Source organism: Balaenoptera acutorostrata, chromosome 13 (genome assembly GCF_949987535.1).
Source record: "Balaenoptera acutorostrata chromosome 13, mBalAcu1.1, whole genome shotgun sequence".
Lineage (NCBI taxonomy): Eukaryota > Metazoa > Chordata > Mammalia > Artiodactyla > Balaenopteridae > Balaenoptera > Balaenoptera acutorostrata.
Genome location: NC_080076.1, coordinates 46186960 through 46331138, shown reverse-complemented (window position 1 = coordinate 46331138; position 144179 = coordinate 46186960). Strand labels below are relative to the sequence as shown.

The 144179-nt window shown below is 37.0% G+C and overlaps 2 protein-coding genes across 2 annotated transcripts; both read left to right on the top strand.

The window, feature by feature from the left end:
• Window positions 1–41093: 41093 nt before the first annotated feature.
• Window positions 41094–71917, top strand: DSG1 (desmoglein 1; the record flags this gene model as incomplete). Its single annotated transcript, XM_057526691.1, has 15 exons — window positions 41094–41102; window positions 44344–44379; window positions 44644–44775; window positions 45977–46132; window positions 47741–47885; window positions 53110–53276; window positions 58247–58381; window positions 58686–58871; window positions 61032–61291; window positions 62722–62861; window positions 64930–65205; window positions 66420–66553; window positions 66789–66861; window positions 68582–68790; window positions 70877–71917. Coding segments are annotated over 15 exons (3099 nt in total), but the record flags the coding sequence as incomplete, so codon positions are not given.
• Window positions 71918–95233: 23316 nt separating this feature from the next.
• On the top strand, window positions 95234–125433 carry DSG4 (desmoglein 4; the record flags this gene model as incomplete). Its single annotated transcript, XM_057526198.1, is given in 14 exon segments — window positions 95234–95269; window positions 99497–99532; window positions 101042–101167; window positions 102717–102872; window positions 103213–103357; window positions 105633–105799; window positions 106061–106195; window positions 107044–107229; window positions 112247–112512; window positions 113835–113999; window positions 114551–114563; window positions 116660–116864; window positions 118436–118736; window positions 125331–125433. Coding segments are annotated over 14 exon segments (2040 nt in total), but the record flags the coding sequence as incomplete, so codon positions are not given.
• Between the last annotated feature and the right edge of the window lie 18746 nt (window positions 125434–144179).

Genomic DNA, 144179 nt, shown 5'->3' with positions numbered 1-144179 from the left:
AGACATATCCAAAATGTCAACGGAAGGAGGCAGCCTCTGTGTCTAGAGGTGGAAGCCGGATGGTGACGTGATGGGCAGAGAATGAAGCGGAGGAATTCTCTGCTGAGGCAGCAGCGTAGGGAGAAGGATGACGTGAGCCCTGCGCGGGGAAGCTGAGCTTCCTCTGTGGGTAATTTAGTGCATTCTCATTTGCCTTTGTCTGTAGGGAACTATAGGTCTCCAAGGGATGACTTTGATGATCACACATCATGTCAAGTTAATCCACGTTCACATTAGTCCTGAACGCGTTGGATTTCATCTCTATCAGAAAGTAGCCTCTCATTCAAGCACTGTTTTCTTTTGTAGTTGGAATTTTCCATTTAGTTTAGACCTTGGGAAGATAATGTTTTGGACTGGGTTTGAGCCTTTAATTTTATGTGCTTTGAAATCTTCATTTTTTTAAAAAAGGAAACTGAAAAGCTAACAATATCCAACAATGAATCTAGAAAACTTAAAGTGATTTCCCAAGATTACTTTTCTCAGGGAGACCTGAAGGAGACTTCCTTGAACCTCTTTGTGGATTCTCAATATCACTTTCTCCACATCATTCTCCTTACTCTCTGATCACTTTTTTCTTAAACAATTAAAAATTGTTATTTTACTGATTTACTCGCTTACTCAGCTTGTATGATTATATAGTATTTCAAGTACCGTGGGAGAACTTGAGGAATTTAAGGGATTTTTTGTTGTTATTGGTTTTGTCTTGTTTTGTTTTTCAGGGGAAAACTAAAAACTAAATAAAGATGGATAAATGCTGTGTCAGGGAAGTCCAGAGCACTCTGGGCCTTGTTGTTGGAAGAGTTTTTACTGCCTGTCTAGAGAGTGAGGAAAGATTCCACAGCTCAGCCTAAGCTGACTCTGAAGATAATAAGTAATCATGCAGAGGGAGCAGAAAAAACAAGCACATAAAGGTGAGAGAGAACGTTAAAAAGTGAGAGAATCTGAGGCTGTAACCAAAGGACTGAGCAAAAAATGAAGTTGGAGTGGCTGGTGATGCCATGGAAATAAGGGCAGGATGACCAGTTTAGAGTTAAACGTGTTGAGTTCATGGTGCCTGGGGCCATCCCCATCTACCTTTCTTTTCCTCCCTGGAGTAACCCCCCTCTTAGAACTCTGTAATAGCACCCTGTATACAGGGCCAAGTCCAAACTCTGTAGAAGACATTCAAGGTCCTGCAGCTGTGTCTCCAGTGTTAACTTTCCACCCTAATCTTACAACACCCCTGATCTCTCTATTCTCAAATACATCAGGAACTCTCAAATTCTGAGTCTTTGCTTCACAAGTCTGTATTTAGCTTTACTCTACCTGGTAAAGTCTGATTCATTCTGCAAGGTCCATTTAAATGTGCCTTGTAGCTAAAGCATTCTGGGACCCTTCCTGACCTCTAAGTCAAAATGAACATCTGTCTCTTCTATGCCACAATGATACTCTAATCTTACCTCCATTAAATGAGCCCATATAACATTTGACTAATAATAGCTAATTTGACTAATAAATAGCTATACACACCACTTGCTATGTTTAAGGCATTTCTTTAACTATATTTAATTCTCATAACTGACATATAAGGTACATACTATTGTTACTCCATTTTACAAATGTGCAAACTTAAGCAAAGAGAGTTTAAGTGACCCGTCCAAGTCCACACAGCTAATAAGTGGTAGAGCCAGGATTCAACCCAACCAGCTCCAGGGTCCATACTCTTAGCCACTGTCCTATAATAAATTCCTGAAAACTAAAGACAGGGGTTTACTCATCCTGTCTCCCCAGGATCTCTAGTGCTGGGAATACTTCATGACCATCTATTACATTATTATTTATGTTAATATTTTTAAATGTAAGAGGATAAATTTTAAAAACTTCCTGTGATACTATGTTCTGATCATGAAGTTCTTCCTAATATTCACCTTAAATCTCCTTTAATATAGTGAAATGCATGCCCTTTGGTTCAGTTCTCAATGGATACAAAAAAGCCCTCTGGCCTTTCATTTTTCTTTTCTACCAGATCATTCCAATCACCATACAAATGTATCTCCACTTCTCCCATCAAAAAAAATTTTTAAACAAACATACAAAAACAATCTTGATCCCACTTCTCCTTGAGCTACCTCATTTCCCTTTTCATCCTTTATAGCACAACTCTTGGCAAGAGGTCCGTACTCAATTTTGCCATTTCATCTTCTCCTATTCTCTCTTAAACCCATTGTAATCAGGCTTCCATTCCCATTATTTCTCAGAAATTGGATCCAACTGATGGTCAGTTTCTCATCGTTCATATGCTGTGACCTATCAGCCTCATTCAATACAGTTGATCATCTTCTCTTTGGTACACCTTCCTCACTTGAGTTCCAGGATACCACACTCTCTTTTCTTCTCCTCTTACTATTCACCACTTCACAGATTTCTTTTATTGGCTCTGCTTCTTCTCCTTCAGCTCTCATTGTTGGAATTCCACAAGACTCAGTCCTTGGTTCTTTTCTCCTTTCTTGCTACACTCCATTGATTACATCGTCTTGTCTCATGGCCTTAAAAACCATGCAGATGCCAATGACTACCAAATTTATATCTACAGCCCAAACCTCTTTCCCGAACTCCAAATGTATTTCTCCAAATGCTTATTCAACAGCTCTTCTTAATATCCAGCAGACATCTCAAACTTAACATCTTCAAACTGCTTCCCTCTTTGGCCCCTTCACTCTGCCCCAAACCTACTATAGCCATAGTTTTTCCCCATCACAGTAAATTGCAACTCCACACTTCAAGTCATTTGGACCCCAAATTTTGATATCTTTTACTCCTCTCTTTCTTTCATACCCCATATCCAACCTGTGTACAAATCCCTACTCTACTTTCAAAATTTATCCAGGACAACTTCCTTCCACCTTCACTGCTACAATACTAATACTGGCAACCAAGATCTTTTACCTGGGTCACTGTAAAAGAGATAACTGACTATGGGGCAAAAGAAGTTGGGCTCTTCTAGCTGGTATGACTGTTGCTAGCCTTCTAGCTGGTATGACTTCTAGCTGGTATGACTGTTGCCTTCTAGCTGGTATGACTGTTGCTCTTCTAGCTGGTATGACTGTTGCTCTTCTCCCTCTCTAAAGTCTATTTTCCACATTACAATGAGAGGAGTCCTTTGAAAATGGAAGTCAGATCATATCAATGCTCTCTTTAAAACCCTGCAGTATACAGTATTATTAACTACAGTCACCAAGCTGTACATTACGTCCCCGGGACTTTTATAACTGGAAGTTTGTACTTTTTGACCCCCTTCACTCATTTCGGAGCTACTATTTTTTACTTTGTATACGTTTTATTGTTTGGATTTTTGTAATAAAAGCTCAAAAAGATATTTACAAAAAAACCCTGCAGTATTTTTTCATATAACAGAGTAAAAGTTAAATTCCTTATGATGCCTTTAAGATGGCCCTACATTATCTGTCCCACTCATTATCTCCTCCCCTTCAACTCTATGTAAGGTATTTCTGCTTTAAGATATTTGCCTTGCATATTTCCTCCACCTGAGATGCTCATCCTCCAGAAATCTGCATGGATAACTCCCTTTCCACCTTGAATGATGTGTTCAAAAATCATGTGCTCAGTAGGCTTATCCTGATCACCTGTGTAACAGTGGCAAATCCCCACTCTTAAATTTCTCTTCCCCTGGTCTAATTTTTCCACGGCACTTAACACTTTCTTATGTGCCACATAATTTACTTAGTATTTTGTTATATTTATTTTCTCCACCCACAAGACTGGAGGCTCCAATAACTCAGGGATTTTTTGGGACTATTTATTTATTTACTCCTGTATCCCAAATGCCTAAAATCGTGCCTAGCAGATGGTAGGAAATGACAACTGTTTGCTGAATGAATAGACATGAAAATAACTACCCTTCCTCAAGCTCTAGCTTTCTAGACTGAATAAATACAGTTCATTACATTAAGCCTACTTTCCAACATGAATAATTTTTTATGATTCTCCTCCAGATTTTCTCCATATTCCTAGAAGCTTACATGTTATGTATCCAAATGAAACTCAGCACTTCAATAAAGTCTGTACAGTCTGAGAGTAGAAGAATAATCACAATGAAATTCTCCAAGTACTCTTCCATATTTATCATGGAATTGCTACTTGATTTCTGATATTATTCCAAGAACTAGAAACAAATATTTCCTAGAAGAAGAAACAATAAACTTGAGCTCTTTATTCAATGACAAATATACCTGGCCTCTGATAACCATATAATTTTAATGGTAGATTATTTGTTCACTAGTATAATCTCTCCCTGACCTCCTTATCGATTATTTCTACTGTACTATGAAACCCTATGGTTCTATATACAATAAAACCTAGAGTAGTTATCTACCAGCTTCATATACCATTCCATAGTAGTGCCATTTGTGCTTCAAAAGGACATGTGACCCTTTCCTGTGGCCTTTTCTTGTCGCCAAAAAGAAACAGCTAGATTATTCTGGAAGATATACAAGGATCTTATTTGCTACTTGAGTGTAACTATGATCCAGTTGTGTCAAAGAACTGAATATGTCCAAATTTCAGAGCTAATAAGAACTAAGAAAATGCAACCTTGAATCTAGCATGATTTTTACCTTGATGCCACATTAATATCATTATCTATCAAAGTGGCAGGGTGGTAGAGTTTTGATATTTTTGGTCTATTCATGTATTGTAGAGTATGATGCCTTGGCAGCAGGATTTGATGATAAATTTCTGTTTACTTGACTAAAGGTACATACTAGTTTTCCCTGTTACGATTTTACAAGAGATCTTCTCAGAAACAGCAGCTGGAGCCCAACTTCTTTTGCCCCATAGTCAGTTATCTCTCTTCACGCTAGAGCCTGAGAGTCAATAGGGCATCCTGGAATCAACAAGGGCTTTATAGCCGCTTGGAATTTGGCTTGAATACCAGCTGCGTCACTTCAGCAAACATGTATTGAGTATCCATTTTATGCCAATTCTGGTTTGGATGCCGCGTATAAAATAGTTCAAAAAGAACACAAGTTTCCTGTTCTCATGGAGCTTAAATCCTGCAATTTAAATCTCTTTGGTTAAACCTAGTGGTGTTACTCAGAGTTCAACTGAGATAACTTACCAAAATAACTTATGTCAAGTGCTTGCATGATATATGTCACATTCTCGGGAGAATGGTATCCTCATACCTTACATAGTGATGTCTAATGACTGTTCAAAACATTGCCAGTCTAGTGTTCACTCTTTGGGAATGTTATGAAAGGCCATGTTGATAGAATAAAGTATTGATCTTTATGACATCAGCTTCAAAGCTTAGGGGCTTACAGACAGAGGTGGTTTGCCTGAAAAACAAAAAAACCTCATTATTAAATTGTTATTAATGAATTTGTTTAAGCATTTTTTTAACAAGTTAAGTGTCTAGCCACACGTCATCTCCTGGGGGTAACTTTCTTCTGAATCGTTCTTTTGTATAATGTATAGAGCACTTGAAAGAGAGGAAGCCTGGTATTCTCTCAAATTTTAGGGAGAAAATGAGTCAGTTATTTCACTTCTCTGGGTCTGCTTCTTCTAGAAGATGAGAGAGTAGGACTTGATCTAGTGACATCAAAGGTCCTTACAGTTGCAAGATTTCCTGGCTCTACTTTAATTGTCCAAAATTTATGCTTTTTATTTTATTTTTTTAACATCTTTATTGGAGTATATTGCTTTACAGTGTTGTGTTAGTTGCTGCTGTATAACAAAGTGAATCAGCTATACATATACATATATCCCCATATCCCCTCCCTCTTGTGTCTCCCTCCCACCCTCCCTATCCCACCCCTCTAGGTGGTCACAAAGCACTAAGCTGATCTCCCTGTGCTTTGCAGCTGCTTCCCACTAGCTATCTATTTTATATTTGGTAGTGTATATATGTCCATGCCACTCTCTCACTTTGTCCCAGCTTACCCTTCCGCCTCCCCGTGTCCTCAAGTCCATTCTCTATGTCTGCATCTTTATTCCTGTCCTGCCCCTAGGTTCTTCAGAACCTTTTTTTTTTTTAATAGATTCCATATATATGTGTTAGCATACGGTATTTGTTTTTCTCTTTCTGACTTACTTCACTCTGTATGACAGACTCGAGGTCCATCCTAGGTGACCTATTTCTTTAAAGTAAACATGGCATTTTGGATATTATATTACTTTCCTCCAACTTAGTCAACCCCTTCTCTTCAGACCCTGCTCTTATGAGTTAACAGTCTAGTATGGAAGCAGACAGATTAACAGGAAATTACATAGCAGAATGTGATAGGTACAGGCGTGCCTCATTTTATTGCACTTCACTATTATACTTCGCAGATACTGCATTTTCTACACAGTTGCAGTTTTTGGCAACCCCGAGTCAAACAAGCATATGGGCGCCATTTTTCCAACAGCATTTTCTCACCATGTCTCTGTGTCACATTTGGTAATTTTCACAATATTTCAAACTTTTTCATTACTATTATGATATTTGTTACAGTGATCTGTGTTGAGTGATCTTTGATGTTACTATTGTAATTGTTTTGGGGCACCATGAACCACGCCCATATAAGATGACGAACTTAATTGATAAAAGTTGTGTGTGGTTTGACTGCTCCACCAACTGCCGTTTTCTGTTTCTGTCCCTCTCCTTAGGCCTCCCTATTCCCTGAGACACAACAATATTGAAATTAGACGAATTAATAACCGTACAATGGCCCCTAACTCTTCAAGTTAAAGGAAGAGTCTCATGTCTCTCACTTTAAATCAAAAGCTAGAAATAAGCTTGGTGAGGAAGGCATGTCAAATCAAAAGCTGAGACAGGCCAAAAGCTAAGGCTTCTTGCACCAAACAGTTAGGCAAGCTGTGAATGCAAAGGAAAAGTTCTTGAAGGAAATTAAAAGTGCCAGTCCAGTGAACACACAAGTGATAAGAAAGTGAAACAGCCTTGTCGCTAATATGAAGAAAATTTAAGTGGTCTGGCTAGAAGATCGAACCAGTCATAACATTCCCTTAAGTCAAAGCCTGATCCAGGGCAAGGCCCTAACTCTCCTCAGTTCTATGAAGGCTGAGAAAGGTGAGGAAGCTGCAGGAGAAGAATATGAAGCTAACAGAAGTTGGTTCTTGAAGTTTAAGGAAAGAAACCTTCTCCATAACATCAAAGTACAAGGTAAAGAAGCAAGTGCTAATGTAGAACCTGCAGCAAGTTATCCAGAAGATCTAGCTGAGATAATGAATGAAGGTGGCTACACTAAACAACAGATTTTTAATGTAGATGAAACAGCCTTCTATTGGAAGAAGATGCCATTTAGGACTTTCAAAGCTAGAGAGGAGATGTCAATGCCTGGCTTCCAAGCTTCAAAGGACAGGATGACTGTCTTGCTAGGAGCTAAAACAGTTGGTGACTTGAAGATGAAGCCAATGCTCATTTACCATTCTGAAAATCTTAGGGCCTTTAAAAATTATGCTAAATTCTCTCTGCCTGTGCTGTGTAATGCAACAACAAAGCCTGAATGACAGCACATCTGTTTACAACACTTTACTGAATATGATAAGCCCACTGTTGAGACCTATTGCTCAGAAAAAAGGATTCCTTTCAACATATTACTGCTCATTGACGATGCACCTGATCACTTAAGAGCTCAGACGGAGATGTGACATGAGATTAATGTTGTTCTCATGCCTACTAAAACAACATTCATTCTACAGCCCAAGGATAAAAGAGTAATTTCAACTTTCAAGTCTTATTATTGAAGAAATACATTTCATAAGGCTGCCATAGATAGTGGTTCCTCTAATGGATCTGGACAAAGTCAATGGAAAACATTCTGAAAAGGATTCATTATTCTAGATGTCATTAAGAACATTCATGATTCATGGGAAGAGGTCAAAATATCAGCATTAACAGGAGATTGGAAGAAGTTGATTCCAACTCTCATGAATGGCTTTGAGAGGTTCAAGACTTCACTGCAGGAAGTAACTGCAGATGTGGTGAGAATTAGAAGTGGAGCCTGAAGGTGTGGCTGAATTGCTGTAATCTCATGCCAAAACTTTAATGGATGAAAAGTTGCTTTTTATGGATGAGCAAAGAAATTGGTACCCTGAAATGGAATCTACTCCTTGTGAAGATGCTGGGAAGATTGCTGAAATGCCAACAAAGGATTTAGAATATTCCATAAACTTAGTTGTTAAAGCAGTGTCAGGGTTTGAGAAGATTGACTGCAATTTTGAAAGAAGTTCTACTGTAGGCAAAATGACTTCAAATAGCATTGCATGCTACAGAGAAATCGTTCATGAAAGGAAGAGTCAGTAGATGAGGCAAACTTCATTTGTTCTCTTATTTTAAGAAATTGCCACGGCCACCCCAACCTTCAGCAACTACCACCCTGAGCAATCACCCTGAGCATCAATACTGAGGCAAGACCCTCCACCAGAAAAAAGATTCTGACTCAATGAAGCCTCAGATGACAGTTAGTAAATTTTAGTATTTTTTCATTAAAGTAGGTGCATTGCTTTTTCAGACATAATGCTATTGCACACTTAATAGACTACAGTATCTCTATAGTGATAATTCTTTTATGCACCACGCAACCAAAAAATTCCTTGAATTGCTTTATTGTATTTGCTTTATTGCAGTAGTCTGTAACCGAACCCCGAGATACACCTGTGTTATACTAGAAATGATATTAGAACACACTAGTTCTTCCTAGGGAGTCAAGGAAGGTTGCAAAGACGAGAAGCCATTTGAGATGCATTTTAAAAACTAAGAAATAATTTGTCAGACTGAGAAATGAGGCGAGGGCTGGGGGAAAGATCCCAACAGGATGAAACTACATGAGCACTGTCATAGAGGAATGAAAGGGTTTAGCATTTGGAGAAAGGGTATGTAGTTCAGTGGAGAACATGCTGGAAGCTGGAAGTGATGAGGGAAGAGAGGAAGATTTGGGTCAGATATGAAGACTTGAGATACCATGTAAAGAATAATACTCTTCTAGCCAGTGACCTGCCCTGCTCACTGGTTTATAGAAATGCAACCTCGTGGAAGCACACTTACAGGGGCTGTCTAGGCAGCTCATTGGGTATTATACTAATGGTTAAGATCCCCAGTTGTCACTCTCAACTCATTTTCCTCAAGATGGGACTGCGGACAACCCAGAAGAATTTTGGTGCAGTTTCCAGCACTAGCTCTGTTACATCGGGACCCTATGACGGTTTGCATAAAGAGCTGTCTTTCTCAGACAACGTATGTATTCTTCCTTATAGGAGATGTATGTGTTGGTATTTATTGACCTACAGAAGCTATTTGAACCCCATTCAACTAATTTACCCCTTTAAATGACTGATCTAACAGGCTAAAGGACCTGAATACCCGTACAGAATGTACCTTTGCTCCACCTGTTTTGTTGGTTCTTGTTTCCAGCTGTTATGAGAGGACCTCCTTTCCCTACAAAATCTATCCTGCGCCCGAGCTATGTCTAGAACACCCAGAATTCCCAAGATGTCTCATGCATGTTCATGAACGTGTCCACCCGAACATTCCATGACATCTACCATTTTCTTCCTCTCCTCGCTGGCCCCTTCCAGTGACATTTGCTCCAGGGGGCTACAGCACTCAGAGATAAGCCACTTTTACATTATTATCATCACCTTCTGTGATACATCATAGTCTCTTCCTGGAATCCTCAAAATGTAGAAGCTACAATGGGTTATGCAAAGAAGAGTTATTAGACTTTTCTTTCCTATTGGGAGCCATGTTTTTTGTTTTTTGTTTTTTTAATTTTTATTTATTTATTTATTTATTTATGGCTGCATTGGGTCTTCGTTTCTGTGCGAGGGCTTTCTCTTGTTGCGGCAAGTGGGGGCCACTCTTCATCGCGGTGCGCGGGCCTCTCACTATCGCGGCCTCTCTTGTTGTGGAGCACCGGCTCCAAACGCGCAGGCTCAGTAGTTGGGGCTCACGGGCCTAGTTGCTCCGCGGCATGTGGGATCTTCCCAGACCAGGGCTCGAACCCGTGTCCCCTGCATTGGCAGGCAGATTCTCAACCACTGCGCCACCAGGGAAGCCCCGGGAGCCATGTTTTAGTGTTGCCAGTAATTAGTGTTTATAGGTTTTACTGAAGATATCATTTCAGTTTTACATTCAAACCCTCCTTTTCCAATGGAATCAGGTACGCACTGAGGTCAAGAGACAGATTGATACATGAACAACATAGTGTATTCATGATTGTTTCTACTTCTCAGACAACCGATGATTTGTTTCCTAGACCAAACTTGTCTTCCTGTCTCTCTTCACAGGTGAGAGTCTCTCCCAGGTAGCTCATCAGTCCCTCATGCATGCCTAAATTTCTGATGAGCCCATCCACACATAATGAACCCAGAGGCACACAACTGGGTGGCAGGAAGGGAGCTTTCCTTGTACTTCAGTTCATGTCTCCCACATGTCAGCAGCCCTTGCCTTTGAGGAAGGGTCACAGAAGGGGAGAACACATTTAATGTAGTTATATATTTATTCATTGAAATTACCAAATTCTAAAGGAGCTTTCTATGAAAAAATGCTTTAAAAGCTCTAAAATGAAAAAAACATATCATTTTATTTATCTCCCTTTAGCATCCTTTGAAACGTTTAAAAAATAATCAAGTGGAATCATTTACAAAAGATACAGTGATAATCAACATGAGGTCAGGAGGAGAGACAGAGACTTCATGTACTGGAAGCAGACAAGCATAGTGTGGCCCAGGAGCAAAGCCTTGTCCTGGGAGAGTGAAGCACACTTGAGAACAGGACAGTATGTGTCACTCAGAGTTCTTCCTGCCCTGCCCATGCCTGAGATTTAGGGATACAGCGGTACAGAAACTTTCACCTTTGAAAGATGCTACAACGCATTATTAATTTGATGTCCTTCCATAATAAAAGAGGGCGACATTCTCTTTTCCTCTCCCCAGACCATTGCATCATGGCATCCAATTCTTTTCAGTGGGAGAGGAGGCACTGTCTGGGCAAGGGCAGTGGTGCACTTGGCATCACCAGATCTGCTCATGAACACTTTGATGAAATCCTCCAAGAAATCTTGGAAATGCTTGGGGGTTCGGAGGGTGGTCTATTTGCGATCGAAGGGCATGTATTAGCAGATAGGGGCCCTGTCTGACAAAAGATCAATTACAATGAAAAGAACCAGAACTACTTATCCACCCCTTTTCCCCACAGTCTGTTCTTTATTGCCTCTCTACCATTCGTTTATCAGTTTTAGTATAACTATAACCTTTGGCATGTTTCTTGGGTGGTTCACTATCTCCTCAGAAAAGTCCCTGAACAGATTGTACTGTAAAGCACATCATTGCCATTTGTGCTTCTTCAATTCACTACGAACGTTACAACTGGACAAAGTTCCTCATCAGCTACAGAAACCCAATTTTGGACTTTATGAATGCAGCAACAGCTTTTTGTTCTTATATACTGCCTCTGGTCCAAGTTCGTTCAATTAGCTCTTAATTGGCTTACAAGCAGTGCCTAAAACACACCATCTTGAGTCATAAGGATTCTAGCGTGTCAGGATTGTTAACTCGACTGACTCCAACCTTTCTGTAACTTTTCCCTCAACTCCTTTCACCACTTCACCCCTCCCACATCTATCCCTCTGTCATTTCCCAGAAAGTGTGCAAGAGTGCTAGCCCCCTCAGAACCACATCTCACGCCATGCAAGCGTTAGCTTACATAAACGTTTTTTTCTCCCTTCTCTCAACCTGCCTCCTTTCAAGAACCGAACATGTTTAATCTCAGCAGAGCCTCTCCACCCCTCCTACAGCCCAACCCAGAGTCTGAGCACAGGTTTTTGCATGCTCTGGGCTTCTCCTCCTCCACCCAGCTATACCTCTCCACCCACCGCCTCTGTCCCCCGCCCAGTCTACGCCTGGATGCGATCCCTGCTCTCCCAAGCTACTTACACCAGTATCTTCACCACTCCCCATCCCAAGAGCCAATTTTACTGCTCATTTGTTCACTAGATGGGGAAAAAAAACTTAGCACCCAAGTAAATTTCAGCAGTTGAGGAGGAATTCAGATGCTCTAGACAGCCACTTTCAATCCTTCAAGCATACCCCATCACAAAAAATATTTTATATACTGATCCAGTACATACACATATATACTGAAGAATATATAAATTAATACAATACACCAGAGGAAATAACAGGGTATACCAAGCCTATCATCATGCACAGAATTAACTTACATCAATTCAATCACACATTTTTTAAAAACTGGAAACTTACATGGCGGGTGTGTACTCTTTATTATATTCTGTACATATCTGTGTTATAATGATGATAACTGACACTTATTCAGTACTTACTCTGTGCTTGGCATGTATATTAAATCATGAAATTCTTCTAACACTATGAGGTAGACACTGGTGTTAGCCCTACTTTACCAATAAGGAAACTGAGACACAGGGAAGTGAACTAACTTTCCCAGGGTCACAGGGATTGGAAATGATCAGACTAAGATTTGAAACCAGGATGCCATACCCTGGGACAAGTGCCCTGCCCTCCTACATTAGACATGTGTAACTTTAAGTCACTACGTAGGGTTATGTTCACAAAACAAAGTGTATTGTTGTTGATGGATAATTTAAAGGTTTTTATAGGTTAACATCAATGTGATTCTGGTTCCATCCACTTACTTTACAATAATCTTACTCCCTGCAGGGTGAAGTTCATAATGCAATAAATTGATGTTAATAAATAATATGATGTTTCTAGTTAAATATAAAGCACTTTTAATAAATTCCATTTCTAGATCTCGGGACTGATTGATATTATGAATAGAATGCAAAAGACTTTAAACAGTAATTTACTAGTGCATCTTTCTATTATTCTTTTAAACAAAAAGGGAAAAACATTTACGTTAATGCCATCATTCTCAATTGAAAAACAAATTTAAAAACCCACCTTTACAAAACCATAACTATGTGCTAGTGTCCAGGCAATCTTAAAATTATAAGCCTTGGAAAACTTAACAAAGACCAACTTCTTTCACTTAACAGAAAAAAACCAATAACAAAGTTTTATTGTTATTTTATCAATAACAATTTTTATCAATTATTAGCTAAAATTTTCATTCTTTTTATAATTGTGAAGATAATATAACTCTTTTGGTTCCTTTAATTCTAGGAATGCCTGAGTAGTATCTTTATCCATCATCCTGATTGTCATGATAGGTTGTAATAATTTCAATCTTATATCTCAGTGGCATTTTTTTCTGTCTTAATAAAAATGGCTAAATTTATGAAAACTTACATTGAGAGTCTACGCCAGTGCAGAAAGAAAAGCGCTAAAGGCGTCAAAGACATGAGCTGACCTTGGACAAGTCTGTTTTGCCATCTCAGGCCCTCACGTGTCTTTTGTGAACTGAAGGGGTAGACCAGGCAATAATCATGGTTGTTTGCAAAAATTTGATTATTCCAAAAATATATTGAGTTCATATTGTATGCTAAGCACTCGGGTATAGAAAAGTAATAATTTATAATCACATAAGATAGAAAAGTTTACCACACAAAAAATCATCAGAGAATTATGCATTATGATGAGAATTAACCTTGCAGCCTCACCTAATGCAATTCCAAAGTTCCCTTTCTCTTAAATTTACAACAAAATGTAATTATAAAAATATTTATTTCCTAGAATCACAAACTGTTAGAACTAGAAGGAGCCTCATTTCGTTTAATGTAACGTAACATTTCCACTTCGTGGAAAAGAACTCTGCCACCCAGAAATATGTCAACCTTGCTCAAGGTATGACTTACTTAAAAATGAGCGGTAGAGAGCTTCCCTGGTGGCGCAGTGGTTGAGAATCTTCCTGCCAATGCAGGGGACACGGGTTCGAGCCCTGGTCTGGGAAGATCCCACATGCCGCGGAGCAACTAGGCCCGTGAGCCACAATTACTGAGCCTGCGCGTCTGGAGCCTGTGCTCCGCAACAAGAGAGGCCGCGATAGTGAGAGGCCCGCGCACCGCGATGAAGAGTGGCCCCCGCTCGCCGCAACTGGAGAAAGCCCTCGCACAGAAACGAAGACCCAACACAGCCAAAAATAAATAATAAATAAATTAAAAAAAAAAAAAGTTGTGCTCTAAGATTAAAAAAAAAAAAAATGAGTGGTAGGAGGGCTTAAAAAATAACCACAATTTTCCTCGAATATTGCCAAGGAAAACTCATGTTTAATATCATAAAATTTTAAATAGGACTTTTAAAATTCGGTTTGTCTTCTGTATGTTTCCATGCCTTTGAAGTATTTGAAATACTTTGTCTTCAAAACTAAGTTCTATGTGAGTAATTTAAGTTGGTACCGAGAATAACGAGTATGTCTGTGAAGTGATACTAATTGGTCACACCCACCAGAAAAAAAAGTTTAACAGGTTCTTGCTGAGAACATAAATTTATTAGACTTATTAATTTAGCAAAATAATATTAATACAAAGCACCTGTGGCAGGTGGTAAGCTAAAAGACAGCAGTGGACATGGGATAATGGTCAAATCCACAAGTGTGATTCCAGTTCAACATGTGCATCTACACGGGCTGAGTGTGAGATCACATTTACGGTTATGGTCAGAGCTGGGAGATATCTCTGAAGGGACAAATATGGAGTTAGGCAGTAAAAGAAAGTCCATTCAGGTTCTAGTAGTGTCTCTAATTTCAAAATTATTTTGAAATCAAAGTACTATTTAAATCAAATATTCACCCCAACTTAGAGAATTCGATGACCATACATCACCACTTTGTCCCGATACTACTTTCAGGTGGGGGTCTGGGAAACTCTAGTGTGTATCAACCTCACAATTTATCAACTGTCAAAGTTCAGGAAGGTCATTACCTGGCTAGATTCTGCAAATACCATCTTGATGTATTAATAGCCCCTAGTAAGCAACAGCCTCTTAATTCAGTATCTACGCAGTTCAGTTGAAAAGATGGGTAAACTGTCACAATCTACTCATTTGTTCATTGCTATCAAGTATTGGCTGGTTCTAGACATAACCCAGACTACTGAAGCATCCACTTATCTTTCAGCAAGTTTTGATAATCTTTAATTTTAAGTGCCACAACATCCTGAAATTCAAAGACAATTAAATAAACTAAAACAAAAAACAAAAAAAAACTTGTATACAGCTATTCATAGAAGCATTATTCATAATAGTCAAAAAAGTTGAAGCAACCCACTGTTCATCAACTGATGAATAGATAAACACAATGCAGTATACCATATAATGGAATATTATTCAGCAATAAAAAGGAATGATGGATGTTAATTAAACTTATTGTGGTGATCACTTCTTGATATATACAAATATTGAATCATGTTGTACACCTGAAACCAACATAGTATTATATGTCAATTATACCTCAATAAAAAATAGATAAATAAAGGAATGAAGTATAAATAAATAAAATAAAATAAAACACAAAGACAGTTAAATAAACTATATATAAGATCCCTAAAAAGAAAGATGTCTTAAAAGATGGTGAACGATTCATTTTATAATGCGTGCAAAAGTAGTGAATGTTTCATTTAAAATACACTTTAAATTTAGGAGTTAAGGAGGTTTTCAAGTACTTTCATTAACTTTGAAAGTCTTTTGGTCTGCTACCTCTATTGCAGTAAAATGCATATGGCAGATAATCACACTACCAGAATTTATTTTATATTCAGTTTTTATTTTCAGTGCTTATATTCTATTACTAATTGCAAATATAAAACAATATATATTTTTTCTCTTGGCTGCATTGGGTCCTCGTTGCTGCGCACGGGCTTTCTCTGGTTGTGGTGAGCGGGGCTACTCTTCCTTGCAGTGCACGGCCTTCTCATTGCTGTGGCTTCTCTTGTTGCGGAGCACGGGCTCTAGGCACACGGGCTCAGTAGTTGTGGCGCGTGGGCTTAGTTGCTCCTTGGCATGTGGGATCTTCCTGGACCAGGGCTTGAACCCATGTCCCCTGCATTGGCAGGAGGATTCTTAACCACTGCACCACCAGGGAAGTCCTAAAACAATATTACTAGTGATTATTTCAATAAATTTATTAATGTTTGAACATTGGAAAGTTTAAAACTATTTAACATTTTTGCATCAAACATGTGGTTTAAGAGGGTAATTCAAGTATCAGGTCAAAGAGCAACTTTGAGGAAACCTAAGCATCTTTCCAGTTTTACAATAAAGAAAAAATTTTTGCTGCATCCATTTTTTCCTGCATTCATACTTGAAGACCATATTATTTATCAGGGTCAATAACATTTTATTTGAAACATTAACAACTTTATGTAAATTAATGAGAAAAATAAATTCATTGCAAAAAAGTAATTTATCAGTATAGCTTCCTAAATGGTTAATCTCCCCAATATTTGTCAGGGTTTTATGCAATATTCTGTGCTAGATACAATATTGAGTACCGGATTGTAGGCACTCAATAAATACTAGTGGAATAAATGAAAGAATAATATTAAATTCTCAAAGACTCTTGGAAAATTCCTTGCAGGTGAAAAGAAGAATATTAAGGAATTACTCATTATTTGTTTTAAAGTAAACATGGCTTAGGCTCATTCATGTTAACAGTTTAGGGGTCAGTAGTTCTTAGCGATTTCTGTTTTTAAGGTATACAGCTCTCCTTTTAAATATTTATATAGTTTGCATTTATATAAAAGCTTTTTACTGGATAGTAATACCATTAATTAATATCTGTCAAGAAAATACTCAATTACTATAGTTACAGTTAATTAATTTTATTTGTATTTTATTAATTTTACAAATAGGATAATTTTCATAAATATGTGAACTATTTGATAAATATTTGAAAATTCAAACTAATTTTTGGAATTATCACTGTTTAAATAATAAATGGATAATATATAAATTTGGGTCTATCTATTTAGTCTACAGACGGTGATGGGAAACTGTAAGATATCAGAGGATCCTGGCAATAATTTCAGCCTGCCAAGTTCCTGGCTTACAGATTAGGCTACACTGACCTAAGGAAAATAGATAATATAAATAAATTAATAAAACAATGCTGTCATTTTCTCCACAAGGGCATCATGCTCTTTGAACTGTGACCTTCTTATGGATATGCTGGATCTCCAACACCTAGCATAGCATCTGATACATAATCAAAACACAATCCCAGATTACTGCATGAATAAATAAATTATTGAATTTCATTAATTGGTAAGTGAATATAAATTCATTATCCATCACTTTCCTAAAATAGTCCACTGACAGAAATTTTTTTTGTTTTAATAATTGATGGGTGTTCTTATACCAAGTATTTTAAAATTATTTTTTAATTATTTATTTATTTTTTAAAATAAATTTATTTATTTATTTATTTTTGGCTGTGTTGGGTCTTCGTTTCTGTGCAAGGGCTTTCTCTAGTTGCGGCAAGTGGGGGGTCACTCTTCATCGCAGTGCACGGGCCTCTCACTATCGCGGCATCTCTTGTTGGGAGCACAGGCTCCAGACGCACAGGCTCAGTAGTTGTGGCTCACAGGCCTAGTTGCTCCGCGGCATGTGGGATCTTCCCGGACCAGGGCTCGAACCCGTGTTCCCTGCATTGGCAGGCAGATTCTCAACCACTGCACCACCAGGGAAGCCCTATACCAAGTATTAGTTAGGACCTGAGCATAGGTGGAAAAGGGGCATTGTGAGGAGGAGGTGGAATGCCTGCTGGCTCATGGACCACACCATGCTGGGGGTGTGGTCCTATTTGTACCCCCTGCCTCACAAAAAAGAAGGCCTCTGAGAAATGGTCTCTTTAAAGAAGAACTAACTGCTGAAGTCAAACTGCTTTTTCTGAAACATCCTGTCATGGAGGAACCCCGGCCCTAGCAGGCTTTATAAGTAAGGTCATATTCAGTGCCCAAAAGCCCCTGTTTCTAGAATTAGGAAGAAAAGCCTGTGGAGATTTCACAGTGGAATATCTAGCCCCATGAGACTTTTTCTAAGTCTAAAAGTCTTGACAATAAACAAAAGACAATGAGAGAAGGAGAATCTTTAGTACAGTGTGAGGAGTTTACAGCAAAGACAAACACACCAACACACACATACACATACACACAGAGGCTGAGATCATCCATCCTCCAGAAGGAAGATGCAAAACAGATAAACAACAGTAATAAATTGTTAAACAAATATTTGGAGAGGAATATCCAGCATTTAAGAGAGTTGTTTTGGATTCTGGTTGTATAAATAAAATGGGCATGAAACTTTCCCATCCAGAGTCTCATCCTCAACTTGTGTTGAGGAGAAGCAACTTATCACAGGGCATCTTAAGATGCTTCACAGATTAGTAACTTAAACCAACTGTTGAACAAACACCAGGAAAGTAGTGCTTGGTCTTCAGAAAAATAATTCTGATGTGGGCTGATGTGAACAAGTGAGTGATGGTTGCAAAGACACCTGCCACAGTGTGTCCCAATGAGGCAATGGTTGAGGGAAGGCCATGCCTGTGGGGACCTTTGCAACCCACTCTATAGCAGAAAAAGGAAGTTCACCCTTGTCTCCTCTTGGAGTAAAACAAAGCACAGACAGTTACAGTAGAGCTAACCCAAAGACCAATTACTTGCCAAATTCTGTCTCTTTCGACTCTCCAAGCTTTGGCTCATTGTGACTTTGGCATAATCTGTTCCCTCTAGGATGCTGCACTTCCCCCAACCCCACATCCCTCTCCAGCTACAGACATCCTCCACATCCCATCAGGATTCATCTCAAATGCTGACTCCTTTATTAAGACCCCTCTCACTCTTTAAAGCAGATTAGTGTTTTCTCTTTACTCTTCTCCTAGAGAATTTTGTACAAACCTCTATTATAGAAGTTGTCATGTGACACTGTAATTCATTATTACCTGCGTATATTCTCCCAATAGACTGTGTTAGTTAACAGCACACGGACCTCTCTTATCTTCGTATCCTCAGATCCTTGCCCAATGTGTGCTCAGTGAATACTGGCTGATGATTCGGTGCCAGTGATTATAACTCTCCCTGATGCCTGGCAGCCTCCACTGAGACTGCTCAGGTTATCACCAGCAACCCCTCCTGCTGGCGGCAAGGTTAGCACTACCTCTTTTCCCTCCTGTGTTCTCAAGGATTCTTGAAGCCGTGTCCTTATCACCTTCTTCAGAATTTTTAGATAGTGAGGCTTGGGTTAAATGGGGCCGAGATTATTCAAGGAGAGGGAAGAACTACCTGGGTATCATTAACAAAATAAAGACCAGGAAGCAACGTGCTGGAATTTGGAAAACTATCCATCGTCAGGCTCAAATGACTTCTTACAAGACCATTCATCCCCTGGCTCCTGCTTATATTTCTGGTTTTATCCCTCACCAAGTCCCTTCACAGGCTTTTTTTCACCTCTGTGGAACTGCCTAATTCACCATGATTTCTCATGCCCTCATTTAATTCCCATAAACTCTTGCCTATTATACAGACATCATTATCTCCATTTTTCAAATGAGAAAACTGAGACTCTTGGAAAGTGATTGATTTGGCCAAAGTCACGCAGTGGAAGATCCAGGATTTGATCTCAATTTGTCTGACTCCAAAGTTTGTCTTCTTTGCCTCGATGTCAAGCAATTTCTCCTTATTAACAGAAACACTCAGATTGTTCTCCATTGCTGAAAATGTCAGAAACTGGCAATAACAACTTAAATCATAGAATACCCCCAGGATCACTGTGTCTGTACTCATTTGTGTAACAGTTGTGATATATGCACCAAGACAGTTTAGGAATAAAATCTTGTTAGCTAAACTTCTATGTCAGAGGTTCTTGAACTTTAAGGTACATCCAATCCACTTTGGACACTAACTAAAAATATAATTGTCTGGCTCCCACTCTCTAGAAATATGGATTTAGTAAATATAAGGACTGAGAATCAACATTTTAAGAACATTTTGAGACACAGTTTTCCTTTTTTAAAAAAATTTTTTATTTATTTATTTATTTATTTTTGGCTGTGTTGGGTCTTTGTTTCTGTGCGAGGGCTTTCTCTAGTTGTGGCAAGTGGGGGCCACTCTTCATCGCGGTGCGCGGGCCTCTCACTATCGTGGCCTCTCTTGTTGTGGAGCACAGGCTCCAGACACGCAGGCTCAGTAGTTGTGGCTCACGGGCCCAGTTGCTCCGCGGCATGTGGGATCTTCCCAGACCAGGGCTCGAACCCGCGTCCCCTGCATTAGCAGGCAGATTCTCAACCACTGCGCCACCAGGGAAGCCCCCAAGGCACAGTTTTCTATATACTCTTTATTTAATTTTCAACGAATCAAACTTAACACCTCTGAATGGAAGTAAATATGTTTGATGGTAAAAACTTTCATAAGATCTTGTAGTTACTCCTTGATGTGATTAGTCCAAGATAAGAGTTGGTGCTATAATGTTGACACATGATTTCTTATAGAACTGGGCATTTCTCTTATTCTTAGCTCACAATCAATGCAGATTTTCCTGGGTGTTCTTCTCACGGACTCTAAGTCCACAGTTCTGTGACTCATACTAGTTTGGCTGCTTGGATGTGCAGTTCCAGGCGTTAGTCATCAGCATTTCATAGTGACTAGTTGATTATATCATGGAATTTTGATGATTGCAGTTGCTTGAGTTGAAAATCCCTCCCAAGAACCAGACACATGTTTTAAAAACCTGTTCCCAGGTTTCTTGTTGTTAATTTTGTCATAATTGCCAAAAAATATGCACTGCTCACTGATTGCAACAGCAAATTTATTCTGGAACTCCCCAATGGCATGAAAATGAAAAAAAAAAAATCACTGCTTGAGATCAAGTGATGAGAAAATGGATACAACAGATACTAATTTCTTTTCAAGATGTTGTGATGGAAGTAACTATGGGATGAGTTTAGAAAAATGCTGTAAGAACTAGGGTGGCAGAATTTCTTTAAAATAGGGCTTTAATTCAATTTAACTTAAGATGTTTATTGGGTATTTATGGGACCCCAGGCAACGCTAGGGAAGCAGAGGGAAGAAGATATGCTCCCCAACTTTAAGGAGATTTTCATTTCTTAAGAAGCATGTACATAGTATCTAGAGTACAATTCATATCATCATAAACACCAGTTCTTATGCATGCCACACCCTAAGCCTTGTGAAATTGTTCCACTTCTAACATTTAAATTCTAGGAAAGTTTTAGGACCACAACTTATTCTTCTTCCATAAATCTCATTCATTTGCTCCCAATACATATGTCTTTGATCTCATGAGACCTCCATACCCTTATACCCTGCATTTCTCCAAAATTAATCACTCATGTGATCTGTTCCTCATTCCCTTCTTCCCTTTCCAGAACATACTCCATAGTCTTTTTGGATTCTCTTGTCAATACCTACCTTCACCTCTGGAATTCACCAATAATCATCTATTTTCAAATTTGCTGGCTGCTTCTTAGAATTTACCATTATCCTCGTAGATCTTTCAGCAAAATGTGAAACACACATTCTTTCTTCTTGAAAGTACCTTTTGCTTTCATTCATGTATTTATTAATTCAAAAATATTTATTGAGTACTTTTATGTGCTAGGTTCCAAGAATACAATTTTGACCAAAAAAAAAAAAGGTTCCTATTCTCATGGATATAACAGTCTAGTGGTGAGCACAGAGAGTAACAATCACACAAATACATGTAAACTTGCACCTATGAGACCTGTAAGGGAGAAGATGTATAAGAGCCCTGCAAACTCCTTAAGAATAGAATGTGGTAAAAGGTGAAACTGAAAAGTGGACAAGTGTCAGATAATCCAGGACCTTCTAGCCTAAATTAAAAATGTGTGTTCCCTTTTATGCTAAAAGGCATTGAATGGCTTAAAAATATATTTATAGGCTTGGGTTTTTGCTCTTGAAAATGCCTTTTCCAGCACTCATGTATCAGTAGTAAACAGATTGGAGGCTGGCCGGAATGGATGCAGATCTGTTAGGAAGTAACAACAATGATAATCCAGGTGAGGGACCATAATAACTTGCCTGAGAAAGACAGTGATGGTCAAGATGGAGAGAAGGGAATGAATTTGAGAGATGTTTTAGATGTAAAATCAGAAGAATTTGGTGACAGACTGGAAATGGAAGGTTAAAAAGAAAAAGGTGTCAATAACATCTCTTGGGCTTCAGTCTTGAACAACTAGATAGAGATAGATGGTTGTCTTATTGCCAGGGAAGTGGGCACTGGTCAATGTGAGAAAGAGAACATGAGTTTTCAACACGATGAGCTTCAGCTGCATTTGAAATTTCCAAGAGGAGACGTCAAGTAGGCTTTTGGATGTATAGGTCTGGAGTTCAGAGTAAAACAGGCCTGGACTTTGTAGATCTATCTGTAGGTTTTTATTGCATGAGACCAATCTAGAGACTCTGGATAGGGAAAGGGAACGTAGGACCAAGCCTCACAAAATAATGCATCGAATGGGCTGAATTCAGAGAATAGAAATTGTTGCATCAAAGTGCATGTATATTTAAATTTTTGTTAGCTATGGTCAAATCACCTTCCCAAAACGTTTTACCAACTGGAACTTCCACTTTCAGTCAAGGAGATGATTTCCCATTTTCCTACTTCCTCCCCAGCAACGGGTATTATCTAATGTTTTTGTTATCAAATGTTTAATCTGATTGGTGACATATTTTTACTTGTTTTTTTTTGTTGTTGCTGTTGTTGCTATTATTTATATATCTAATAATGACTAAGATTGAGCAACTTCTGCCTATGAATCATTTTATGTCCTTTTAAGTGAAAGATCTACTTATGTCCTTTGCTGGTTTTTCTTTTGGGTTGTCAACTTTTTCTTACAGATTTGCAAGAGCTCACTACTTATTATGGGAACTGAACTTTGTTACACATGTAAACAAATTTTTTCTAGCTTATCTGTCTTTTTTCTTTGCTTATGCTTATTTGCTATATTCATGTTTTAATTTTTATGTTGCTAAAATTCATCAATCCTTAACTCTATGGGATTTAGATCAATATCCCCTACTTCAAGGTATTTAAATTTTTACTCAGTTCTTTTCTTCTATGACTGGCTTCCTTTACATTTAAATCTTTTCTCCACCTGGAATTTCTTCTGGTATAAGGAGTAGGTTAATTTTGTTCTAAGTGGCTGGCCACCTGCCTCAATACCATCTTTTGAATTATGTACATTTTCTTAGTGGTCTGAGACGCCATCTGTATTTCAGACCAGAGATCTTTCTTTAATTATACATTAAATCTATACCTGAAATTCTTAATCTATTTCATTGATCTTTTTCTTCGTTTTCCAGTTCCAAAATGTGTTAATTACTGTAGTGTCATATTTAATATCTTGTAAGGCTTGACTTCTCTCATTACTATACTTTTCATATACTAGAATTTAAATTTCTATTCTTAATTATTTGTTACTTGATATGAATATGAAATCATTTTGTCAAATTCCACAAAAAAGAATTTTGGGGGATCTTTTTGTCATATTGCTTTTCTGCACAGAAACAAGTACGTCTTTCTATTGGTTCATGTCTTCTCTATGTCCCTCAGGAAAACTTTAACGTTTTCATCATGCAGATTCTACACATTTCTTCTCTGCTTCATTATGAGGTAGTGCATTTATAGTTGCTACTATAAACTAGTATATTTCTAAATAATTGTCTAGATTATTGAATTTTGTTATTAATTAGGGACTCAGCCACCTTAATAAATTTTCATATTGTTTGCATTAATTTTTAATTGATTCTCTTGGAATTCCCATGTAGAAAAATGTATGTTTTATGAATAATCATAATTTTAACGCCCTTTCAATATTTGTATTTGGCTATTACTTCCAGAAAATATTCTATAATAGTGGGATCATTTTCCTGATTTAAAAATATGTGTTTACCATTTAACATTAAGCATAATGGCAGATTTTTGTATGATACATCATTTTTATAAAGTTAAAGATCATTCCATTTCTTTATATTTCATTCTTTCATTTTAAAACAGCTGATGAATTACATCAAGCTTTTTTAAGCACCTATGGAAGTTATTTTTTTGAGTTGTTACAATGGTTAAATATTGTAATAGATGCTTCTAACTTTGAACCACCTTACTGTACTAGGTAAAATTTCAATTGGTTGTGACTTATTCTTTTAATGTGCTCCCCAAATTCATATGTCAATATATTATTTCAAACTTCAGCAACTTTATCAGTGAATAATATTGTTCCATTTGGATTTGTTGTTGGGTTGCTTTTTGTTTTTGCTGTCTTTGTCTAACTTATTTTCAGAATCATATTTTTATAATCTGTCAATGGCTAAAGATATAAATTAAAATCTCTTAGTTCTATCTCTTTCCTTTGCATTTTTTCCTTTGAGCATGTTATGCTATTTTACTTGATGCAAAAATATTCATGATAATGACATCTTCACCATACTTAATTATTGTCTCCTTTAAAAATGTCTTTATTTAAATTTTATCAATAATATATAATGCTACTCCTGCTTTCTGCCTTGTGTATATTGGTGCTAAAAATATTTAGAAAACTGGATATAAAAACATGATATTTTCTAGAGTTTAAAATGTCACAACTCAAATTTTTTTCATTGGTCTCATAAATGCCCTTTATTGCTATTCTTCATTGTCATTGGATGTTCTATGATCCAATTAAGAATCGAATACTGTGTGGAGTTTTTTTTTTTTTTTAAGTATTTTTTTTTTTAATTTTATTTATTTATTTTTGGCTGTGTTGGGTTTTTTCGTTTCTGTGCGAGGGCTTTCTCCAGTTGCGGCAAGCGGGGGCCACTCTTCATCGCGGTGCGCCGGCCTCTCACCATCGCGGCCTCTCCCGTTGCGGAGCACAGGCTCCAGACGCACAGGTTCAGCTGGTGTGGCTCACGGGCTCAGCTGCTCTGCGGCATGTGGGATCCTCCCGGTCCAGGGCTCGAATCCGTGTCCCCTGCATTGGCAGGCAGACTCTCAACCACTGCGCCACCAGGGAAGCCCCTGTGTGGAGTTTTGATGTCCCTTTAGTCTCCTTTAATCTAGCACAATCCCCCACTATATTTTGTATATCATAACATTGACATTTTTGAAAAATTCAGGTCATTTTATTGTAGAACATTCCAAAATTGAGATTTTTTTCTGATTGTTTTCTCATTTGAAGATTCAGGTTAAACACTTTGGGCAAGAATATTACATGGGTGACATTATATAATTTTGATTGCATCATGCAAGGAGGTGCATGTTTTCAGCTTGTCCCATTTTGGGCAATGCTTAGTTTTACCCATTGGTGAGATGATGTGATATATGGAGACCATGTAAATACCTGGTTTCCCAACAAAGCTTCACTCAATAATATTAACACCCATTGATGATCTTTACCTGAATCACTTATTACATTGCTGGGTGCAACATTAAAATTTTCTAATCTACGATTTTTTCTATATTTATTAGCTGACAGCCTTCTCTAAAGAAGAGCTTACTTTTCATCACCACCATTCCTTCTGAGGAACACTGTGAACTCATGTATTCTTTTTTATTCAATGTGTCATAGCTCATTAACATCATTATTCTTTTTGATGCTTTTTGCATCATTATTCTTTTTGATACTTTTTGCATCAAGGACACTGAAACTGATTATACAGCAGAAGTCTTTGTTATTAGGAGTTATATACTGTAGAAATGAAGTGTCATGATATATGCAACTTTAAAAATATTGAAAATATTCAAATACACAAATTATACAAAATATACCAAAAAAGTGTATTTATACATAAAGAGAGAGTTAATGTGGCAAAATATTAACAAATTTTAAGTCTGGATAAAGGTTTGAATCTTTTTAAGCAGAAAAGGAAAAAAAACAGAAAACAAACAAAATGTTAAAAACTGATCAGTTCTTACACTAAACCTCAGGTAGATTCCTTTTTCTTCCATTGCACCCAATTTGAAAAGGAGGGAAGTGTTCCCCTCCAGTGCCCAAACCTTATTCGTCCACCTCCATTAAGTCTATCATTCGGTACTGTCCATTTTACCTCCATCATACATCTATCTCTTTTTCCCTTCCCACTGAAACCACACTATTTCAGGTTCATTACCTAAACCATTATGGTGGCCTCCAAGTTTATCGTTCTGTCTCTAGTGTCTCTTCTCTATCCATTAACCACAAAGTTTCCAAGACAAATTCCTTAAGCACAGCTTTGACTAAGTAAATACCTGTTCAAAAGCCCACAGTGGTTCTTTGTCTGCCATATAATACCACGCAGATTCCTCAGCAGGGCATTCAAAGTCCTCCGCATTCTGTCAACTCATCAGCCCTGCTACCTTCAACAACATAAATAATATACTTAGGTCCAACTGACTCCTTTTTGGCCTGAAAAATACATATCCCTTTCTGCCTTCTTTCCCATCTACATGTCCATTTGTTGAGAATGTAGTCATCCTAAAAATTTCAAAATCTACCTCTTCCATGAAGTGTTTTCCAATTCCCTTAATGCGGAAATTATTTCCCTTTTGCAGGACTCAGAACACTCACTATATGCATTTCCTATTGCACATACATCAATGTGCCTTGTAATAGAGACAAAACTCATCACCCCTTTGAGAGCCAGTCAAGATTATAGCCTTCTTAAAGACAGGAACCTCTTTTTTTTCTTTTTCAGTATTTCAGCTTTGCTTTATTTATTTTTTTAAATTGGGGTATAGTTGTTTTACAATGTTGTGTTAGTTTCTACTGTATAGCGAAGTGGAGTTCCCTGTGCTATACAGCAGGTTCTCATTAGTTATCTATTTTATACGTATTAGTGTATATATGTCAATCCCAATCTCCCAATGTATCCCACTCCCCTTCCCCTGCTCGGTGTCCATACGTTTGTTCTCTATGTCTGTGTCTCTATTTCTGCCTTGCAAACCAGTTCATCAGGACAGAAACTTCTATTACCCATTTTTACCTCTCCTAAAAACTAGTACAGTCCCTAGTAGGGCTCAAGAATGTTGGTGGAACTGAATTTTTTAAACTGCAGTCAAATAACAGTTTCTGAAAATGATGAAGTAAACTTTTTACCATCTCATAGGCTATATGGTCACCCCTAAATGGCAAATATTCTAGACAGCCATCAATGAATTTATTACCCTGAAACATATCAGTATCATCATCATCATCATCAAAAGCAGAGTCTTCAAAAATGAAAGGCAATGGTGGAAAATCTTGAAACGGTAGAGGGTGATTGCATTTTGTTTGCACCAGATACAGTAAATAAGTTGGAGACATAAATTTGCCTCTGAGAGGTTGCAATATTAAGATGTTTTGATTTGGGAGGAAATATGATTACTGTAGTTACCCAAGAAGAGACATGACGTAAGGAAAGCAATGTTTCAGAAACAATATTCTGGAAGAGGAATACAAAACTAAAGGGAAGAACGCAGCGGCGCAGTTAGAGGTGTGGCCTGGCAATGTCAGGTGAAGAGAGCCAGGAGGGGATCTATGACAGCAAAAATGAAGACAGAAAGGCACAGATACAAATTTAAAGTATATCAAGAGTTGATTTAGGTAAGCTACAAAGAAAAGAAGAAATCAAGCATTTTAGGGATCAATTCTATTGTATCATAAATGTGTAGGATTCCCAAAGCACCTTGTGCATGTTTCTATTTAGCAAGTTGGGGAAAAGTGTGTTTTCTTTCTCATCCCAGCTAGCTTGGAGCCACTTAAGGGCAAGGACCATGTTGCGTCCATCTTTGTAACTCCCGTGCCTAGTCTAGGCACAGAGAAGGCCACTGAAAAAAATATTGTAGAACTGAATTGATGACAATTTATTATAGGTAAAAGGGAGGACTGAACTTGCACATGAAATTCAAAGAGTACCCTGGGGTGGTAGCTGATACACATATGTGTGTGAGTCGGACAGTCTTCCAGAAAGGAGTAGTAATACTTTTGTTTCAGGATGTTTGCAACTATGGTGTAACCTTTTTAAGAACAGGGTTCAAAATTATTTTGAACATTACATAGCAGCAAGCACAGTACTGAGCATGCAGTGGATGTTCAATTAGAAATATTTTAAAATATTGTTTTAAAAACTGGCAATAAAAACAAATCTCTTTCACCATCTTCATTTTACCATAAAATATTTAAGTAAAGTCCAGTGTTCTCAAAATCACATGAGATTTTCCCCTGCTAATGAATATTCTTTCTATATAGAGAAAAATACATAAAGATGTGATGATGTTGGACTCTCATTCTAGAGCTGACTAGAGAAAAATGAAAAAGTTTTCCTTATATCCGATTTAAAGAAAAGGAAGAAGAGTTAGACTATAGATTATTCTAGTCAATTAAATAAAGTCGTTCTGAAAATATAAAACTAAAAATATAATTTGATTATCAAGATGTATCTTTTCTTCAATAATTAACTGCTTCCTGATTTCTGTGTACACTCTCTAGATCAATCTTCTGAATTCTCCTAAAATCAACTAATGTACTAATGAATCATATTTTGTATTACAAACTATTCATCTGATGCAGGAGTTAGCAAACTTTTTCTGTAAAGGGCAAGATAAGTAATTATTTTAGGCTTGGCAGGCTACTTGGTCTCTGTCATAACTACTCAGCTCTGCTGTTGTAAAGGGAAAGTAGCCATAGACAATGCATAAGCCAATGAGTATGGTTGTGTTCCAATAAAATAACAAAGAAGGTAGTGAGCCAGATTTGGCCCATGGCTATAATTTGCCAACACCTACTTTAGTCCACTATTTTTAATTTTATTATGAAAATTCTCAAATATACAGAAAACAAAGAGAAAACCATATGCTATCATTTAGCTTTAACAGTTAACGTTTTGCCATATTTACTTCAGCTATTTTATTGCTGAATTACCATTACAAAAATTTCTGTCATCATGAGATTTTGTTCCTACATAATTTAGCATGTATCTTTAAAAATAAAGACATATCAATAAATATATTAATAAATAGAATTATAATTAGCCAATCATAATCAATTGTATAATTTTATATAATTATAATAAATAAATATCATAAATATAAATTAATTGATACAATAAATGATATTAATAAATTATTAATAAATAAATAGGACATAGTACTAATAAAATTTATAATAATTCCCCAACAGTCTATATTTAAATGTTCCCAAATACCCCCAAAGTTATTTCTATAGGTGTTTTGTTCAAGTCAGATTAGTACTAATAAAAGTTATAATAATTCCCCAACAGTCTATATTTAAATTTTCCCAAATATCCCCAAAGTTATTTCTTTCTCTTTTTTTTAACATCTTTATTGGAGTATAATTGCTTTACAATGGTGTGTTAGTTTCTGCTTTATAACAAAGTGAATCAGCTATACATATGCATATACATATATCCCCATATCTCCTCCCTCTTGTGTCTCCCTCCCTCCCACCCTCCCTATCCCACCCCTCTAGGTGGCCACAAAGCACTGAGCTGATCTCCCTGTGCTATGCGGCTGCTTCCCACTAGCTATCTATCTTACATTTGGTAGTGTATATATGTACATGCCACTCTCTCACTTCACTCCAGCTTACCCTTGCCCCTCCCCATGTCCTCAAGTCCATTCTCTACATTTGCGTCTTTATTCCTATCCTGCCCCTCAGTTCTTCAGAACCTTTTTTTTTTTTAGATTCTATATATGTGTGTTAGCATACAGTATTTGTTTTTCTCTTTCTGACTTACTTCACTCTGTGTGACAGACTCTAGGTCCATCCACCTCGCTACAAATAATTCAATTTCGTTTCTTTTTATGGCTGAGTAATACTCCATTGTATATATGTGCCACATCTTCTTTAGCCATTCATCTGTCAGTGGACACTTAGGTTGCTTCCCTGTCCTGGCGATTGTAAATAGTGCTGCAATGAACATTGTGGTACATGTCTCTTTTTGAGTTATGGTTTTCTCAGGGTATATGCCCAGTAGTGGGATTGCTGGGTCATATGGTAGCTCTATGTTTAGTTCCCAAAGTTATTTCTGTAGCGGTTTTGTTCAAATCAGGAATCCCATTAAGTATCAGACATTGCATTTGATTGTTATACACGAAGTCTCATTTAATCTAAAGCAGCCTCCATCCCCCAGACTTTTTTATGTGACTCATTGAGGAATAGTCTGACTTTAAACAATGTGAGCAAGACCTAGAATCAAGGGACTTCCCTGGTGGCACAGTGGTTAAGAATCCACCTGCCAATGCAGGGAACACGGGTTCGAGCCCTGGTCCAGGAAGATCCCACATGCTGTGGAGCAACTAAGCCCATGCGCCACAACTACTGATCCTGTGCTCTAGAGCCACAACTACTGAGCCCGCATGCCACAACTACTGAAGCCCGCACGCCTACAGCCCACGCTCAGCAAGAAGAGAAACCACCGCAATGAAGAGTAGACCCTGCTCGCCGCAACTAGAGAAAGCCCGCGTGCAGCAACAAAGACCCAACACAGCCAAAAATAAAAATAAACAAAATAAATAAATTTATAAAAAAAAAAGACCTGGAATCAATACATCTCATAGGAACATTAATATAGAGGGAAATACAAAAGTTTCTGTTCCTATTATCCTTAACATTTATCTCAATTCTCCACTTTTAAGATTTTTAAAAAATCTTTCACCTATTTTTTAAACAATTTCTAGAGCTGATTAAGGTAGTTTAGATACATATACGACACCAGAGGCTCACATATAACATAAAAACATATTCCAAAGTTTTTCTCTGGAATATATGAGTCCATGCTATGGGTGCTGTGTAAATGAAGGGAGATAGAATAGTCACTTTAATAAGGCTTAAGAAATTCTAGATCAGTAGAATCCATCACCTCTTGTGAAAGATGCTGATTATTTTGTGTTTCAAGAGGGTATTACAGTATCCCAAGCTGTGAAAAAATATAGAAATGTAGACACTTGGGATGACATTCTAGGGTGTGCAGTGCCTTATGAGAGAGCAAAATTATTTCCCAGGAGAATTTTGATCCTTGTGAGAAAATCTGTCAGCTTACCAGAAAACACCAGAAAAAAAAAAACAACAACAACAGAAAAATCACCCCAAATTTCATAAAATTCCCATGAAGTGAGAACTGTTGGTATGTAAGTGGAGGTGCACATGATGAACATTGTTCATAGTAGAAATAGGGTACAGTGAGACCAGAGAGAAGGAGCAACCTTATACAGCACTTATGCCACAGTGGGGTGTGAGGTTACAGATAAAGGGCCTGGAAGAAATACCTGAGAAAACATGACCATAGAAATGAGAGAGGTGTGTGCTGTTGCCTACCTATGTTTTAAAGTTTCTCAATTCATTGGCATTAAGAAATAGGCTCAGCAAGTAGTCAAAAATAAGGGACTTGGCAACTGAGATGATAGAAATGCATAAAGGAAAAGGAATCAAATGTGCTGACTGGAAAAGCAGAAAGCTAGAGATCCCTCAACTGAGAAAAAGAATAGGGTAGATTTAATTAGAAGGAGCTGAATTTATAAAGAACAGGAATTAAAGCTTAGAATAAAATAGAAGATAATAAAAGCAATGATGTTCTAACCTCTCTGCACTGGGCAATATGGTAACCACTGGTCACATGTGGCTATTTAAATTTAACTTAAAGTTAAAAATTCAGTTCCTTAGTCCTATTAGTTACATTTCAAATGCTCAATAGCCACATATGGTTAGTGGCTACCATACTGGATGCACAGATAGAGAACATTTCCACATTTCAGGAAGTTGTCTATTGGACGATACTGTTCTAAGGACATTAAGATGAGTAGGAACGAAAAACGCAGAGAAAGAGATGAAGGAGGAGGGATGGTGATTCATAAACTCCCTTCCCCACTTCTTGCTTAATGTCACTAGTTCTCATGTGACAATTAACATAGCCACTGTTCTGCAGCATCGGAGTTCTGCCACACCTCCTCCCCAGAAAGCTGCTGGAGACTTTGCTGCCTTAGGATGCTCTAGTTGGTTGGTACTGTGGAACAAGGCCTTGAGTTAGGGGTGGAGTCAGAACTGGGTGTGGGGAAGAGTCATTCCATGCATGAAGAGGCCCTGTGTACATCTTAGCAACATGCCCAGAATTCAGGGTGGATAAAACATTCACTGGCCCCTGGAAAGCTTGCAGGAGCAAGTCCTCTCACCTCCAGCGCCAAGTGAGTCTTTAGTCATTCATGGTCAGACAGGCCTACTACTAATACATTGCTCAGACTAAGTCATAGGTCGATACTTACGTTCTATCTTACTTGATGAATAAGAAATTTGGCCTGATCATCTCCTTTTAGTTTATTTATTCACATCAACCAATTCCTATCATAAGCATTCTTATGCACAGCAAGTAAATACAGGAAGCCTATCTCCTTCCCTCTAAACTCCATGATGAATAGCATGACATTTCAAGTCAGTGTGGAGTAACCTTCTTTGCCACATACCTGCAGTGAAACGACAGCATTCTAGAGAACCTCTGACCCTCAGAGATATCCTTCCTTTCTGGGACAATTTTTAACACCTTTTGACCATAATCAACATCTTATCAGATAGAGCTCTTTTTCCAGACTGCCATTTCGATCTCCATAGACTTCCTGCCACTCACAATATTTATACGAGACATTGCCAGGTGAAGAGGAGGTTACCCCCGAACACTTCCAAAGGCTTCCCTGTGAGAGTCATTATTTATTTTCACAGACTTCAGGGCTGCATTCAGTTTCCCGTTTGCATGTGTGGGCAACCTTTTCTCCAGTGTATTCCCTGTGCTCTAATTGGCTAACTATATAGATTCTTGGCTCTGGGCTCGGGAATCCTCATTGACTTTTAACCCACTTCACCTGAAGAACAGATTTCTGTGTTTCCATTAGTATTTCAGGCTCTGATCCTCATTTTTAAAATTATCAACGGGACTTTTTATTTTTTTAAATTAATTAATTTATTTATTTATTTTTGGCTATGTTGGGTCTTCGTTTCTGTGCGAGGGCTTTCTCTAGTTGCGGCAAGCAGGGGCCACTCTTCATCGCAGTGCGCAGGCCTCTCACTATCGTGGCCTCTCTTGTTGCGGAGCACAGGCTCCAGAGGCGCAGGCTCAGTAGTTGTGGCTCACGGGCCTAGGTGCTCCACGGCATGTAGGATCTTCCCAGACCAGGGCTCGAACCCGTGTCCCCTGCATTAGCAGGCAGATTCTCAACCACTGCGCCACCAGGGAAGCCTGTCAACAGGACTTTAATTGGTGGTTTTGATTGTTTACTTTTAAGCTGGCTTAGTGATATTTTAAATTTTGTTTTACTGCATATGAAGAGGACAGAAACTTAAAGGGAGAAAAATAATTGGGGAAAGAAGATATTCATTTAGAGAGAAAACAGAGACTGCCATAGACTTAGGCTGGTCACTTAAAAGGAATTGTGATTTATGCAAGGAACATTATAAGTATCACAGTTTTGCTTGTATGAACTAATGCTTTAAAAAAAAATCCTCGCTTTTACATTAGCAAATTTTCTGTCTCTTAAAAAATAGCTTAGAAAATGACTGACTGTCTCCTAACGACCACTGAAATGGAAAGTTTATAATTTTCTACTGTAACCTGAAGATCTGGCAAGGAGCATGGGCCAGATAATCCTCTTTGAATAATATAAACTTCCAGACTCCACTTGCCTTTTTAACATGGGAAGAAGCTAAACAACCTGTAAATAAAGCATAGGGTGAAAAGCCCCTATCAGTTGTACAACTCTACACACTTCTGATCCCTTTAAATGCCTGCCACTGGAAACCTTCAATAAAGGAATGAATCTTCCATGCCTCACAAAGAGCTGCCTTTCGGCTAGAAGAGGGTGTGTCCCCAAGCTTTTACCTGCGAGCAATGATGATCTTGTTAAGCACTGCAATGAGACCAGCCCAAGTTTTTAGGGTGGGGATCTAGACAGGTTATCCGCACCTTCAGACCTGCTCCCAGAGAAGAAAGAAACACCTCAAAGCCTGCACATAAGAACATCTACTGAGAAATTATTTTAAGCAGACACCAGCTGAGTGGGGGGAGGAAAAAGAACAGAGAAGAACAAACAAAAGTCCCTTGGTCTTGGATGTAAGAGAACCCAGCAGCAATGAACTGGCCCTTCTTCAGAACAGCTGCAGTGCTGTCCATTTTCCTGGTAAGTGGATCCTGTTAAAAACTTTCCACCATCATTTCATTGTAAACAAGTGAGGACTTTTAAGACAATGTTTTTTTATGTTACTTCCAACCTAAACCCGTTAAAGGTTTATGTTAATGATAAGGTGATTTTATAAACTAGATTTTTAAATAGTGTTTCTCTCCTTAATTGAAGACTCAAGATCATATTAATGCATCACATTAACTCATCATATCACATCTCTGACATCGAAGTCATTGCTAAGTCATGCCAAGAAAACACTGAATTTGGGAAAGTCATATCACTACTTAATAGCATTTTGTTGTTCAAATTCTCTTTTGCAGGTGGGCTTTGAAAACTAATCTCACAGGTGTATCTTGATTTTTAACCTAGACATTTTCCCATACTTTTTATATCTTTGCTAGTAGATTCACTCTAATTTTTAAAACATAAAATTAGGATCCATACAAATTAAAATCATAGCTGTTTGTGACTGGCTTCACCATCCAAACAATCTCAGCAGTTCCATATGTGGTTGGGGGTCCATATCACTAATATCAGAAGCCCCACACTGCTAAACTGTAACTTCATTTAAAACAACATTTTTTAATTTCAAAAAGAATGGCAGTACAGGAGATTTATAAATGACATAGTAGGTGAAGGAATGGCTATAATTAAGGAGTAAGTATAATTATTCTGATACTGGTTCTTACTACTGGAAAGTCAGTAATGACTGTGACATAAAAGTTGTACATTTGATGATCAGAGAAATGTAACAGAATGCTTTATCATTGCCCCCCTACATGTTACTCGTCTTCTCTTTAGAGATAATTCTAAGGGCAACACCAGTGTGTTGCCTCAATTTCACTTATGTTGAAAAATTGAAAATCGTAGTCTCTCTCACAATAAGGTTAATATAATCCAAAGAGGCGAGTGTCAGGTAAATTGTCCTCCAGTTTGGCAAGATGTAGTGCTGTGGTGCATATGTGTCTCTACTTGCTTAATTTTTGAACTGGATTGTTGTGTTTCTATAACAAGGTAGATCTTTGATTCAACATATGCTGGTTAGCTTGAATTCACTTTTAATTGAGAGGCCATAACCAGTGAATTTAGTTATAAATGAGCATCAGTAAGCTGTAGCTGTAGTTCCAGACTGCCCTTCAAACATTAGCCTTATTCCATGGACGTGATCCTGAGGATCAGACGATATCATAATTTGGGACACAGCAGGGATTAATGAGCACCACAGAGTACGTCATTTGAACATAGGAGAGCGTGTTAATTATGCAATAATAAAATACTTTTATTTTTAATTTCATATAAATTTGATCCAATTAAGGCCTATTATAGTGTCAGTTGATTAAAGTTTATTCAGATGCTTATGTACTTTCATTGAATCTATACGATGCCTTTTACTATTTTTATGATTATTTCTAACTGATTACATCCTATAAAATTCCTTTAAACAGCCAATTGTAACTAGTCGGTCTTCAGTACAACATATCATTTTATCAAAATCATGTATCCTCGTTGAACTTTCTTTGTAGAGAGATTTCTGGGCATTTGTACTTTATTTTCTGAGTCTGGATAGTTTTTGTTTGTATGTAGATTGTTTATTTGTTGCCATATTTTGCTTTGGAATCAATCATAAGTTTCTCATACACCTTATGAAAATTATTTCTCAAAGAACTTATTTTATAAAGACTTGAGATGTTTCATTTCATGTTATCGTAACATTTTTTGTAAAACATTTCACTTTCTGAGGTTTAGAAAATCACAATTTATTTTTACTACTGATTTTACCAGATAATTTGGATAAATGTCCTTTGGAGTTATCCAATCTATTTTTGCTTTAAAATACTTTTTTTCTGAAAATTAACCATCACTACAGCAAACTCTTCTTCTTACTTTTCTGCTAGCCTTATTCTGAATGTTTGCTTTTACCAATTAAAAAAAAAAAAAGAAAGAAATCTATGTAAAGTCTTTATATTCTTCTCTGCTCAAAGTTGGTAAGTGAAAATCTACATTAGGGAGCATATTTGGACAATTTTGAAGACCTTTAAGACATTTAAGCTGGTAGTATCTTTAATGCAAACCCACTGAGAGCTGGGCAAACATGTATTTACAAGTATGTTGTGTAGTCTGCTCAATGTACCTTTAAGTGTTAGACCTTGTTCAAATTAATGGGTTAGATCAGGGAGAATAAAGCTGAAGAAACTGCTCTTACAGAGACCAAGACTGTCACACGACTATTCCATTATTTAGACAAGTTGGCTGGACAGACAATAGTTTGCAGCTGTTATAACACTGCAAGCCAAATAAATGTTATTGATGCTACATTTATTTTTCTTTCTTTTTTGTTTCCATGGGATTAGTGTGTGTGGCTGGCAGGGGGCTGAGGGGTGGTTAGAATGAATTCTAGACCAGAAAACAATGTTACCTTTGCATCAAATATAAGAAATCTCTGTGAATGGTTGTAACAGTGGTATAAGGTATGGCATGGTGACTGTGGGAAAGCAAAGTAGAACCAGTAGAATTTTTATAGTTCTATTGATTTCTAAAACTTACTTGCGACTTTACCAGGTCCAATCAGTCACCTCAAATCAATACAAATCTCAAGATGTCTTTTTCTATAAAAGCCAACTTCTGCAGCTTACACTCAAAGAACAAATAAACCTATCTTTATCTATTACCAGGATTGATCGGTTTTTCAGTTCATCATACCAGCCTAGCTTCTCTTCTTTCCATGGTTAATACTTCCTTTTAAAAAAAACCCTTCTGGGGGCCTTCCCTGGTGGCGCAGTGGTTGAGAATCTGTCTGCTAATGCAGGGGACACGGGTTCGAGCCCTGGTCTGGGAAGATCCCACATGCCACGGAGCAGCTGGGCCCGTGAGCCACAGCTACTGAGCCTGCGCGTCTGGAGCCTGTGCCCCGCAACGGGAGGGGCCGCGATAGTGAAAGGCCCGCGCACCGCGATGAAGAGCGGTCCCCGCACCGCGATGAAGTGTGGCCCCCACTTGCCGCAACTAGAGAAAGCCCTCGCACGAACCGAAGACCCAACACAGCCAAAAATAAATAAATAAATAAATAAAGTAGCTATAAAATTAAAAAAAAAAAAAAAAAAAACCCTTCTGACCACTTGATAAACTAACTCCACAATTTGAACTTAGCTGAAATTATTAAGGATAAAGCAGGTTTTTTTAGAGTATTTCTCAGGACCAGTGCTAAAGTACACAGAATGTAATATATACTTTATTACATAGTTCATCAACTTAACGTGAACCAGTCATCTTAAATTTCCATAATTGTGTTCACTGATGCCTAAAGCAAGAGAAGGACTAACAAACTAGTACAGACCAAACAGAAGAGAAGCAAAGAGAGGATTCTTTTTTTTTTTTTTTTTTAATTTTTTTAATTTATTATTTATTTATTATGTTTATTTTTGGCTGTGTTGAGTCTTCGTTTCTGCGCGAGGGCTTTCTCTAGCTGCGGCAAGCGGGGGCCACCCCTCATCGCGGTGCGCGGGCCTCTCACCATCGCGGCCTCTCTTGTTGCGGAGCACAGGCTCCAGACGCGCAGGCTCAGCAGTTGTGGCTCACGGGCCCAGCTGCTCCGCGGCACGTGGGATCCTCCCAGACCAGGGCTCGAACCCCTGTCCCCTGCACTGGCAGGCAGATTCTCAACCACTGCGCCACCAGGGAAGCCCCGAGAGGATTCTTTATGCTTTCTTGTGCACATATTACAGTGAAACATATTATAGACATTAGAACTTCAGTAAAATATTTTATAGAAAATGGAAGCAGCATTTCAGTTCACCTGTTAAGTTTATAAATTGTATTTAAGCAAAATGATGATTCTCTTAAAAACTTTGGAATTTCACAGCAGATTTAAGATCAGCATGTTCTTTCACTTTTATGAAAACAGAGAGTACAAATTTGTCATCATTTAATTGGTTTGAGTTGCCACAGAGTAAAACATTTTGCTGTGTCTGATTTAGGTAATAGAAAAACCTAAAGAACTAGGAAATGCTAACTGGATAAATCTGAAGGCATGGCCCCTAAAGGACAAGATTTACCTACTTAACAAGGCTCATGAATCTAGAAAAATAACACTCTGTCTATACCCAGAGCACTTAATTTCTGATAACTCTTTTCTCCACTACACATTCTTCAAGGACACTGTTGCTGAGGTTCCCCGTGTCCTAACAGGCATGGCCTAACACAGAAGCAGGATGCATGCTCAGTAATGCAGTTAAACTCACTATGCTTCCCTCAGTGAGGGAACATCCTTACAGAACACTGGGTCATGTCACCCTTGCTGGCTATGCTTGGCATGCAAGGTCCTTTAATGGACTTAGGCAAGTCAAAGTGGTTTAAATGCCACTGGTTGCTGATCCATACTCTCAGTTGGTCCATGAGCACAGGGCACAACCTTGTCTAAGGAAAAACCACATCTTCAGAAATTAATGGCTGCCTGCTGCTCATAAAACGACTTGACTGTAAGTTATTGGAGGACAAGTTCTCTTCTGATTCACATTTGTATCCTTCACAGTGCCTTGCACCAGTGCAAGGTTGCTCCATAGATGTCTAATTCACAAAGCAGAGGCATCAAAAGGGAATTTTTGGATAGTTTGTCTTTTTTTTAAATAAATTTATTTATTATTTTTATTTATTTATTTTTGGCTGTGTTGGGTCTTCGTTGTTGCGCGTGGGCTTTCTCTAGTTGCCGCGAGCAGGGGCTACTCTTCATTGGAGTGCATGGGCTTCTCATTGCAGTGGCTTCTCTCATTGTGGAGCACGGGCTCTAGGCACGTGGGCTTCAGTAGTTACAGCACGTGGGCTCAGTAGTTGTGGCACACGGGCTTAGTTGCTCCGTGGCATGTGGGATCTTCCCGGACCAGGGATCGAACCCTTGTCCGCTGCATTGGCAGGCGGATTCTCAACCACTGAGCCACCAGGGAAGCCCGGATAGTTTGTCTTTTTCTCCCCCCACACACGCCAAAAAAATCATCAGGGTATTAAACATGAAAATAATCACGCTGAATTTCCCTAACATGTATTTTTATGATGCACTATTACATTTACATTTAATCTAAGGCTTACCGTAATAGTTTTAGGGCTTAAGCCCTTTGAAAGCCTCTTTTTATTTTTTATTTTTTATTTATTTATTTATTTATTTATTTTGGTTGTGTTGGGTCTTCGTTTCTGTGCGAGGGCTTTCTCTAGTTGCGGCGAGCGGGGGCCACTCTTCATCTTGGTGCACGGGCCTCTCATTATCGCGGCCTCTCTTGTTGCGGAGCACAGGCTCCAGACGCGCAGGCTCAGTAGTTGTGGCTCACGGGCCCAGTTGCTCCGCGGCATGTGGGATCTTCCCAGACCAGGGCTCGAACCCGTGTCCCCTGCATTAGCAGGCAGATTCTCAACCACTGCGCCACCAGGGAAGCCCCCTTTGAAAGTCTTAATCCAGCCTTGGGTCCACACCCAAGTATGGATATACATTTGATATGTATTTGTCAAATAAATAAATAAACCAATGAACAAATATGAGGAATGAGCTATCAAGGTGTTGTCAACTCCAGACTGATAGCTATTGTCCAAGTAATACAAAGGAAAGACAAAACAGGAGGTTTTTTTAAAAGAAGCAAATTATTATATTTTAGCTTTATCTCAGGTTCATCCTTGTGATGTATAAAACAGCTAAACACAGTAGAATTTGATGCTTAAAAAACTGTCAAGAGACTGTGGAAGACCACCTTACAATTATTAAATACGAGAGGTTTTCCTTATAAAAATCACTTACTACTTTCAAGACCATTTTTATTACATGCAAAGAAATGTAAACCTCAAAATCAAAAGAAATAACTAAAAATGAGTATAATTAGAGAGACATTGAAATTAGCATGCAATTTTGTGTCTTGTGGCTTTTTTAAAAAATATGTGGATTGGCTCCTAAAATAATGATTCAGGGAGGACCCATTGAGGATGCGCTTTAAGTGAATTATGCACTGCTTTCTTAGAATGTCTTAATTGGAAAGGGCTTTAGTCTCATATACAGATGAGGAAACTGAGGCACAGAATGGCTAAGTGACTCACCGCAACACCCATAGGCAGAGGTCAAGAGAGTTGAGATGTACTCAGCTTGACAATGCTGTCTTCATCTCTAAGTGATTCTCTGTCACAATCTCCACAGAACATATTCCCAACTCATTTCAGAATCCAAACTAGTCCCCTAATTGCCCCCAAATAACCTTATCTTTATTCTAGGGACAAGGTCTAGATCTTGTCTAGAAGGATAGTGTCCTTCAACTTCCCTCTCCAGTCAAGTGATTTTCATCTCCATCCTCTCTTCCCTACTCTCTGTCTTCAAAGTCTTTTCTTTCTGCCTATTCCCTCCCACTCTCCCCATCACGACATCTCCATCAAGGACTTTCATTCTGAACCTCTCTACTTTCAAATCAAAATTTCTTACTCTCCTCTTTCTCCTCCTTTAAAAACCCGTCTCCCTCTCCCAAAATATTTCCTTGGACACTACGTCTAATTCTACCATCACATATTTCTGTTTTTTATTTTTTTTTAATCACCAAACTTCTTAGAAAAGTGACTATCTTTATGCCCTCTTGGGAATTCCCTGACTGTCCAGTGGTTAGGACTCCACGCTTCCACTGCAGGGGGCACGGGTTCGATCCCTAGTCAGGGAACTAAGATCCCACACGCCTCGCAGCATGGGCAAAAGAAAATAAAATGGTTTATGTCCTTTTCCCCTCCATCTTATTCCCCAGTTTCTTTCAGTCAGAAAGGGCCTGTTCCATCCAACTGAAAGCATCCTGTTCAAGGTCACAGAAAATCTCAGATTTCCTCAGGATTCACTCTGCTCAACTATTTCATATCTGATACAGTTCACACCCATCTGTCTTTCACTTTTCCCTTCCTTTGACATCCTTGACATCCAATGATATTTTCTTCCTATTTTTTTCAGCCACTTCTTCTTTTTTCTCTTTTTGTTTCTCGTTTCTTGTCATTGTTCCCAGTTATATAAATGTAGGGATTCCCCTAGTTTCATTCTCACTCACAGGCTGTTTCTTTGCTGTATTCTTGAGGGATTTCAAATTCTCCCATGATTTCAACTAACCTACCTGCAAAGATATTCCTCCATATATCAGTCTTGGACCACCATTGTTCATGGTGCTAAGTCATATTTCAAACTGCTAAGCATCTTTGCCCAGGCCTTTTTCTAGCATCTCAAACTTGATGTGTTCTAACCAGCTAAATTCTGCTATGGCCTTGCTCCTGATCTGCCCGTTTAAAACTGCTGCCACCTGAGATTCTTCCCTCTCTTGACTCCCACATCCCATTGGTTCTCAAGCCCTGTCAATTTCAACCATGCAGTATCTCTCCCTTGATCTTGTCCCCTTCTGTTCCCATGGCCACTGCTCCTGTTCAGATCCTCACCTCTGGCCTGATTTCATGCAAAACACTCAGCTGCTGGTGGCCTGTAATCACTGACTCTTCCCACCACTCCCACCAATTGTTGGCAGAGTAATCTTTTAAACCCACAATTTTATCATGCCTTTACCGTGATCAAAAAACTTCCATATTTTCCTACTGCACACAGGGATTTGATGTCAGAACTGAAAAGGTAACTGTATAAAATTTAGTCTACCCCCATCATTTCACAAATGAGAAAACTAAAGCTCAGAGAACCGAGGAAGTACACTGAGAGTTTTCTGACTCTACCAAGTCCTCCTTTTATCTCATTGTTTTGCCTTTGAAAGTCCAAGAGTGACTTTGTTTCAGAGTTTTTTCTGGACTCTGAACAAATCACAATAAGGTTGTGTCAACAAAACACATTTTTAAGCAGACTCGGCAGTTTTTTAATTACTAATCCAGTTGAGAGCTTGACACTGTGGTGAAACCTGCTTGGTCTTCTGCCTAAGTTGCTACTCATGGGAAAAAGAATGACCCAGCTCCATAAAGTTGCAAGGTTTCTCAGTCATCTGGCATAGTTCTCCAAAACAAACAGCAGGCACTGACACTTCAGTGTGGAAAGGGAAGTACAAGACAGGTAACAGATGCATACACAACTCTGTAGCTATGAAGAAATGGCTTCCAAACAGACAAATTAGATACACCCACACCCCAGTCCCACTCTCACAAACAAGAGGAAAAAGTGTTCATGAGTTCACAGGTAGCAAGAAATACACATTTGCATTAACATCATTTCAATTCTGTGCCCAAGAAGGACTCTACAATAACATTTCAGTTACTTGTCCAAAGTAACTTGGATGATTTGGGCCATTTATTTTTCTACCCCCTCCCCTCCCCCATAGTATTACTATTATTGTTGTTGTTATTATTGTATATAAGCCTTCCTAATTCACAAGGATATTATGAGATTAGATTAAAATCAGAATTATTTTGCATTCTCAAAGTTGTAATAATGTCAATTCTTTGTAGTATATTTTACTTAGTAATTTACTTGGAATAGGCTCTTATACTTTATTGTAAAACCCTCACACCTCAAGAACAAATTTAGGCTGAATTGTGTTGGATTGTATTTAGCCCTAAATTAATATCCAAACCTCAATTTCTTCATGTGTAAAATGGAGAGAATTATACTATTGACCATATGTACTAATGAAGATTGAATGCACGGATTTCTCTAAACACATTGCCTAGTACTTAGTTATCATTCAGTGAACTGTAATGGTGATTAATGATAATGATTAACATTAAATAGATACCAGGAGTGTATAATTCCTATACTAAAAACATTATCTCTTTACACACTCATATTAACCATAAATACATATTTTCCTGAATTATCAATTATGGCAATTTTTAAAAATATGTACTTGGAGACTAAAATTTTGTTTTTCTTTAATGGTGAAACTGAAACTAACTGTAAAAAGTAATTTACTATATTTTGAAATTATTATTACTAGTATTTTTTATTTATTTATTTTTTAAAATTTTTTTTTACTAGTATTTTTTAAAATGCAAACTATAATTTTCTTTTATCAACAGTCCAGATAAAGTCTAATTGTGATAACAGTTTTCATAATTAACAATTCTGAAAAAAAAACAGATAAAGTTCAAAACTTCTTATTTAGGGAAAAATAAAAACTAAGAATTTACACTATCTTTAATTGATTCTAAATTAAATTTAAGATTTAATAAATGTAAACAAACCCTTCAAATCCACACCTAATTTTTATTTTTATTTTATTTTATTTTTTTTACACCTAATTTTTAGATAGATATTTTACAATGTCTTAAGCATATTGATATATTAGACTTAATATGTAAGTGTGTGTGTTTTTAGAAATGCCTTTGTTTTTAGAGAAAAATAATTTAAATTATATGTATGATTTTCACTAGAAATCATATGTAAAGATCAAGGCCAGAGCTGAACCTAGGCTGAGCTCTGTTTGACTAGCTCACTTGTTTGACAGGGAAATTGTTTAATGCAGGAGAAAAGACTAATGAAAGTTGCTTACACAGCAATTTCTCCCTACAGTCTTGTAATTTATTTTCATTGCTATGGAAGGATGCATTTATATCATCTGTTTTGTTTAGTGCCAACAATAAAATATCGAATATGAACTCATTTTTACATAAAGAAAATTGTTTTTATTTTAGAACTTTTTATTCTCATATTTCAAAGCAAATTAAAGATTTATCATCTTAAGATTTTCAAGAATACTAGAAAATCTTCCATCTAGAATTGGACAGTGAAAAAGCAAATATTCCAAAGCTTTCCTGATATTTTCTGCTTTATATCCTTTCTTTACTCCAAATTTTTTTTTCTGTTTCCATCTGTGGCTAGTCAGATCCCAAAACTATCATCAAGTATTTTAGTATCATAACATGCTGTTGAATCACTAAACAGCATCCGAGTATCTCCAGCTTTTCAGGCACAAGATTTACTAAGAGGTCCTGAGTTCCCAACCCTCATTCTCCCTGGGTTCTAGCTTCAAATGTCCTAGCTCATATGATTACAAGTATCTGCATCGGCTAAGAATGAAAAAGAGGTTAACAATAAAAGTAATGAAAAGAAGAGCAAAATTGAAAGGTAAAAACCAAACATAAAGGAATCCTTAGCATCGTCATCAGAACTGGAGAGATAAACCAAATTCACCTGCTAATAACCCACAAGAACTATTGCTTAATTTTTTTTTAAGCAGTGAGATAGCATGAATTACAAAGCATTCAATTAAAAAATAATTATGGTTATCTTATTTTTTATAGGTGGTGCTGGAAGTTAACAGTGAATTTCAAATCCAGGTAACATATAGCAAACTAATTTTTTCCAAATTAAAAATAAGAAAAATGGTTTGGGAGAAGCAACATATTTTCCAAAGAAAATTCATCCTTATAAGTAAAGTTAATGTTATGCTAAAATTAATAGATTACCAAAATTAACAATTTTCCCAATGAAACATCCTCTCTTTCTGACATTATAATTACCCCATCCTCCAAAAGCTCCAGTGGAATGTGAATTATGAATAAAAGTTAATAGATACTATTACTTTATCCTGCCCACCCAAGGTCAGAGATTATAACACTAAAAATGGCACCATCAAGTGGCATTCCGTCAGGAGGCAAAAACGTGAGTGGATCAAGTTCGCTGCAGCCTGCCGTGAAGGTGAGGACAACTCAAAGAGGAACCCAATCGCCAAAGTAAGTATCAACCCCAAAGCATAAAATCGAAAATCAGAATGGATAGAGTTAAATTTTCAAAAGAACCTGTCTTTTAAACATTTTATGAACACATCTCACTGAGAAATTATTATACAGAACAAAACTATAGCCATTCAGATTATGAAAATTGAAGCCATTAAAAGTATAAATTAAGAAATTTAGGCACTTGGGTAAACAGTTAAACATTGACTCACCACACCGGTGAAATTAATATACATGATCATATGTCACCCCAAACTCTAGATGAAAACAATATAGTGATTTATACAATGAATTTAATGCTCAGCACATTCACAGGAACTATTTCAATGTGTGCTACTTCTGCCTCCTAATTTCTTAGAATTGAATTCCTACTTTTGGCTTTGTTATGAACATTCACCATGTACCCTGTTTCATACTCTCTTTTCCTTTTATTTTCCCTTTTCTTCCTTTTGCACACATGGGCTCACACACATGTGCGCACGCACACACACGGAAACATATCCCCACACACAGATTCACACATACAAACATATATACACATATATACACAAATTTACACAGAGATTTCCCCATAAGATTGCTTAACAGTCATACAATTTTTTATTTCAAAGAGAGCCCTGGTTTCTCTAACCTTTCATTTGGGGTGGTCTTCTTACTTTTCTGCTAATACATCCTCCTCATTTTCAAAATTAAAATCTTCTACACAGAGTCAGATAACTCTTGTCACCTACATAAATCTACTTTAAACTTTCTTCTAAAACTTTACATTTAAAAAAATTTTTAATCAAAAGATAAAAGTTATGTAATAATATTGGTAAACTCCTTAAGACTGCAAGGAGTTCTCTACTCTAGCTCCAACGTTAGCACAGAGACTAAAAATAATACAATCCATTGTAAATGTTGAATGAATGAATGCATGAAAGATGACTGCATAGATTTAGATTTATTAGAGTGATATTTTACTTTTTTCTAATTTGGTAGAAACAGAAATTGAATTTCTTTTATTACATTGTCATTTACCATTGAAAATATAGAGCTGTTATTATTCCTCTTATCTAGGAAAATAATTCTCTATTTCCAGCATTTCTCAAAAGATAACAGATACTCACATTCAACAATTCTCAAGAAAGGTAGCTGTCTTAAACATAGCACTCTTGATTTGCACCCTGTAATGTTTTCACCTGTGCTCTTTCTGCAGATTCACTCAGATTGTGCTGCAAACCAGCAAGTTACATACCGCATCTCTGGAGTAGGAATTGATCAACCACCTTACGGAATCTTTGTTATTAATCAAAAAACTGGTGAAATTAATATAACATCCATAGTTGATCGAGAGGTCACCCCTTTTTTCACTGTAAGTAGGTGAATATGTATGTTCAGGCCTATATTATTTTTGGACTATCTTAAGCTCAGATCATACTTGATTTGATTTCAAGAGTCTCAATATTAGGCATTTTTGGTTGTCCCTTATTTCATGAGCATCTTATGACCCAAAACAAACAAAAGATTAAGAGAGAAAGGAGTGTTTGCTTAACTGCCTTAGCAAAAATGCTAACCTCTGGTCAGTCCCCAGTGTCAAGCTAAAGTGTTTGTTTGGAAGAGCAAGCACCTAACTTGTTTTACTTTAATTCAGTTGAGAATATCGGTTCCTCTTAACTCCAATGCCAAATGATGATTCTGGAGCTCCTGATGGAGCCTTTCCTGAGTGAACATACTTTATGATAAAATCACATTGCTCAAGCTCACCTGAGCTCAGAATGTGCCTTGGAGATAATTTAATTCACCCTTAACGAATCTCACTCTATTCTTTACAGTTACTGTGACAAAACTTCAAACCCTCCACCTCATTTCCACTTTATGAAGCTGACCTGTGACCAACTTCATTAAAACGTCTGAGGCCCTTCATCACAAACTCCCACAATTAATTCTCTCTCCTCCAGTTCAGAAATGTTCTGAATTAAATCCAAACACGGGATCGATTTTCTTCTTTTTCTCAACAGCTTATCCCAAGAGCTATCTATTTTCCCATAATTACCTGTCCAAGAACCTTAATCAATCAACTTTGTTTTTTCATCTTTCTTCTGCTTGCTCCATTGGCTGTTAATCCATTTGCATCTATCATTAGGGTCAACACTTGTTAATACTTGAAAAATAAAAATACAGACATTTTTAAAACTTTCTTTGATCTTGTAACCTCTTCTATTCAAACCCCATAATTTTCCAAAATGCCTTCAAATAGTAATCTACGCTTGCAGGCTTTCACTCATACTGCTTTTCCATATGCCTCAAACTACTTTAATTCATTAGTCTTCTGTTCCAAGTCTGTATTCCTGCCTTGTCTCCCACAATGTTTCCCTGAAAACTCTAAATCAACATGCCAGCCTATTAGCTTTTCTTGATGCACAATGCACTTTTATATGAAAAATATCACATAGGCAAAATAGTATACATTACACTTACATACACCAAATAATAATATAAACACCCACATAGCCACACCTATCCCATGAATGCTATATTTCTCTGAAGCCCCCATGTGACTCTCCTTTGTCACATTCTCAAGCCCCATAACCCCTATTCCTAATTCCAAACAACGAGGTTTCACCACTCCATTTCCTTCCTCACGTGAATCCCTTTGCTTGAAACACCCTGCCAATTCCCTGCTCCACCTGTTGAAATTTTCTTTGAAGATCTCTCAATCATTACATCCTCCTATGAAGTCACAGTAATTTTGTTCTTCCTTCGTGTAACTTATCATGTTACCTTTTCTCAAATGGGATTTTGAGTTAGTGTTTGCTTCCCCTTACTGATTATAAGTACTACTTGTGTCTACCTTCAAGTAGGAAATAATATGTCTTACTGTTCTTTTAGTTTCCCACAATGCCTAGCATAGTGTTCAAAGAAAGCAAGAACTTAATAAATATGTGTTGCACCACGTAATTATTCCTCTTTTCTCTCCTAGATCTATTGTCGGGCTGTGAATTCACTGGGCCAAGATTTAGAGAGAATTCTTGAGCTCAGAGTCAGGGTTTTGGATATAAATGACAACCCTCCGGTATTTTCTATGTCTACTTTTCTAGGACAAATAGAAGAAAATTCTAATGCCAGTAAGTCATCTACTTTATTAAGTAAACAAGACTATTTTGGCTTCCAGATCATTCTTAACAGCCAGACAACTAGAGGCTAAACTCTGTCAAGGTACTATATCACGAATGTAAAAGATAAGGTTGGAAAAGCATGTAGAACAGGAAGGCATGAGGAAATCTCCATAATGGCTTTCCCTTCAACTGTGGAAGCAGCTCCAACTGTCATACACAAGGAGCAACTCTAAAGTAATAGGAAACATTTTCTCACACACCAGCTCTGTAGTAGATTCCTAAGGAAAAAATCCAAAAGTACTTTGCACAGTGGTGACAGAGGCACTGGGAGAATTTAGCCTCCCAACCTGACTACTTTGAAGGGGAATCTCATCCATTTCTATTCATACTGCCTTTTTTTTTTTTTTTTTAATTTTAACGACTCTAAAGTCACTCATAGAAATCACTCCCAGACAAGCTATTTGGTAGCCATAATCTTCAAGAGCTTTTCTTTGACAACAAATAAATGCAAAACAAACATTGTTTCCCCTTCCTATATATGATTTAGTAAATATGGGTTTTGTTTGTTTTTACTCAAGTCACTGATACTATGTATTTGAAATGGATTACAAACCTCAGCCTCTTTGGTCCTCCATGTACAATATATTTAAAGATGACCATCTCAAGGAATGACAGTGGAGGGGCACCAGAAAATCTAGAAACTAGACCCAGTATTTACACAAGGGCTTTAAAAATCTAAATGCGCTATTTCTTCCTTATGGATTACTGTAAAAGGCAATATTTTAACTGCCAAACATTCAGTCACTTGGGCGGGATAGTATATTAACTGCTTAGTGTACCATTGAAGATTGTCCTAGGTATATTTTAAAAAAGCAGAGATAATGTCTTATTTGAATTCAAAACTTCAACTTACCATAGTTACTTTTAACTGTTAAGTGGTGTAATTTCTTGTAAGTTCAAATAATTCTTACATTTTAATTCTATTCGTTAAAATACTATACCTACAGTTTAAACTTTTAAAAATACTGCTATAAGAATGATAAACCATTAGCCAGACTCATCAAGAAAAAAAGGGGGAAGACTCAAATCATCAGAATTAGGAATGAAAAGGGAGAAGTAACAAACTGACACTGCAGAAATACAAAGGATCATGAGAGATTACTACAAGCAACTATAGGCCAATAAAATGGACAACCTGGAAGAAATGGACAAATTCTTCGAAAAGCACAACCTTCCGAGACTGAACCAGGAAGAAATAGAAAATATGAACAGACCAACCACAAGCACTGAAATTGAAACTGTGATTAAAAATCTTCCAACAAACAAAAGCTCAGGACCAGATGGCTTCACAGGCGAATTCTATCAAACACTTAGAGAAGAGTTAAGACCTATCCTTCTCAAACTCTTCCAAAATATAGCAGAGAGAGGAAGACTCCCAAACTCATTCTACAAGTCCACCAGCACCCTGATACCAAAACCAGACAAAGATGTCACAAAGAAAGAAAACTACAGGCCAATATCACTGATGAACATAGATGCAAAAATCCTCAACAAAATACTAGCAAACAGAATCCAACAGCACATTAGAAGGATCATACACCATAATCAAGTGTGATTTATCCCAGGAATGCAAGGATTCTTCAATATATGCAAATCAGTCAATGTGATACACCATATTAACAAACTGAAGGAGAAAAACCATATGATCATCTCAATAGATGCAGAGAAAGCTTTTGACAAAATTCAACATCCATTTATGATAAAAACTCTCCAGAAAGTAGACATAGAGGGAACTTACCTCAACATAATTAAGGCCATATATGACAAACCCACAGCCAACATCGTTCTCATTGGTGAAAAACTGAAACCATTTCCTCTAAGATCAGGAGCAAGACAAGGTTGCCCACTCTCACCACTATTATTCAACATGGTTTTGGAAGTTTTAGCCACAGCAACCAGAGAAGAAAAAGAAATAAAAGGAATCCAAATCGGAAAAGAAGAAGTAAAACTGTAACTGTTTGCAGATGACACGATGCTCTACCTAGAGAATCCTAAAGATGCTACTAGAAAACTACTAGAGCTAATCAATGAATTTTGTAGAGTAGCAGGATACAAAATTAATGCACAGAAATCTCTTGCATTCCTATACACTAACAATGAAAGATCAGAAAGAGAAATTAAGGAAACAATCCCATTTACCACTGCAACAAAAAGAATAAAATACCTAGGAATAAACTTACCTAAGGAGGCAAAAGACCTGTATTCAGAAAACTATAAAACACTGATGAAAGAAATCAAAGATAACATAAACAGATGGAGCGAAATACCATGCTTCTGGATTGGAAGAATCAACATTGTGAAAATGACTATACTACCCAAAGCAATCTACAGACTCAATGCAATCCCTATCAAACTACCAATGACATTTTTCACAGAACTAGAACAAAAAATTTCACAATTTGTATGGAAACACAAAAGACCCCGAATAGCCAAAACAATCTTGAGAAAGAAAAATGGAGCTGGAGGAATCAGGCTCCCTGACTTCAGCCTATACTACAAAGCTACAGTAATCAAGACAGTATGGTACTGGCACAAAAACAGAAATATAGATCAATGGAACAGGATAGAAAGCCCAGAGATAAACCCACACACATATGGTCACCTTATCTTTGATAAAGGAGGCAAGAATATGCAATGGAGAAAAGACAGCCTCTTCAATAAATGGTGCTGGGAAAACTGGACAGCTATGTGGAAAAGAATGAAATTAGAACACTCCATTACACCATACACAATAATAAACTCAAAATGGATTAAAGACCTAAATGTAAGGCCAGACACCATCAAACTCTTAGAGGAAAACATAGGCAGAACACTCTATGACATAAATTACCTCAAGATCCTTTTTGACCCACGTCCTAGAGAAATGGAAATTAAAACAAAAATAAACAAATGGGACCTAATGAAACTTAAAAGCTTTTGCACAGCAAAGGAAACCATAAACAAGACAAAAAGACAACCCTCAGAATGGGAGAAAATATTTGCTAACAAAGCAACTGACAAAGGATTAATCTCCAAAATATACAAGTAGGTCATGCAGCTCAATATCAAAAAAACAAGCAACCCAATCCAAAAATGGGCAGAAGACCTAAATAGACATTTCTCCAAAGAAGATATACAGATTGCCAACAAACACATGAAAAGATATTCAACATCACTAATCTTTAGAGAAATGCAAATCAAAACTACAATGAGGTATCACCTCACACCAGTCAGAATGGCCATAATAAAAAATCTACAAATAATAAATGCTGAAAGGGTGTGGAGAAAAGGGAACCCTCTTGCATTGTTGGTGGGAATGTGAACTGATACAGCCACTATGGAGAACAGTATGGAGGTTCCTTAAAAAACTAAAAATAGAACTACTATATGACCCAGCAATCCCACTACTGGGCATATACCCTGAGAAAACCATAATTCAAAAAGAGACATGTACCACAATGTTCATTGCAGCACTATTTACAATAGCCAGGACATGGAAGCAACCTAAGTGTTCATCGACAGATGAATGGCTAAAGAAGATGTGGCACATGTATACAATGGAATATTACTCAACCATAAAAAGAAACAAAACTGAGTTATTTGTAGTGAGGTGGATGGACCTAGAGTCTGTCATACAGAGTGAAGTAAGAAAGAGAAAATCAAATACTGTATGCTAACACATATATACAGAATCTAAAAAAAAAAAAAAATTGTTCTGATGAACCTAGGGGCAGGGCAGGAATAAAGACAGATGTAGAGAATGGACTTGAGGACGCGGGCAGGGGAAGGGTATGCTGGGACGAAGTGAGAGAGCAGCATTGACATATATACACTACCAAATGTAAAATAGATAGCTAGTGGGAAGCAGCTGCATGGCACAGGGAGATCAGCTCAGTGCTTTGCAACCACCTAGAGGGGTGAGATAAGGAGAATGGGAGAGAGACACAAGGGGAGGGGATATTGGGATATACATATGCATATAGCTGATTCACTTTGTTATACAGCAGAAACTAACATAACACTGTAAAGCAATTATACCCCAATAAAGATGTTAAAAAAAAAAGAATGTTTGTTGTAAAAATTCACAAAATATGAGTAAAAACAGAATAAAAATGCATACTTTGCTCTCCCTAGCACCGTTTTTCAAGGGCAAGTACCATCACTAGTTAGTTAGGTACATACTTTCTATAATCATGTAAATATATATAAACATGTTTCCAAAGAAGAAACAAATGTGACCATATTTTACATACTTATCCACAATGTGAGTTTTTACTGAAATATATTTTGAACACATTTCCATATTAGGAAATACATGTTTCTTCATTCCTTTTAACAATTTCATGAGATTTCGTTGTATGAACGCACCATAATTAATGAATTAATTTCCTCTGAAAACATTTTAAAAATGATGCTGAAATGAATACACACACAAAGATTGAGAGAGAGAGAGAGATGGGAGCTGGTAGTTGGTGTCTACAGACAGGCCAATTGTGCTTGGAACAGAGTTGATTGTAGAGAAGTCTAGTTTATGAATGCTGGCAGCTTTTCACATTCTCCAGTGTTCTTCATCAAAACTGCTAATAAGATTACTGGAAGAAGTGAGGGATAGGACAAAGTATGTAATTAAACAAGCGTCTTTTTAAACCTAGCATTTTACTAGAGACCACGCAAAATACAACAGTAATATATATTTATTGAATGTGCATTATTCAATAGGAACTTCACATAATTTTCTTCATATAGATGTTTAATTCTTTCATGAACTCAATGAGGACGGTACTATTATCATCCCTGTTTATAGATGTGGAAACTGAGGCCAAGATCACATAGCTAGAAAGTGCTATAGTTGGGAATGAATTGGTCTGGCCTTATATCATTTTGTTTCACCATAGCAGCCTTTTAAAAAATGAATTATACTAGAATAAGAAATGGAAAGGCAGAAGAAAATATTTCTTTGTTTTCTAGCTATCAGTAATGTCTAAGGTCCCTGGTAAAATGTGATCTTTTCATCAAGACAAAGGTATAGAAAGGAGCTAAGATACTGGTATGTCGAAGCAGTAGAAAGGGAAAATGGTAGAGTGCCCATTATACGGACCAACTAACCCTAACACCTTGTTGGAAAAACAATATATATTATACTACAACAAAAATGCAAACTGTCCATTTGCAATCAATTTCTCTTGATTTCTAGATACACTGGTGATGATACTCAATGCTACTGATGCAGATGAACCAAATAATTTGAACTCCAAAATAGCCTTCAAGATCGTAAGACAAGAACCTTCTGATGCACCAATGTTTATTATCAACAGATACACTGCAGAAATTCGAACAATGAATAATTTTCTGGACAGAGAGGTAATTTTTTTTTCTTTGAGTGAGTTGTAGTCTCAAAGGAACTGATTCTAAAAGCAAGAGTTCTAAGAAAAGAAAAAGAAAAAGAAAACAATACTTTAAAATTTTAATTACATAACATTTTCACATAATGGTAATGACATAAATATCTGTGAGGTGAAAAAAATAGGAATCCCTCAAATAGATTTTATACTCATTTTTCATTTAATCTTACTTAGCATTTGTCTCAATTTAAGAAAACTACATTCTGAGAGTACATAAAAATACACACAAGGTAGAAGCAAAAGCTCTTTTTTTTTTAAAGTATGTCCTATAATGAAGTAAATTTAAGAAACAATTGCTATTGTGTCTCCCATCTTGGTGAGTCACAATGCGTGTGAACACGGTAGAAGCTCCAAGAATTTTTACAGGCTAAGAAACTTGTTTATCTTTCTTTTTTGTTTTGTCTATTTGTTTGTTTATCTTTCTTTAATCCAGCATATCCTAAGCGCATTTAAGAGAACTCTTTTTTCTTTTTCTCTCTTCCTATATCTCACCTACTGACAGCCCACTGAGTACTTTGGGAAATGAATCACAGAATCAGAATGATGGATAAGAATTAAGTAACATCCAGACCAGTCTTTTCATTTACAAATTAAAAAAAAAATTACTGATTGTTACCAAATTAGAACCAGCATTGCATGGTTTCTATAATGCCATGTGGTCCCTTGATTTAATTTTAAAATATCAACTTTTTCCATTATGTTTTTTAATGTGGATAGAATATAACTGATGTGCATACATTTTAGGGTTATAAATGAGGAAGTTTTATTTTCTATTTGATATTTAATTAAATTACATTTTAAGTATTATAGTTATTTTAAAATGACATCTCCCTGCTAATGATTCCTAGATTTAAGATAAATCAGATTATTTTAACACTCTTTATTGATCCAAATGCCATCAGTTTCTAGGTTACCATTATGTCCTTTTTTACTTGTTTGAAAATTACCATAAGAAGAAATTGACTATTTAGATATTTCTCTCTCAAACTTTCCTAAAGAGCCCAGTGGGTTTCCTTTAACATGAAAAGAGTTGTAATGGTGAAGAGCTCTAAAAAGTAAAGGAACTCTGCAATCACTGGCAAGCCACCAGAGCAGATATTTTATTCTTTCTAATTTTTATTTTTTATTGGATTATAGTTGATTAACAATGTTGTGTTAGTTTCAGGTGTGCAGCAAAGTGATTCAGTTATATGTATAAATATATCTATTCTTTTTCAAATTCTTTTCCCATTTAGGTTATTACAGAATATTGAGCAGTGTTTCCTGTGCTATACAGTATATTCTTGTCGGTTATCTATTTTATTTTTTTATTATTTTTTTAACTATTTATTTTTTATTGGAGTATAGTTATTAATAGTGTTGTGATAGCTTCAGGTATATAGCAAGGTGATTCAGTTATACATATACATGTATCTATTCTTTTTCAAATTCTTTTCCCATTTAGGTTGTTACATAATATTGAGCAGAGTTCCCTGTGCTATACATTAGGTCCTTGTTGGTTATCTATTTTCAACATAGCAGTGTGTACATGTCAATCCCAAGCTAACAGTCTATCCATCCCCCCACCCTTCCCCACTGGTAACCATAAATTCATTCTCTAAGTCTGTGAGTCTGTTTCCACTTTGTATATAAGTCCATTTGTATCATTTTTTTTTAAGATTCTGCATATAAGTGATATTATATGATATTGTCTTTCTCTGTCTGACTTACTTCATTTAGTATAATAATCTCCAGGTCCATCCATGTTGCTGCAACTGGCAGTATTTCATTCTTTTTAATGACTAATATCCATTGTATGTATGTACCACATCTTCTTTATCCATTCATCTGTCGATGGACATTTAGGTTGCTTTCATCTATTGTAAACAGCACTGCAATGAACATTGGGGTGCATGTATGCTTTCGAACCATGTTTTTCTCCAGATATATGCCCAGAAGTGGGATTGCTGATCATATGGTAGCTCTATTTTTAGTTTCTGAAGGAAACTCCATACTTTTCTCCATAGTGGCTGTACCAATTTACATTCCCACCAACAGTGTAGGAAGGTTCCCTTTACTCCACACCCTCTCCAGGATTTACTGTTTGTAGATTTTTCACGATGGCCATTCTGGCTGGTGTGAGGTGATATCTCACTGTAGTTTTGATTGGCCTTTCTCTAATAATTAACGATGCTGAGCATCTTTTCATGTGCCTTTTGGCAATCTGTATATCTTCTTTGGAGAAATGTCTATTCAGGTCTTCTGCCCATTTTTGGATTGGATGGTTTGTTTTTTTGATATTGAGCTGCATGTGTTGCTTGTATGTTTTGGAGATTAATCCTTTGTCAGTTGCTTCATTTGCAAATATTTTCTCCCATTCTGCGGGTTGTCCTTTCGTCTTGTTTATGGCTTCCTTTGCTGTGCAAAAGCTTTTAAGTTTCATTAGATCCCATTTGTTTATTTTTGTTTTTATTTCCATTTCTCTAGGACGTGGGTCAAAAAGGATTTTGCTGTGATTTATGTCATAGAGTGTTCTGCCTATGTTTTCCTCTAAGAGTTTGATGGTGTCTGGCCTTACATTTAGGTCTTTAATCCATTTTGAGTTTATTTTTCTGTATGGTGTTAGGGAGTGTTCTAATTTCATTCTTTTACATGTAGGTGACCAGTTTTCCTGGCACCACTTACTGAAGAGGCTGTCTTTTCTCCACTGTATATTCTTGCCCCCTTTATCAAAGATAAGGTGACCATATGTGCGTGAGTTTATCTCTGGGCTTTCTATACTGTTCCATTGATCTATATTTCTGTTTTTGTGCCAGTACCATACTGTCTTGATTACTGTAGCTTTGTAGTATAGGCTGAAGTCAGGGAACCTGATTCCTCCAGCTCCGTTTCTCTTTCTCAAGATTGCTTTGGCTATTCGGGGTCTTTTGTGTTTCCATACAAATTGTGAAATTTTTTGTTCTAGTTCTGTGAAAAATGTCATTGGTAGTTTGATAGGGATTGCATTGAATCTGTAGATTGCTTTGGGTAGTATAGTCATTTTCACAATGTTGATTCTTCCAATCCAAGAACATGGTATATCTCTCCATCTGTTTGTATCATCTTTAATTTCTTTCATCAGTGTCTTATAGTTTTCTGCATACAAGTCTTTTGTCTCCCTAGGTACGTTTATTCCTAGGTATTTTATTCTTTTTGTTGCAGTGGTAAATGGGAGTGTTTTCTTAATTTCACTTTCAGACTTTTCATCATTAGTGCATAGGAATACAAGAGATTTCTGTGCATTAATTTTGTATCCTGCTACTTTACCAAATTCATTGATTAGCTCTAGTAGTTTTCTGGTAGCATTTTTAGGATTCTCTATGTATAGTATCATGTCACCTGCAAACAGTGACAGCTTTACTTCTTCTTTTCCAATTTGTATTCCTTTTATTTCTTTTTCTTCTCTGATTGCTGTGGCTAAAACTTCCAAAACTATGTTGAATAATAGTGGTGAGAGTGGGCAACCTTGTCTTGTTCCTGATCTTAGAGGAAATGGTTTCAGTTTTTCACCATTGAGGACGATGTTGGCTGTGGGCTTGTCATATATGGCCTTTATTATGTTGAGGTAGGTTCCCTCTGTGCTCACTTTCTGGGGAGTTTTTATCATAAATGGATGTTGAATTTTGCCAAAAGCTTTTTCTGCATCTATTAAGATGATTATATGGTTTTTATTCTTCAATTTGTTGATGTGGTGTATCACACTGATTGATTTCAGATATTGAAAAATCCTTGCATCCCTGCGACAAATCCCACTTGATCACGGTGTATGATCCTTTTAATGTATTGTTGGATTCTGTTTGCTAGTATTTTGTTGAGGATTTTTGCATCTACGTTCATCAGTGATAGAGGCCTGTAGTTTTCTTTTTTTGTGGTATCTTTGTCTGATTTTGGTATCAGGGTGATGGTGGCCTCATAGAATGAATTTGGGAGTATTCCTTCTTCTGCAGTTTTTTGGAATAGTTTCAGAAGAAGAAATCCATGTTAACTCTTCTCTAAATGTTTGATAGAATTTGCCTGCGAAGCCATCTGGTCCTAGACTTTTGTTCGTTGGGAGTTTTTTAATCACAGTTTCAATTTTAGTACTTGTGATTGGTCTGTTCATATTTTCTATTTCTTCCTGGTTCAGTCTTGGTAGATTGTACCTTTCTAAGAATTTGTCCATTTCTTCCAGGTTGTCCATTTTATTGGCATACAGTTGCTTGTAGTAGTCTCTAATGACCCTTTGTATTTCTGTGGTGTCCTTTATAGCTTCTCCTTTTTCATTTCCAATCTTATTGATTTAAGCCCTCTCCCTTTTTTTCAGAGCAGATATTCTTAACCTGGCATTTGTGGAGAGCCCTCAGGACGTCTCTAACTATGAATTCTCTAAAGTTATATCCACAACTTTGAGTGAGGATGCATATATGCATGTGTCTGGGAAAGACTTCATGGCTTTTACCAGCTTCTAAAAATTTAAGCACCTTTGTTTAGATTCAAGAAAACAGATCATCAATAACTATACTGCCACCCCCCAAAAATGCAAACCATTTGCTATCTCTTTATTCTTCAGGGGTTGATAATTTGGGATACAGAATTTTAATTCCATAAATTCTTGGTAAACCTTAATCTCTCCCCTCCTGATCATTTTGTTCTGCTTCACCCTTTACAAACTTTTGCAACATATAATAAGGAATGATGTCTTTTAAAATTTTTGCTTCTTTTACATGATGCTGGATAAGAATTTTTGGGAATCGAAGTGGCAACTTCATATTGATTCATGTGAGATTTGTGAATTTTCAGTATTCTGTGTTACCTCTATCTTCATCATAGATTTATGTAAACGTTGATACAACATTTTAAAAGATCTTTGTATGAGACAAAATAAAAACTGTCTACATCAACTGTGGTATTGTTTGTTGTGCATATTTTTAGCAATATGGCCAGTACTCTCTATTTGTAAGAGGCTCAGACCGAGATGGTAGGGCAGATGGAATGGCAGCAGAGTGTGAATGCAGCATTAAAATCCTCGATGTCAATGATAACATCCCATACATGGAACAGTCATCAGTAAGTATTAGTCCTTGAATTTAACAACAACTTTAGTTTCATTACCTTCTCAAATTTGTTCAAACAATTCTATTTGTATATGTACATGTTATCTTTAGTCACACACAACCCAAATGTACACAAATATTTCATCTCATGTTTGTTTATATAATACATATGAAAAAACCCCTATTTGAACAATGAAAAGTGAGACCACATAGATCTCTTTTCTATATCATGAATAACTATAAACATTCTATATAAAACTAATATAGTTCTATTTCTCACATAGTTTGTGCTAAAATTTTTTTACTTCTTGTTTCAGTATTCCATAAGTATTGAAGAAAATGCTCTAAATTCAAATTTGCTCCAGATTAGAATAATTGATTTGGATGAGGAGTTCTCAGCTAACTGGATGGCAGTCATTTTCTTTATCTCTGGAAATGAGGGAAATTGGTTTGATATAGAAATGAATGAAAGAACAAATGTGGGAACTTTAAAGGTTATTAAGGTATGGAATAATTATCCTAAATATTTTGTTTTCTTGGTTTTTTTCAAAGTGTTAATCTTAAAATGATGTCAACATTTCACAAACTTGAGTGGGTGAAAGAATAAAAATTAATGTGTTTTAGAATTATACATGATATAGAGCTTTTTTATAGAGAGTTTTTCTGCTTATATAATTTCGTAAAGACAGGCATTGAACTTTTTACTTGAAACTCTTTTCTATCAATACAATATTCCCTCACAGATCATACATTTTTAAACACAAATCTTATTTTATGCTTACAACAAAGTACGATTAATCCTTTAGGTTTGTTTTACACATTTGAAGAATATTTTTTGAAGCAGATTAATCATTGCCTAAAAAAAAGGTGTCCCTGTCAACACTGTACATCAATTATTATTCATTAATAACATTCATCACATAAACTAAAAGTTGTTAGTTCATCCAGTGTGTTTCCACAGAATTAAAATTAAATAACTGTAAATGTAGGATTATCACATTCTCGTCTCACTTCTGCAGCTGACCCAGGCTTATTACAGACATAAGTATACTAGAGACTTGGTCCAAGTCATAGAGATTTGGTCCAAGTCAACACAGTTCTCCTGTGTCCCCTCTACATTACTGATCCACCACATTTACCTGCAGTAGAATTTTCTCTGAGATTCGAGGGGGGAAAATGTCTGACTCCTAGGGAGCTGATAGTGAAGATTTCACCCTGTGCTACAAGACTTGTCAGTCTATTTTTTAAAATCTGCAATAGCTGTGCATGGATTGTACGTGATGCATGCAATACGTATTCCTCATGGTAAAATGTAATCCCTTTTTAACTGTTTTCTTCCTTCAGAATTGCTCTGGGAAATAAACTCCTAAGGAATTCTGTCCCTATAAGAATGTGTGATCATTTGTCTCATATGTCTTCATAAAGTGTCACCATGCCTACAGCTTCCATTCACTGAGGCAGTGTGCGGATGATTTAGTTTATTCTCTACAGCATCCCTGTAAAATAGGTTATATGCCCACATTACAAATAAATACATTGAGGTTCAGAGAGAGTTTGTAACCTGCTCAGTTCTCATCACTAGTAAGTGGGACAGCTGACATTCAAACCTAGGCTTCTCTAGCTATTAAGTTCACATTCTTTCCACTACACTATCTAGGTGTCTCTGCTGGGGAAACTGAGTCCTAATCTATTCCACCCCAAACTATGATATTACTTTAGAAAATTAATTCATCTATCTGGCCTCAACATCTCTGTCTGTAAAATGGGAATTATGTTGATTTTTCTCCCAGACATGACATCATATATTAATTCTTTTGTTAGGATTATATATATATATGTAATATGTGTGTGTGATGTATATGTATACATAATTTTATAGCCATTCTTGGAGTTGCAAATAAAGCTAATATTAGAGCAAAGACTGAAAATTTTAGCTAAGTAGAGAGCTCAGTGTGTGAATCGATGGTCATCTAAACTACTGTTATGTGAAAATTTTAAAAAATATAGTTGGTATTTATAGGCATAATGCATAGTTGTGGATTTTATGAGTAGTGGATTTTGACACCGTCTTTCATAATGAAAATGACTACTTGATAATTTTATAATATAAAGTGAATTTTTCCAGGATATGTTGAATAAAATATGGATTTCTTTTTATTATTTATATACTACATTCTATTATTTGATTTATTGAAAGAAGTCACATATACATAGTAAAATTTCTTGTAAATAGTTCTTTATGGATAAAATCAGTCAAATGATTGAACCTACGATATACTTGGCCCATTCTTCCTAATAAATAGAGCTATTTTCTGAGAAACCTGAAATGATAGCATCTAACATAAGCTCTCTTTGCACTACAAAATGCATGGATTTGACCACCTGTATTATTTTAAGTTTTTTAATTTGGTGGACAATTGGAACTCATACATTTTCAACTTTTTCAACAAAGGATCGAAGACAATTGGACTTTTTCTTACTGTATTTTCATGTGTTTGTATTGAATTGAATATAAAGTAAGAATAGAGTGTGTATTTATATGTATTTATATTTAATTAAAGAAAAAGATGTAAGAATTTTTTTGCCTATTATCAAAGAATTTCTCTTTCCTCTAGAATGTTTTTTCCCCTTAGAGTAAAACTATTTCACTCTGTATTTTCTAGCCCCTAGATTATGAAGCTATGAAGAATCTGCAACTTAGTCTTGGTGTTAGAAATAAAGCTGAATTTCATCAATCAATTATGTCTCGATATAAACTCACAGCAACTGCAGTCTCTGTGACTGTGTTAAATGTAGTTGAAGGCTCAGTGTTCCGTCCAGGTTCAAAGACATTCATAGTAACTAGTGAGATGGGACAAAACTATAAATTGGGAGACTTTATAGCTACTGATCTGGACACAGGTCTACTTTCAACAACTGTTAGGTAAGACTGACATTTTCCAACTAATTTTCATCACATATTGAAGTTAAGTAAATATGTTCTTTTTAGAAATTTGAAGTATCTGAATTAAAATATTTGTCACTATTTTTGAAATTCAATCATAAAACGTACTAATTGGGGAATTGTTACCTAATTTAGACTGTTTAACTTAAGAAAATATAAAAATTTGCACAAAATGTAAGATGGAAAAATATGAAGGTTTAAAATGTGAAAATATTGTATCTGGAAAGTTTGACGCTCCTGTGTTTATATATTTTATTGACCAGTTAGCTGATTACTACATATCATGGTTATTCCCCTTGGAAGATTTGATGGATTGATTTTCCCATTGCAAATTTGCCCAGATTGAAATAAATTAGATTTAGTTAATGCATTTCAGTTACTTTCTCTCTTTAATCAGCACGTAATATTGGTCAACAATCACCTTGATATGAAAAATTGGTTACATTAAGGAAAAATTAAGCTGTGTAGTTTTTTTTTTAACTCTACGTATCCGAGTGTTTCTACTTGATCATGAAAAATCTGTGTGTATATGTGCACAGGTATTTTGCAAATGTGCTTGTGATCAGGAATAATGGTGGAGTGGAAAGACCTCACAAATGAGTTTTAAAAGTTCTTTCTCTGTGTTCCTCTCACTCCATGTGAGTATTTCAGTTATAGCTCTTATCACACTGCACCGCCATTACTGATAAGCTCTCTTGTACTCCACAGATGTGAGTTCACTGAGGGAAGACCACACCCCTATCTGACTCCTTATCAAGTTCTATTTCCTGAGTTTAGCACAATGCCTGACACAGAAAATTATCTAACCAATGTTTGTCTAACGAACATGTAAATGAGAAGGAAAACTTCGAAGTCAAAGATGAGAAGAGAAAGAGAATAGAGAATAGGATAGAGGCACAAGACAAGGACAGAGTTTGGAATCCACAAGAAGTCCTGTATATTCACTGAGTATATGAGGAGGGGAGTGGAAATAGGGAAGGGATGAAAGCCAAGCTGCTGAAGAAGTAACTTCTTTGGTAAAAGAATAGTTTAGAATTAGCAGCAGCCCAGGAAGTCCCAGCATCTGGGCTGTCCAGGACAGTTCTGATGCTACCAAAATCAAATGAAAATGAGACTGCAGGTATCAGAGGATTATTCGTACATCTAAGTGGGCTAGATGTAATAGACATTCCATTACAAGTGGCTGCTCAGTAATTCTTTTTTCTTAGATTTAAATCTTCATCCATTTCTGAATGTCCTCAAACAACTGGAACTGCCCCCCCCAAAAATAAAGTCTCCAATAATTGAAAATTATATCCAGGAGTTACAACTACTGGCTGGAAACATGGTTTAAAATCAAAATCTCTCTTTCTCTCCCCCCTGCCTTTAGATAGCTAACATTAATTTGTACCATTGTCTTTCAAATACAGATATGTAATGGGAAGTAATCCAGCTGGCCTAATCACTATTGACTCAAAAAAAGGCATAATTATTTTGAGAAATAAAGTTACTGTTCAACAATATGAAATGCTTAAGGGAAAATACCAAGGAACAATTCTATCTATAGATGGTAAGAAATCAATTTAATTTTTTCCCGTCTACTGGAAGTTATATATACATTCAGAAACTAAAATTTTAATTACTGTCTTTTGAAGTAACCCTTTTTCCAACAAAAGTTATCATACTGGGTATTATACAATCAAATCCTGAATGATACAAGAGACATTATAATTTAGGGTTTAGACCGTGAGCTCTAGAATTAGACTGGATTGGTATCTCGTAACATCACTTACTAGCTCCAAGATTTTAGAGAAGTTATTTAACCCATTTATCCCTCAGTTTTCTCTTCCATAAAATGGACCAATAACATTATGGATTTAGAAGTACTTAAGGAGTTACTACATGTAAAGCACTAGACAAGTGCTGACATTCAATAAATGTTAGTTCGTATTAATGTCAGTAATTGAAAATTTTTAATTGTACTGTAAAATTATTTTCAAACAGACCTAAAGCCAAGCTAACTTAACTTTACGTGATCCTTGGAAAGTTGATGCACAATTTCGTGTAAACAATTTGGAATTAGCATGCTTATATTACTTTTCAAAACCAACAAACTTAAATTAGGCTAATCACTAGGAGGGAAGTTCCTCGAGGCTAATTCTAAGCAATACTTGCTACTTCAATTTCTCTTCCTCCCTTCTTCCTCCTTCTCTCCCTTTCTTCCTCTTTTTCTTTCAATTGTCCTAAAAAGGGATTGACAATTTCCACTTGCTTCACAAGTTTAAAAGAAAGAAAACAGCATTTCTTTAAAGTCATTCAACAACTCAGAATTTTTACCAAATTATGCTGGTCTTTTCCACAATCAGTCAAAATAAATGTAGTTTTAAAAATGTTTATCACAAATCGAAATGTTTATTCCATCTACATATAAAGTTTATTTCAGTGCTGAAATTGTCTTAAGCAGTTGCTAGTTTACTCCTTTTCTTACATCCAACATCAAGCTTAATTGGACACATGAAAGAGAAATTGGAACTTTAATTTACTAAACTGTAGGCTGATGGCAAATAGGGAGCATTCCCTTTGTCATTAAAAAATACCACCTTCTGGGGATAAACATTAGATCCGATGATAATAATAAAAATAACAAAAACAGTAACAGTACAATAGAATTGTTGTATTCCAACAAAACAGTAACAATAGAATCAGTATAGCTGGGCTGAAAGGGTTTGATATCAGATAGACTGTATGTAAACCTATCTCTGTTATGTACTTCCAGGGATATCTTTATTCATTTATCCAGAAACTAAGTATCGAATTCTAACCAAACGTCAGCCATTGTGCCAGATTCTAGAGTGACATCGATGGACAAAGTCTGACAACGGCGCTTACATCTATATAATAGAAATAATAATAACAATAATAGTAACTTGCTGAAGCCAACAGCAAGTGTGGAACCATTAAGTTGAAACAAATCACAAATGTCTCTCCTCCTGTGTTTAGTCAACAAACACAATAATTTACTGAAACTTTGAAGGATAAGAAAAAAGCAAATTTGGAATATCTGCTTGTGAAACAAAAGTGCTTCATTTTATTGATATGAAGATTCCCCTCCCCCAATAGTGCCAAATTCCCTCTCCTATGAGTTGTTTGAACTGTTGGTTGTGAGTTTGAGGATATGCTACTTTATCAGTAGGAGATTTTTATACAAATGACTGACCAATCTGCCCAAAGTCTGTTGGTTTTGTCAGCCCATAAAAGGAAAAAAGACAAGAACTGAAGATGAAAGACAGTATAACAGCAAACAAAATCTAGTCTAATGCATGGAGAAGTGTGCAACACATGGTCTAGAAATGTCTCCACAGTGGCTTATGACACACTGCTGACCAATACATAATGTGGTGTTTACTGTGTATGTTTCTCAACACATAGGACAGTTTTTCTCAAGCACTAATATTTATTCATAATGGTTTGATTTAAAAACTGAGTCACAGACAAGAGACAATATGCAGAGTTACTGAATTGGTGGGAATAAAGACATTGAAATAAGTACTGATGCAAAGAGAAAATAGTTTTGTATTGTCCAACAATTATTACGCTAAATGTATAAAATATTTCTTTCATTTTAAACCTTGTTACAGATACTCTTCAAAGAACTTCTACTGGTACAATTATTATTAAACTTGAAGATAGTTCCTGGAACGGTGATGAACCCTCTAATAACAATACCAGTACTAGCACAAATGGCCTTAGTTCCTCAGATGTTACCACTAATGCCTACAAAAACGGTGGCACGGCTGGCAGAAATACTTTTGATGTAGGTCACTCCACTACTTTTAAGCTAAAAGACAATGATAATGTACATTTTGGTGCTGCTGGCATTGGACTACTCATCATGGGATTCTTGGTCCTAGGATGTAAGTACTTTAACAGTCCCGTTTTTATGTGTCCCCTAAAAAATTGTGGAGAGGAAATGTTTTCTGATCATTTGATGAAATATATTTTACAAATTCTTATTTTGTGCAATTATCAAGAAATTTCTATGTTTGGTGTTGGGTTTATGACATGAAAAAAAAAATCAAACAACTTGACCCCTTAGAGTGCAGGGGAGGATAAAAACTTTTTTGCTTTGAATCTCAATGTAATAGGAAAGTACCATAACAGACAGGTTCAAACTGCTATTTGAGTGAAGAAGACAGTCAGAAACAACTGACTGAAACAATCAGAAAAGGCTACATAGAGAAAGTAAACTCTGGGTTGGGTTTTAACAGATGAATAGGAGCTAGCCTAGTGGACAAGAAAAGGGGAACACAATACAAGAAGAAAAAAAAATCCATGTGCAAAATCCCCAAAGAATGAGAGTGCAAGTAACTGAAATAAAGGACTCCAGCATAGAAGAAATAAAGGATGTGCTTGATAGCATGGTGAGAGTTGAGACTAGAAAGATAGGCAAGGGCTAGACCTTGAAGGGATTTCATGCTGTGCTAAAGCTGCACAGCCTAAGGAAAGGAGAGCCAAATAGATGAAGAATTAAACTCCAGCTGCTAAATTCAATTGTCTGAGTCCTTCAAAGGTTACCCAAGTTTTCTGAGCCTTGCTTTCGCCATCCATGAAATAATAAAACTTACTTCACAACAATACTTAGATAATGAAAAGGAAGTACCACGCATGGAAGCATTTAGAGATAGACCACATTGTATGGTCACTAGAGTGGACCTAGTCAAGGATCTAGACATGAGGGTATAATATCCAATGGATTCTTCAGGTGGTCTTTAACATTGCCTTGGATGATGATAGAAATTAGAGTGGCGATGAGCCAGACGCTACAGTCTCTGAGGAATATTTTTCCTTTAATATTTTCCTAAGTAATGACAGGGAAAAGACTTATCTGTTTTAACAGTATATGATCTGTAATTTGAATACTATATAACAAGTAAAAATTGATTGCAGTCTGAGGCTCACATTGATTTTGGTATCTCACTATTATTCAGCTTGTTTTCTGAAACTTTCATAGTAATGTTAGAATCAAATAAAGTTATATTAGGCGTTCAAATTTCATCATAAAAGCAGGTTGTTTTGTTTTAATATGGTCCCACCGTTAATTGCAATATTCCTATCTTTTCACCATCAGTGGTCCCACTTTTGTTGATGTTTTGTGACTGTGGAGGTGTCCCTGGTAGCGGGGCCAGATTTAAGCCTGTTCCCGAATGTATGGATGGAGCAATTCATTCGTGGGCTGTGGAAGGAGCGCAGCCCAAACTTGCGGTAAGTGCTCACTAACAGTTTAGGTTGTTCTTTGTTCTGGGATAGCCGATGGGGAAAACGAAGAGAAAGGTACATCAAAATTAGATGACAGTAACCAGGGAAGCCTTTCTAAATGAGATTCAGATTACTTTCAGTATCCTTTTAGAAAATCTGAGGTAATTTGAGAACAAACCCAGTGTATAACTATTGGAAGAAAAGAATCATTACAAATAGGAAAATGTTTCCTGTCCTCTAGGATTTGACCAATATCTCTGCACCACGAATACCACCCAATAATGCAGATATTATTGAGTGCCTTGACAACTCAGGTAAGAAAATTTATTTTTTAAGTTTTCATAGTTCAAATGACTAACAAGGAACTCTATTCTCTGTCTTTGCATACCTTACCATTTCTCAATTGTCTTATCTTTACAATTGTTCCCATCATTCTTTTTTAAATGACTAATTTGCAAATTAAATGACAAAGAAAAACCTAGAATACTTATTATTCTTTTAGGTTGTATTTTTTTTAATCTTCTTCAATCATCAGAGAGTACACAGGAGATGACCTGATTAGGATTTCTATAAATAGGAGAGAAGTACTGAATTGTAACCGGAAGTCAATTTTGGCTGAGATTTTTTTGTCTAATAGAACAATTGTTATTTATTAAAAACCACTAATTTGAATTAAAGTACAGCCCTATTAAATAGATGTATGCTCATTTATTGAGGCTAGCATCTGCCTCCACAATTCACAAAGGTCAGTCTGAGAAAGAGAGGAATAAATTTTAAAAACTCATATCTTTGGAAATAATTGTACCGTCTTGCCTTGTTTCAAGGTAAATAAATATTATTGATTCTCTTATTTTTCATTCAGTCTTTTTCAAACTTGTGATCATGACTTTTCCACTTTGAACTCTTCAAAATGTAAAAGACATAGGAATGTTTATGACTTATAGAACTGGACCACATTCAGAAGACTGGAGATGCTAGTCTGTAAACTCATTTCTCCCCCTGAGGTGTCCATTTTTGTTAATGACCCCAACACCCTCCACCTTAAAAGCAGAAACTCATTTTTGACTCTCTTATCTCCCTATTCATTGACACTCAGTCAGTTCTCAAGACTTGTCAAATCCTCAGATCCACCAGGATTTATTTATGCATTTATTCTCTCATTAAGTCTACAAACCTTGAACAAAGCACAGTGAGAGGCACCAGAGTAAGAAGTATGAAACACTGTACCTAAACTCAAGATCTTCAAAATATGAAAGCCATAGGACACCTGCTCCATGGTCCACACTTTCTCTGTCCGTGGCGCATCCATAGTCTGGGCCATCCTCTTATCTCACCTGCCTGGAATTTTGTAACAGACTTCTACTCACCCCTCACAATCAAGTGCAAATCCCAGAGTCTCCATGCAAACCTATCCCTCACCATAGCCATGGCCTCTTCTCTGAATGCCCTGGAGGCCCTGTGCTTCTAATAATACATTGAGTATTCTTACACTGTTTTTTTTTTTTTAAGTTTTAGAATTTGGGTATTCTCTCCCAATTTGAAATCAGACTCTCTAAGGCATAGATAGGGATTTTTTTTGTTTTAATTTTTATTTATTTATTTTCATTTTTGGCTGTGTTGGGTCTTCGTTTCTGTGCGCGTGATTTAGCTGTGGCGAGCAGGGGCTACTCTTTGTTGCGGTGCCTGGGCTTCTCATTTTGGTGGCTTCTCTTGTTGTGGAGCACAGGCTCTAGGTGTGTGGGCTTCAGTAGTTGTGGCACGCGGGCTCAGTAGTTGTGGCGCACCGGCTTAGTTGCTCCTTCCTGGACCAGGGATCGAATCTGTGTCCCCTGCATTGGCAGGCAGATTCCTAACCACTGTGCCACCAGGGAAGTCCCATATTACCTTCATTTTATTTCTTTGCTCACTCACAACTGCGTACTTAAATGGAGAAACTATACATTACAGTAAGTTACTAATTTTTAGTTTACAATACACTAGAGAAAAAAACAGTTTACAGGAGAAAGTAAAATTTAATTTGATCAACACTTTTAGGGGTTTACACAAATGAGTATCGTGGCAGAAAAATGCAAGATCTGGGAGGAGGAGAAAAAACGACAGCATTGGAACTAGTGGATGGAGTTAAAACATCAGGAGCACCTAAGATATGTCAAGAATATTCCGGAACATTAAGAAGAAGTTCTATGAGGGAATGTAGAGAAGGAGGGCTGAATATGAACTTCATGGAAAGTTACTTCTGCCAGGTAAGCTCTCTATCCCCATGCCTTCCTTTCCATCTTGCACCCTTATCTCTACCCCAGGCTCCTGCTATTTCCCAACAGGGCTTTGGTGGGCGTTTCCTAACTAGGTTCCCAGCCTCTGGTCTTTACGCCTGACAATCTATATTCCTGCATTCCTGCTGAATAGTATTTCTCAAACTCTGACTTGAGCACTTTACTCCCCCACTTTAAAACAACCAGTGGCTCCCAGCTCTGTTTTGTCTGTGGCGTGAAGTCCAAACTCCTTTACACAGCAATTAACCCATTGACCTCTTCCCTCACACCCTCACACCTCCAATTACTCCTTACCAGCCACCCCACTTGCCAAGCCCCTTTGTCTTATTCACACTGGTCTACTGCCCTCCATGTCTTTGCTTATGCTTGCTTGTCCTGGAATGCTTTTACCTGATCTTCTCTCTCACAAACCCACACTCATCTTTCTATCCAGTTCAAACACCTCTGCCTTTCTGAAGTTATTACTGTGACTCTTCTCATCCAAAATAGCATTGATGTTTCTTTATGTGTATCTCTGTAGTACTTTGTTTGTACATTTTATAGAACATACCATTGCTAAAATCTGTTGGTTACATGTCCACCACTGTTTCTAGTGCCTCGGCGGCATGGGCTCTACATTATGTTGCCAGTACCTGGCTCGGTTCCAAGCACAGAGTAAACACGCAATAAGGGTGGGTCCAAGAGCCATAGTACACTTCCAGGACATTCTAAGAACCAGAGAGAATTAATTTTGCCATCTTCAGGTGGAGACAGAATTGCCCATGGTTATACCCCATATGATACTTAAACCTTCAGATATTTCCTACCTCTGATACTGTCTCTGATACATTTATGTCCTTCTACACACTGGCCTAAAATACAGTCATTAACTCTCCTAATCAGAGGGTGGCTGATATTTTGAACTGAAATACTAGTAAAAGCCTTCCAAATAGCAGCAAATAATAAGGGGACTGTTGCTGAAATCCATAGGTATACTTTCTATCCATGTCCCTACAAATGAATATCATTTTCATGAAAAGTTCCATTTCTGCCTCACAACTTTTGCACTTGTATCTCCTTCTGCCCAGAACACTCTCTCTGCTTTACTGTCCCCGTGACTTTAGTCTCTGAACAACCATCACTTTATGAGATTCTGCCCCTGACCACTCTGTCTGAAAGAGCAACGCTATCCCTCTCTATTCCTTTACTCTGCACCTCCTAACAAATACGTTTACGTCTTGTCTGACTCATCCTACTGAAATGTAAGCCCTGTGAGAGAGGGACTTTATCTGGTTTTGTTCATTACTTTATTGCCAACTTCCTAAGAGAGTGTCTGCCAAATAGTAAGGACTCAAAAACTGTTTTTGAACTGAAATGGCACAATGAGTTGGTTTGCTAATAAAGGTATTTCTGCTTAACCTGAAAGTTTGCAATCCAATATTACAAACAAATGAGATGAAATAAAAGTACACATGTCTGTGAGCTTTCACTTTGAATTGGAGGAGATTCTATTTTTAATAACTGTCTTTGGTCACCTTCAATTCTGAATCCAAAAGTGGCATAGACCCAGAGTCAAATTTTCCTGTTATTTTGCTTAAAAAGCCACACTGAAATAAATCTTCATGGAACTACCATATTCACTTCATCTGGAGGAAGAAAAGCACAATCCTGAATGAACCCAAATCAACTATGAACTACCTAATTTGAACAAATCCAAAAAAAGACACAGTTTTGGTATACTTTAAGTTCAGTGTTTTTAAGTATACCTCCTTCTAACTTGGTTGCAAAATCATTCATGTGATTCTTTTTGTGCTTTTGTGTCCCAAGTGCACTAAGATGAAGAAGTCCATCTAAATAAATATCAAAATGTATTATCCAAATTACAGGTAAAATAATTCCTAACCAAATTCTTTCAAGTAATTATATAATAACTTCTAAACAGTCTCTAGAAGATGTTAGAATTTTGTTTTATATATATATTTTTTGGTAAAGCTCTGGGAAAAAATAACGATAAAGACCTCTATTACTGTTAAAAATGTATTCATCCTTTCATTTTCTCTTTCTTCTACAAATTCAGAAAGCATATGCTTATGCAGATGAAGACGAAGCACGCCCATCCAATGACTGTTTGCTCATATATGATATTGAAGGTGTAGGTTCCCCTGCGGGCTCTGTGGGTTGTTGTAGCTTCATTGGAGAAGACTTGGATGACAGCTTTTTGGATACACTGGGGCCTAAATTTAAGAAGTTAGCAGATATCAGCCTGGGAAAAGGAGTTGAACCATATCCAGACCCTGATCCCTCTTGGCCACCTGACAGCACTGAACCAATCTGCCCTCTGCAGGGAACAGAGCCCATTGGTAGTGGACACCCACACATCTCCCCACATTTCGGCACCACCACCATCATTTCTGAGAGTACCTACCCCTCGGGACCTGGGGTACAGCATCCTATTCCTGATCCTCTGGGCTATGGTAATGTCACTTTAACTGAGTCTTACACCACCTTGGGCACTCTGAAGCCCTCTGTCCACGTTCACGATAACCAACATGCATCAAATGTGGTGGTGACAGAGAGGGTGGTCGGCCCAATCTCTGGTGCCAATCTGCATGGGATGTTAGAGATGCCTGACTTGAGAGATGGGTCAAATGTTATAGTGACAGAAAGGGTAATAACACCCGGTTCAAGCCTGCCCTCCACTTTGACCATCCCTGATCCTAGAGAGTCTTCAAATGTAGTAGTGACAGAAAGAGTAATCCGGCCAAATTCCGGCCTAGTGGGCAATCTGAGTGTGCACTCCGATTTCTCAAACACCCACAATGTGATTGTGACAGAGAAGGTAGTTTCAGGGTCCAGCATAACTGGCATTAGTGGCTCAGCTGGGCTAGGTGGAGGCAGTGGCATAGGCAGCAGTGGCCTGGTGGGCAATGGTGGTGGCATTGGGCTGAGCAGCCTGGGAGGGGGCGGGGGCCTGAGTAGCAGCATCGGGGGCACATCCACCATTGGCCACTTGAGGGGCTCCTCTGAACATCACTTTAGCAATACCCTAGGATCTGCCTCCCCGATCACAGCCCAAAGTCGAATCACAAAGTACGGTACAGGACAATATGCCAAGTAGCCAGGACCCCAGCACGCTTTTTCTCAGTAATTGTGATTTAGGTGTAATTCCCACCACCCAAAAACTAACCATGTGATTTATGACGCACAACCAGGTGCTAAGAAAATTGTGGAACAAGGTGAGACACCTCAGTGAGAAAAATAGATGGAAATAGTGCTGTTGGGCAAGAGCTCTCCTGAGCATTTGTAAACTTTTTTCTTCTAGTCATACTAACAGAATCATGACCGTGAACTAAAACTTGAGACAGGGTCTTCTTTGTGCCTGGATGGCCTGTAGTGTCTTCTTGGCTTTTGTGTGGCCTGTAGTGTATCTCCAGCACGTGGAATAAATAAAACCTGGTCATATAAAAACACTGGCCTTAAGATGGCAATTGGCATCATTCTCCTTGCTCTGTTTTGAATTGCCATGTAGCTCAGGCAATATTTAAATAAAACTAAACGTGCAATATGCACTCAAGTATGTGGGAAGCATTTGAAATATGCCCCAAATGCCTTGTCAATTTTGCAGATAATATAAATAAAAATCCAATCACATATGTAGACCAGGGTTAACCATTAAAGAAAAAGAAATGGCTATTCAGCCAAGTCCACAAGCCACCAGGCACTCCCACCTTAATAACTGCACTAGATGAAACAAACTTCAAATTAGGAAATGTTTCCTGGGAGGGAAATTCCATAAGAGGGTGAACATAGTGAGATTGATTGCGAGTGAACTGGCATCGTCTGAGTCTAGATCTTGAGATGGGGCTTCAGCTATAATTCCTATGGAGTCAAGGACTTCTCTGATTCTAGTTTGTGTTTAGTGGTAGATGCAATATTGACGTATATTGCATACTGGTGAAGTTGCAGGATATCACACGCATTTTTCCCTTTACCAGTGTGACTCTGACTTAATGAAGGAAAACCTGCCAAATATACTTCTCAGGCTGAAGCAAGTAACACCTGACATGGTGAATTACCTTCCAAAGAAGTAGATGGGAATCGCATTGTATTTTCAGATTGTGTTTTTAGTAAGTGTTATTCATTTATATCCAGCTCTTTATTACACATCTCCTAAGATAAAATAATTGACTTAGACTGAGCTGTGAAAAAAAGCCTGCAGTATAGTTACGCTTTGGGGAAATATTTTAAGGGGATATAAAAAAAAGTTTTTAGCACATGTAAAATATTTAATGGGGGAAGTTAGAATTGTTCAGTAAATAATACCATACTATTAGTTTTAATTGAGTTTAGTACTTTTTAAAATAACCCTCTGCTGCTATTTTGAAGAGATCAACTAGGAACTTTTAACAGAGTTCATGACATTGTGTTAATGGGAATGAAATTGTACTAGACAATCCAATTTCCTTACTCTATCCCACCTCCTAACCGAATTTTCTCACTAGCCTAAATTTTACATTCCTGATTTGATTTGTCAATAAGCTCTTGGATTATATATGCTCCAGTTTATAGATAGTTTCTAAATTATATAGTATACTTTTCTAACTTCAAAATTTAATAATGTCCTATTTATGATGTCATTTCTGTGAATTTGCTACATACTGTTACCTGGTTAAAATCTCTAAATAGAATCAAAGCATTCTTAGAGGTAAATTTACTATTGTATGGTAGAGGAATTTTTTCTCTTTTCTAAATTCAATGTTAATATTTGCTCACTAATGTGAAACTGGATATGGCAAAAATATCTTAAGGATTAGTCCCCCAGTTACTCAAATTTCCCAGAGTGTTACAAGATCAAAGAATAGTTATTGGACTTCCAACACTTGTCAAAGGGGGATGGCGAGTGAATTATTTTACCCAGAGATATTTCACTCTATGTTATAGCAGATGATGTCAATATTGTCAAAGCCACAATACACATCTTATTTTAACTCTGTAGACTATGTAAAATTTTGATAGTCTGTAGCATGCCAAAATGCAGAGGTGTATTAGAATCATTCACAAGGAGTCTTTCTTTTATTTCTTTCTGCCATTTGGAGGTTCCATTAATAATGGGTAATCTTTCCAGAAATAAAGTCAAAAGCTACTTATTGAAATATACTTGAGTATGCCTGGGTCCAGGAGTTTGAAGAAATAAAACTAATTATTAATTAATTTGTTAGTATTTGTCATTTTGATATGACATATCATCAGAAGTGTTTTCTTAAGACTCCTGATATCTTCCAGAAATGTTTTTTAGATTGACACATGCCAGAGCAACCATCCTTAATAACTATTGTTATTAAGATCCATTAGTTACATAAAACCATGGGAGATACAAGAAAAAAAAATGGCAGTATTAGTCATCAATCTTTCTAGGAAGATACTTTCAAATCAGACTCCTTTTTTCATGTTTACACATTGATGTTCTAACTCTTTATCCCTAAATTTTAAAATTACCTTTTTAAGACAGCAACCATTCTAACAGTCATTTAAAGGCATGTAATTTTTTTAATGAACAGCCTTTAGGAAGAATTTAATCCTTCTCTTTAGATGCTTTACTCTAACTCACATACTTTATGTCATTCCATAGATGTAAAGATATGAAAATTATTTTATAAGTGAATAGTTATAATTCAAACCCAGAATGCAAGCTGAGTCTCAGATCAACTTGCTCCTAACAAAAGAGAAGGAAAAAAGAGTGATTTAATTGTTATGTGTATATAGTTTGAAAACAAAGCGTTTAATATTTATAAAACATCTCACTTTCCAAAGAGGTAGTCCTTAGAGGCAAAAATTAGTGTATTATAAATACTTTATTGTTTAATATCAACCAAAATACCATCTTGAGCTAATTTTGACATTGAATTCCAAATACATCTGCTACATATTATTAGCCTCTCTGTATGTTGCCTGATGTAAATGTATTTGCTCTGAAAAATTTACAGAAAAAGTATCTATTTCAGGCTATTTCTAGGGCTTCATCTGGACATCTGTTCTACATTTGTATATAAAGTTTTTAGCCTTATAATGTTCATTCAATGTATAATGTTCTGACAGAATTTTAATTATATAGCTTCAAAAATTACATATTCACTCTGACTGGATGTTTTTAGTTATAGACACAATTCATTTCTGAATTTATACCAACATTTGAATGTCAGCCAGTGTATAACACATATGACAGTCTTTGACTTTAGCAGGAGTTTAAAGGTGTTATAATCTTGGCTAAAATGGCCCTGGCTTTTTCAGAAAGACATTTGAAGCCCAAAACAAACTTTTGAAAGTATTGCCACATTTCCCCATGCCTATTTAATCAATTCCAACCTTTGAGGGGACTTCTGGTGTTTGTAAGACCTATTTCACATTGCACTAGAATACACCGGTCCATATAGATTATTAGTATCCATGAAACAGAATCTGTCTTCCAGTTCCAGATTATTCAATTCATGTTAGGACAAAAGCATAAATGGATCAACCTGTTCTCCATCAAATAATTTTAAAACAATGAATAATCTATTGTTTAGGTGTCTATATTCCTCCATTTAGTTATATTTGAATTACTAAACACTGTCATCAAGCTGTACTTAGTCTAACCTATTTTTCTTTCGCTATTTTATGAGTATTTTTAGACTTTAATATTCATCTTGGGTGATGTTTACAACAAGGTGCTTTCCTTCAAGTTTCAGTATAAAAACTCTTGGATTATTTGGGTGCTAGCTCCTTGCTTGGTCATCTGTTGGCTATTTTAAGTCGGTCTGTAATTTCTAAAGACTTATGTTTACAGCAATAAAATTCTTAATATGCCTTCATTATCTTTTCTGAATTGCAAGGTGGGGATGGGTCTTAGAATATAAGGAATAATGAGAGATTATCAAATCTAGTTATTATTTTTAGTCCATAGAAATCATTATTTTATTTTCACACTGTTAAGATTTTTCATTTTCTGTTTCCTAAATCGTTTTTTCTCATGTTTATCAGGGAAACTGCTCTCCAGAGTGCTGCTTAGTACTGTCAGAATACAGCCTTAAGCAGCCTCATGCAAATAAGTAAATGATCAATAACGTGCATTTTAAGCTTTTATTTGATACTTTTAGCATCTTTATGCTTTCACATTTTTCTCTTTCATATTCTAATTTTTTTGTTTACACCAGCATTTTATTTCTTTTAAATGGCTTTTCTTCTTATTTGCTTTTAAAATCAAACACTTTCCTCTTCATTGGGGTGCATCTCCTGTTTGCTCTCCAATGTCACCTTCAGAACATCATCATCTTCGTCGTGCACAAAACCTTCCCCTTTTCAGACACATGCGATCTGCTTATATCCCCCTCCCACTCTTCTCCTTGTGCCATTTCCTGACCTCTTAATAATGTCCCCACTTTTACTAAAGACTCTTGTATTCTGGCTCACAGTCTTCTGTGGCTTCTCCAACTCCGTGGACGAGGCACTCAGCATCCCATATTCTCAGCTCTTGCGCCTCCATTCCCCCAGCCACCTCAGTCACTTGCTTCTTCTTCATAACCCAGCATGGCAGGACCTTGGATGCCTCCGTTTCACTTCCTCCTATCCTTCCAGCTCACTTGCTTATGAATGCCGATTGTTGCAATTCCTCCACTTCATCAAAGCTTCCATTCTTTGGACTCGCACCGCTTTCTCAGTATCTGTCAGCTTCACTTCCCTCCTTGTCTAATCAAACTTCATGAGTCCAACTACTGTCACCTCTTGGAGCATACCTTCTACCTCCTTGCCCTGAGCCCCCTTTCATATCCCAAATCTTTTACCCCCGCATTTCTGTCTGCACATCAACAGCTAAACAAATGATTCAAGTGAGTTGACTTTTTTCATTTTAAATAATCGATTTCAGATCTCAGGTTAACATCAAATGCTTCCCTAATCCTAGCTGATTCTGTGAGAGGCTTCTCATCTCATTACACTAGATTACTATTCCATACTGTCTCTGTCCTCAACCCTCCCACACCTCCTCTTCCCTCCTTATTCTCAGTTGATGACCTAACCCTATTGTTCACTGAGAAAATAAAAGTCATCAATCTCGAATCCACTCATCTTCTTCTGCCAAACCTGCACAGCCACCCTTGACACCCATATTATCCCCCCACCGTATTGCAATGGAGTGTCCTACTCATATAAAAAGACAATTCCCCATTTAAGCTCAAGGACTTCGCTCCTTCCTTAACACTCTCTTTCCTATTCTCGTTCTCTCTCTCTCTCTCTCTCCCTCTCCCTCTGCCTATCTCTCTGTATCTCCCTCTCTTGCTCTCTCCCCCACCCCAGAACACTTCCATCAGCACCCTTCCCTGTGGCTACTGTCTCATTTTTTCTTTGTTTATTTCACCAAATTTCTTAAGACTCGTGTACACGTGCTTTCCTTTCTTTACCATGTCCCATGAGAATACAACATTCACCCATCAGCCCATTAGAATGGCCCTGGTCAAATTTGTCTAAGACCTATACAACGTCAAATACAAGGTCTACTTTTCTGTTCTGGCCTTTCTTATTTGTTGTAAAGAATCTGAAAAGAGTAACTGTTCTCTCTTCCTTGAAACATTCTTCTTTCGTGGCTTTTATAACACCATCCTCTAGGGATATTGATTATATTTCATTGGTCACTCTCTCTCTTATTATTTCTTGTTTATTCCCCAACTACCCAATCTTTAAATGGTAATATTCCCCTAAAGTTTGTCCCAAGACCTCTCCTGTTAACACTCTACATTATCTCTATGATAACTCATCCAAGCCCCTTTTTAACTGTTCGGGATTAAAGCTTATAATTTATCCTCTAATATCCTTCATCCCAGTAAATATGACTACATTGACCCAGTGCTCAACGCAGAATCTAAGTAGTCCGTTGACTTTTATCCTTTCCCTCACCCCTCACATTTAATCCATTAGTAAGCCCTGTTGATTTTATAACCAGAATATATCTCAAGCTATCAAATAGTTTACAACCCTATCTGCCACCCTACCAGAACTACCTCTTAAGTAGTCTCTCTACTTCCATACTGGACTCATTTAAACAATTTTCTACAGATGAGCCTATGTGGCCTTCTAAAATATAAGTTAGATTAAGTCAATCCCCTATTTTAAGAATTTCAATGGATTTTCATTGCATGTCTTAGAACAGCCTACAGGGACCTGCCTGATCTGGCATAAAGGATGGTGGTGGGTAGACGATGGTGGCTTGGACTATAATAGTTATAATAGAGAACGTGAGAGGAAATGGATTGAGGAAATACTTTGGCCTTTGCAACTGGTATTCACTCTGCATGGAACATTTCCCTCCTCATTTTCATATGGTTGCATCCTTTCATCATTTATGTAGCAATTTAAGTATCATTTCCTCATAAATTCTTTCCTTGTCCAAATTGTTCATTCATTGATTCATTCATTGATTCATTCCACAGATGGTTATTAAATGCCTAATAGTTTTGCCAAGCAGTGATGATATGGTAGTGAACAAAGCTCCTCATGGAGTTTATGTTCAAGATGGGACGGGCATTCTGACAATGAACAAGTAAGTGTATAGTATGTTAGATGGCAAAAATGGTCAAGAGAAAAAGCAGGGCAACTTAGGCTAGGGAGTGCAGGATGGGAGGGATACTCTTTTATATAAGGTAATTGAGGCAGAGTTAGTTATAAGGCAATATTTGAGCAGACACCTGAAGAACATTCAGGAACAAGCCATGTGGCTATCTGGGTACAGGGCACTTCAGGCAGAGAGGACTACAAAACTGCAAAAATTCTGAGGTAGGCATGTGCTTGGGGTATTCAAGGAAGAAGAAGGAGACCTACATGTGGCAGTGAAAGAAGGAAAGCAATAAGAAATGAAGTCCGAGAAGTAACAAGGGATGAGATGGAGCTCGACCTTGCAAGTCACTGTAAGAATTCTGACATTCTCAGTGAAATGGAGAGCCACTGGAAAGCTTGGACAGAGGAGTGCTCTGCTCAGAATTGTATTTTTAAAAGATCACCGGTTGCTAGCTCTCTTATGAGACAGACCTATTACCTGGATTGACCATACAATTTGGTAGCAAAACAAGTGACAAAAATAAACCAAAAGCCCTAGATAGTTTAATAGCAACATGCAAAAAGAAATTGGAAAAAGGGCACTGAGCAATAGATTAAATTAAAATCTTACTATAGGGACTTCCCTGGCGGTCCAGTGGTTAAGACTTCGCCTTCCAATGCAGGGGTCGTGGGTTTGATCCCTGGTCGGGGGAACTAAGATCCCACATGCCACATGCTGGTGGCCAAAAAATAAAACATAAAAGATCTCATTCTTTTTATAATATATAAAAATCTCACTTGAAAGAACTCAAGCATAATAAATACAAATGGAGGATATTAAATTGACGTTAAAAAGTTTGAAACAGATGCCAGTTTCTGGGCAAGTACTTGATGATTGTGTTCAAATAAGACAAACTGACTGACAAACTCTCCAGCTGACTCTGAGAGACCTACTTTTCCTAATTTTACAAACAAAGCTTAATTATACCAAACTTGGAATATCCCGGTCTGCTCTGTGCCTGTGTGGTCCCAGCCATCCTCCTTATATAAAACCTAGGGAGGAAAGCCCCTGCCTCAAGAACTTTCCCGCAATTGCTCAAAATATCAGACTCCAATTCTTATCAAAGTTCATATCTGGTTGGACCCAGAAAGTAACTGGTCACATTTTTCAAAGGAAAATACTTTGCTGCATTCAAATTAATAGATATCTTTTTCAAAATGTATGCTAGTTTCTGCTTGATAAATTACTGACCCAGGCTTCTCAGTTGGTTTTGATCACATGTTCAGTTGGATTCACCCAGAAATAGACCCTGAGACAGGATGTGAGCGCAATCTGGGGGGAAGGGATGGAGGTGAAGAAACCACTGGTAGTAAATGGGGAGATGAAAGAGGGAAGGGGAAGCAGCCATTAAAAGCCAGTTACCACCATGGACAACTGAAGCTCAGCGCTCCTGGGAAGGGAAAACCCTTCCTAGGAGCTGGTATGGTACTTGCACCATAGAGCTAAATCGTCCCAGAAATGAAGGTGATTCTGTATTCAGACAACGGCTACCATCAATTAGTAATTAAGAACCGCCTCTGGGCACAGAATTCCCTGTGCTTGCTGCACAAGTGGGTAAAGTGACTATGGCGCCAACGAAATGAAGAAACACAGGAGCTGGCAGTTAGAAATCGGGCATGTGGACACTGAAGTGATAAGGGCAAAATATGGAGATGGTACCGAAAGGATTTGCTACAACCACTGGTATGCTCTACAGAGCATTCTCTGATGAAATATGTGACATAGAACCTCAGATTTTTCTGATTTGACAGGCCTTTCTTGAACATTCCACTGTAAATAAGAATGGATGGATAGATTGGATAACAAAACCCAATGGTATAAAATAAGAACGTCTTCAGGTTCCCCTTGTCATTAATTTGTACCTTTATGATATTATATCATTTATGTTAATTAGATGCTTCTCCCTGTAAAGTGTTTAGACATATAATCATTCTCCTATAACACATGACTTAGCTTTACTGTTACACATTTAGGAGTGACCTTGATAGATAATTGGGTTTGATGTCTATTTACTGCCAAAAAACAAGGGCTATGAGTCAAAGTCATTATTTTTTGTATACATAGCCTGAACACTTTAATAGCTTATTTCTAACAACAACAATACAGTTCACTCTGTTTCTAAGACATATTATTGCAAAAATTGAAAAAGGTACCTCAAAAATTCTATTGTCATTATTTGAATATGGAAGCAATTAAATAAAAAAGTTTGAATTAGTGTATGATGAAGAGAGGTCAACACAGTGACAAGCAGAAATTGAAAAATTATTTGCTGGATACATGAATAAATGCAATCCATTCACGCCTCAGTTCTAAAATCCATTCTTGCCTTGGCATTCTATGTGAGAACTGAGCCCCTAGATTACATCATAGTGCTTCTCAAATTCCCGCCATTCCCAATAGAACTTCTCTTTCGAAGTTATTCTTTGGCATAATGATGCCTCTTTAAAATGAGGGACAATATAATTTAATTTTCTTAGATTGTAAAATGTATCTTTACCAAATGTCTTAAAAAAGACTAGATATATAAAAATTTAGACCTTACTAGTATGTAGTTAGAATTAAATGGTTACCTAAAGAAAAATAGTTTATTTCCAAATATAACTAAATATTTTCCAAGTATTTGAAAAATGAGTCCAAAAATATTGGAATGAGAATGTAGCTTTCTTCAAATGACAACAATCATGGTAGCAATAGAAAAGTGCTTCCAGGACCCTATGAGATTAACAAATCATATCAACTATCACCTGATAGATGAAATCAAATATATGTAAGTTCAGACCTTTTCACATGCTGTTCTCTGGGAAAGTAAATAAAGATATTCCTTCTCACAGGGGAAGAATATTTTACTAGACACCCCTGCAGCTTAGATGAAGGGCATGTCAAAATATCTATCCATCTTTGCTCTCTATTCATGATCAATAAACAATTTGGGGGTTGGTACCTTGCTGGCTAGGGCAAGTAGAGGGCATCTGGAGAGAAAATATTAACTTTACAGTTATCCCACCATGGAAAAATCCCCCCCACTGCAAACTCATAAATTAATATTCTACTTTATAAATCATCTATAAACATGATTATTGAGCATCAGTCACCAGGAAAACTGATCTGTTTTCAATATAAAGACAAAAATAAATATGAGCCTAGAAAACTCAGATGTAAACCATGCAACGGGGAGCTCAGGCCAAGTTAAGTAATTAATAGGTCCCATTTGGGTGACTAACTGGCTGGACTTCTCTTTGCAACACTCATCACTAACAACCCAAAAGCTTTCCTTCTAAAACATTCTTATTTGCAAAGTAAGGATAATAAGCCATATTTTTTAAGATATATAATGTATTTTAAAAATTATTAAAACCAAAATGAGGATTAAAAATCAATTAAATAGAATAAAATTTTAAACACAGATACAAAATTGTCAGAAATGAATGTGTTATAAACTAGAGTAGCAAACAATAAGAAAATCATATTTAATGACTAACAGTAAAAACTGAATACTAGTATATAGAAAAAATAACTTATATCTACACCTAATGCCAGAGGTTTTAATAAATGGCAAGTCTGTTAAAAATATATACACTCTATAAATTATGAAAGAAAGAATACTACTCAAAGAGAATGCACTGTGTGCTAGTTTTTTCTATTAAAATGTATCTAATTTAATGTCCCAAAATCTTCCAGGGAAGAAAATAGATAAGGAATTTGCTATTTACAGAGATAAATTAACTCACTCATGGAAACAAACCCAGTTAGTGAAATTCCTGGAATCTGAACCATATCTAAATCTTTATCCATTTCAATATGCCACACTGGCATAGCACATTGATCTTAACTGTAAATAGATAATTCTACATGCTTGACAAACAAGATGCTCTAATTAGAGATAAGACACCTTAAATAAATAAAATAAAAATATATTTTAACTTCTATACAATAAAAACTAACAAATGTGTTAAAAATGAAGACAATGAAGACTTCCAATTAATGATAGTTGAGTCAAGATATTTTTACTCTACTCAACTTTACGAAATAAAATAACAATAAATAAAATAATAGTTGAACATAACAATCCACCTTCAAAAAGCAAACACACGCACACACACAATGTCTGCTAAGTACACTGAAATGTGGACCAAAACTAGGAAGTTCTAGAGGTAGTTAATATTCCTCCAGATCTCCTGTGGAGTGCAGATTTCTCTAAAAGTAAATGACACAGTCTTTCAAGATTCAGTGATGTAGGCAAGTTATAGAATTATCAGAGAACATTCTTATAGGAAACCCGTTCCATATCACTGGTCAGTAGGTGAGTCAAAGCTGAAAGACAGACTCCTTAAAGATGTCATCTTTACTTCCTGACCCCATAGACATGAGGAAGGAAGAAAGAGAATACTATAGCACATTCAAGGTAACCCAGGGACCAATCCAACTAAACTTCATGAGTAAAAACCAGCAGAAACAACAGAATGCAGAAAAGCACCTTAAAACACTTCATATATTGAAATCATCAGGCATGTACTATCAAATAAAAATCCAATAAAATTCATATACCTAGTATACTATACTAGATCAAAAAAAAAGAGACTACACAAATTTAAAATATAAAGAATTCTTTAAAATAGGACTTAACTATAGATTCCACAGATATTAGGAAAATAGTAAGAGGCTATTATAAACAACATGTTGCCAATCAATTAGAAGATTTAAATGAAATGGAGAAATTCATAGTAAAAAGTACAATTTACTCAAACTGTCTTAAGAACCAAACACTCAAGGAGGAAATAATTTCAATCTAATACAACTCTTCTAGATAAGAGAATAAAACATCACAATCCTCAACTCATTTAAGAAGGCTAGCATAACTTTGACCAAAAAATTCAACAAGATTAGCATAAGACAGGAAAACTATATGCCAATTTCACTCATGAACATAGGTGGAAAATTCCAAAACAGAATATTCACAAACTGAATCTAGTACTATATCAAAATGATGATGACCAAATCTGGGTTTATAACTGAAAACACAAGGCTGGGTTAACATTAGAAAATTCAATCCATGTAATACACCACAGAAACAAATTTAGTGAGAAAAATTATATAATCTTCCCAATATATAGGACATGTTTAGTAAAACATATGCTTGTAGTAAATTAAGAGTAGAGGAGACTTACTTAACTTTACGCAGACTATCTATAAAATCCCCAAAATAAATATCATACTTAATGGTACAATACAAAAACTTTCTCTATGAAATAGAGAAATAAAATAGTGATGTTCACTATCAAAGTTTTGTTTAATATTTTGCTGATGGTACAAAAGTAGGGGGGAAAGGTTATGGGGATTGGAAAAAAAGAAACAAAACTATCATTATTGTCAGATTAAATGATTGTGTAGTTAAAAATCCAAAAGACTCTTCAGATATATCATTCAAATTAAAAATAAAGGTTTAGCAAAATTGCTGGACACAAGTATCAGAAGGCCAAAATCAATTGTACTTCTATATGTGAGAAAATGTGTTAGAAATTGTAGTTAAAGAAAATATATCATTATATTATTATACTACTACCAAGGAATAACCTTTAAAAGGTCTCTGTAAGACCTTAACAATGAAAAAATAAAACTTCATTAAATAAAACCTAAAAATATAAAGAAATCTCCTTGTTTGTATATTCTGATACATGACTCAAAATTGAAATTTTGACAATTCTTTCTAATTTCTGTTAAAATATTATACAATCCTGATCAGAATTGCAGCTTGTTTGTGAAACACTTGGTTCTAAAATGTACAGGAAATGCTATTGGCCAAGAACAGCCAAAACACTCTTGAATAGAACAAAGCTATGCAATTAAAACAGCTTAGCACTAACATAAGAACAGATGAATAGGCAAAAGGAAAAAGAGGGAGAGACAGAGCTTAAAAACAGATATACACTTTTATGCACACTATTATTTTTCAATATTTTATTTATTTAAACTTTTATTTGTATATTATATATTTTATATATACTCTCAGATTTATTATAATTGGTACTACAGAAAGCAGTGCAGAAAGCAGGCTCTTTTTAATGAATGTGCCTGGACATTAAGGTACACATATAAAAAATAAAGATGAAATCGATCCCATACCATTTACAAAAATCATCTCCAGATGATTTAGGAACTTAACTTTGAAAGGCAATATTTTATAAGTGTGTGAAAAGCTTTCTTAAGACACAAGAGCACTAACCATAAAAGAAAAGACTGATAAACTTGACAATTTCAAAAATAAAAATTTCTATACATTATATCATCTTAAAAAGTAAAAAGCCAAGCCACAGAATGAGTGAAAAATATTTGCAATGCATGTATCCAACACTGACACACAAGATGTGTAATGTAAAGAACAACAAATCAATTTTTTAAGAGGCACAATCTGATTAAAAATGGAGAAAAAAACCTTCAACATGCCTTTAACAAAAGAAAAAATCCAAATGGACAATAAACATACTCAAAGATATTAAACTCAACAACAATCAGAGAAATGCATAGGAGATACAGGTACCCACCCTGAAAATTGGATAAAGTTTAAAAGTCTGACAATGCTTTTGCTTTCTGTATGGGTGAGCAAAGCAAACTCTCCGAAACTGATGATGGGAACTCAGCCCAGGTCAGTATAGCCACTTGGGAAAACAAGTTAAAGAAAATTAACTTATGACCCAGAAATTCTGCTCCTTGTATACGTCTCAGGGAAACTGGGTACATGTACTGATATAAAGGAGATGTGAGAAAAGAGGCAAAGATGATAGGATTGCTGGAAGGGGGCCATGAACCAAAGAACTGAAGGCATCCACTAGAAGCTGGAAAAGGCAAGGAAACAATTCTTCTCCAGAGCGTCTAGAATTGCAGCCCTGCTGACACCTTTATTTTAGCCCCATGAGACTTATTTTGGACTTCTGACCATCAGAGATGTAAGATTATGAATTGGTGTAGTTTTCAGTCACTGTTTGTGATAACTTATTAGAGCAGCAATAGGGTACTAAGAGATAGCAGGATTGTTTATAACAGCCTATTCTATGTAAAAATATAATCATTCTCAATCGCAAAATTAAAAAAAAATCCAAAACAAACTTAAAAGAGAAAAAAATAAATAAAAATAGTTGCAACGCATATGACAGAGGTTAATTTCCCTTACATAAGAAGAGTGTTTATAAATCTATAATTAAGACCTCAGTAACACAATGAGAAAAAGGAAAAAGGAAGCAAGCTTTTCACATAAAAAGAAACACTAATAGCCAGTACCGCTTCCCTCCCAGGAAGAGGTGCTAATCTTATCATGTTAGAAAAATGTCCATGTTTACCTGCTGCCGTTTCGGGTTACCCATAGGCCCAGGTTAATTACCATGGCTCAGTAGCTCTTAAACTTCAGCCTGCAACTCCAGAATTACCTAGAAAGCTTGTTAAGAATAAATAATTCTAGTTCCCGCCTCCAGAGATTCTGATTCAATAAATCTGACGCCGAGAAATCTGCTCTTGTTATGTACTGGACCATACGATTTTGCAAGTGGCCCAAGAAATATATTTCTAAAAACACTGCCTAGCTTTTGACCTTCCTATATCTGGATTTCTTCCAAAACAACCTGAGCCCAGATCCCATTCAGAGTCTGCTAGATGCATAACTACACCAAAAGCAAACTATATATATACTATATATATATACATTACAGCTTTTCCAGAGCAGGACACTGCCAGTGTCATCAAAGTAGCCAGAGTGACATCTAAGTAATTACCATATTGTGGAACCGCTGCCACTGCTGTCATGATCAAGAGTCAGGGGTGAACTACAGTGACATTTTGGGGAATGAGTATGTAGTAAGTATGCAGTAAGTATGTAAGTAATGCACTTTAATTAATACAGAGCTAGAAGCCACACTACTCATTCTGCCCTTATTTGGAATACATCCCACACCAAGGGCATGAAGTCACAGAGAACCAACAAGGCGCTTCTGTCTGTGGGTAAGTATGATTTTAGGGTGTAAACTAATATCATCCTTATGTCATTAGCATAACTCTTTAGGAAACTGATGTTTAATTCCATGATTTCTAACACCTACTAAATAACCTGGTTTGCCAGCACCCTTGTTGCCATACATAAACTGGATTTAATGAGGAGACAGGTTGTTTATCTTCAATGCCATTATCTCAAGGTGAACAGACTCGTATTCACAGTAACTACTCCAGGTCAAAACCGAGGCAGCTTTGTTTACGTTTTATCCATCCCTCCAGGCCCATGCTAATGAAAACCCTTTTGCTTGAGTCAACTATAGAACCTCCTTGCCTGTAGCATTTGACATAGTTTGGGACCATAAATATTTTTTAAATTTGCTTTCCTCTAACACCTGTTTTCAAGAGATTAAACTGCCCTTAGATACTTAAAGAATATCCACCAGTAACCCTAAACTGTGATAATTTGATGTAAAACTTTGTCCTGACACCATTTTCATAATATCTTTGCCCAAAGCTCACTGGCACCATTGATAGAGGATATATCTCGAAGAGTAAAAAATAATTTAATGCTGCTCTGACCTAGCTATAAAAGAAAATTTTTATGGTAGATACAGTTGTCACATTTCAAACCTCTGGACAAAAACTTGTGAAAACAAAGAAGGATGGAAGCTCAGTTGGATATAAACAGTTACAAGGGAATGTTTTAAATGCTTATTTACTCAAGCATAGGTTTCCATAACTCTTGGTTTAAAGACTAATCTAGCATACAATGAAATAGTGGGTTAATATCCACCCCATGAATGTATGTGTATTAGTTCTAGACAATCTGGAGGACCACCCAAAGATGCGTTTCAAAACGTGAACCATATACATGATTTATCAGGTCAGCTTATACATTTTTGAATTAGGCAGATATCCCCAAATATATGGTTTGGCTTAGGCAGATATATCCAAATACTGCCTCTTCATAACAATTCATTTTTTCCCCATTGCTTAAGTATAATTTCTTGCTCTCTGTCCCATAAATATCTTTAACATATAATTCATTTCTCTTCATTTTAGAATACTATGCCAGTCCTCCAATTGCCTAGATTCTTTCCTATGCTTGCAAAAAATGCTAAACTAAGGTTCTAGAGGAACTAAGTGTTATTTGGAATACATTCCCTGACTAGGGATAGACCTGCCTTGTTTCTGAATTGCAGGGATGGGGTAGTGAAGGCAAGATGCGGTCTCCCTTTAAAATTCTCCAACCAACACCTATTAGTAATTAGAGAACATTTAACTACATTTTCTTTTTTATGTTTGTGAGTGTTGCTGCCAGCCTGAAATTTTTTCATGAGAAAACTATGCGTATACTAAACCCAGACAAACAAAGGAGAAGAGAAAAATGAAAAAGGGAAAATGATTTTCAGAAATATCCAGATGCTGCTCTGGTCTTTTCCCCTTAAATTTTCAGGTTTCCAATTTCAGCTTCTTCTCAATAAATATATTTATGAAGGTTTAAAGGTGTTCCTCACCCATTTTATGTACTTTTTTATCAGTGGAAATGCCATGAAGAGTGAACACACTCTGTATTGTGGTTACCTTAAAACAATTTAGTTAATGTTATACCACACTGGTTTGACTGTATATTGAGGAAAAAAGTTGCTAAAATGTGGAAACAAATATACTAGTGAAATCAGAGTTTCTTTGTCTTAACCTTATTTTTAGAAGATCTTTAAAATTGAAGAATGCAGCTCAACTATAGGACTTCTTAAGGAGGGAAGCAGGAATCACCAGAATTAAGAGATGAGAGTTTCATTATTCTGTCTTTCTCCCTACACCATACTTAGGCCTGGTGCCTTTTCACAATATCCTCTGCTCAAAGTGTCAAGTCCTTGAAGTTGCTTCTGTAGTGGACATGTGTGTGTGTGTCAGTATATGTAATTTTGCTTTTACAATGTTGGCAGTAAGAAGCCTACTAATTTTATTCAGCATGATGACAGGCCCTAACATTTTAATTATTTTTCATGTCGTGAGTAATTTATTATTCATTGGGTATCTTCCCTGTAAATCTTGTCCTCACTCTGTAAGATTTTTCTTTGGTGTCCAAGAAAGGGTTTCACTGCAATAAGAATCAAGGTCTGTCTATGCTCTGACCCAGAGCCCAAGCAATGCCAGCCTTCCAGACCAGTGCAGGAGCTCAGGGTGGGGAAACAGAGCCATTATAGAACATCTTCGTTCCTCTGCCCAGACAGCAGCAGAGTTATCGCCCAGGCCCCCCTAGAAGGGCATCTCGAAGCACATCTTGCTGAAGAGCCAAATTCGGGACCCAGAGGACCAATACTAAAATCAAATCTCACTGGGGTTCCTGTGCAAGAGAGAACTGGAGGAATGGATTGGCTCCTTTTCAGGAATATTTGCCTTTTGATCATTTTAATGGTAAGTAGAATTTAAAGGCCTGGGAAAGAAATACAAACTTGAAGCCTTGCCTCCTGTGTCAGTTGTTGGACTTTCTACAGGGGATTCACTCCGTTTTTAAACCCCTTCCAGCAAAGGCAGTTCTATGAGTTCAGCCTCTGGTGACTTCAAAGGACTCTCCATGCTTGAGGGAACAAATGCCATAGAGAAGCAGGGTGTAATCTGGTTGAATTAAACTTAAATGACATCAGAGACATAATCTAATTCAGAAAAAAATGCTGGAATAATTCTAAAATGTATAATCAGAAATAAAATTATTTTTCTATTTTCTTTTACTTGTACTTAAATCAGGCAGATTGCTGTCAAAATTCCCAGTGCAAATGGGTTCTACATTTGTAGGGAAGTAAAGTTGATCAAGCCCATTTCTTTTTTTTTTTTTTTTTTTAAATTAAATCTTTTATTTATTTTTGGCTGTGTTGGGTCTTCGGTTCGTGCGAGGGCTTTCTCTAGTTGCGGCAAGTGGGGGCCACTCTTCATCGCGGTGCGGGGACCGCTCTTCATCGCGGTGCGCGGGCCTTTCACTATCACGGCCCCTCCCGTTGCGGGGCACAGGCTCCAGACGCGCAGGCTCAGTAGTTGTGGCTCACGGGCCCAGCCGCTCCGTGGCATGTGGGATCTTCCCAGACCAGGGCTCGAACCCGTGTCCCCTGCATTAGCAGGCAGATTCTCAACCACTGCGCCACCAGGGAAGCCCAAGCCCATTTCTTTTAAACAGTTATTTCCTTGCGAGTTTGTTTCAAGGTGGAGGAATGTTAGCTATGTCAAGATTACACTGCAACTAATTATAAAATATTTAAATCATAAGAATTTTTTCCGGTAAGAAATGGCTAAAGAAAAATGAAGAAAACCAAGCCATTACAACAAACCCTTTCTGGAATTATCAAGGCATTCCTACAGTCCAGGAAGGGAACATTTAGGTGACCTATTTTTTTGTTTGTTTTTTTTAACATCTTTATAGGAGTATAATTGTTTACATTGTTGTGTTAGTTGCTGCTGTATAACAAAGTGAATCAGCTATACGTATACACACATCCCCATATCCCCTCCCTCTTGTGTCTCCCTCCCACCCTCCCTATCCCACCCCTCTAGGTGGTCACAAAGCACTAAGCTGATCTCCCTGTGCTATGCAGCTGCTTCCCACTAGCTATCTATTTTACATTTGGTAATGTATGTATGTCCATGCCACTCTCTCACTTCTTCCCAGCTTACCCTTCCCCCTCCCTGTGTCCTCAAGTCCATTCTCTACACTGCGTCTTTATTCCTGTCCTGCCCCTAGGTTCTTCAGAACCATTTTTTTTTTTAGATTCCATATATATATGTTAGCATACGGTATTTGTTTTTCTCTTTCTGACTTACTTCACTCTGTATGACAGACTCGAGGTCCATCCTAGGTGACCTATTTCTTTAAAGTAAACACGGCATTCTGGTATTATATTACTTTCCTCCAACTCTTCAGTGCCCAAGGCGTGAAGTGCTTTCCAGATAAGCATCATGCATAGCGAGTGTCCCACCCTTGAAAGAGGTAAGGCAGCTCCTAATGCCAGATCCTTAGAGGAATAAAGATCAGGTTAGTCAATTCACCAAACTACTGCCAATTCAATTAGAAAAGTCTATTTAAAGAATAAAGTAAGATAGGTTAGATTAGACTAGACTTAAATCCATCAATGGTCAAGTGACAGAACAATTCAGTCAAAACAGTTACGAAAAAATAAGTGGAAAGATAGAAGAGGATTGTTAGGAAATTGTACGTATTTTTTTCCAAGCAAATAAAACCAAATACCTATAGTTGGCTGCACCTCAGTCTCCCAGGAATGTCAGCAGTGGTGCTACAACATAAGCTTGGAAAATGATTTCCGCCCTACTCTCAGGCAGCAGCGTTATACAGGACTCACGTGAACATCTGCTCTAAAGTGCAGAGGGCAGCCAAGCTGGGGAGATAAGGGAACACATCGTTGTGCAGTTGGCCTGGCAGGCGCCGTTCTTCTGGAGTTCACGTTTCTATGAACTTCAAAAGCAGTGCAGGAGCCTGACACTGCCAAAGGGCACACAGCCCAAGCCTGGAAGGGAACAGTGGTAGAACATTCCATTCTCTGAGCTTGGGAGACAGAGTATAAGATGACAATTTTTGAAAAATATTTGTAACTGAAAAACTCCAAATAAAATTGCAATGCCCTGTTACAATGATCACTGTTTATTCACACTACTAAAGGAAGGGGGAACACTCTGACTCAAGCTTTCATAGAAATCAAGAATCATCAGTATAGACCTCTTGTTACACTTCTGTGGGCCACCTGCATATTTTCACTCAGATAAGCCTTTTGTTTCTGTAAGGAAGACTGATTGCATGCATCAGGATTTTAGAGGCAACTTCTGAGCGCTAAATTTCACCTCCTATTCCTCTCTGCACAGGCATGCTTTATGACAATATTATTTAACTGAAAAGTTAATTGTTCTCCTTGATCTTGAAAGAGTATTATATCTCAGATTCTCAAGATCTCTGTTTGGTAGTATTGATTTATTATCCTTAGTAATTTTAGTGTTTTTGATACTAAACTTTTCCCTACTCCCCACTGATACTAAAGTATCCGTGTTTTACATTTCTTTGGTAATTGTGATAGACAAGTTCTTTTTGCATTTCTAATAGATCACTTAAGATAGCAGTTAATAACTTTTGGAATTGGGAAGTAGAAACTTATCAACATTGGAACAAATGCAAGAAATGTTTAAGTAGAATCAATATAATACTATAGATGCAGTGGAAAATAAGCATGCTTGCTTGTCTTTCATTTCCTGAACTTGAACTCTGCCCCTTTTTCATTAACTAAATCAAAAGCTCTCTGGAGCATCATTGCAGCTTACATTAATGGGTGTGACAGCCTCTCAGAGACGGTACTTTGTGTCATCTATCTCCCAACCACAAAGAGTACTTTAAACAAGATTTTGACTGACTTGACCTATAAAAGATACCCCAAAACTCTAAGCTACAAGAAGGTATTTCATTATACGACATGAGTCCTTCGGCATCTTCTTCCTAAGGATGTTCATCAGGTACCTCTGCTATAAAACGAATTAAGGTGGGAAGGTGCAGTCAACACTGAACCGAGACTCAGAAGCCGCAGGGCTGAGTCACAGCTTCCCCTCAAAGGGGCTGCGTAACTTTGACCAAGGCACCCAACCTCGCAGGGCCTCACCGTGCCCCACGTCTGGACGCACAGACATGATGCCACCAAGTTTCTTCCAATGCAGAAACTCTGCAATTCTATAATTATCTCAACTGAATAGTTATGTAGTAGAAGTGCAGAACTCGCTCCTGAATATTATTTTCATAACTTTGGCTAGAGAATCTAAAGGTGTAAGTCATGCTATGGATTATGTAAGTTTTACTAGGAAGGAATCACTTAAGGCAGAGCAGTTATTAGCTGTGAGAGGATATATTTTATCAAGCTGATAAGATCATTAAAAACAGCCACATAGCTTTTTATCAGATAAGAATTTTTGTGCACATATGGTGATCATTCATGTTACATATAAGATGTAAACATTACAGTGAAATATTCTGGTTGTTGGAAAGTAAATAAAGTAGGTGGCAAAGCATATAGATATTATCTCACTGTAAGTTGAAAACAGGCATCAAAATTTTAAAATGTATTTAGAACTAACCTATCAATTTAGTTCTCACATAAAACAATGTGATTCTGATACGTGGAACAGAATTTTGTTCTTATTTATTTTATTGTCAGGCCAATGTCTAGAAGTATAGACTAGTGGGAAAAAACCCTTATCTGATTTGGTTTTTTATTTGTATTAAACAGAATACCCTAGACAGCCTTAAATGGTTGGTTTCAGTTCTGCTTGTTATAGAAGCATTAATGTCCTCATCACCCCAAAAGTTACATGGAGGCAAATCTCACCTCTATTATTTTTTTGTTGATATAAATGGCTAAGGAATTATAAATTTTAAACCAGTGGGAAAAATTATATTTTTGCCTTCAAGTTCCTGCAGAGTTCATGGTAAACTAAAAAAATAAATGTTATATTCCAAGATATATCTAGCATTATTACCATAGTCTGACCTACGATTTTAATAGTCTTCTAAATAATATCTCCTTGTAGAGTTGTAGCATAAAAATCCTGCTCTAAAAATATTTCATGGCTCTTGAGATTCTATGATGCTTTTCAAAGATATTTCTCTTTTTTAGAGAACTTCTGGATGGATCCTGAGTACATAGTCTTATGACTGCTTTCTATCCTTAAGTATCCAGGGAGGAGTCCTTGTAAAGCAATGAAACTGTTGTTTGAGCTGCAATGATGTTTCCTTTTCTTTCCCACGTAGAATCGAAGTTGGAATTCACTCACAGAGAGCAGCTCTGTTGACAGGGCTGTTAGAGGAGGGACTGGAGTGAAACTTTCAGATATTATCTGCATGAGAAATGTTTGGCCTTTCCTTCTACACAGAAAATTACATAGCTTCCAAACTAAAATGCCACTACTTAATTAATATACCTTCAATTATAAACCAGAGTGGTATAATTAGGCCTGAACTTGGCATCTCCACCATCTCCCTGTGAGAACAGCAATTGCTTTACTCAATTATTTTTATAAGTATTATTCAGGAGAGAACTGTTTATTATACACTACCAAACGTAAAATAGATAGCTAGTGGGAAGCAGCCGCATAGCACAGGGAGATCAGCTCGGTGCTTTGTGACCACCTAGAGGGGTGGGATAGGGAGGGTGGGAGGGAGGGAGACGCAAGAGGGAAGAGATATGGGAACATATGTATATGTATAACTGACTCACTTTGTTATAAAGCAGAAACTAACACACCATTGTAAAGCAATTATACTCCAATAAAAATGTTAAAAAAAAAAAAAAAGTTGGTCCTAGGTGTACAAATGACTAACTTCCAAAAGGTAAGTTATGGAGGTGAAAAATAGCCTTGTTCTATAGCTATTACTTTAAATACACTCAGTATGTAATAGAAAAATATGTATTTCAACACTGCAATAAGCACAGGTAATGACTTAGATTCCACAAATCTTACATAAAATCATCATATTCCCTCTAGAAGAAAGTACTGAGAAAGAAAACTAGACCCAGAAAAACTTCAGCAATTTGCCAAAAGTTAGATGGCTACAGAATATTGTATATCCTATTACTCTCCGTGGAATGTATACATCATAAAAGGTTGGAACTTGTACACAAAAGACAGTGCCTGTCACAAAATATTTTATCGTTAAAAATTTTTGAATGAATGAATGGATTTGGTTTCTAATTTATCTTTCTTACCAAGGCCCTTTACAGTAGTTCCCACCTATATGCTAATAGGCAACTTCAATGGGGTTGTGAGATTCAAAGTGAGATTGAGGTTAAAAATTGAGACAACCAAGGGGTTGGTTGTCTGGAATTTGGTCTGTCACTGCTGTCCCATTTCACCACCTTCCACTAGCAAAATATTTCACAGTTAACAAAGTTATTTCACACACGTAACAAAGATCCTGAAAGGTAAATAGAGGTATTCTCATTTTACAAATAAAGAAATTTTGGGGGCATAAATGATTCATAAATGTACATAAGTGGTACAGTGGAATTTGAACCACTATCACATGTCCCAAACTCTATCTACTGTTCCAGAATTGACTCGTTTCCCCACTTGGGCCAATGCTGTATCCTATATCTGCTTCTTTTACAATGTGTGTAATATTCCATTATCTTTTCTCATCTGTTTTCCTCCCTCTTTTAACCTATGAGCTCTTTCTGGGCAGGTACCCCATCTTAGTCTTTATCGTATTCTTGGAGATTAACACAGAAACATACATTTTAGTTTCTTAGGCACTTTTACATTGCTAGAAAAGGTCCTGTTCAGGTTCCTTCAGTTAATGCAATTTATTGTAAGGACATCCAAAGAAAAAAGGAGGACAAGAAACTCTCTCATCAACTAGGCCACAGAGACAGGGAGTGACATTGCTGGGTCATATTTTTACTTTTCTGAGAAACCTCCATAGTGTTCTCCACAGTGGCTGAACCGATTTACATAACTACCAACAGTGTAGGAGGGGTCCCTTTTCTCCACACCCTCACCAACATTTGTTATTTGCGGTCTTTTTGATGATAGCCATTCTGACAGGTGTGAGGTGATATTTTATCATGGTTTTAATTTTCATTTCTCTCATGATTAATGATATTGAGCATCTTTTCAAATGCCTTTTGACCATATAAATGTCCTCTTTGGGTAAGTGTCTATTCAAGTCTTTTGCCCATTTTTTAATCATTTTTTTTTCATGTTCAGTTGTATGAGCTGTTTATATATTTTGGATATTGACTCCTTACCAGTCATAACATTTACAAATATTTTCTTCCATTTACAAATATTTTCTTCCATTCAGTATGTTGTCTTTTCATTTTGTTGATGGTTTCCTTGGCATCAAATGACTACAACCTTTGGATTCTATTGGCTACATTTAAAAAGTAGTGTAACAGTTTATTTTATAATATCAACATTTATAGTATTCTTAAATTCCATTCTTTACAGCTATTTAAACGTATAACAAAATTTTTTAGATGTCACTATAGAAAATTTTGAAGAAGCACGTCATTTTCCAAAAAAATTTTCGGGCTACATAAACAAAAATTTTTGAAGATTTCTGCAAGACAGTATTAGGAATAGTCAACACAAACACCAATATTTTCCCAAAGTCAGGGACCACAATTATATGACACCAAAATTTAAGCAAAACCAGAGCAATTTGGTAAAATAATATCAGGTGATTCAATAGAAGCTTCAGGAGTTGAGTAAATGAATTGTTAAAAGATAAACTGAAACATATTAAACTTTTAAGAATTTATTTGAACGAAAATCAATTCAAATCAGGCATCGCCAAACCGGAAGTAGTTAGAAATGCTCCACCAACAGAAGCTGGGGACAAACTTTTATAGAGAAAAAGCAAAAGCAAAGTAAGGAAATTATTGGTCGGCTACAGCCTAAAGCCTAGATGACTCTTCGTGAACAGCTGTCCTTAAGTTTCAACTTTGTCACTTTGAGGCATTCACAAGCTTAGATTTTGGTCTGCTTGCCTCAGCACCACGGCATCAAAGCCACCCCAGTCTAATAGCTTCCTTGTTTAATTAATGTAACAAAAAGAATCAGTGATTTGGGTCCATCCTCCAGCGGGTGTTTTCACACTGCACAGATCCAATATTAACCTTGCAGGCTTGTAAACAGGCAGAAACCAGGGTGAGGATACATTGGAAAATACCTGCCACACCACTGATTGAATTATGAGCAGAACCCCAGCTAAGACTCACTCCCACTACCTCTCAGTTAAAATTAAGTTACTGGGTTGATTATAGCTCTGAAAGGAAGCAGCGTAATGAGGCTAGCGTGATTCTCCGTCAAGCCTGAGACAATGTCAGGAAGGGCGAGAGCAACAGGTGGAAGAGAATATCAAAGAGGAGGGAGAAAAAAAGAGAAGAGGAGAAGCAGAGGAGAAGGAGAGAAGAGAGACAAGTGGGAAGCGGAAGATGAGGAGGGAGAGCTTCTTATTAACCGCAGGCTCATGTGCTGAGCTCACCAACCTTCTGACATCCACCAAGACAGCCCTTAACCTCCCACTGTAGGACAGCGCCTGGGAATCGCACGTCAGAGTTTAGTCTCCAGCTCTAAACTGCAGAATCTATACGATGCCCTGAATGGAAGACCTATTAACATGATACATAAGGCAACCTTCAAAATGTATGATGTCTCTATGCGTTCACTGACAACGAACTTTACCCCAATAATCAAGTGCAAAAACCAAATTACCGAATGGCGTGTTATAATATGATTTCTTTTGGGTTAAAAAAAATACAATTTGTGTAAGTATGTGTTTTTTAAAAAAAAAAAAAAGTCTAAAAGAATTTCTCCAAATATTAACCATGATGATCTCCAAGTAGTGGGATTCTGGGTGATTTTTACTTTTTCTGATACCTTCTAGAATCATCTACTTTTCTAACACAAAGAATATCTAACCCCCGAAAAGGCAGTATTTATTATAAAATAAAACATCTTATGCAGCCATCTTCTATTAAATATGAAGCTTTTTCCCAGGCCTAGATATTTTACTAATGTCTAATAAACTTACACGTGAGGGAGAAAGTGAGTTAAAAGAAAACCTTGTGTTCTACTGCCCAATTTCTAGTCTGTATCTTACCCCCTTCAGGACTCAGCTGTCATTCCAAATCCCCACCCACACCCTGCACTCCCTCCTACAGCCCCTCACACCTGCAAAATCTGCTCTGCCCCCATTTCACCTGTCCCAGGCTCTTTCTAGCCTCAGTTCACTGGAGCGCCCTGACTCACTGGAATTCACAATAGTGTCTTATCATCTCCCTGAGTCTCCACTCTGCCTTGACAACAATCCCCAGTGCTGGGACAGCCCTCATATTCCTTCTCCTCCCACTCCCAGGTTGTCAAGTTCTACTAGAAAAGGCACAAAACGAACGGGCTACACATCATATTCTTGCTTCCTAATCTCAGCTGGTCATCACACTCTTCACCAACTATGGAATAATCATTTATTTTCGGTCTCTAATTTTCTGTGCTCAAGTGTTCCCTAACTCAAGAATGCTAGGTAGGCCTACAACTCTTCTCTGATTTGTGCTGTTGGGCTGGCATCCTGTCACCTTCCCTCTGGCAGATTCTAGAAGTCTTTGACAGTCTCCTCTAGCCCCTTCCCATGCCTGCTCACTCCAACCCTGCAAAACTACGGAATAGATGTGTGCGTAATTTTCCTCCAGTTATACCTCCAAATGATTTTCTCTCTTCATTGTGTTCCTCTAATCTTCTGTTTCAAAGGAAGAAATAGTCTTCCTCACTATCAGGTCTCTGTTACCCACAGTTCTGATTCAGCCATCCTATTCTCTCTTAATCACAATTGTAACTACTCCTTGATTTCTTCCTCCTTCTCCCCCTCGATTTTCTCCTTCTCTTTCTATCACTGTTTCTCCACAACCCATTTCCTCTCCCTGTAGACTGTATACTTGGTCATGGTTTCCCAGCCTTAAAAATATGATTTGATCTAATTAAATCCTCAACTGTTATCTCACATTTTTTAAATCTCTTAACTTGAAAATGTAATCTATTGTTGCTATTTCCATTTTCTCAGTAACTTATTCCTTGACTCCTGTAATTTGACTTATGCCCCTGGGAAAAGTTAACAATGACTGCTTACTTTAGATCCCATGATGTCCTCAGGTCCCATTCTCCTTGACCTTGTTATGGCACATAAACTATTAAATATTCCCTCTTTGTCTAACTTCTTATCACTCCACTCTACTCATTCTGCCTGCTTTTTGGCTACTTCTCCTCCACCTACTTATCCAACTTCTTCTCCTTTCTGAACTCAGCTTCCTCTCCAACCCTCCACCACAAGCACCACAAGCCCTGCCCTTTCTTAGCAACCTCACACTAACAGAATCTGCTGTGCACCCACAGTACAGCCTTGGTCCCTTGACCTCTCTCTTCTCTTAGTCTCCGGGTGCCCTCTGGTTTTAGACTTCTTCCTTCTGCCCCCGGCACAAATATAAGCATTTCCCATAAGATTCTGTTCCCTGCCTACCTCTTTATCTTAAACTGATTCAAGTCATAGCCTCATTTCCTTCAACTTTAAATAACACTCCTGTTTGGATAAATTCTACTTCCGTAGCTTTTATATCTATCCCAAATTTTAGAAACACATTGAAAATAGATAAAACAAACTTCAGCCACCATCTCCCTGCAGTGATAATCTCCTGCTGAATTTTCTGTTTCTATTAGTAGTACTTCGATTCTCCCAGAAAGCCAAGCTCACATCACCGGAATCATCTGACTCTTCCTCCCCTCCTACCCCACAGTCCACAAGCCCTATCCGTTCTTTGGTAATGCCTCCATCCTCTCCCCTTCCCAGCGCCACTTCAGCACCGATATTCATGTTCTATGTCTTACCTAAGCGATGGCTAATTCCTAAGGGTCTCAACTTCAAGTGCTTTTCCCTTGTAATCTTCTCTTCGTATCAATAACATGTTTCAAAAATCATGCTTTTGTCACTCCAAGTCTCTTATCCAACAAAGTTCAGACTCCTTAGTCTGGCATATAAAGCACTTCATGATCTGCCTCCAAGCTGACATTCCAAACCTTGTCTCCCATGTCTTCTCACACTATTTCCTCTACCTTCCAGCTAGTTTATTTACCATTTCTGGAACATCCTCTAAAACTTGGTGCCTTTACAACTGTGCTCACGTTTTACTCTGGCTGAAATTTTCTTCCCCATCAATTCCTCTTATCAAAGCAGATTCATCCTGCAGACCTCTTTCAAATCCCTACTCTCCTATGAGGCTTTCCCAGAACTCACCTTGATAACTTGAGCTGTCCACTCTACCCTTCCACTGAAGCATGTATCCTAACCCACCTTGCTGTAGTTACGTGTTTGTCTTCCCTAAAGGTTAAGCCTTTAGAGGGCAAAAGGCCTGTATTATTCACTTTGCATTGCCCATGTTTATTCCATATTATTAACAAAATGTGTATTTTACAAATGAATTAATAAGAGAACATTGTCAATGGTTTTATGATACTGCTTCCTTTAAATTATGCAAATGTATGCTAGTATTTTACCTTCTATAACAGGTGGTCCTGGAAGTAAATAGTGAATTCATTGTTGAGGTAATGTATAATAAAACTATTTTCTCAATTTAAAATCAAAAGAACAACTGAATTTTGTAATGCATCACATATCAAAAATCAGAGCATTTGAAACCATAATTGTTGAGAAAAAAGGTAAGCGAGAGAACCTCTTCCAAATTGAAATAGCAATGGCAAAACCCATATTCCCAAATAGCCATGCATTTAGCCATGGTTGTTACAGCTCAGTGTAGTAACTCCTACTTATCAAACTATCCTATTAGCTTATTTATACATTTCCCAACCCAAATCAAAGAAAAAGAAGCAACGTAACATTTTAGAATGGGAACAGGATTTGTAGACAGTTACATCAGCAAGAAAGACAATTGATGGTAAATTAATGAGAGAAAGATACAAAACTTAAAAAAAAAAGTAATCACAACTAAATAAAACAACAGAGAATCTGGTGCCATTTAGAGCAGGACTCAGGAAAGAAAGCTACTGTCCTCTATCACCAGCAAGACTTTATTTTATTTCCGTAGTTAAATTTTCATTTTGATGATCTTACACCTTTGAAGAAATAAAATTACTTTTCTAATATCTGTTGACAAACAAGGGAATATGTGGTACATTTCAGGAGGTTGTATCAAAATGAGGAAAAATGCAAATACTTTGGTTCTTGAAAGGATAAGCTCCATTCACAGGGAACATTTCCTTTCCCCAAAGTGGTAATTAAATGAAGCCTTAGCTTAAATAAATGCAGAACATTCTATGTCTCAATAAGTACATTAGGAGTTATTTTTTAAAATATGTCTATGCATATACATATGTTTACGCATGGAGTAACATTCTTAAACTCTTCAACTATAAAATTCTTAAACATTTTCTAACAGCAGCAGCATAAGACTACAAAGAGAAAAACATATAGCAAGCAGAGATACAAATGGAGAACACTAAGAAGCTATATAGACATCCATGGGATTACTGCAGGTACCATTAATTCAGTTAAAATATTCTTCTAATCCTGCGATAATATATTTGGATGCTTACCCAGAGTTGTGTCCTTATCAAGAGAAGAGAAAAATCCCTTCCCTCTTTTAGGTGAGCACACTCACCAGCACAAAACTCCTTTTGCAGGGGATGCACACACATGGAACACTGAAATCTTTTACACTCTGGAGACCAGAAAGTCTGGTCAGAGCACAGTGAAGGGTAAGGTGGGCAGGACCTCTCATCTGGTGAGGATAGATTGAAGAAAGAAAAACCACACATATTATTCAATGGAACACACTATAAGCTCCACACACAATTTCTAATGAAATTTGTTTCACTAGAATCCTATAGTTAGAAAAAGGACAATTCCAAAAGAAGTTGCTAGTCAGGGTGGTCAAGCTGTATCTATCTAGAGTTCAGAACTAGTAAAAAACTTTCTTTGTTCCTCAAACTCAATACTGTTACTTCTTCTGGGTGCACCTTACAGTGCTGAATAAATGTCCTTATTGAGTAAAACTGTTCTAACACTGTACAAAATGGGAACGCTTTTTGCTTAAGGTGAAAGAAGTAGACATGGAAAATGGCACTGCAAAATGGCAAGTGGTCAGAAGACAAAAGCAGGAGTGGATTGCTGCAGCCTGTCGAGAAGGAGAAGATAACTCCAAGAGGAATCCGATTGCCAGAGTAAGTGATGAAATAAACAGGCGTAGGCTGTGCTGATAACAAGGGCTTCTGCAAGGCAGGAAACCCTCAGACATTTCAAGGACTTGCAGCCTTCAGGACACCACAGTGATTTAGGAAGATGGGTGACGTGGAGTAATGTGCTCACGCTGATGAGGCATCGTTTTGAATATCACCTTCTGGGAGCTGATACAGAGCAGAGGGTCCTTGAGTGATACTGAGAGATTTGGATCTCCAGCACAGCTGGGCTTTATCTGTTCGTTTGCGTTCTGGGTATTGTCACATGTATATGTTATAGGAAAGGTATGCATGGCGTAATAGTCTTCAGACTATCCCTCCCCCAAATCAAAGTTTACAGTACTGATTAATTCCCTCCAAAAGAGTAAGGATAGTGTCAAAAGTTCCCACTAGATCCCTACATCCAGAAATTAGGAGAGTCTTAAAGAGTACTCCAAATAATGGCAATCAATAAGGAAGGAGAGTGAAGAAAAGAATGTATAATAAATTGATTCATGAAGGATGGGACCCACATTAACAGCCTCACTAGCTCTTTTTGGGCATCTTGGCCCTGCCCCACTGGTGAAATCAACAGTAGAGTGATCTACCAGAATTCTCTCCTTAAAGTGTTACATGTATACATAGCTTAAATGTATATATAAATCTCCACATATATAGTAAGCATCAGCAGTGATATTATAGGTAGCTATAACCTCAGCTCAAGAAAAGAGATTATTCTCTCTCAGAAGTTTTCAAATTTTTGGAAAATTTTGGAAAGCTTCAAATTGTTATTGTTTCCATTCAGCTTACAGTTATAGCTTTATGTTATCCCACTTGTATGGCATGTTCTTTTCTTTTTATTTGCATTTGGGGGATTTCTTGGATTTTCATCTATATAAATAAGATTTTTAGATTAGAGGGGAGCTAATCCAAGTTGTATTTCCAGCTGTCATTGTTTAACTGTGGATATTTGGGCAACAAACCTTAGTATTTTACTGAGTGTTTTACTGAGTGTTTAGTATACAGGTGAGATTTCAAAATTGAAATATCTTTGTTTAAATTTATGAGCAATAGATATAAAACTATAAATTTTCTTAATTTATCTGTAATTTTGATTAAATCTCTAACTAAAATCTAGACAGTGTACATATTAATGTGAAACAACATTTTAAAAACAGTAAGGATGGTGATTTCTTCTGTCAAACTTTCTTTAGATGCAAAAAGAACCAGAGAATTGGACAATGTACCCTTAATAATAACAAGTCTAGCATCAAGCACATATGTGCCATATGCCAGGAATTGGGGTGAAGTGACTATATGTTACCTCATACAATCCCCACAACAAACCTAGGATATAGGTGGTATTATCCCATTATAGGTTGGTGCTTGGCAAAGCTAGGTGAATTTTCCAAAGTTACACAGGCATAAGTCAAGGTGCCAGGTTTCAATCCAAAGCCCACTAGGCTACAAAGCCTATTCCCTTGTCACTCCACTACACTCTGCAGATCATGATTTGCTCTAAATTAAATCACAATCCTGGCCATTTTCCTCACAGATTCGATCAGACTGTGAAGTGAATCAGAAGATTACATACCGCATCTCTGGGGCAGGAATTGATCGACCACCCTATGGAGTATTCACCATTAACCCTCGGACTGGGGAAATTAACATCACCTCAGTGGTGGACAGAGAGATAACACCACTTTTCTTGGTAAGTCACGGCAGTATGTTTTGATTTATGCATATTATTTTTCTACCCTTTTAAAAAAATATATCATCTCAGGACTAATGCTTACTTTTGATAAATCACAGTAGACTGAAATCAAATGAAGGGCTTGAATAGATGAAAAGAGTATGAAAACATAAGTTTATCGTTCAGAATTGCATATGTATGTGATCAAATGTCTAGACAATATTTAAGTTACCAGATTGTAACACAGTCTGAATTCACTGAGAAAATTATCTCTTTGCACAATTCCTGGTGTATTTTCAGGCATGTTACTTAATTTCCTTTGGTAGAGAAAGACATTTTTTTCTCCAACTTTCCACAGATCTATTGCCGAGCTCTGAATTCATGGGGTGAAGATTTAGAAAGGCCTCTTGAGCTTAGAGTCAAAGTTATGGACATAAATGATAAACCCCCAGTCTTTACACAAAATGTGCACACAGCCAGCATCGAAGAAAACAGCGATGCAAGTAAGTAGAATGACACTCCTTCTCTGCATTACGCCATCTCTACTTCTCTTGGTCAAAAGCTTTAGGAGATTGAAATACAGGTGGTAATTTCAATATCAGAAAAAGTCGAACCTGCACTTTGAACAAACATCACAAATTCTAACTTAAAATTTACCTAGAAGAAAAATCATATCTAAAATGCTAAACATCGTGTTCGTGGAGGATTCTTAAATATATGATTTACCAGAAGCCTAGTGCCTTCCTCAGAGATTGTCACTGGGCTCATGATTAACTTAATCTAAATGAGTAAACTGGGGAAGAAACCATGCATGTGAAAATGGGCTCTGTTCTGGTCTATTTCTCAAATTCTGGGCTGAACCTCACCAGATAGAGAGTGGTGAAGGGTTCATCTGCAATTGCCCCCATCAGATCACTCACAAAGGACTCACTGGCCTTCACAGTCAACACAGCCAAGTTACATTATATTCTCTCATTTTTTTTCATTTTCTCATCCTGCTTAATTCATTCTCCAGCTCTAGTACTCTTCTCTCTTTCCCTCTTTCTATCACTTCTCCTGAACTTCCTTCCTTTCTGTGCTTATGCTTTTCCTATATTGCTACTTCCTTTCTTCTCTCCCTTTTTGCCTTCTGCCTCTTTCTTCCCCCAATCCTCTAATATTCCTTTTCCTTTCACATCTATGTTTGCTCTTAAACCTCTAAATAAATTTGGGAAAACAAGAATAGAAAACAGAAATTTCATAAGAAAGACAGATAAGAAAGCAAATTATAGGTACTGTTGGAGAGTCAAAGAAAGGATGGAGAAGTCCGGGGGTAGGGGAAGAAAAGAGACAAGAATGCTGGAGGAGAGAATGAAAGATAACAAGGAGCAGGGGTCGAGAGGGGGTGTGAGGAGAACTCCTTTCTTAGATCTCCTAAGAAAAGTATTGTTGAAAATAAGAAAAACAAAATGTTTTATAACATAGGATGGGAGTACGTAAGGAAGTAAAGCAGGGGTTCTGCCTAAAAGAGGCAAAACAGGGAGGGGGGGGCCAAAGTCCATCATTGTTTCCTCACTAACACACTTCAGCACAACCTTGGTGAAGGAAGAGAGGGTGAAACCCACACCCAAGTCCACATCCAAGTCCACTCTCTTGCTGATCAGTAGCCTTGTTAATGTCCCTCAGGTGAGGAGAGTTACCCACAGGGCCAGGGCATACTTTCATCAACTAAGAATTCCACAAAACCTGGCTATTTCTCTTCAAGGGGTCCCTGGTTCTCTGCACTAGGCTTCTTCACTATGAATCCTGGCTGGAAAGCAGAAAAACATAAGGGACCAACCAACTCTGGAAAATCATCCTGTGGGCTGATGTCCTTGGGGATTGGCCTAGGATGCTTGTGCTTTGTCCCCATGAATAACTAAGACTTCTTATATTCCTGTGGACAAATCTTCTTTTCAATCATTCTGCATTTTTGACTGTTTGATAAAGTACTATTATCTTCAAAGGTAAACAATAATAATTCTCTGCTTTCTGGATGAGTGAAAATAATGAATTTAAATAAATTCTCTGTAAATAATTGCAGTGTTGAATTTAATTAAGCTATAATCTTTCCTAATTAAGCATTTTAAAATAATTTCACAAAACTGTGGCAAAAGCAAATTGATAAAGTCAATTTTTCAGCTTTCTGATAAAGGCTGTTGAACTTTTTCACACATTAAAGATTAATGACTTTACAAACTATTGAGTATAAGATAGGATCAGAAATGTATTGTACAACATAGGGAATATAGCTGATATTTTGTAATAACTGTAAATGGAAAGTAACCTTTAAAAACAGCACTAAAGAATTGTAAAAGTTTTTTTAAAATACATTTGCAAAAATGTGAGACAATGCCAGCCTTCTCACTAAATTATGTTTTGATATAGTTCGTTTTTATAAAAAGGATGTGACATATGTAAACACGTAATGAGTTTATTACTGTTACTTTAAATAAATTGAGAAGTACATACTTTAAATAAAGATTATTGATTTTTAGAAAAGATTACTATATTTTGCTAATTTACCATTTAATCATTTAAGGAGTGCGAGTACTTTATAAACAATAAAGGATTTTATAGAAGCAAACCACCATTAGTTTGTAATTAATGGTGTTGCTGAAAGTTATGGTAATATATTCTCATGGAAAACTAGAACAAGAGAATTCAGGAGAAAGCTGACCACTCTTCCTATGCCTGATGATTTGCTGACTTGATTCTAACAGAGTCCCAAACATTCTTCACCTCCATCTTCATTTCTAGACACTCTGGTAGTAAAGTTAAGCACCACAGATGCAGACGAAGGCAATCATCTGAATTCTAAAATTGCCTATAATATCCTCTCTCAGGAGCTGGCAGGTGCACCGATGTTCATCCTGAACAGGTACACTGGAGAAGTCTGTACTATGTCCAATTTCCTCGACAGAGAGGTAAAGCCTTCTGTGGATGAATTTTAAGAAATAAGGAATTCAATTTTGAAGAGACAAAGATGAAATGATTCATGTGTGCCTCTCCTCCAATGTAAAGGAGAAAAGTAAAAAGCATCCATCCACTATTTTTAAATGAAAATGATGAAAAGATAAAATTGTATTAAGATTATAGAACATTATAAAAGAAAAATGGAATAATCAGAATGTGTTGGATTTTATTCAAAACAAGATCAAAGTCTTAAAATTCTCTTTCATCTTAAGCAACACAGTATGTATAACCTCCTTGTGAGGGGCTCAGATCGTGATGGAGCTACCGATGGACTCTCTTCGGAGTATGACTGTAGAATCAAGATTTTAGACATCAATGATAATTTCCCCACTTTGGAGAAAACTTCTGTAAGTTGTTACTCTTATAATCCTTTTTCCATAAGTATCACTAATAGATTTACTTTCCCGCTAGTTTGTGAGCCTGGTTCTGTTACATGTATAGATGTACTCAACTTACTTGCTGTATAAACCTTGGAACTTCTTATGTATAATCATATATCTTAATAGTACACGTTTGCCTTTGAGTCACTATTCTGTGCAAATCTCTTCTGCAAAAGCAACAGACCATCTCCTCCATGCTCTCTACTCACGGAAATGTGGAAATTTATTAACATAACTCTGGGAATCATGTAACAACATAGAGGTATCTTTCTAGGCCTGATGATTTGCTGAATTAAATCTATAAGAGTCCCAAACATTCCCAACTTCCATGGTCATCTTTAGGCATAAAGAAGCATACAACTGAAAACAGCAGGGCCAAACTTGGCTCACTGCCTATTTTGGGGAAAAGAAAAAAGTTTTATTGGGCCACGACTGTCCTCATGCTGTCTGTGTCTGCTTTGATCCTATAGCAGCAGTGATGAGTAGTTGCGACGTGAACTCTCTGGCCCACGAAGCCTCATATAATTACCATCCAGCCCTTTTACATAAAAGGAGGGAGTAACTTAAGGAAAATTTAAAATAAGCAAGAAAAATGAAACATAGTGACAATTTGATCTTGATTTCACATACAGGACAAGAAAATCAGTTTTATTATCTTATAATCATTTTACTCTTATATTTCTGATTGGACAGATGGCTGATGCAAAAATCATTGGCATAGTCTGTTGTTAGTATTTTAAATGATAATTCCGTATTAGTAAATCTCTTTCCTCTTGAAAATTCATTGATGATAAAATTTATCTATGTCATTTCAGTACTCAGCAAGTACTGAAGAGGATTGTTTAAGTTCAGAACTGATACGATTTCAAGCAATTGATCTTAACGAAGAAGGAACTGACAACTGGTTGACAAAATATTTAATTCTCTCTGGAAATGATGGGAATTGGTTTGATATTCAAACAGACCCACAAACCAATGAAGGCATTTTGAAGGTCGTCAAGGTGCAATATGGGATCTGCAATATTTTCTTCCGAAGAAAGGTTAAAATACTCAGAGAGAATCTCCCTGCAACAAATACTCTACAACCTTGAACTCTATCTGTATGGACACGTGCCCTTAGTTAGCTGACTGTGTCAGTCTGAAACTCCCAGCCCAGCAACACAGTATTTATTACCAAGAGAAATAAGAAGGCTGTTTTGTTCTCATAATGCCCAACACCTAGTTGAGAAGATAAGGCAAGTACTCCCAAACTAGATAACAATATGAGTTAAAAACAAAATAAATAGTAGTATAGATGTTATGGTATTAAATGTAATTAATAGCCAGATGGGTGAAATATGAAATAATGCCTAAAAGGTGAGATCCTTCTGAGCTAGATGTGGCTGAAAAGGTTTCAATCATGGAATCAGGTTTAAGCAAGACCTTATAACTGAGATTGCTAATGTGGGTAATGGAATAAGCAAACACACTGAGGTGAGGAAACATAATGCATGTTCAGGCATAACGAGCAGTTCCGTGGGACTGTTGCAGAGTATTCATGGAGGGAAGAACAGATGTAGGAATAGATATTGAGCTGAAGTCAGTCTGCTGAGAACCTTGAGTACTGGACTACAGGGTTTGACTTTTTCTTATAGATTAATTTTTCTTAAACTAATTTATGGACAACAATAAAATCTAAAAATGCAAATTAGAAACAAATAAAACTACAAACCAATAAGATTCAAATTAGTATTTATGCAATAAGCGAAATTAATTGTTCTCAAACAAAATTACTACTAACAACATAAATAGAACTTACAGCTATGAAAATACATACTAGCAGACCTATGCTTAGTTTACCATGCAGTGTGAACTGCGATTATTCAATTGTTCCTACTTTTCTCTATTCCAGTTACTGTGAAACTTTTTTTCAGACAGTAAATTAGGAAGCGACTTAGCCTTCACCTAATGCAAACATATTATTTATATATTGAGTTTTTCTCTGTCCTTTCTGCAACTGTTTGAAGAAATTAAAGTATTACTACCTTACCACAAAATACAACCACTACCATTGAAATCATGCAGGGTATTAATTTATGAGGTGGTCATTAAAATTATGGCAAATATATATATATGTGCTTTTTTAAATTGTCATTCAAATGAACACACATTTCAAAATTCCTTGAGAGAACACAAGGACTCCAAGAATATGTGATGAACTTCTTGTTTGAGAAACATGGCTTTGGGCCAGAAGTCAGCAAACTATGACTCACAGACCAAATCTGACCTGCCACCTTCTTACAAATAAAGTTTTATTGTAACACAGCTGCACTCATTCATTTGTGTATTTCCTATGGCTGTTTCCACACTCCACTGGCTGAACGGAATGCTTGAGACGGAAACTGTATCTGACCTCCAAAGCCTAAAATATTTACTATCTGCCCTTAACCAAAAAAATTTACCAAGCCCTGCTTATAGACCAAGGAAAGCTTTGGGGTATATTTTTAACTAGCAGTAACATTATGAGCTTAACTCCAGAAAGATTAAAGAAAATAATTTTTATATTAATCAAGTCTTGAGGTGCTAGGAACCTGACCTAAAGCAATAGCAGTCAAAATGCAAATGAGGGAACAAGAATAAGAGCCACCGCCAAATGTAACATGGATAGAAAGAGACAAGAGGTCACCTATCACCTTATCAAATTCTGAATACTTAGTCAAGTTTCTGTCCAGGGATCAGAATTTGTTCCACCTTGCATCTTGGTTAAAAATCAAGATCTAGACATGTCACGAAATTCTTACCTATCTTCTTACCATGTTTATCACTGACTTTGTATATTATCTTGCAATATGTAACTATTCTTTGCTTTTAATCTGCCTCCAAAACTACTAAACTAAGAGCAAAAAAAATCCTTGAGCATAAATAACTTGACCTAAATATCTTTGTATCCTTAGCACCTGGCCCCCGTCCCCAGAAGATAGTAGTGACTCACAAACCTTTAAGGATAGTGTTGATGGTGACATTTACTGAAACTGCAGCTCTTACCCAAATGGGAGTCACTGAGCAGAATTCATCATTTCTACAAAATTATAAAAATGAAAAAGAAAACACGTTCATAACTCAGGCAATGAACTATCTATGACTTATATAATGTGTCTTCTGTGAGAGCTAAAAGTTTTTTAAAGATATACTTACTTTATTGCCAAAAAAACTATTGGAAATTCAATTTCATGAAAAATTGGTCAAGGTAGTATTAGACATTGTGTAGACAACGTATCTATTTTTTTTTTTTTCTGGATGATAACTTCCCAAGTTTTTTAGAGAGAGCAGAAAACAACATGCTTTAAAAACATCAAAATCATCAACATCTACATCAATAATGTAGAAAGGCTAACAAAATCTAAAACCTTAATATGTGTGCTAGCACATAGCCAAAAGAACTATGTATTTAGAGAACATATGTGTAATTTTCCAGGATTTGGCATGTGGAATGAGGTCACTAATGTCCCCTTGGTCCCTCTCCATTTTCACTCAAGCTACCACTTAACCCTGTGGGAACTGACCTCTAAGCCATGGGCATTTGACTAAGATTTCTATAACCCTTTTCTTAGCCTGAGGACATTACAAATGATTAGTTCAACCCTAATTTGAGGAATGAAAGGTGCCAGGGATATGAATGGTCCCTGTTCTCCAGGAACCATCCCACTTATAAGAGGGAAAAGAAAATCCTAACAGATCCATCCGAGTGATTTTACCTTTGTTCTAGAAGGCTTGCTCCTTTCAGGGTTGTGGTATCCTTAGGTTAGAAAACCTTTTTCTCCTTTTCCTCACCCACTCCCCAGTATTGCCCATAATTAATTAAACTGTTTCTTGGGTATGGGACCCTGGCAGTTCTACCCTCCTTAGGTTTGACCCCTGCAGCACAGCTTAACAAGAGAAAAATCTCTAAGAAAGTAAAAAAAATCCCTTTTTCAATAATAACTTCCTTTTGGTATTTATCAATACATGTGTATGGATTACTAACAAACAATATAAATATATGGGGGGGGTATGTACACATTCACTTCAACATCAAGAAGAAAAGCAAATGCTACCCAGTTGGAATTCTAACAAAGAAATATTGGTTCTCTATTTTTATAATAATTCTAACTAAGGTTTATTAAGCACTCTCTGAACACCAGCTATTGGGTTATATTCTGTGTATAGAAGCTTTGTGCATATTATCTCAATCATCACAACTCAAGGAAGAAAATACTGTGATTACTTTTTTAAAGAAAGTGAAACAAAATCAAAGAGGAAAACTAACTTGTCTAAGTTCACCCAGGTGTCAAACGACAAAGACAAATTCCAAAGTCTCTCAGATTCCAAAGTCATACTTAACTGCCACCTCCATGCCTCACCGTGTTATCTGGGGCCAGTAAACCAAGTTTTAGGAAAGAACTAGTGCCTTGAGATTTTTCCCTCTGTTCACCTCTGTAAGCTCCTTCCTGACTGTGTGTGCCCTGCTTGCCTCTTCCAGACATACTTGTACCAGAAAATGCCAATTCCTGTAAATTTCAGCAATTAAAGTCCCAAATCTCAAGGGTTTTAGCTGAAATTTAAGTGAGGCGTGTTGAGCCAGCCCCAAACAAGAAACCAAGTGAATTCCTGTGAATATTTCTGTCTTATTAGCTCTTGTGAAGAATTTCTTTTTAATTAATTTATTTATTTTTGGCTGCGTTGGGTCTTCATTGCTGCACACGGGCTCTCTCTAGTTGCAGCGAGCGGGGGCTACTCTTCATTGCGGTGCACGGGCTTCTCATTGCGGTCGCCTCTCTTGCTGCAGAGCACAGGCTCTAGGCACGTGGGCTTCAGTAGCTGGGGCACGCGGGCTCAGTAGTTGTGGCTAACGGGCTCTAGAGCGCAGGCTCAGTAGTTGTGGCGCATAGGCTTAGCCTCTCCGCAGCATGTGGGATCCTCCCGGACCAGGGCTCGAACCCACGTCCCCTGCATTGGCAGACAGATTCTTAACTCCTGCGCCACCAGGGAAGCCCCAGAAGAATTTAACTATAATCTAAAAGAACATTCATAAGGTCATGGAATATCCCTGAGAAGCAGAGATTTATCTAAGGGTCTTGCTGATGGCACTGATATCTTACGTTCTATTGTTAGTAAATGTGTTGCAAGTGATGTTTTACATTAGCTTCCAGAGCACTTCTAAACAGTGCCCAGTACTCCCTTTTTTACAATTTTTTTTTTACTTGTTATAGAAAATGGATCTCTTCCAATTGAAAATCCATTTTTGAGTCCACAATTCATATTCAGCTCTGTGCTGAATCGTTGGGGGTGACTTTTCATGTCACCACATCAATCATTCTGTATCAAAAGATTCTATTCATGTTTTATCCAAAGAACCCATCTCAAAGGTGACTTTTCTCTGGGCATCGTATTTACTTATTTGAAGGTGCCCTATGAAGGAGTCTTCTTGTCCCCCAGACTCAGCACAATTAAATTATAGTTTAGGGCTGACTATAATAGTCACAAATTCTCCTTTAGAAGTTGTTTGCATCATTTTTTAAAATTACACATTCAATTGCATCATACATATTGGCTTCTTGATTCTCTGATTATGCTTCCAAGATATTCTCAGATAGGCATTCTACAAAGGAAACCTGGCTACTATTTATTCATTCAATAGTTGTGAACATTTTTATTTCATTCTAAGTTTTACTTTTTATTTTTCATAAGCACCTCATTTGAGAAAGAAGGATCATCTTTCATTTCAGGGTTTTGAATATAAGAAGTTCAAAATTCCAAAATTGGAGTCCACTTTAAAGTCACAGGCCTAAATGAACCCATGTACCTGATTATGCCAAAAGATAAAGGAAATAACACATCTGAAATACCTAATGCAGTAATAAATAAAATATTATCAATTCAAGATCAGAATTGCATAGCTCCTGGCCTTTATTCTAGTGTGCTGCTTTTTTATCTTGGCTTCTTATTCTATCAAGAGAGTACTTTTGCCATTTCAGAGTTTTTTACTTTCTGTCTTTTCAGAGGCTGGATTATGAACAAGTGCCTAATATTCATCTTAGTATCAGAGTTAAAAACCAAGCTGAGTTTCACCACTCAGTTGCCTCTCAATTCCGAATGCACTCAACCCCTGTGAGAATTCAGGTTGTTAATGTGAGAGAAGGACCCGCATTTCATCCAAATTCTATGACTTTCAGTGTGCGAGAAGGAATAAAAGGAAATTCCTTATTGAATTATGTGCTTGGCACATATACAGCTATAGATTTGGATACAGGAAATCCTGCAAAAAAATGTCAGGTACTGCAAATATTTTGCTCGTGTTTAAGAGATAAAGCACGGTTCTGTCCTATGTTAATTCACTAGTATGTGCTAGTGTATATGGGTTGAAATACTTTCGGAGTTTTGCTTTGCTTTTTGTTGTTGTTTGTTTGTTTTAGAAGGCTATTGTGGTATTACCATTTTTTTCAGAATTTTAATAGTGTTTTAGAGGCAGTAAGGGCTCCAACTGGTTAAAGGAGTAATTGTGTCCAGGGAGCAATTGTAAGATCAAAGAGCCACCCACAGTTACTCTATGAGTCTCTTTGGTCTTTTATGCCCTGTTGTACTACCCTGGACCCAGGATGATTAAGCTATTTTATAAACAGTAAGACATCATTAAAGATGAGTCACTAATTTTTTCCTTTAAAACTGTGTTATCGGATGACTTTGCGGCTAATTTCAATCTCCTGCTTGACCTAAAACAAACAAAAAAATGATAACGGTAGAAGCTGAAACACAGGTATCTCAGAAATTTGATGAGCCTAAAGAGAGGTCAGAATTGGAACAATAGAAAGGTAGGTATTATGGACACCAGATACACAGATTATACAGGAATTAGACCTATATAAGATATTCTGGGAAATAACAATACTGAAATATATAAGTATTCTCTCTGTCTTTTCCTTGTCTTTCTTATTTTCTTCCTTCCAATATTTTTGGAGTGAACAAAGTCTACTGACCTGTAAATTACTTTTGAAATTAACAGTTTTGATTACTTAATCAGTTAATAAATTGACAGACAACAAAAATTATGAAGTCTATCAGGGGAAAGAATATGCCAGATAAATGCTTTGGACGTTTGAATTTATGCCTGGTACAGAGACTAGATTTTCTTTCAATAATGTCAAGAACTTTGAATCCATTACATGTAACAAAAATCCATATACACAATCTGGCTAGATGACACCAAAACCCCTAACAGGCCAACAATGAGGTGCTCTGAAACCAACATGCCTTAAAATCGAAGAAAAACAAAGTGTACCACATGTGAAAATGAATAAAGCATATTCCCTCAGGAGACAGTGCTGTGATTTCATGAACAGACCTGAAATAAATTCATACATTTTATTAACAATTATATTAAGAGCCAGAAGAGTAATAATTATAAAATTATAAAATTCTTTTGTGAATCTGTGCACTAATATGTTCAATACTGGAATTTTATTCTATTTACATTTTATAAACCAAGTCAATTATCACCATAAAGAATGCAAACACCATACATAAGTTCAGCACATTGTGTGGCTTAAAATGATTAACTTTCATATAAGCAAATGATGAATGGATGAATGACTTTATTTAAAAACAGGTGTATCATGGGACATGATGCAGGCAACTGGTTAAAAGTAGATTCAAGGACTGGTGAGATACAATTTTCTAGGGAATTTGATAAGAAGTAAAAATATATTACCAATGGGATATACACAGCAGAGATCCTGGCTATAGATGATAAGAAAATGTATTTTCAAATTTTAATAAAATTATTACTATTACATTCAATACAAATATTATTCTAATGTTGATGTTAGATTGACTCAGATAAAACATACAGTTTATTGGTGTCTGTAAGACTCACAGAGAGCTCTAAATACCTTAGGTCAAGGACTGAATTCAGTATCCTTTTAACCATAATTTACATTTAAGTCATAATTTATTTCACCTATTTCCAAAAAAGAATTGTATGTGACTTAACAGTGTAAAGCATAAAAGTTAAAATATATAAATAAAATTCAGTTTCTGCTTACGACCTCATCTCTTGAGATGGTTGATCAGCTTGTAGAGTATGTTAGAAATATTTACTTAAAGTAAGTGCTACAAGGGTGCACAAAATTCACCTGGGGATGACCTGCAGGAAAGGCAGTGTCCCGAAGTGTATAGGTATTTTAGAGCCACTAAAACTGAGCTACAATAAGAGGCCTCTGTGAGTGTTGTTGTCCAAAGTAAGATGTTAAAGACCAAGAAAGGATGGACCTAGAGTCTGTCATACAGAGTGAAGTAAGTCAGAAAGAGAAAAACAAATACCATATGCTAACACATATATATGGAATCTTAAAAAAAAAAAAAAAAAAAAAGGTCATGAAGAACCTAGGGGCAGGATGGGAATTAAGACGCAGACCTACTAGAGAATGGACTTGAGGACACGGGGAGGGGGAAGGGTAAGCTGGGACGAAGTGAGAGAGTGTCATGGACATATATACACTACCAAATGTAAAACCGATAGCTAGCAGGAAGCAGCCGCATAGCACAGGGAGATCAGTTCCGTGCTTTGTGACCACCTAGAGGGGTGGGATAGGGAGGGTGGGAGGGAGGGAGACGCAAGAGGGAAGAGATATGGGGGTATATGTATATGTATAGCTGATTCACTTTGTTATAAAGCAGAAACTAAGACACCATTGTGTTATAAGCAATTAAGCAATTATATCCAATAAAGATGTTAAAAAATAAAAAATTGAATAATGTTTGAGGATGGATCAGAGACAGCAGAAAGTGAAGTAAGTTGAATCACCTTAAGCTGCTAAAAAAGGCAAAAACAAATGCAGAAAAAAGAGTGCATAAAAAAAGAAATCTTGGAAGAACATAGGGGTCAGAAGTATCTGTGATAGGGAGGCGTTCATAAGCTTCTCTAAAAAAGGATGATTCAAAAGATTGAGAGTTTCCTGCTATGTAATGTAATTGTAGAAGGAAAGGCCGATAATAGGTCGTGTTTTCCTTAAAACTGAGTGATGGGAAGATTGTATCTATTTTTGTTTCAATTTGCTCCGATTTCCAACAGCTTTAAACATAATGCTCTACTTTATTTGTAGCTCACTTACCAATAATCAGACTTATTCAAGCATAAGGAATACCTTAATATCCCAAATGTACTTATTCCCTTATTACCTGCTAGTAAATTATGCAATAAATGTTATTTTCAAATATGGAAAAAATAAATAAATTAATTAATTAATTAATTAATTAAATAAAGACCAAGAAAGCACAAGGTTATTCCAAATATAAGATCCAAATTAAAAGTCGTTAAGTGCAGATGCACTGAATTAACTTGTAATTGAGCTGCTTCTCACCTGGGAAAATCTATTAAACATTCCTCTTGGGCTTCCCTGGTGGCGCAGTGGTTGAGAGTCTGCCTGCCGATGCAGGGGACACGGGTTCGAGCCCTGGTCTGGGAAGATCCCATATGCCGCGGAGCAACTAGGCCCGTGAGCCACAACTACTGAGCCTGCGCGTCTGGAGCCTGTGCTCCGCAACAAGAGAGGCCGAGATAATGAGAGGCCCACGCACCGCGATGAAGAGTGGCCCCCGCTCGCCGCAACTAGAGAAAGCCCTCGCACAGAAACGAAGACCCAACACAGCCATAAAATAAATAAATAAATAAATAAATAAAATAAAAAATAAAAGTTAAAAAAAAAAAAAACATTCCTCTTGGTGAGTAGCAACAGGAATTTGTTTATTTAGCGATAGCTAATGATTCTCCAGAGCAATGTCTGGGAAACCAGCTACTACATAACAAAACAACAGAAAAAGATCAGTAACCAGGAAAGAAGGGAGAAAATAGATGTCCCAGATACATACCTAATAGAAGATAGATATTGTAGGTTTGCATTAAGTTTATATCTGAGATTTACAGTAGCCAAACAAAGAGAAAGATAAACGGGCAGTATAAGATTGAAAGAGAAACCATGGTAATGCCCAAACAATTACAGTCCATACATTCTAATCTTCATCCTATGAGTGTCACTTTTAACATCTGGGTGGGTGAGTTATATAAATATTATAGTCTTATTTACTATCAGTATTCTAGAGGGCCTGTTCCTAAAATGAATTCTAGCCAGGTTGACCAGAGCCAGTGCTTGTACATTCAAGTAAATAAAAAGAAAAATACATCAAAATGTATCCACAGAAGCCTAAAAACAAGGGCCATTGTTTATTCATCTAAGCAGAATATCTTCAGGAGATTGAAGCAGGCAGGAACCTATCACTCTCCATCTCAGGAATCAGTCATACTATTCCTCTGTGCTGTGGCATCATTGTGGGATATGAGAAAGAACTTTCTCCCTGACATCATTTATCCCAACACCCAATATGTTTTGCTGTTTCAGATGGCTCTGGGAAAACAGCCACGGAACCATATGTATCGAAGTTCCTGATATCAATGATTACTGCCCAGTCATCGTTGCTGAGAGGGAAACCATCTGCCTTGCCTCTTCCTCTATCCTTATCTCTGCAACAGTCATTAACGATCACTCTTATGGGTCTCCCTTTACCTTCTGTGTTGTTGATGAACCCCCAGGGACAGCGGACAGTTGGGATCTCAGATCAATAAGTGGTAAGCAGAATGCAAAGTTGCTCATACTTTAAGACCAAAAGCAAAAATAAGTACCAAATAATTAGTCAAGTCACGCAACAATACTTTCTAACTCTATTTCCACCAAGAGTGTAAAGAGCCCATAATAGTATGTGTGTTTGTACCAACTGTTGCTACTTTAAAATGAAGGCCTCACATCGATAAAAATTGAGAATAAATTTCAGGCAACATAACACTATATACCTTGGGTTCTTTTTCCTGAGATGTTAAATGTATAATAGAAAATGAAACATTATGAGAGAACCTCATTTGGGCTACAATAGCTCCCTAATCACATATTCATTTGGGGAAACAGGAAACTTCAGGAGGTAGGGTGGTAAGATGGGGGTCAGACTACAGAGTCCAAGGTAAGTGGAAAAACCCACCTTTCTGAGGCCACCAAGCTTCTCCATTCATCTTAAAATGATGCCAGAAAAAAATGCCACCATTAAGGACTTGGAGGAAATTAAGTCACCTGTTTTCTAGCCCTTTCCCACAAAACAACTTTAATATTTTAAAAAGCTAAGTAATTCCATTAAAATCAAGACAACTCTGAATTCACCTTTCCCTACAAAGCCCAATATGCTATTCTAAATAATTGCTAACCACTTTTCCCTTATTCAGATCCTAGATACTATGAGTAAAAACATAAGAAAAAATGTTCAGCACGAAGGTTTGTAAAGGTATTTAAATGATATTATGCATTTGCCTGTAAAAAATATAGTCACATTGGAAAGAATATTCTCAGGTCCTATTTACATGTTGGTGTTGAAGAACAGAATAAAATCCCACCTTGAATTGGGAGATTGGGATTGACATATATACACTAATATGTATAAAATGGATAACTAATAAGAACCTGCTGTATAAAAAAATAAATAAAATAAAATTCAAAAAAAAAAGAATAAAATCCTGCCTAACAGGTTGTGGCCATGCCTTATTTGACTCTTATTTTGACCACAGGTCACATTTTGGTAGACCTAGCCAGCTTATCACATAACTAACTGAAAGTAATAACCCATAATAATAATAATAATAATTGACTGTTAAGGATTAATCAATTACTATTCATGATTTAGGAGTAAATCACCTCTAAACCCTCCTCGGGTTGATAAGCAAATTTCAACCTATGTTTTAAGCAATAGTTTCTATAAAAATCAATAGGTAATCATAGCACAAAGAATTAGGAAAATAATAGTTATTGGAATAATTTTAAATAATAGGACAGCAGTTTTGAATAAGAGGTAACAACAGTCTTCAGAAGGGTATTTGTAGACTACAATCCCAAATAGAAGACTTCCAATATTTCCTTTCAGCTCAATATTCTTCATTCACTGGACAAATATTCATTGAGTGCATATTATATGCTAAAGTATAATAGGATATAATATTATACTCTGGAAATAAGCATCATAAGCATTAATTTTAAAAAATACAATGTACTCTATGATTGAAGGAGCATGAAAAAAAATCAGGCCCTAAGTTAGTCTTGGGTATTAGGAACAGTTACCCCCAAGAAATTTTTATTTTCTCTCCCTTCTCTTCCTTCTCAGCTACCTCTGCAATCCTGACAGCTGAGCAGCCTTTATATCCCTTATATTACGAGATCCCAATCCTACTAAAGGACAGTTTTAACAGAGCATGCGAATTGCCGCAGATCGTGGAGTTAATGGCTTGCGACTGTGACATCGACAACATGTGCTTGTACCCGAGTACCACCGGCATCAGCACTGGGGACGGCAGCTCCGTTACCAGTGTGTCTGTCACTGATGACCAAACTGGGGGTTCAAATGTTGGTCTCGGACCAACAGGGATTGGCATGATTGCACTGGGCCTCTTACTACTGCTTCATAAGTACTGGATTAAATCACTGTTTTCAGCAGTTCTTCAAAATAAGAACGTAACCAGGTTCACTGGAATGGCTATGTTCAGTTTGGCCATTTCTTTATTTTTTTTAACATCTTTATTGGAGTATAATTGCTTTACAATGGTGTGTTAGTTTCTGCTTTGTAACAAAGTGAATCAGTTATACATATACGTATGTTCCCATATCTCTTCCCTCTTGCCTCTCCCTCCTTCCCACCCTCCCTATGCCACCCCTCTAGGTGGTCACAAAGCACTGAGCTGATCTCCCTGTGCTATGCGGCTGCTTCCCACTAGCTATCTATTTTATGTTTGGTAGTGTATATATGTCCATGCCACTCTCTCACTTTGTCACAGCTTACCCCTCCCCCTCCCCATGTCCTCAATTCCATTCTCTACATCTGCGTCTTTATTCCTGTCCTGCGCCTGAGTTCTTCAGAACCATTTTTTTCTTTTTTAGATTCCATATATATGTGTTAGCATATGGTATTTGTTTTTCTCTTTCTGACTTCACTCTGTATGACAGACTCTAGGTCCATCCACCTCACTACACATAACTCAATTTCATTTCTTTTTATGGCTGAGTAATATTCAATTGTATATATGTGCCACCTCTTCTTTATCCATTCATCTGTCGATGGACACTTAGGTTGCTTCCATGTCCTGGCTATTGTAAATAGAGCTGCAACGAACATTGTGGTACATGACTCTTTTTGAATTATGGTTTTCTCAGGGTATATGCCCAGTAGTGGGATTGCTGAGTCGTATGGTAGTTCTATTTTTAGTTTTTTAAGGAACCTCCATACTGTTCTCCATAGTGGCTGTATCAATTTACATTCCCACCAACAGTGCAAGAGGGTCCCCTATTCCCCACACCCTCTCCAGCATTTATTGTTTGTAGATTTTTTGATGATGGCCATTCTGACCGGTGCGAGATGATATCTCATTGTAGTTTTGATTTACATTTCTCTAATGATTAATGATGTTGAGCATTCTTTCATGTGTTTGTTGGCAATCTGTATGTCTTCTTTGGAGAAATGTCTATTTAGGCCTTCTGCCACTTCTTGGATTGGGTTGTTTGTTTTTTTTGATATTGACCTGCATGAGCTGCCTGTAAATTTTGGAGATTAATCCTTTGTCAGTTGCTTCATTTGCAAATACTTTCACCCATTCTGAGGGTTGTCTTTTTGTCTTGTTTATGGTTTCCTTGGCTGTGCAAAAGCTTTAAAGTTTCATTAGGTCCCATTTGTTTTTTCGTTTTTATTTCCATTTCTCTAGGAGGTGGGCCAAAAAGGATCTTGCTGTGATTTATGTCATACAGTGTTCTGCCTATGTTTTCCTCTAAGAGTTTGATAGTGTCTGGCCTTACATTTAGGTCTTTATACCATTTTGAGTTTACTTTTGTGTATGGTGTTAGAGAATGTTCTAATTTCATTCTTTTACATGTAGGTGACCAGTTTTCCCGGCACCATTTATTGAAGAAGCTGTCTTTTCTCCACTGTATATTCTTGCCCCCTTTATCAAAGATAAGGTGACCATATATGCGTGGGTTTATCTCTGGGCTGTCTATCCTGTTTCATTGATCTATATTTCTGTTTTTGTGCCAGTAGCATACTGTCGTGATTACTATTCCTTTGTAGTATAGTGTGAAGTCAGGGAGCCTGATTCCTCCAGCTCCGTTTTTCTTTCTCAAGATTGCTTTGGCTATTCGGGGTCTTTTGTGTTTCCATACAAATTGTGAAATTTTTTGTTCTAGTTCTGTGAAAAATATCATTGGTAGTTTGATAGGGATTGCACTGAGTCTGTAGATTGCTTTGGGTAGTATAGTCATTTTCACAATGTTGATTCTTCCAATCCAAGAACATGGTATATCACTCCATCTGTTTGTATCATCTTTAATTTATTTCATCAGTGTCTTATAATTTTCTGCATACAGGTCTTTTGTTTCCTTAGGTAGGTTTATTCCTAGATATTTTATTCTTTTTGTTGCAATGGTAAATGGGAGTGTTTTCTTAATTTCACTTTCAGATTTTTCACCATTAGTGTATAGGAAAGCAAGAGATTTCTGTGCATTAATTTTGTATCCTGCTACCTTACCAAATTCATTGATTAGGAGTTTTCTGGTAGCATCTTTAGGATTCTCTAGGTAGAGTATCGTGTCAACTGCAAACAGTGACAGATTTACTTCTTCTTTTCCGACTTGGATTCCTTTTATTTCTTTTTCTTCTCTGATTGCTGTGGCTAAATCTTCCAAAGCTGTGCTGAATAATAGTGGTGAGAGTGGGCAACCTTGTCTTGTTCCTGATCTTAGGGGAAACGGTTTCAGTTTTTCACCATTGAGAATGATGTTTGCTGTGGGTTTGTCATATATGACCTTTATTATGTTGAGGTAAGTTCCCGCTATGCTTACTTTCTGGAGGGTTTTTATCATAAATCAGTGTTGAATTTTGTCCAAAGCTTTCTCTGCATCTACTGAGATGATCATATGGTTTTTCTCCTTCAATTTGTTAATATGGTGTATCACATTGACTGATTTGCGTATGTTGGAGAATCCTTGCATTCCTGTGATAAACCCCACTTGATCATGGTGTATGATCCTTTTAATGTGCTGTTGGATTCTGTTTGCTAGTATTTTGTTGAGGATTTTTGCATCTATGTTCATCAGTGATATTAGTCCGTAGTTTTCTTTCTTTGTGACATCTTTGTCTGGTATTGGTATCAGGGTGATGGTGGCCTCGTGGAATGAGTTTGGGAGTGTTCCTCTCTCTGCTGTATTTTGGAAGAGTTTGAGAAGGATGGTGTTAGCTCTTCTCTAAATGTTTGCTAGAATTCGCCTGTGAAGCCATCTGGTCCTGGGCTTTTGTTTGTTGGAAGATTTTTAATCACAGTTTCAATTTCAGTGCTTGTGATTGGTCTGTTCATATTTTCTATTTCTTCCTGGTTCAGTCTTGGAAGGTTATACCTTTCTAAGAATTTGTCCATTTCTTCCAGGTTGTCTATTTTATTGGCATAGAGTTGCTTGTAGTAGCCTCTTAGGATGCTTTGTATTTCTGCGGTGTCTCTTGTAACTTCTCCTGTTTCATATCTAATTTTATTGATTTGAGTCCTCTCCCTCTTTTTCTTGATGAGTCTGGTTAATGGTTTATCAATTTTGTTTATCTTCTCAAAGAACCAGCTTTTAGTTTTTTTGATATTTGCTATTGTTTTCTTTGTTTCTATTTCATTTATTTCTGCTCTGATCTTTATGATTTCTTTCCTTCTGCTAACTATGGGTTTTGTTTGTTCTTTTTCTTGTAGTTCCTTTAAGTGTAAGGTTAGATTGTTTATTTGAGATTTTTCTTTTTTCGTAAGGTAGGCTTGTATAGCTATAAACTTCCCTCTTAGAATTGCTTTTGCTTCATCCCATAGGTTTTGGATCGTCATGTTTTCATTGTCATTTGTCTCTAGGTATTTTATGATTTCCTCTTTGAGTTCTTCAGTGATCTCTTGGTTTTTTAGTAACGTATTGTTTAGTCTTCATGTGTTTGTGTTTTTTACGTTTTTTTCGCTGTAATTGATTTCTAATCTCGTAGCATTGTGGTCAGAAAAGACGCTTGATCTGATTTCAGTTTTCTAACTTTTACTGAGGCTTGATTTGTGACCCAAGATGTGATCTACCCTGGAGAATGTTCCGTGCGCACTTGAGAAGAATGTGTAATCTGCTCTTTTTGGATGGAATGTCCTTTAAATATCAATTAAATCTATCTCGTCTATCGTGTCATTTAAAGCGTGTGTTTCTTTATTAATTTTCTGTTTGGAAGATCTCTCCATTGGTGTAAGTGAGGTGTTAAGCTCTCCCACTATTACTGTGTTACTGTTGATTTCCTCTTTTATAGCTGTTAGCATTTGCCTTATGTATTGAGGTGCTCCTATGTTGGGTGCATATATATCTATAATTGTTATATCTTCTTCTTGGATTTTTTCCCTTGATCATTATGTAGTGTCCTTCCTTGTCTCTTGTAACATTCTTTAAGTCCATTTTATCTGATATCAGTATTACTACTCCAGCTTTCTTTTGATTTCCATTTGCATGGAGTATCTTTTTCCATCCCCTCACTTTCAGTCTGTATGTGTCCCTAGGTCTGAAGTGGGTCTCTTGTTGACAGCATATATATGGGTCTTCTTTTTGTGTGCATTCAGCAAACCTGTGTCTTTTGGTTGGACCATTTAATCCATTCACGTTTAAGGTAATTATCAATATGTATGTTCCTATGACCATTTTCTTAATTGTTTTGGGTTTGTTTTTGTAGGTCCTTTTCCTCTCTTTTGTTTCCCACTTAGGGAAGTTCCTTAAGCATTTGTTGTAGAGCTAGTTTGGTGGTGCTGAATTCTCTTAGCTTTTGCTTGTCTGTAAAGCTTTTGATTTCTGCTTCGAATCTGAATGAGATCCTTGCCAGATAGAGTACTCTTGGTTGTAGGTTCTTCCCTTTCATCACTTTAAGTATATCATGCCACTGCCTTCTGGCTTGTAGAGTTTCTGCTGAGAAATCAGCTGTTAACCTTATGGGAATTCCCTTGTATGTTACTCGTTGTTTTTCCCTTGCTGCTTTCAATAATTTTTCTTTGTCTTTAATTTTTGGCAATTTAATTACTATGTGTCTCCGCATGCTTCTCCTTGGGTTTATCCTGTATGGGACTTGCTGCGCTTCCTGGACTTGGGTGGCTATTTCCTTTCACATGTTAGGGAAGTTTTCGACTATAATCTCTTCAAATATTTTCTCAGGTCCTTTCACTCTCTTTTCCTTCTGCGACCCCTATAATGCGAATGTTGTTGCATTTAATGTTGTCCCAGAGGTCTCTTAGGCTGTCTTCATTTCTTTTCATTCTTTTTTCTTTATTCTGTTCCGCAGCAGTGAATTCCACCATTCTGTCTTCCAGGTCACTTATCCGTTCTTCTCCCTCAGTTATTCTGCTATTGATTCCTTCTAGTGTACTTTTCATTTCAGTTATTGTATTATTCATCTCTGTTTGTTTATTCTTTAATTCTTCTAGGTCTTTGTTAAACATTTCTTGCATCTTCTCGAGCTTTGCGTCCATTGTTTTTCCGAGGTCCTGGATCATCTTCACTATCATTATTCTGAATTCTTTTTCTGGAAGGTTGCCTATCTCCACTTCATTTAGTTGTTTTTCTGGGATTTTATCTTGTTCCTTCATCTGGTACATAGCCCTCTGCCATTTCATCTTGTCTGTCTTTCTGTGAATGTGGTTTTTGTTCCACAGGCTGCAGGACTGTAGTTCTTCTTGCTTCTGCTGTCTGCCCTCTGGTGGACGAGGCTATCTAAGAGGCTTGTGGAAGTTTCCTGATGGGAGGGACTAGTGGTGGGTAGAGCTGACTGTTGCTCTGGTGGACAGAGCTCAGTAAACTTTAATCCACTTGACTGCTGATGGTTGGGGCTGGGTTCCCTCCCTGTTGGCTGTTTGGTCTGAGGCAACCCAACACTGGAGTCTACCTAGGCTCTTTGTTGGGGCTAATGACAGACTCTGGGAGGGCTCATGCCAAGGACTACTTCCCAGAACTTCTGCTGCCAGTGTCCTTGTCCCCACGGTGAGCCACAGCCACCTCCCGCCTCTGCAGGGGACCCTCCAACACTAGCAGGTAGGTCTAGTTCAGTCTCCACTGGGGTCACTGCTCCTTCCCCTGGGTTCCGATGCACACACTAATTTGTGTGTGCCCTCCAAGAGTGGAGTCTCTGTTTCCCCCAGTCCTGTTGAAGTCCTGCAATCAACTCACACTAGGCTTCAAAGTCTGATTCTCTAGGAATTCCTCCTCCCGTTGCCAGACCCCCAGGTTGGGAAGCCTGACGTGGGGCTCAGAACCTTCACTCCAGTGGGTGGACTTTTGTGTTATATGTTTTCTCCAGTCTCTGAGTCACCCACCCAACAGTTATGGGATTTGATTTTATTGTGATTGTGCCCCTCCTACTGTCTTATTGTGGCTTCTCCTTTGTCTTTGGTTGTGGGGTATCTTTTTTGGTGAGTTCCAGTGTCTTCCTGTCAATGATTGTCCAGCAGCTAGTTGTGATTCTGGTGCTCTCACAGGAGGGAGTGAGAGCACTTCCTTCTACTCCACCATATTGGTCCAGGGCCACAAATTTTGCTTCTTCCTTAGTTTTCTCCCACCAAAATTATCAGCTCTGTGAAGGCACCGTCAGTGGCTGCTTGTGTGTTGTATTTCCAGTGCCTTGCTCTGTGCAGTTCTGGAGAGGAGAGGGCCCCACACAATGCAGGGCTGCACAGGGAAATGGTGAGGGCGGTCTCCAGGCACAGAGAAAGAGGCAACTTATGGCTGAAGCCTTTACTGTGCTTTCTTTGGAAAGAAACAGGTGAGGAAGATTCTGTCCAGAAGTCTTGATTGGCAAAATGAATGAATTGAGTGCTCAACTGAGCAATCAATAAATGGACCAACTAGGTCTCACATTGGTAGCACAGATGCTGGTACTCACAAATGGCTCTTCATCTGGGACAAAGGGATGGACACTTCCTCAACAGCTAACAGCGAAGGGAAGCATCGCAAAAGTCAGACTCCACCATGACCTAACCCGACAGCCGTGCCAGCCGCCAAGCCTCGGTTGAGCCCTTGTCTTTGCCTAGGGCCGTGGGCTCAGCGGTCGGGACCCGGAGGCCGCCTGTGGAGCTGGGAGCTACCTAGGCGGCCCCACGCAGGCTTAGCCGGGTGAGCGCCTGCCACCAACAGTTCTTGATAGGACTTGCTTAAACACAAACTTAATAATAATTGATTTAAACAATTCTTAAATTTTTAATAATCTAGTAAGAATTATGATTACCTGATGTATACCCATCATTTATGCAGATTCTGACAATCAATAAATGTAAGTTGATTGAATAAAAGAATGAACCATTAAATGATTATTATAAATTACCATATATGCTTAGATACATTTCTAGTCTCTCCTTTATTACACTAACATATTATTAAGTATGCTGATAATTCTATTGTTACAGATGTACTACATTGTTTTTAGTATGTTTTGATATCTGCTAAGTGCAGTCGCCACCCATTACCTTTTATTTTTTTAAATTATCTTGGCACTTCTGATACACTCAAGTTTAGAAAAAATAGCAAACTTGATGGAATTTTGATTAAAAATAAAATTGAATTGAATGTATAAATGAATAACTTTGAACCCTTCAAAAATAGCATTAATCTAATGCTTTGCCTTTTCTAGTGTGATATTTTACACAGGATAAATACTTCAGAAAAAAGTTAAAACTTCTGGAAATTTGAGACTGCTGGTAAATACTTTTCATTATAACCATTGACTGATTGATAGTTTTTATTTTCTTTCAAAACTATTTCCTCTATTTCTTATATATAAGCTCAGTAACCAAAAAAAAAAAAAAAAAAAAAAAAGAACTAGGAGAACAGTGACTTCAAAATCACTTGTGAAGTTTGCTCTGGAGTAGATAGGAGGAGGATGAGGCTGTTGGTGAGGCGATCAGAGGAAGTTCTTTCAATGAAACAAAGCAGTGAGGGACTGCTTTGAGTTTCATCTACACGTCCTGATCCCTGGGCTAACTGAATAATTAACTGTCCACGTCACAAAATCATATTTGAATTGTGCATTTCACATCATCAGCAAATGGTGGCAACCAGTTATGCCAGCTATGTCCCAAAGATGGCACTCTAACCTAAAAACACCAAGCCAGTAAATGCCCTTAAAACTGGATGACCCTCCCTGGAAGACCATCTGCTGAAGGAGCAGAACATGAACACTAAGACCCAGGCTTTCACCTCGAGAATAATATGCTTTCTACTTTTACAAGGAATAGAAATGAAATCAATAGAAAAGTCAGTGTTAGGATTTTAAGACTTTTTTTGCTATTGGTGCACCACTGATTATATTCCTAGTATAAAATTAATGTGTGCTTACTGTAGAAAATTTAGAAAATATAAAAACATAAAAAGAGACAAGCCTCTTAGATAGCCTCATTCACCAGAGGACAGACAGCAGAAGCAAGAAGAACTACAATCCTGCAGCCTGTGGAACAAAAACCACGTTCACAGAAAGACAGACAAGATGAAATGGCAGAGGGCTATGTACCAGATGAAGGAACAAGATAAAACCCCAGAAAAACAATGAAATGAAGTGGAGATAGGCAACCTTCCAGAAAAAGAATTCAGAATAATGATAGTGAAGATGATCCAGAACCTCGGAAAAACAATGGACACAAAGCTCGAGAATATGCAAGAAATGTTTAACAAAGACCTAGAAGAATTAAAGAACAAACAAACAGAGATAAAGAATACAATAACTGAAATGAAAAATACACTAGAGGGAATCAATAGCATAATAACTGTGGCAGAAGAATGGAAAAGTGACCTGGAAGATAGAATGGTGGAATTCACTTCTGCAGAACAGAACAAAGAAAAAACAATGAAAAGAAATGAAGACAGCCTAAGAGACCTCTGGGACAACATTAAACGCAACAGCATTCGCATTATAGGGGTCCCAGAAGGAGAAGAGAGAGAGAAAGGACCCGAGAAAATATTTGAAGAGATTGTAGTCAAAAACTTCCCTAACGTGAAAGGAAATAGCCACCCAAGTGCAGGAAGTGCAGAGAGTCCTGTACAAGATAAACCCAAGGAGAAACACGCTGAGACACATAGTAATCAAACTGCCAAAAAATAAAGACAAAGAAAAATTGTTGAAAGCAGCAAGGGAAAAACGACAAATAACATACAAGGGAAAAACGACAAATAACAAATAACATAAAGATTTTTCAGTACTTAAGGTTGACCCTTTATGCCAGGTTAACAGCTGATTTCTCAGCAAAAACTTGACAAGCCAGAGGGAGTGGCATGACATAATTAAAGTGATGAAAGGGAAGAACCTACAACCAAGAGTACTCTATCTGGAAAGGATCTCTTTCAGATTCTATGGGGAAATCAAAAGCTTTACAGAGAAGCAGAAGCTAAGAGAATTCAGCACCACAAAACCAGTTCTACAACAAATGCTAAAGGAATTTCTCTAGGCAAGAAACACAAGAGAAGGAAAGACCTACAAAAGCAAACCGAAAACAATTAAGAAAATGGTAATAGGAACATCCATATTGATAATTACCTTAAACGTGAATGGATTAAATGCTCCAACCAAAAGAAACAGGCTCACTAAATGGATACTAAAACAAGACCCATATATATGCTGTCTACAAGAGACCCACTTCAGACCTAGGGACACATACAGACTGAAAGTGAGGGGATGGAAAAAAATAATCCATGCAAATGGAAATCAAAAGAAAGCTGGAGTAGCAATACTCATATCAGATAAAATAGACTTTAAAATAAAGAATGTTACAAGAGACAAGGAATGACACTACATAATGATCAAGGGGTCAATCCAAGATGCACCCAACATAGAAACACCTCAATACCTAAGGCAACTGCTAACAGCTATAAAAGAGGAAATCGACAGTAACACAATAATAGTGGGGGACATTAAAACCGCACTTACACCAATTGACAGATCATCCAAACAGAAAATTGATAAGGAACACAAGCTTTAAATGACACAATAGACCAGACAGATTTAACTGATATTTATAGGGCATTCCGTCCAAAAACCGCAGATTACACTTTCTTCTCAAGTGCGCACAGAACATTCTCCAGGATAGATCACATCTTGGGTCACAAATCAAGCCTCAGTAAATTTAAGAAAATTGAAATCAGATCAAGCATCTTTTCTGACCACAACGCTATGAGATTAGAAACGAATTACAGGGGGAAAAACGTAAAAAACACAAACACATGGAGGCTAAACAATACGTTACTAAATAACCAAGAGATCACTGAAGAAATCAAAGAGGAAATCAAAAAATACCTAGAGACAAATGACAATGAAAACACGATGATCCAAAACCTATGGGATGCAGTAAAAGCAGTTCTAAGAGGGAAGTTTATAGCTATACAAGCCTACCTCAAGAAACAAGAAAAATCTCAAATAAACAATCTAACCTTACACCTAAAGGAACTACAGGAAGAAGAACAAACAAAACCCAAAGTTAGCAGAAGGAAAGAAATCATAAAGATCAGAGCAGAAATAAATGAAATAGAAACAAAGAAAACAGTAGCAAATATCAAAAAAAATAAAAGCTGGTTCTTTGAGAAGATAAATAAAATTGATAAACCATTAGCTAGACTCATCAAGAAAAAGAGGGAGAGGACTCAAATCAATAAAATTAGAAATGAAAAAGGAAAAGCAACAGACACCACAGAAGTACAAAGCATCCTAAGAGACTACTACAAGCAACTCTATGCCAATAAAATGGACAACCTGGAAGAAATGGACAAATTCTTAGAAAGCTATAACCTTCCAAGACTGAACCAGGAAGAAACAGAAAATATGAACAGACCAATAAAATTGAAACTGTGATTAAAAATCTTCCAACAAACAAAAGCCCAGGACCAGATGGCTTCAAGGTGAATTCTATCAAACATTTAGAGAAGAGTTAACATCCATCCTTCTCAAACTCTTCTAAAAAATTGCAGAGGAAAGAACACTCCCAAACTCATTCTATGAGGCCACCATCACCCTCATACCAAAACCAGACAAAGACACTACCAAAAAAGAAAATTACAGACCAATATCACTGATGAATATAGATGCAAAAATCCTCGACCAAATACTAGCAAACAGAATCCAACAACACATTAAAAGGATCATACACCATGATCAAGTGGGGTTTATCCCAACGATGCAAGGATTCTTTAATATACACAAATCAGTCAATGTGATACACCACATTAACAAATTGAAGAATAAAAACCATCTGAATAGATGCAGAAAAACCTTTTGACAAAATTCAACACCCATTTATGATAAAAACTCTCCAGAGAGTGGACATAGAGGGAACCTACCTCAACATAATAAAGGCCATATATGACAAACCCACCACAAACATCATTCTCAATGGTGAAAAACTGAAAGCATTTCCTCTAAGATCAGGAACAAGACAAGGATGTCCACTCTCACCACTATTATTCAACATAGTTTTGGGAGGCCTAGCCATGGCAATCAGAGAAGAAAAAGAAATAAAAGGAATCCAAATTGGAAAAGAAGAAGTAAAATTGTCACTGTTTGCAGATGACATGATACTATACATAGAGAACCCTAAAGATGCCACCAGAAAACTACTAGAGCTAATCAATGAATTTGGTAAAGTAGCAGGATACAAAATTAATGCACAGAAAGCTCTTGCATTCCTATACACTAATGATGCAAAATCTGAAACAGAAATTAAGGAAACACTCCCATTTACCATTGCAACAAAAAGAATAAAATACCTAGAAATAAACCCACCTAGGGAGACAAAAGACCTGTATGCAGAAAACTATAAGACACTGATGAAAGTAATTAAAGATGATACTAACAGTTGGAGAGATATACCATATTCTTGGATTGGAAGAATCAATATTGTGAAAATGACTATACTACCCAAAGCAAACTACAGATTCAATGCAATCCCTACCAAATTACCAATGGCATTTTTTACAGAACTAGAACAAAAAACCTTAAAATTTGTATGGAGACACAAAAGACCCCAAATAGCCAAAGCAGCCTTGAGGGAAAAAAATGGAGCTGGAGGAATCAGACTTCCTGACTTCAGACTATACTACAAAGCTACAGTAATCAGGACAATATGGTACTGGCACAAAAACAGAAATATAGATCAATGGAACAGGATAGAAACCCAGAGATAAACCCACACACCTATGGTCAACTAATCTATGATAAAGGAGGCAAGAATATACAATACAGAAAAGACAGCCTCTTCAATAAGTGGTGCTGGGAAAACTGGACAGCTACATTTAAAAGAATGAAATTAGAACACTCCCTAACACTATACATAATAATAAACTCAAAATGGATTTGAGACTTAAATGTAAGACCAGATACTATAAAACTCTTAGAGGAAACCATAGAAAGAACACTGTTTGACATAAATCACAGCAAGATCTTTTTTGATCCACCTCCTAGAGTAATGGAAATAAAAACAAAAATAAACAAATCGGACTTAATGAAACTTAAAAGTTTTTGCACAGCATAGGAAACTACAAACAAGACTAAAACACAACCCTCAGAATGGGAGAAAATATTTACAAACGAATCAACAGACAAAGAATTAATCTCCCAAATATATAAACAACTCATGCAGCTCAATATTAAAAAAACAAACAACCCAATCCAAAATGGACTGAAGACCTAAGTAGACATTTCTCCAAATGTCCAAAGAAGGCATACAGATGGCTAAGAAGCATGTGAAAAGCTGCTCAACATCACTAATTATTAGAGAAATGCAAATCAAAACTACAGTGAGGTATCACCTCACACCAGCTAAAATGGGCATCATCAGAAAATCTACAAACAACAAATGCTGGAGAGGGTGTGGAGAAAAGGGAACCCTCTTGCACTGTTGATGGGAATGTAAATTGATACAGCCATTATGGAGAACAGTATGGAAGTTCCTTAAAAAACTAAAACTAGAATTACCATATGATCCAGCAATCCCACTCCTGGGCATATACCCAGAGAAAACCATAATTCATAAAGACATGCACCCCAATGTTCCTTGCAGCACTATTTACAGTAGCCAGGTCATGGAAGCAACCTAAATGCCCATCGACAGACGAATGGATGAAGAGGATGTGGTACATATATACAATAGAATATTACTCAGCCATAAAAAGGAACGAAATTGGGTCATTTGTAGAGACATGGATCTAGAGACTGTCATACAGAGTGAAGTAAGTCAGAAAGAGAAAAACAAATATTGTATATTAACGCATATATGTGGAACCTAGAAAAATGGTACAGATGACTGGTTTGCAGGGTAGAAATTGAGACACAGATGTAGAGAACAAACGTACGGACACCAAGGGTGGAAAATGGCGGGGGTGGTGGGGGTGGTGGTGTGATGAACTGGGCGATTGGGATTGACATGTATACACTGATGTGTATAAAATTGATGACTAATAAGAACCTGCTGTTTAAAAAAATAAATTAAATAAAATTGAAAAATAAATAAATAAAAAGAAAATGGAAATCATGTTCCATTACCCAGAGACATCTACTGCTCACACCATGATAGTTTTCCTTTCAATTAATGCTATCATAGCTCTACCCTTTGGCTGACAGGTAATACCTAAGAAAACCCAATCTGTAGTTAGTACTTAGTCTCTACACCCTTTCTCTACAACCTTATTCATTGCATATAATTTTAAAGTTGAGATTATTATATACAAAAGTTTGTGCCTACTTTTTATATTTAAAATTCTTTAAAAGTATTTTAGGGGATCTTTCATTCCATGAATGAACATTGAGGTTTCTTCCACTTCTTTTATATTGTAAATAATGACGTGATTAATATCTTTGTGTGTATAGCTTTGCATGCACTTTGCATTATTTCCTTTTGAATTGAAATTTCTGGGTCAAAGACTATGCACATATTTAAGAATCTGTATATTACAACACATTATTAACAAGGTAGTCCAGGATGTTAGTGAAAACACCTTATACACTACAGTGCAATAATCATAGCTATATTTTTTACATTTCTGGAGTTCCAGTTTCCCTTCCAGTTCTGAGATTGAGTCCGAGTGTCCAATAGATGTTTCCTATTACTCTGAAGCTTATATTCATTTGTAAGGATGCCAGCACTCTAGAGGATATTTAGATAGATATCCCATGCTATCAAGGCTTAAGTTGTCACAGGTTACTTTTGATGGCCTTAAAACTTACTCAGTTTTTAGACTGAAGATGATACAGGCTCTGCTGTCTTTGTATAATGTGTTCAGCCCTGATCTATGTAGGTATAATCCTAGAACCAAAGTATTGAGCTATAATTTTCTTTAAAAATACCAAATTATCATCTAACAATTTAAGCCCTGAAAAGCATCTCTCCCCCCAAAAAGTCATGAGAAAGTCTGAACCACAATGCCACACTGGCACACCCAGGTGCCACCTGTGGGCTCACTGATAGAACTAGGTTAACCATCCAACAGAAAGAATCCTTAGATTTAAATATGTGCTTTAGAGGGAAGAAAGATTCCCAGCAAAAATAGGACATGGTCTGACATGATGATGGTAAATCCCATCCTGGGATGGCACTTATTACTTACCTGTGGTCTTAATTTCAAAAACTTTGAGATTTTTGCAGTGTCCAGAATACATTAAACCCTGACTAATCTTTCACAATTGGTGGATTTCAATCAAGTTCTTGCCTGTTCCTTGTTATTTTACATTTCCACAGTTTGAAACCAATGTTTCCACCCCTCACCCAGCCTCCCTTAATTTAGAGAATTTACATCTTCTGCTTCACCTGCACTGAGATACCGGGAGGAGAGAAGATATTGTGACAAATGACACTGAAAAATTAAGATTAAATGTTCAACTCTTGAATGGAGAGGACGGAAGATCTGGACCCGTGAGGGAAATTTGGCTTATACACTCATCCTTTTCACAACAATTACAAGCTGGAGTGCAAACCCCAAACAAATATCACAAGCTAACAAGATTCATTAACTGCTGCTGATGGCTGTTATCTATTCATACAGAGTATAATCTTCACAGAATGGTTAGAATCAAGATGCTTCCAACTAACTACCGACATCGACGAGTACTTTTGGACCAAATCACACAGCAAGCACTAAAACAGTTAACTGGAACCTTAACACTTTTCCACCCATTCCAATTTCATAAAATTTATCAGTGAAAAACAACTGATTGCCTAAAGAAATGAAAAAAGAAAAAGTTAAATCCTTTACCATATTCTGGTAGTCAACTATTTTAGGGAGTTAATGCCTTCCTCTCTCAATCTTCAGACTTTCTGATGGGAGGCTCAGGGGAGCCTCATTTTCTGCTGAGAGGAAGCAAGGATGAGAATCTGAAAGAGGAGCTATTCTCTACCAGAACAAGAGGGAACAGGACACCTACCCTCCATTAACTCTGGCCTCTCCCAGTCTCTCTCCAAGTCAACAGTTCCTTTCTGCCCTGCACCACAGGCTACCTCAGAAAGGAGTACCCAGCAGCAGGTAAGGAGGACACCAGACTCCTCCCTCTACACTTTTCCCTCCCCTAGAGAGAGAAAAAGGAAGGGGATAAAAGACCACAGAAAATTCCACTGGCTTAGCAATTATGGTTTCCCTAGAATCGAAAGGGATGTCCTTTTTCTGAAGGTAAGGGTGTGTGCAGCTCACTGCATGTTTTGGCAAAGTACTTGTGAAGCATCCTCAGCTAAGACAGAAAAACATGTAGCTTAGCAGGAAAAAAGGGCTGAGAAATGATACCTGAAATTAAAACCACTAAGCTCCATGATAGACAGTGATTACTTAGAAAACATCCATCACGTTGTCAACTGGAAAATCTGTGCAAAATGAAAATTGCTTTATAAGGAGTTTCGAAATCTGGAACAACTGTTGATTTTAAGTGTTGGGTACAATAATTAGTAGTAACCATACCTCCTGATTTTCTAGGATGGGTTCACACTGATCACCAGCTCTTTCAGTCTTAACTTAAAATCATCTATCTGTTATCCCCTTATGTACTCATTCTTGTTAGACTAAGTTGAGTTTTAGAAAATACAGTCACCCTTATAGGCATCCATTAAATATCTGTCAATCTCATATGACCAGTTAGTCATCTAAAATCTTTCATAGCATGAATTGAATTAGTTCATTTCTCTCCATGCCTATGGATACACATTGATCCAAGACTCTACCACTGTCTCATTCATCTTCGTGTCTCAAGATCGCCAAAAGGCACATGAAAAGCTGCTCAACATCACTAATTATTAGAGAAATGCAAATCAAAACTACAATGAGGTATCACCTCACACCAGTTAGAATGGGCATCATCAGAAAATCTACCAACCATAAGTGCCGGAGAGGGTGTGGAGAAAAGGGAACCCTCTTGCACTGTTGGTGGGAATGTAAATTGATACAGCCACTATGGAGAACAGTATGGAGGTTCCGTAACAAACTAAAAATAGAATTACCATATGACCCAGCAATCCCACTCCTAGGCATATATCCGGAGAAAACCAGAATTTGAAATGCACCCCGATGTTCATTGCAGCACTATTTACAATAGCCAGGACATGGAAGCAACCTAAATGTCCGTTGACAGAGGAATAGATAAAGAAGATGTGGTACATATATAAAATGGAATATTACTCAGCCATAAAAAGGAATGAAATTGTGCCATTTGCAGAGATGCGGATGGACCTAGAGATTGTCATACGGAGTGAAGTAAGTCAGAAAGAGAAAAACAAGTATTGCATATTAATGCATATATGTGGAATCTGGAAAAATGGTACAGATGAACCAGTTTGCAAGGCAGAAATAGAGATACAGATGTAGAGAACAAACTAATGGACACCAAGGGGTGAAAGTGGGGTAGGGGGGATGAACTGGGAGATTGGGATTGACATATATACACTAATATGTATTAAATAAATAACTAATAAGAACCTGCTGCATAAAAATAAATAAATTAAATTAAATTTTTAAAAATTAACTTTTATAATCTGAAAAATAAATAAATAAATAAATAAATATATTCCATATACATGGAAAATATACTTGATTGAATTACCCTTATTCAATCAATTCTTAACATTGTTATCAAAATTGTCTCTTCTAGTAGCTGTAGATTATGGGAGGATCTATGCTTCTAAAAGAAAAATCATGAAGAGATATTATTAAATGTCTACGTTCCAAGGCTTGCAGCTCTGCATATCTAGACTGAGAATTCTATTCATATTTGGGTTCAATTCTTGGACAAGTCACTTAAGTTTCTTCACCGTACTTTGCTTATTTGTGAAATTAGAGAATTGGATTAAATCAATGTTTTTATACTGTGGGTCACACCCCCCAATAATGAGTCATGAAGTCAATTTAGCAAGCCTATATAGGGAAATATTTTTAATGGAATTAGATAGAACATAAAAGAAAAGGAAATAGCAGAGTATATCACAAATAGTAAGAGTATGCGTTTGTATATGTGTGTATTGGTTGTTGACATAACTATATTTTTCACCATGGTTAAAAAAAGTTTGAACACCAGTAGACTAGATCATCTTAAGTTTCCTCAGAGTCTCAAATGCTTGAATTTTAGGAATAAGTTGAAAGAGGAATAGGAAGGCCTTCAGTGGTAGGATTGGGAAGTTAGAGTAACAGAGGACAGTGTCTCTTGGAGCAGAGCAAAAGCTGTGCAGGTAAGAGATAATTCAGTGCCTTTAATATTATCCACATCATATGAAGATAAGCAACAGGTAAATCTTTTATACAGAATACCTCTTCCTGGAGAGCATTGGGAAAATAAGAAAGTTATCAAATCCCTGGAGGACTATAGAAGAGTTTGTAAAAATTAGTACGCAGTGATCCTCATTTACCAAAGGCCTATTATAATTGTTACTAAGGGAAGACCGTTTATGTATATGGAGGAAAGGGAGGCTCCATGTAGGTTGTAGGTATAGCCTATCTTCATTCATTTAAATTGAACGTAGCAAACCCCACTTCTGACTCTCTTTGCTTTGATCTTCAACTTCTGGAGTATGAAATAGCTTTCACTTTGTAGATGACGAGACACGTGCCCATAATTCCTGCCCAGTAGTGACTTGTCATCCTAACCTGGACACTGGGGATGGGACTGGTGCCCAGTCTCCACCATAGACGAACCATGCAGTGATAGGCAAGTCCCATACCTCTCTGGGCTTCACAAGCATCCCCTTCAAAATGTGAGTTTCTTGGACAACATATGTCTCTGTGTATGAAATTGCCCAGATCTCATCTGCTCTTACTATATCAAGTCTTTCCTAAAATGAGAATGACCTGAGGCATTCCAGGCATTTTGTTCAAGAAGAAACCAGTTTCGGAGGATCCCCTTTGGGAGTAAAACCCCAGGTATGCAATTTCCAGGATATTTTATGGTCAACTGAGAAAATTAGGGATGAAGCTTCATGGAGAGAAATGAACTGTTGTTCCCTGAGGGATAAGTTTTCTGTAAGAAATTTCAGAATTACTTGAGATTTTGTGTTACCCCGCCCCTTTCTGTGTGTTGCCCTTCTTAAGGGACTCGAGAGGGGGCATCAGACTTAGTGCGTCCACTCCCACACGCTCAATCCCCTCCCCCCGCCCCCAATACACACAGTAGCTTGCTTTTCTTCAAGCTCTAGCAGAATGGGTTTTAATTAAGTCTAAATGAATACCAAGCAATTTTATTAGTTGGATCTTCTTTAAGAGTGAAAAAAACTTTGGAAGAGGGAGCATTTACATTTTCTAGTGAAAATACAGAACATAAAATTTCCTCTGATAAATAGAGTAATACAAATTTCAGATCTACATTCTGCCCAGAGGTAGCATGGAAAAGGGAAAACTAATAGAAAGAAAAGACAGAATGGATGGAGGTGGTGAGGGCGGCTTTCCTCCTGAAGCAGCAGGAAGAAAAGTGTTGAGAGGGAGGGAGAGGGACTAGGAATCAGGAATGGAGAGAGCAAGCTGCATCCAGACAGCAGACTGGAAGAGGGGTGCACCCTGAAAGGCGAACTGGAGCCAGTGCTGTGCTCACTAGCCCCAAGGAGGCTGCCACACTATGGAACAAGTCACACTGGCCCAACCTGATCTCTGACCTCACCAGGAAGCCTGCACAAGACAGAGCAGAGATAATCCTTGTTCTAGGATAGACAGTCATTCGCTGGTTTGGAGCTTGTTAAACTGACTAGTTGCCTGTTGTGATTCTTATTCCTAATTTGTACTCCATTCCCATTTTTGTCGTTGTTGTTTTTCTCATACGAGTCCTAAATGCCAAACTCTTGACTTTTATTCTGACTGCTTCTCCCTTAGACCTGAGTTGGATTTCTGAGTGCTAGCACAACAAGAACTTTTCCAGATACTGAAAGATGCCCACATCCTACAGTCTCACCTGGTAGTTCTGACCCTGATCTTAGACTTTCTCCCAGCATTCCCAGATCCATTCTTTCAGTGGACCACTCAGTGGCATGATTCCTAACCCACATTTTGTTCACACTTTCAATCCACTGACTTCATTTCATTTCAAAAATATTTATTGGGTATCTGGCATGAACAGGTGAGGCACTGGGACTACAAAGAGGAACCAGACACAGTCCCACCCTTGGGGATGCTACAGACTAGTAAGAGGGATCAACTCTTAAGCAAACATTCCAGGATAATCTTTAAGAAATCTCTACCTATGTGCTACGTTTGGACATGCAGACCCAGAGCACAGGCTAGTTCGGGAGATCAGAGATGGTATCTGCAGAAGATGAATCCTCAGCTCATTGTTAGGGAAGCATGTAGCAAGGTGGTGAGGAGAAGGTGGTGGAATTGGGGTGAGGCAACCACCAGCAGTGTGCAGCCTGGTGTGACACAGGCATAAAGAGCATCACGTACATGTGGGAAATGGTGGCCATGAGACCTAGATGTCCATTGGAACAAATCATGGAAAACCTTGTGTCCACAGTAAAGGGCTGGCAGTTTATCTTACAGGAGTTGATGAGACACTGAAGGATTTAAGCAAGGAAAGCAAACGCTCAGATTTGTATTTCACATGTGTCTTTTCAGTGCCTCTGTGGTGCTAAATTTGTGGAGAGTAAACCTTGATGAAGGGAAGGAATTGGGCTGATTCTGCTTTCGGTTCTGCACCTCCCAGCCCACCTCCTCCTGTGACAGTCTGTGACCAACTGAGCACAGCTGGAGGCAGCTTCACAAGCCAACTGCTTTGTCTTTTGACATTGAAGGGTATTGCTATTTAGCCAGTTTAATATCTAATATATATATATATTTTTTTAAATGAAGTATAGTTGATGTACAATATTATATGTTACCAATGTACAGTAGTAATTCACAATTTTTAAAGGTTATACTCCATTTATAGTTATTGCAAAACATTGGCTCTATTCCCTGTGTTGTACAATATATCCTTGTAGCTTATTTTATACCTAGTAGTTTGTACCTCTCAATCCCCTACCCCTATGTTGCCCCTCTCCCCTTCCCTCTCCCCACTGGTAACCACAAGTATGAGTCTGTTTCATTATATTCACTAGTTTGTTGTAGTGTTTAGATTCCACATATAGGTGATATCATACAGTATTTGTCTTCTCTGTCTGACTTATTTCATTTCGCATGATACCCCAAGCCCGGGCTTCCCTGCTGGTGCAGTGGTTAAGAATCCGCCCACCAATGCAGGGGACACGGGTTGGAACCCTGGTCCAGGAAGATCCCACATGCTATGGAGCAACTAAGCCCGTGCACCACAACTACTGAGCCTGCACGCCTAGCGCCCACGCTCTGCAATAAGAGAAGCCACCACAATGAGAAGCCTGGACACCGCAAGGAAGAGTAGCCGCCACTCACCACAACTAGAGAAAGCCCACACGCAGCAACAGAGACCCAATACAGCCAAAAAAATAAAAAATAAATAAAATAAATAAATTTATTTTTAAAAAATACCCCCAAGTTCATCCATGTTGTTGCAAATGGCAAATTTTCATTCTTTTTTATGGCTCAGTAGTATTCTATTTTATATATATATATATATAATATATAATATATATTATATATATATATATATATATAATATATATATATATACCACTCTTCTTTGTCCATTCATCTGTTAATGGACACTTGGGTTGCTTCCATATGTTGGCAATTGTAAATAATGCTGCTATGACCATCAGGGTGCATGTATCTTTTTGAAGTAGTGTTTTTGGGTTTTTTCAGACAAATACCCAGGAGTAGAATTTCTGGGTCATATAGTAGTTCTATTTTTAGTTTTTTGAGAAACCTCCACACTGTTTTCCACAGTGACTGTACCAATTTACATTCCCATCAACAGTGTATGCAGGTTCCCTTTTCTCCAAATCCTCGCCAACATTTGTTATTTGTGTTCTTTTTGATGACAGCCATTCTGAAAGCTGTGAGGTAATATCTCTTTATAGTTTTGATTTGCATTTCCATGATTATTAGTGATGTTGAGCATCTTTTCATGTGCCTGTTGGCTATCTGCCTGTTCTCTTTGTAAAAATGTCTGTTCAGGTCTTCTGCCCATTTTTCAATTGAGTTGTTTGCTTTTTTGATGTTGAGTTGTATGAGCTGTTATATTTTTTAGATATTAACCCCTTATCAGTCATATCATTAGCAAATATTTTCTCCCATTCAGTAGGTTGTGTTTTTGTTTTATTAATGGTTTTCTTTGCTGTGCAAAAGCTTTTAAGTCTAATTAGGTCCCATTTGTGTATTTTTTTATTTTATTTCCTTTGCTTTAGGAGACAGATCCAAAAAAATATTGCTACGATTTATGTCCAAGAGTGTTCTGTCTATGTTTTCTTCTAGGAGCTTTACAGTTTCTGGTCTTACATTTAGGTCTTTAATCCATTTTGAGTTTTTTGGGGGGGTTTTTGTATATGGTATGAGGAAATGTTCTGATTTCATTCTTTTACATGTAGCTGTCCAGTTTTCCCACAATATTCTTCTTAATCATTTTTAATTACAGTAAGCCCCATACATGCGAACCTTCAAGTTGCGAACTTTCAAAGATGTGAACGTGCATTCCATCCACGTCAGGTATGAGTCAAATTGCAGCTTGCCTTCCATCTCCTATTGCTGTTGACCCTTCAGCTCTACCATCTCCCACCTCCTCTCCCTCCTCCAGTCAGTAACTCTTCTTGCTTGTTCACTTGATGCCAGCCCCTTTATGCCAGCTGTTGTCCTGTACTATTGTACTTTTCAAGGTACCATACTGTAAAATTAAAAATGTTTATTTTTTGTGTTTTTTTAATGTATTATTTATGTGAAAAGTATTATAAACCTATTACAGTACAGTACTACATAGCTGATTCTGTTAGTTGGGTACCTAGGCTAACTTTGTTGGACTTATGAACGTGCTCTTGGAACGGAACTCATTCGTATGCAGGTGACTTACTATAGCTGCTGGGGGCATATTTTTCTTCCAAACAGACTTTAAAATATTTTTATCCTCCACCTTCGTCCTTCACATAGGCTATGGGTCAAGTCTGAGACTGCATTGAGAATTTGTCTTTGAGGAACTGACATAGTAATTCATTTCATCCAGGGACACATTAATATCTTTCTATTTTCTTAGATCTTATTTCACGTCATTCATTAATAGTCTTCTAACCATTCTTAAGAAAATTACTTCCAAATATTTTACTGTTTTTACCTGAGACTATGAATGAATTCTTTTTCTCATTTCACTTTCTAGACTCTTATTACTAGGGAAAAACGTTACTGATTTATTATATAAAAATCCACCTTAAAATTTCTAAGAAAAGTGCTACATGCAAATGTGTGATAATAAATTTGAAAACTCTAGAAGATATGGACAATTTCCTTGCAAAATATAAATTATCAAAATGTAGCCCCCAAAATGGAAAGCCTCAACAGACCAACTGACCATTGAGGAGCTCCATATAGTGAAACTTGGAGTAACTGGAGATAAATTTCATAAGCTCAGAACACGTCCTTAAAACGCAGGCTGACTTACCCAAATTAGTATAAACTGCATCACTTCAAAGTCTAAAGGAATAAAAAGGTGTTTTGAGAATTTGTCAATCCTGACTTCACATGGAGAATTGAAGATTAACATTAAGTCAGCATGTTGAACAAGTTAATCAACATGCGCAAACATCCATAAAATTAGCCGTGTGTCTAAGGCATCAAAAATGAAGCCCAAACTGACTCATGAACCTGCTGTGCGAAAAAGGGAGACTAGAGGTAGAGTTTTCTCTACCTTTAATCTCTCTTTAGGTGTATCCTTCCAGAAAAAGACCAAATATGTTGCAGCTGTGCTGGCACTGGATCAAAAAAATAAAATCATACTGTAAAGATGTGCTTTGAGAAACGTTCAGCCTAAATGAATCCATAGGAATCTTCAGAAGTTTCAATAAAGAAAAGTAAATTGAAATGATGTTCAAAAAAGTTAATGTGAAATAATATAGAACAAAATTCTGTAAGCTAAACAACATTTTGCTGTAAGACATGGATTTATTCCCTATTCAGGTAGGTAATGGATTCTGATCGTCTTCTTAATGTCAGCAAATAGAATACGGGTGTTTATTCAAAGGAAGGCCAACTAGACATGTCCAAAACTGTAGAAGAAACACGTTCATATGTTTGAACGGGAAGTTCAGTGCCTTCTTAAGTACTGTGTGAATACAAAACAGATCCACATGATACAGGAGTTACTGTGCCCCTGAAAAACAAAAGCAACAAAATACACTTGAAATTTGTTTCCTCTCATTAATCTTTTCAGGAGGCTTTGTAGCTCCTAGTCAGGACCCCAATGGTAAAATGCCCAGGACAATAAGTTGTGCAAGTTTTACAGGTTTGAGACTTACTTGCAACTTACTAATCATAAAAGTATCAGCGTATGATGCCTCACGTAAAAAGCCAGTAACACATGAGTCTTTGGTAGAAAAGATTAAACACATCAGTCTTTGACCCAGCAGAATAAAGAATGACAGACGGCTCATTTTTCAGAAGCATCCTTCCTTTCCATGCTAGAGCTAGGAGTTCTTAACCACAAATACTCCTGTAATCCTTGGAGATCATTTTTAAAAATGTTCCATGCTGTTTTCAGATCCCATCTACAGATTGGCGTCTAAGGCAGACCAGGGAGCATAGATCTTGTTGTGTACGATGCAGTGTATCCATTCCACTGGCAGCCACGCCTCATGGTATGTGGTTTTCTTCCCATGGGTGGAGTGGTGGGTTGAGATTTAAATTTTTTAAATTATAAAAAAGTTTTGTTTTCTTTCCTTAAGAATTACCTATAATAATACTGGTACAATTTGAAAACATAAGTCATGGCTCCCATAATACTTAAAAATATTCAAGGACTTCTGTGAAATGTGCTCTTTATCATCAAAAGGAATATATATATACAAGTAAAGGGATGTAAAAAGAACTAGAGAGTATAGGAAATTAATATTTGACTTTGCATATTTGATTGTCTTATCTTTTCAAATCTTTTTTTTTTTCACTGTTTTCAAGTTTGACATGTCATTTACTAACCAATGTAATGAGTCTGTTTTCTTTAACATTTTTTTTTATTCAAACAGAAAGTCACAAAAATTATAATCATCCTCATCACTTCACTTAGTCCAATGTAATTATTTTTTCACCTTGATCTTTTGTTAGCACTTTTATGAATTCATCAGTTTTCCATTAGAGTTCTGAAAATGCTTATTCATTCAGTTCAGCAGTACAGTCAGTTACCAGAAACCTGTACTTGTCAGAGTCTTTTCCATGAATTTCTTGAAGATGAAACCCTTTTATAGGAACATATTTGCAAAAGCATCAGAGTACACCCAGAACTGTCTGTAAATGACAAAAGACTTAAAAATGACCACGGTTAAAGATTTGATGAAAGTTCATAATAATGCAGTTGACAAGGAAATTTAGTTATTTCTGAGATATACATTTTAAAGTAATAACTAGAATTATGACTTATAACATTATACCAGAACATATAAGATTTTTAGGAATATCATGTAATGTCTGAAACATTTATATTAACATATTTCCAGGCAAATAGCCCAAAGAAAGTTTAGTATTAGGTTTTTTTGTTTTGTATTGTTTTGTTTTGTTTTATACAGCAGGTTCTTATTAGTCATAAATTTTATACACATCAGTGTATACATGTCAATCCCAATCGCCCAATTCAGCACACCACCATCCCCACCCCCACCCCCCCCACGGTTTCCCCCCTTGGTGTCCATACGTTTGTTCTCTACATCTGTGTCTCAACTTCTGCCTTGCAAACCGGCTCATCTGTACCATTTTTCTAGGTTGCACATACATGCATTAATATACAATATTTGTTTTTCTCTTTCTGACTTACTTCACTCTGTATGACAGTCTCTAGATTCATCAGCGTCTCAACAAATGACTCAATTTCGTTCCTTTTTATGGCTGAGTAATATTCCATTGTATATATGTACCATGACTTCTTTATCCATTCGTCTGTTGATGGGCATTTAGGTTGCTTCCATGACCTGGCTGTTGTAAATAGTACTGCAATGAACATTGGGGTGCATGTGTCTTTTGGAATTATGGTTTTCTCTGAGTATATGCCCAGTAGTGGGATTGCTCAGTCATATGGTAATTCTATTTTTAGTTTTTTAAGGAACCTCCATATTGTTCTCCATAGTGACTGTATCAGTTTACATTACCACCAACAGTGCAAGAGGGTTCCCTTTTCACCACACCCTCTCCAGCATTTGTTGTTTGTAGATTTTCTGATGATGCCCATTCTAACTGGTGTGAGGTGATACCTCATTGTATTCTTGATTTGCATTTCTCTAATAATTAGTGATGTTGAGCACCTTTTCATGTGC